Source organism: Nuphar pumila, chromosome 7 (genome assembly GCF_984573655.1).
Source record: "Nuphar pumila chromosome 7, dmNupPumi1.hap1.1, whole genome shotgun sequence".
Classification (NCBI taxonomy): domain Eukaryota; kingdom Viridiplantae; phylum Streptophyta; class Magnoliopsida; order Nymphaeales; family Nymphaeaceae; genus Nuphar; species Nuphar pumila.
The window spans coordinates 123,663,121-123,807,299 of NC_143255.1; the positions used below are offsets into that span (position 1 = coordinate 123,663,121).

Genomic DNA, 144,179 nt, shown 5'->3' on the forward strand with positions numbered 1-144,179 from the left:
CCGAGATGCGTATCAGCCGGTACGCACCAATACTGAAAACATTGGGCAATCCTGTCAAGCAATCATATCCACCTGGTGGGTCCAAGTTCGCTCTCACCCAGACAACCTGGACTCCGTTAATCATCTTTGTTTTGGAAGAAAGGCATTTTTGAAAGAAAGGCATTATATTTAGCATACATTCACTAAAAAAAGTTACAAAAATATGAATGCTTTTAAATTAACCTCCCTAGCTAGAAGCATCGAGTCGGGCTAAAATTCTCACTTTTAGATTTGAGTTTTTTTTTCATAGTCCAAAGTAGGGGTGGGCATCAAGCCAGCCCGCTAATGAACCAGGCCGATCAGACCGGCCCGTTTACCAACTGGTTGGGTTTTGGCCAGGTTCTTAAGGGCTCGAGTTTGAAGAGAATCCCATTGGCCTAACAGGCCAATGTGAAGCGAGCCGAGTCCAGCCCGGCCCGTCCCAAACCCATTTATTTCTTTTTATTTTCATGATACGACACAAAAACCTAATTCTTAATTAATGCAACTAATTAGGTAAATAATAACAATTAACAAATAGCAAGTTCTCATGCAACTAATTAGGTAAATAGTAATAGTTATTATGTAATAGTTATTTTTAAAAAAAATTATATTATTAAAAAATAATAAATAACTCAAGCCCATCGGGCCATCCCAAGCCTGACCTACATATGTAATGGGCCGTCAGTCCTGTACCTCATAGGCCAGGCCTAAAATCATGGCCCAAACCTCGCCCAGCCTACTGTTGGTAAAACATTTTAAATGTGATACTTTTTTAATTGGCAAGTTGGGGTTATTTCAACCCTTACCAGTTGTACAACAATACCATCTGATTCGAACTTGCAACGTCTCAACACAAGGTGTGATGTTCACTCACTGTTCCCAAGCGGAGCCCCAGTTGGTTTTAAATGTGAGATATGACATATGGATAAACATTAAAGTTGAGGTTAGGGATAAGAAGTAGCTGGCTCCACTGGGGACCACGTTAACCAAGGTGTTGTGTTGACCCAACCATGATTGTGGGGGTCAAGACTCCAGTTGGAGTTGTAAATGCATTACACAAGTTTTGAAGAATGCCCTTACTGGTTTAGGTCCAAGCTGGAGTTTGACCCAATCCATTCACATGAAAGACTTCAAAAGTAAACAGAAACAACTCATCTAACAAACACGTGCGTCTACATGGTAAGCGTGCAAATGAGTTGGATGCAAGATGAAACATGGTTGATCCAGACCAAATATTAAGTATCAAATCCAAATCCAAGTCTGGGCCTAAACAAATCACGTGAATTCAGATCCAAATTCCAAGCCAAAATAGGGATCGGATAAATAAAGGTTTCAAACAAGGGGTTTACATGTAGAAAAAATGCAAGCACATTGGATTTGAACCTGATCCAGTATCAGTCCAATATAAAGTGCAATATGAATCCCAAATTAGGAGCGGCTCAAGAGAAGTTGAGGCCTAAGGCATATTTCACTGGAGGCCCATATTTCTTCATATTTTTTTCATTATATCCCATGTTTCATTTGAAGCCCTAGGCTGTGGCCTGATCATTTGAGTTCGATTAGTCCAAATATGCATTTGTCTTATATTAAGATCTGTATCAAACACCAACGAACGGCTTGTTTGGTAGGAGCTGCTAGTGCATGTCACCATGTGTTGGACTTTGCAAGTTCAAAACCCAGTGGTATGTTGTGTAACTGATGGGGTCTGCCTAATCTCAACTTACCTTTAAAAAAGAATAGATCTGTATCAAGGTAATCTCTCTCTCTCTCTCTATATATATATATATATATATATATATATATAATATATATATATATATATATATATACAACAACAACAACAACTACGCCTTCATCCCAAAACAATTGGGGTCAGCGATATGAACCAAAAAAGAAATTCATTTTGGGTCTTCCACATGAATCCTTTTCCTCCAATCATTTCTATCCAACGTCATGTCCTCGGTGAGGTTCAAAGCATTCATATCCTTTCCTATCATCTCCATCCAAGTCTTCCTAAGCCTACTCCTACCTCTTTTAACTAATATATTTTCCCATTTCTCCAACCTTCTAACTGGAGCATCATTAGGCCTTCGCCGAATATGTCCAAACCACCGTAAACGATTCTCTCGCATCTTATTCTCAATGGGTGCAACACCTACCTTCTTACGTATCTCTTCGTTCCGAATCTTATCTTTTATTGTATTTCCACACATCCATCTAAGCATCCGCATCTCAGCTACACTCATTTTTTGAATATGATGTCTCTTGGCAGCCCAACATTCCGTACCATATAGTAAAGCGGGTATATATATATATATATATATATATATATATATATATATATATATATATATATATATATATATATAGAGAGAGAGAGAGAGAGAGAGAGAGAGGCTATTTATAGTAGATTCTATGCTTGGATAACGATAAGAGTGAATGCTTAAATCTTGTGTTTTTCTTTTTGACGTGGAACCCTCACCCAAGAATGCCTAAATCTTGTTTTATCTACTTCTAAGGGCTCCATGTGGTTAGGTGGCTTAATTTAAGATGTTTAAGCTGAAAAATGTCAAGAGTTCGAAGTCTTAGGTGCACGTCCTTTGTCAAAGCTTAAGGGTTCGTTTGGATGACGCCCCAAACCGGGTTGAAAGCCCGGTTTTGGACATTAGCCATGTTTTCAAGGAAAAACTTGGTTTTATGCATCGATTGGATGCCACAAAAATCATGTTTTTTCATAAAACTGGGTTTGAGTCAAAACCTAGTTTGTGAAAACCCAACCCACCTCAGTTTTTCATTAATCAAACCTGGTTTATCGAGGTGGGTGGTGAATAGCAGCCCTCTCGCCCTTCCCACCCATAGCACTTGCAAATGCCTCCTACACCAATATTTCACTATCGGTATCGGCCCTGAATCATTTGGCTAACCATTCAGGTGAATCAGCCGATACCGATTCTCAAGTGAATCGTTCTGAATCAGCTAAAAAAATATTAAAAAATATTTCATGCCAATCAAAACTTGACACTTGTTATAACTATGAAAGTAATATTAAAATATTTTTAAGTACTTTTTACCTTAAATTTTTTCCAATACGATACATATCGACTGATACAAGCCTATACTGACAACATTGCCCTACACCAAACCACTGTCCGGCCACTTTCTAGCCACCCACTGGCTGGAAAATGGTCAGGCCGATACCTTCCTACTCTGGCAGTACCAGCCCGACTACTTTAGAGCTGGTAATGGCTGAAAGATGGCTAGGCAATTTTTTACTTTTTTAGTCACTATTTTTTGTTTGGCCATTTTTCCGCCATCCAACGGCAGAAAGTAGCCGGGATACCACCAACCATTAGCAGAGGGCATCAGGCCAGCCCAATCAACAGGCAGGGTTTTGGCCCGGTTCTTAATGAGCTCAGGTTTAAAGAGAAGCCCATGGCCCGATTAGCTCGTTGAGCCAATGTGAAGTGGGCTGAGTCTGCCTGGTCTAATCTTAAAATGCATAAATGCTTGACTGAAATTAAAGGTTAATGAGAGAATAGCAAGTTCTCATGCAATTAATTCTTAATTAGTACAACTAATTAAGTAAATAATAATAATTAGCAAAAAGCAAGTTCTCAGGCAACTAATTAGGTAAATAATAGTTATCCAAGTTACTATGTAATAGCTAATTTTTAAAAATTTATATTATTAAAAAATTAATAAATAACTCCAGCCCATCGAGCCAGCCCACGTATACAACAGGCCGGGTTTCGGCCCGGTACCTAACAGGCCTAGGCCTAAAATCATGGCCCAAACCCAGCCCATGACGGGCCAGGTCAACTTGGCCCATCGGGCTGCCCGGCCGGTTGCCCACACTTACCAACCATGCAGGGTGGTGGTAGCCCAGTCATTTTCTAGCTAGTGGGTTGCCAAAATTTGATTTTTTTTTTATTATTTCTTTACTGTTTTTCATCATTTTCCGACCACTCACTGGCTGAGAAATAGCTGGATTCTTACCATCCAACGTAGTTGGTAAGATCTCATCCATTTCCAGCCTTTGGGTAGCCAGAAAATGATTGGCCTCTATTTTTTTTGTTTTTTGTTTTTTAATTTCTTTCAAGTGTTTCTAACCAAAAACTTGAAAACCAAGTATTTGGTCAGCCAAACAATAAAAAACAAAGCAATTTAGGTTTGTCTAAAACCTGATTCCAAGCCAAAACTAGGTTTCTCAAAACCTAAGTTTTGACCCAGCCTGATGGTTTTAAACTTTTTACATCCACACGGAGCAATTGGCAAATGGCGGTCGAGACCATGAATCCTTCCCTAATCATCACGGGCAGTACGGGAGTCAATGGGTCCGGTTTGGTTCGGGCTTTGGTGGGACCAAACCTATATTTGATTTAAGATTTGGTACCAAGTTTGGAATTGGATCCAATTCCTACCCACCATAAGAGAAACCATAACCGAACCCTATAAGGATTACATGAACCAGACCCAGATCATACTTGGTAAAATAATATTTTTTAATCATTTTTACATTGAAAAGTTGTGCATTTTAGTAGAAACTTGGGTTGGGCCCTGGTCTGGTATGAAATATAATAAACCGTGTCTGTCTCCATATATTAGTTGGATCCTTTGAATTTGACCGGGGATTCTATTGTTATCACCAAACCTTGACCCAATAGAGTTTGTTATGGGTCGTGCTCGGGTCAAACCCAACCCATTGATACCCCTAATGCATAGAGCCGCACAATAAGCCGAGCTCAGTTAAACCCGACTAGGACTCATCCAAGTAAGTAAACAAGCTAAGCTTGATTAAACTCGATTAGCCTGATTATGTTCAATTCAAGCTGAGTTTGTGCACAACATTTGAAGCTCGGATCGATTAAAGCTGAGCTTTTTGACACTACAAAAAAATTGTTAATTAGTGACGAAAATTTGCGACGGATTAGCGAGAGAAAATGAGTCATCCCTAAAATTTGATTTAGTTGCGTAATTTGCGATAAAACAATTTTGTCGTCAAATCCATCGCTAAGTAGCGACGGAATTACATCCATCGCAAACTATGTCGCACCTTAGCGACGGCTTTTTCCTGTTGCTACTCCGTCGCTGATTAGCGATGGTGCTTGCGATAAAATGTTTATGTCGCAAATCTGTCGTTAAGTAGCGTCAGTGTTGGTGACAGAATTATTCCGTCGTGAATCTGTCGCTAATTTTTGATGTAAAACCCTCATTTAGGGCACAAAATTAACTATTCTCTCTCTGTCTCACTCGCATTGCTTGCTCTGGCCACCTACCTCTCTTCGGCGACCGCCCCGACCACCTACTGCCCTCCGGCGACTGCCCCGACGACCCCGAGAACCCCTCTCCCCCTCTTTGTGTCTCCTCTTGTTTTTCCAGCGGCCACCAGAGACTAGAGTCGTCGGCGACTGCACTGACGATCTCCCTGTCATCGTCCCTCTTTGACCTCGCTCTCCAAGAGGCTCCCTCGATCGACGACCTCTTTTCCCCGGTGACACCTCCCTCTTCAGCTCAGGTAACCCCCTACTGACCTCTCTCTTTCTGTTGCATCGTCAGTCGTTTCATTTTTCGCCAGGGAGGGGCCAAGCCTCCGTGTCTTATGGGATGCAAAGGAGGGGCTTGGCCCCCTCCCTGTGCTTTTTTTGTCGAGGAGAGGCCGAGCCCCATCCCTGTCTCTCTATCTTACGGGTTGCGCTGAAGGGGCTTGACCCTCCCCTTTTTTTTGCCAGGGAGGGCCGAGCCCCCTCCCTATCTCCCTGTCTTACGGGATGCACGGGAGGGGTTCGACCCCCTTTATTGTTTTTTTTTTCGCCAGGGAGAGACTGAGCCCCCTCTTTATTTTTTTCGCTATGGAGGGTCGAGGCCCCTCCGTGTCTCCTTGTCTTACAAGATGCGAGAGAGTGGCTCGGCCCCCTCCCATGTTTTTTTTTTTGCCGAGGGGTTGAACCCCCTCCCTGTTATTTTTTTTGCCAGAGAGGAGTTGTGCCCCCTCCCTGTCTTACGGGCTGAGAGGGAGTAGTTGGGCCCCCTCCCTGTCTTACGGTATGCGAGGGAGAGACTCCGACCCCTCCCTGTTTTCTTTTTTGCCAGGGAGGGGTCAAGCCCCCTCCATGTATTGTTTTGTATATTTATGCTTTGCAGGTACGTTGATGAGCTAATTACGTGATGCTTAGTGCTAAGTATCACGTGCGGATAAAAATGCAATGCAAAAAAAAAAAATGCAAAGGCAAAAGCAATTCAAATCAGGTAAATACGTGTGGTGAGTAAGTGATGCAAGCACATTACATATTATTTAATTTCTTGGATGCAATACTTTTCTGTTCACACACTCAGTTATAGATATCTAGGCCTGCTTTGATGGGGTTTGGAGATCATGCTGAGCATGATTTTAATGTATGAAAATAGAGATGTTCTTATTTTTTGAGTACAGATTCCATGCTAGGCATGATAGTAGTTATCAGGATATTGAAGTGTGTTTACTGCAGGTACATGTTTGACATTGTTTTAATATGAATGATTTGAATGTATTGCAATGTTTGATGTGTCTGTATCCATGCTTGCATGAAGTTATTTTCCATTTGATTATGCCTTCCATGTGAAATTGTATCATGAAAACATGCTTCAAATGAATGTATCATTTTATGAAATATGATTTCATATTTCTAAATATCCTCGTGATGTGTATAAATATGATGTGATGGTGTTACACACAAAAATATTAAATTATCAATGCATGCATAAATAGTTCATGGAATTGCATTTTATGTTAAGCATGTTTGTGGTGTATAGGAAAAGAAAATTTATGCATTAATTGAAATAAAAAATTGCTCACAAACAATCACCAAACAAGAATTAATAGATAAATTAGATGTGTTTTTCATCATAGCATTATTAAGATTCTCTTTTAATTGGTGATGATAATATCTGTAACATTATAGAACAAAATGGTTATAAATCGTGAATGGATGTACCGTAGGATAGTTGATAATGAAGTGTTGCATGAATATATGGATGGTGTTGACAGTTTTATTGAATTCACAATGGCAAGTGTCAGTACAGTGGATCCCACCGGTCGGATCAGATCCTCCTGCACAATGTGTAAGAACAATCGATTTGTAGAACCTCATGACGTTAGACATCACATATACAGGAAAAGTTTTGTTAGTGGCTATCAGAATTAGACACTTCATGGTGAATAATTTTGGAATAATTTTGATGCATGGGTGGATGTGGTGCACGATAATCCATATGTGGATTTGATATTTGATGTCGCAGGACCAAAAATGGGTTCTGTTATGGGACATAGTGATGCATCAATTGGGGTAGAGGAAGAAGCAGCAAACGATACAGCTAGTAGATTTCATGACTTACTTAGAGATGATGATGAGCCACTGTGAAATAGTTACTAGAGTCACACTATCTTGTCTGCAGTTCTTCAACTACTGAATTTGAAGTTAGAGTATAATTTGAGTCAATCATGTTTTAACCATCTGTGTTGTATTATGAAGAGTATATTGCCCAAAGATGAGAAATTGCTAGAAAATCTCTACCGTGCAAAGGTTATGGTCAACGCTCTAAGTATGGGGTATCAAATCACTGCATATTGTATTTCAAAGATCAAGAAAATAGCAGATCATGTCTGTCATGAGGGCATATTCGGTTTAAGCCAAAGACAAGGGAAAATGGTAGCATGAGGTCAAAAGAAATGTCATACAAGTCACTCTGCTACTTCTCTCTCACCCCTAGATTGCAACGACTATATATGTCTTCGAGGACAGCTAAAGAAATGATATGACATGTAAATAAAGTTTGACATAATGAAGACAAGATCACACATCCTGTTGACGTGGAAGCTTGGAGGCACTTTGATTGTACTAATCAAAACTTCACAATGAAAGTGAAGAATGTTAAGCTAGGTTTATGTACTAATGAATTTAATCTATTTGAGGGTAGATCAACCCCATACTCGTGTTGACTGGTATTTGTCACCCCATATAACCTTCCTTCAAGCTTGTGTTTGAATAATCAAAATCTTTTCTTGTCTCTATTGATCTCTAGTCCAACTTCTCTAGGCTAAAATCTTGATGTATATTTAAGGTCATTGATTGATGAACTGAAAATACTGTAGGATGACGGTGTTCTCACGTACAATGCCCACAAAAAATAAAACGTCAATATGAAGGTTGTTGTTCTATGGACAATCAGTGACTTCCTTGCATATGGTATGTTATCTGGTTGGAGCACACATGGAAGGTTGACATGTCTGTACTGCATAAAGGATACAAAATTTTTTAGATTGACGCATGGAAGGAAGTTGTACTGATTTGATTGTCATCGTCGATTTCTACCCAGCGACTATCCATTTCGACGACAAAGGAATATTTTTCAAGTAGGCACAACTGAAATGCAAAGTCCACCCACAAAGTTGTCTTGCATAGAGATTTTAAGAAGATTACAATACTTTTCATATGGACTGACAGATGCCCGTAGCCCTTCCTTGGATTTGGGGAGGATCACAATTGGACAAAGAAATCTATATTTTGAGAACTACCATATTGACAAACTTTATTGATACAACATAATTTGGATGTGATGCATATGGAGAAAAATGTGTTTAATAATGTGTTCAATATGGTAATGAATGTGAAAGGAAAAACGAAGGATAATCTGAAGGCCCGTATAGATTTAAAAGTAATATGTAAAAGAACAGTATTTGAAGTCAAAAAGTACAATAGCAAAGTACAAGAAAGTCAGATAGAAATGAATGGTGGGCAGTTTGTAAGGTGAAGTCTAAACTATACCCTGAGTATGATCAGTTACAGGAAGACAAGTTAACTGAAGAGAGTGATTACTATCAATCATATGATATGTATGACTTCTCTTATGGTCATGATGTCACACATTGTCTGCATGTCACATCTCAATTATCCGATGACACATGTATTGAAGAATGTAATCCAAATGATATACCAAGTGGATTGGCACCTAATATAGAAGATGACAAAGAGGGGGAGGAGGAGGAAGAAGAAGAATATGAAAGTCAAACAAGTGTTGAGGAAGCATACTCGATCTAGTGAAATACATGTTTGAGTGCTATGAATGATTTGAATGTATTGCCATGTTTGATGAGGTAATAGTTATGAGGTAGTAGTTAGCGAAATATTGGAGTGTGTTTGTTGCAGGTACATGTTTGACATTGATATGCTATGAATGATTTGAATATATTGCCACGTTTGATGTGACTGTATTCATGCTTGCATGAAGTTATTTTGGATTTGAATATGTATTCATGAAATTGCATATCATGTAACTGATCTAAATAACATTTTTATTTGTTAGAATATGGTTTGTGGAGATCACAATGGTCGAAAACCAAGTGGAGGTCGTGGGACATCATTAAGTAAATATCTTTTTGTTTTATTTAAATATAGGCATTCATTATGTTTTTGCTTATATGTTGATATAAACATTGTTACTTGTTAATTGTTTTTATAGGATCCCAGCTCAGTGATAGGCAGACTCAGCCTTCGTCTTCATGCAATGCTTTGATAGGTATATCATTTAAATAATTGTATACTTGATTAATTTAAATGTATATTGTGTGAATTTCTAACTCATTGTTCTGTAGGGGATGTTTCACCTACGCATGACCCACTTACACCAGCTACTCATACACATCACGAGACAATGCTGGATGCAGGGTCTTCTCAGTGTGACACACGATGACTCATTCAAATAGTGTATATCGATAGTCGACTGTAAGTATTTCATTGTCACTTGTCCAATATTTATCTTATAAATAGTGCATATCGACAATCCATTGTTAATGTGTATCAATTCAAATGCAGTGCGAGGTTCGAGCAACAAGAAGTAATACGAGAAATTAGAAAGTCACTATTGCAGCATCTTTCAGGACCAGTCGCGTAATAGAAAGAGTACCCGATGGAGGTGTTGGACAAATTAATGTCCTCATTTATGATATGCAATCATTTATCATAACTAATGTGTTTCATATTTAATTTTTTGTTATACTCATGTGTGCTAACTTTTTGAAAGTATTTGTAGGTTTTTCATCGCTTCGCGATTGCGAACGAGAAGAAAGATGTGAGGGTAGTGTGGCAGAAGGTGACTATCAATCGATGTGTCGACATGCTGCACAATATGAAGACTATAACAAAAAAAATAGCTAGTGGGATAGATGATCCACTGCAGTGGAAGGGCCATGAACCTTCTACTATTAGGAGAGATTATTGAGAGGGCATGTGCGACAAGTGGGCGAGCAATAAATTTTGAAATCGCTCAGCAAAAGCTGCACAAAATCGAGCGAAGATGTCCGATGTCCATCTACACATAAGTGGATTTAGGACTTTTGAGTGCCACCAGAAAAAAATGGTAACTCATCAATATATATATATAAATATATATATATATATATATATATATATATATATATATATATATAAATATAAAATCAAATTTATAAGTATTTTTGCATACTTATTAATTAATTTTTTTATCATTTAACATTGCAGGAAGCAGAAAAAAGAGACATTGTGCCTTACAAGGATGTGTTTGTTGAAACACATAAACGTAAGAGCATGAGAGATTTTGTATCAGAGAAGGCAAGAGCAACATCGGTATGTATTTATTGTATTAATAAACATTGTAATATATAAGTTACTATGAATTACGTTATCATAAACATTGTAATTCTTAATTATTAATTCATATTCTAATCATTACTTTGTAGGAGTCATACGAGCAACAAATGATAAAGCAATATGGCGATGACTCCACTCAGCATCCTCATTTTGATCCTGCAGCATGGGTGACTGTAACCAGTGAACCCAAAAAGGGTCGTGTGTTCGGGTTTGAGAGTAACATAAACACCACAACAGTCATTGCCTTCTATAGTCATGTCTCTTAGAGTTCTCTTGCCAACATCAACTCCCAACGTCTGATTGACCCTGCTATGTCTTGAGATGGTGTCTGTCAGCATCTTGAGGACAAAATATAGTACTTTTTAAATGAAGACAATCCCAACATTGTCTATAATGAGTTATGCAACTTTTTTCGAGACAGGAAAACTTTGTCTGCATTCAACATGAGCTCTGGTGCCCGTCAGGTATAAAGATTCATGTCATTTATTTCATGTCGTTAGATTTCAAGCTAGTATATGCATCATTGAATACATATATGCATGATTGCCTCACTATGAATTTTTTTGACACCTTTAGAACACATATGTGCATGATTGATTCACTATACAATTTTTTTGACACCCTTATAACACATATACGCATGATTGAATCACTATGAAAGTTTTTTACAACCTTACAACACATATATGCATGATTTCATCACTATAAAATTTTCTTAGTGCCTTATAACACATATATGCTTGATTGAATCACTATGAAAGTTTTTTGACAACCTTAGAACACATACAAGTATGCTTTTATCACTATGACAACCTTAGAACACATATGAGCTTGATATTAGCATATATGAAATTTTTTTAATGCCTTATAACATATATATGCATGATTGAATCACTAAAAAAAAATTGACTGCCTTAGAACATGATTGAATCACATATAAAGTTTTTTTTATTACCTTAGACATATATGAGCGTGATTGAATCACTATGAAAGTTTTTTGACTGCCTTATAACACATAGAAGCATGATATTAACATATATGAAAGTTTTTTTGCTGCCTTATAACACATATATGCATAATTGAATCAATATAAAAGTTTTTTGACAACCTTAGAACACATATATGCATGATTGAATCAATATGAAAGTTTTTTGACAATCTTAGAACACATATATGCATGATTGAATCACTATAAAAGTTTTTTGACAACCTTAAAACACATACAAACATGCTTTCATCACTATGAAATTGTTTTACTGCCTTAGAACACACATATGCATGATTAAATTACTATAAAATTTTCCTTAGAACACATATATGCATGATTGAGTCAATATGAAAGTTTTTTTACTGTCTTAAAACACATATGAGCATGATTGAATCACTATGAAAGTTTTTTTACAATATTAGAACACATATAAGCATGATTTCATCACTATGAAAGTTTTTTTACTGTCTTGTAACACATATATGCATGATTGTGATACATAACACATTTATTTGACAGCCTTATAAACCATATATGCATGCGTGAATCACTGTGACATTCTTTGACAACCTTAGAGCACATATTTGGATGATTGAATCACTATAAATTTTGTTTCCAGTCTTAGAATATATATCTGAATTTTGTTAATGTCCTTCAGTTTATTGCTAGTCTATGTGGCATTCAACTATTTACTTTGTTGTATTAGATTAGGTGCATTGCATATAATTTATTTCAATATATTTTGTTTATAAATACTAACATTTTGGTTCTCTTGTAAGATGTTGAAGATGATTAGCATAGAAGAGCTGATGAAGGCATGGAGGGAGGGGCAGGTCGAGAAAATGAAGATGGTGATGCCCAGAATCTTGGCGAGGATTAGATTCATGTGTTTAATTTGTTTGACGTACTTGTAACTAATTATAACTTGGCAATGACTATATTTGGTTGTTAAAGTTGTTTAACTTAGAACTTGTGTTAAATTTGATTCACCTGTATATGCATTTTTATGTGTACTTTGTTTTTTATAAGCACATTATATGAATTGTATAACAAGAAAATTTTCTCGAGTTTCAAAATATTTCAAAAAAAAATATTTATTTTTTAAAATTAGCTACGGATTAGCGATGAATATTATTAGTCGCTACTCCGTTGCCAATTTAAATCAGCTGTTGGTTTGTGACACAATTTAAGCCGTCGCTAATGTTTTTCGCCAATTTGGCGACGGATACATATCCCTCGTTATAAATTAGAGATGGATTAGCGATGGATTAAATTCCGTCGCATAACCAAATCAGTCTCTATTTAGCAACAAATTAGCGACGAACATGATCCACCACTAATCTGTCACTAAGTAGCGATGAGTTTACGACAGATAGATTTTGCCGCAGTTTAGCGACTAAGGTTATGCGACAGATAGCGTCCATCGCTAATACGCATTTTCCTTGTAGTGTGAGCCTAAGCTCAGCATGAACAAACGGTTACCTTCAATGTCAAGAAAACAAGGACACCCGCAAGGCCATAACCACCCTTATTGCAATTTCAATGCAAAGATTTGGAAGGATCCGGAAATGAGCTTTCCCAGCCCCGGTATTTAACAAACATGAGCCGCTTGATGTGACATAATCATGATAGGAGTGGGAACGCCAGCTCCCATTCACACCATTATTCCAGCACATCAATTATCTTCATATTGGTAAGTTAATTAGAGTAGGAACCTGATTATTATAATAATATTCCTTGCATAAAAAATTTATTATAATTCAAACACCAACTCTTTTGGCATATAAAATAGGGCTGGGTGGCTAGATATGCTTATGGTTCATCTAGCCAACATCCTATAAGTCCATAGTTATCCCTAGGTTTTCTGTTATTTTATTATTTTACAAGGACTAGGAATATATGCACCGTCTGGTGTGTTAAATCAAAGGACATTATCACCAAAGTGTTTAATAGGGGGATTAAAGTGACACCCATAAGATGGAGAACAAAAAAAGAAAACAGAATACGAAGATTCTTGGAAAAAAAAATCATTAGGAGAGCTAGATATTTAGTGGACCGAGTAATGTGCTTGCTTCTGGATGACATATCTGAAATGCTTTTGTTGTATTCTGGTATCTACTCTAACACACCATTGTTATCATTATTATCATCATTATTGTTATTCATATTTCAAAAACTCATTATTATCAGAAAAACATGTTGCATTCTGCAGTGAAAATCAAGCGCTAGATTCACTGAATGCATGTCCTGCCCCCCACCCAGCTTCATTACTTTGAGAACGGGACCGGGGGAACACCACTTAAAAGAAAAAAAAAAACTCAGGCGGAGGGGGGCTCTCTCTCTCTTCACCTTCATTCTACTTCTTCTTTGATTAAGACATTTCTTTGATTAGAGCTTTGAATCAATTTTTTTTTAATTTGAGTATTTTATGTTTAGTTCGATTGGAGTTTTTTTGTTGATTTGATTTGGGCTTTTTTCTTTGATTTTTTTATTAAGGTTTTTTCTTTTACTTTTATTTATTAGAGCTTTGAATCAAATATCTTTAATTAAGGTTTTTGATATTTAATTTGATTAGGGCTTTTCTTTGATCTGATTATGGCTTTTTTCTTTAATTAGGGATTTAATCGCATTTCTTTAATTAGGGCGTCTTATAGTTAATTTGATTAGAACTTTTCTTGTATTTTATTAGGGTTGTTTTTCTTTGATTAGAGTTTGAATTAAGAGGCTTTTATATTTAATTTTGTGATTTATTTATGGTTTCTTTTATTTTATTATTTTTTTGTAGTTTGGGATTTTTGGTTTATTTATGTTTTTTATTGCATTTTAGGATTTATAATTTATTTATGGTTTTTGCATTCCTATATAAAAATTATGATTTTTTTTTTCAAATTACCCAAAATTTAAACATTTTTTAGTACTTGAATCTTGTTCGAGATCCATATTCAGGGCTAAAATCCATAATATTTTGATAAACTTTCATAATTGGATCCAATGTGACACTGATTAAAATATTTATATATAAAAAATATCAATTTATATTTTTTCTCAAATTACCTAAATTTTAAATATTTTTTAGTGTTTAGATCTAATCTGAGATCCATGTCTAAAGCTAATTCAAATTCATAATAAACATGTTAAAATTGTAACACCCCAAAATTTCAGCCCAAAAATACATAAATTTTTTCTATACGAGATCTCATCTATGACATTGCCTTAACCAAATCAAAATTTAAGGAATCAGCCTACTCCAATACCGACATTTACTAGCTTCCTAGAACAACATTTGAGATAAGACGACCAAATGATAAAACCCATTGATTTCAAAATCACAACGAAAATGTTATTTTGAAACCGATTAAACATTTTGAGTGAGTTATAGTTGGTAGATAAAAACATCACCACCAAACTATAATAAATTCAATTCATTTATTCAATGAAGCAATTATTTATAAGTCTAAATTAAGTGAATTAAATAAATATATAAATTTAAAAAGTCTCACAGGGATCAATAGTTGGTTCGCATGGCACCCCTGCAGCCTCTAGTCTCTCGCAACTGCTCCAACTCAACTACCTGTATTTGTTGATTTTAAAATACGAGGTTAGAGTTCCATAGTCTCAGTAGGAAAATACATCAACAAGGCATATATACATAGCACAAATTATACATGCACATGTAATTGATAATCACAAGTATTCAATCAAACAATCAAGTTCAGAGAACATGATATCCAAATATGTCATAGTTAAATATTATATAAGCAAGAGCACACTTTAAACACGAATGCAATTATGAACATGCATGTAATATTTATAAAGTGTTCATACTCAACTAATGCATTGTTTCATTTTTTAATAACTCAATGGGTACGCCAAAGAGCCCCATAATCCAGTCAAAATCACTTGAGACAAATTGTTCAATGCATTTTAATTAAAACTGAGTGATTGGTTGAACTAAACTCACCTGAGAGAGGTTCAATGCAGAGAGAAACTCACTAGTGGCTACAAACATAATCAATTTGAACTCTACAGAGACAGAGACATACCGTCTAAGACTCGTTTAGGTCTTCTAACTCCATGGACTGAGGATCAATGACACCTTTTACCCACAAAAAATAAGGTTCACGCAAGTTGTACCGCCGCCCTCTCCAAGGCAGGCTAGGGAAGTCGGATCACGTGAGTTCAGTGACTAATTCCACCCTGAACGGCTAATATGATCCTTCATCCCACGATTTTAACCACTAATTCCGCCCAAAAATCGTCAATAGAGTTCTCTTTATTAAGGTCATAGGTCAGTGCAGTTGGGTTGTCCATCTACACTGTGTGTCTTACGTTTATACTTTTGAAACCAATATGCTTGTTTGTTATTATGCGCCACACATACATGCCAAATTTTATAGTCCTTCTATGCACAATCATGGCATACTACACTTAACCATTATCACATGGACATTAACATATCATAGGCAAGAATCACATGGTCACATGTTATATTTCAAACATTTTATGTAAATAGAACCTCATATGCATCATATGCATGCATACTACATGTCATAGCTCCATATGTATTGAGACATATTACATGCATATCATAAACATGTTATTCAATGCAAGCTCATGTAGTTTATCAATTTATAAAAGCATGTATAACTATAAAGCGCATATCAAAAACATTAAAAGAATACATATTGATATTCAATCATTTATGTACTCATTGGGTTCAATTTTGAAACTCAACCATATCCCAATCGATCCACTTTTGAAACCTAGACAACATGAGCCTAAGAGTTCCAACTCGAAACTGTAGAGACTCAATTTTATTAGTTAGTATAAATTCTATCTCGATCAAATTACAATGATAAAAAAACTAAAAATTTTATAGTAGATACATGAATGTGTTAGCTAAACGTAGCTACAAACATTGCCTCAATCTAAGTTTGGAGCAGAAAGAAATAATTATTTTACCGAAACTGATTTTCTGCTTCAGAACTGACCTATTCAGTTTGGCCTCTCTGAAGAAGCATCGATTAAGTATCTTTACAGAACCAAAAAAATTTGTAAAAATTACTGTAAATGGATAAACATGTCTTCAAACTCCATCAGAGCTGTGAATTAAAATTTATGAACTGCAGCCTATTCAAGTTATTAGACAGGTTGTGCTTAAAAAAAATTCAAGTTTCATAGACAACTTTCGTGATTGTTAACTCACAGACAGTAATAAATATGTGCATCAAATTTTTATTAGAACTTCCTCAATAAGCCATGACCATGAAACATAATTAGAGAAATAAAATTGGCAAGACAATTAATCAAAATACAGGATGTTTGTCGGATAGAAATCTTGTTTTAACTTTTGGAGACCGTAACTTCTTATCCAAAACTCGAACGGAGCCAAAATTTCTTTTGAGAATTTCTCTATGAGTTTGAAGCATTTCTCTAAAATTTGAAAAATTTTGGCCAAGTAGTTTGAACTTATGATAAAGTTCTTAAAAAGTGTTTGTGATCTTGAAAAATAAGGTTGTGCCTTTTCATGAAAAATAATGTATAATTTATATTTTTATAAAATAAATCATATAAACATGATTTTCATGACCTGATTTATCATAATACAATCAATAACAACTTATGCATGCATCAACATGATTTTATACTATAAACAAATTAATCTAATGCATAGAATCAAATATAAACACATAAAAAACCATTTATTTTAAAAACAAACTCTTGTACACTGAAATAAATATCAGATAAATAATTTTGAATCGAATATGAATCATTCACATGTATATCAGATCTAACATAATGAATAAAATATAGGTTGATCATGAATAAATTAAGTACATATCACAAATAAAATCACATAACTCGCATTTTTTGAAAAAAGCTCTCATAAATCTTAATCGGTGCGAACTATATAATTTTATTTATGATATTTAATTTCACCCATGTATAAAATCATGAATCATACATGAATATGGGTTAGATAATTAAATACATGCATATTAACATGAATCATAACAACAAATAATATTTAAACCCATTTTTTCATAAAGAAACCTGAAATCCCCAAAAATCAATTTTTTATATTTATGTTTTAGTTTTTTTAGATTTTATTTGATTAAATACTATAAATATTAATTTTAATATGATTTAAATATACTGATCACATCAAATACACATCCAACATAATTTAAAAATATAAATCATACTTTTTAAGAACTACAATAAAAAAACAAGGTTTTTTAGAAATTATTTTTGGTAAAAACACCTTTCGGGGTCCCATAGACCTTCAAAAACATTGGATATCGATCCAAGCTCATGGTTGGAATTAATATCACCTTTAATACATATCTAAAACTTTATCTCAACATGTGGATGTACCCTTAGTGTTACACATACATGCATAAGTCGATGGTTTCTTACTTGTAATCACATAGGATGAAAAATTGCCAGACGTTCGGTATTGATGCAGAGCTTTACCACCTACATGTTGCAACTTCAATGGCTGAAACTCTCACACGTTTTAGAGGTTTCTACCTAGGGTCATGGGTTAGGGAAGAAGAAAAATATAGAGTTATGAGAAGAGAGAGAAACTTAAAGAGAGACAAAAGAGTTTTGAGAAAGATAGAATAGGGGAACGTAAGAGGCCTCTATATAGGCCCTCACATCCCTTAATTCACATTAAAAGGGGTCTCTCTCTCTCCCTATCGTGTGGATAAAGGGAGAGAGTCCCTCTATGTTTTGACTTGTTCATGTATTAACTAATTAATAAATCCAATTTAATGGGGACTCCTACTCCCTTTAGAGTCCTCTTAGGATCTGGATGGGGGCATCCCACCCTCTTCTCACCTTCTTGATTAATTAATTAATTAATTGCCACATTGGCAATTGGGTTATAAGTGAGGCCCATCTAGGGTAGTCCCACCCTATGGTTCGATCCACTTGAGATTGGATCCAAAGAACAAATTAGGTCTGATCTGAACTCCTTAATTAAGAGTCCAAACTCATAAAGCTGATCAAAACCTATATTAGATCCAATTAATAGGGTTCAGGTTCATATCCAATATATCCAATATCCATTATAAAAATATCTAAGATTTAATTACAAATTAAATTTTAAATTTTCACACACATATATGAAACATAAAATGCATCTTTATTTAATTTATATTAGGAAGAATTTGCAAGTGTTACAAAAACACTCATATGGTGGGGCAGATCGAGTTGTACTATCCAAGACGAAGTTATCCGACTTATTATCCATATGTATCCAAGCTATCTACACAGTGTAAAAATCAAACACCAGACACAAAGAACACAACTTTTTGTTCATCGAAACAAACAAACTTTGGACATAGTACACTTGTTACAGAACGTGTGTTATGTTATGCTATTCCATTCAATCTTGGACAAGCAAGCAAACACACCCTAAGGGTCTTTGAAGCTCGTGGGGTTTATCCCTAGCTTATAAAGCGGGGGAAAAATATTGAACTGATATAAACATGCACTAATTTTATGTTAAAAAAATTTCATTCAAATTAGGTGTTTCCTTAAGCAACCCTAGTTACATAAATTACAACAAAAAAATAGAAAAAAAAAGAAAACAACAAAAAATAGCTAGTCCCTTCAGACTTATTTGATAGGTTGTGCTACATAAGCTAGACCTATATCACAATAATTTCGTAGACTCATGGATGTGGGATTCGAATTCAACTCAAAAATTCATTTTTTTCAAAAAATGAGACACGAGGACACATAATTTTTTATTTTTTAATTAATAAAAAACTAATTTCAATATTTTAACATTAAGATAGTTTTTATTAAAATAAATATATAATAAAATATTATTTAAAATATTTAAATAGTATCGTACATCTCAATATCTGAGTCAGTATTTCCGAGCATGTCCACTTGTGCCACCAGGGACACGCAGCCAAAATGGCAAGTCCTTGTGACATAGAACTATACTGTCATTGGTTAAATTATCACGTAGTTTCACCAAAGGGGTAGGTAAATTCTTAGATCATTAAGACTATTTTCAATAAAATAATAAGTGTTAGACCCAAGGGGTTTGGCGTAATGGGATGGGGGCCTAGACAGTTTGACGGACAATCTAGGTTCAAATCTCATGGGTGTCACCTAGATAGTTTGACGGACAATCTAGGTTCAATTCTCATGGGTGTCACCTAGATAGATTGAAGGACAATCTAGGTTCAAATCTCATGGGTGTCACCCTCCTTCGTAAGTGTAAGCCGAAGCTTGGTGATTCCCTGGGGTCGAGGGGTAAGTCGTCGGAGTTTTACGCTGACATGGACAGAGATCATAAGTACGGTAGGCTGAGCCAGAGCGGCTAGGTCTCTGCGCTTGAGGTGGTTTCTTTGAGTAAAATAAAAGATAGTAAATGTTGCCAATGAAGTGGAGGCTCGCTTGAAACGCACTGCACAAGCTTATGACGATGTCAAGAACTGGCTTGTTCAACAAAAATATATCTTATCAAAGTTAGTAATAATGGGATTTGAACTATATACCTATTGAGCCAAGCTCAAGCTGACTTGTTTATAAAAATACAATACTTTAATGTTGGAAGCAATAGGATTTGAAACTTATTGCTTGCAAGCCAAACGCTTTGACCATTTATTTTGTACTACATTATGTGATCTAAAATACATTTATTATTAGTTAACACGCTTTTATGAGCTGAGCCGAGCCGAGCTGAGCTGACCGAATAACTTTTGTTTGTGCCGAGCATGTTTTACAAGTTCGAATGCCCTTTAAGAGCCTAGCACATGCCAAACTGCAATCATCTCGTCTCCCAGCTATAGTGACAAATATCGTGGAGATTTATGAAAATCTCGCAATAATATCGTGAGAAATTGCCCGAAAGTTTAAAACGGCAATTTCTTGCAAGATTTTTAAAATATCATGAGATTTATGAAAAACATAAATACCGTGATTTAAATGTGATATTTATGTTTTAAATGGCTATTTATCATGAAAAAGCCATGTATTTTTATTTTTAAATAATTTTTTTATTAATATTTTCTTATAAAATGTATTTTTTATAATTTTTATTGCCATTATTTTGCTGAAAAATGCAAGATTTATGAAAAAATTTCAAATTCTCGTGAGTTTTTGAAAAATGAGATTTTTCCATTTTTAACGTTTGTCACTATGCTCATAGCTCAGGATGGGTTCCAAACTGGAGAAGTCCATCAACTAAACGTAGTGCTCAAGCAGCACTAGCTGGGTCCGATTTGACAATCTTAGCCTGCGTTAGGTGGTTGCAACCAATATCCTAATCCAAGCCCAATAAACATTCTATTTGCTGCAGTCAGGGCGGTAGCAGAAAAAAATTATTTGGTGTGATAGTGGGGGGGGGGGGGCAGCGCCCCCCCAATTTTTTTTTGAGATAAAATAAAAAATGACTGCAATTATTAATAAAAATCTATTTCATATGGACAAATCAAACTATTTGCTGCAGTCAGGGCTGAGCTGGGCTGGGCTACAAAAAATCGATAAAAATCTATTTCATATGGAATCAGGGTTGGGCTGGGCTAGACTAGGACTGGGCTACAAAAAATGGATAAAAATCTATTTCATATGGAATAAAAAAATGGATAAAAATCTATTTCATATGGAATCAGGGCTGGGCTAGGATTGGGCTTTAAAAAAAAAATTAACTGTTTCGGAAGGCAGGACTGGCTTGCACAGAGAGGCAATGTCGATGAGGAATCGAACCTTGACTGCCCGTCCAGCAGCCAAGGCCCCACCCCACCATAGCGACAAATGTTTTTATCGGCAATTTTTTGTTTTTCAAAAACTCAGAAGAAATTGAAAAAAATTCATAAATCTCGCATTTTTTCAGCAAAATCTCGGCTATAAAAAAATAAATTTAAAAAATATAAAATTTATTTTTTATAAGAAAATATTAATAAAAAATATTTAAAAATAAAAATACATGTTTTTTCGTGATAAATAGCCGTTTAAAACATAAATATCGCATTTAAATCGCAGTATTTATGTTTTTTTTCATAAATCTGGCTATATTTTGAAAATCTTGCAAGAAATTGCCGTTTTAAACTTTCAAACAATTTCTCACAATATTATCGCAAGATTTTCATAAATCTGGCGCTATTTGTCACTATGCACCCACTACGATAACCCCATGGGGGCGCCAAACTCAATTTATGGAAGTAGAAAACACGTCCTTCAGGTGGAACTTGGGAGTCCAGTGTTGTGAGAGGCGTACGCCTCAGTACCTGAAGCGTACGCCTCAGAGGCGAGGCGCACGCTCAAGGTACTGAGGCGTGCTGTGATGCGCAAATTGCCGGTGGATCCACCTACTGAAGCCTTCCTTCATCCCCAAGTCTTCCTCCTCCGCCCGATTGGTCGGCTGTGCTAACCCCAAGTGCCGGTGGATCCACCGCCAGGTGCCGGCCAGCTGCTCCACCGCCGCTCCTTGCCTCCCCTCCCACCGCTTCACTTTCATACCAGTTGTGAGAGACGCCTCAGTACCTGAGGCGTACGCCTCAGAGGCGAAGCGCAGGCTCAACGCCTCGCTTCGCCTCATCGCATTTAACAACCTTGCTTGGGACTGCAAAACATTGTGATCTATTTGAAAATATGGTGAACACTTATTTCAAACGTTAAATATTGCTATGATTTCATTTAAATAAAAATGTTACAATTTTTTTATCAGTACAATAAATACATGAAGAACTAAAATGTATATTTTTGTGTCTTATTTTTCTGTAATATTTTTTATTTTTTTCCTGTTTTCTCAAGAAAAGTGGGGTTGGATAGAGCAGCAGCAAAGGCGGTGAAGGGTGGGGCCCACCCAATTTTTATTTGGAGGAGAAGCGAAGGAAATATACGCTGGAAATAAAGTCATAAACAAAGAAAGCAATCACAAAAATCGTATAAATAAGCAATTCGAAAAAAAAAAGAGTTGTGGGCTCACCTTTTTTTCCTTTTTAATTTCCTCCGCTTCTTCCTTCCTCTGCTCCCCGTATTTCCTCTCTCTCTCATACAAACTATAAAGAAAACCAGGCCTTCTCCACAATGTGATTCCGATTTCCGACCGATCAAGAGCCAAAAAATCTTGTTACCGATTTCGTCGTTCTTCGGTGCCTCGCCTTTCGTCGGTGATCGTGGGTATTGGTTTGTGATTGCCCTCATTGACGGGTAGGACATCTGCGGATGATTCTCTTTTTCTGTTTTTCGTTTTTTTGGTACGTATGTTTTTGTGACTGATGACGTTGGGAACCAAGTTGCCTAACTTGTGATTGCTTTTGGTGTCTGATTTTTCGTTTTCGTGAGTTGCTTTCTTTTGATTTTTGTTTGGGTTTTTTTAATGGGGATTCTTATTATTGAGTTTGCTGCCCATCTTGTATCTTAATTTTTTGTTGGTGTCCGATTTGTTCATATATTTGGATTTTTTTCGTATCGGCTACGCGTTTCTGATGAGTTTTATGATGCTTGTTTCTTTACTTTTTACCTTCTATTGAAATATATTGATTTATTTTCCCTATTATCGAAGTTTGATCCGATTAAAAATGGTGATTAGTATGAAGGATTGGTGGCTTATTTCTTTTCAAGTTTGATCTCGTTTGGTTGGTGGTTCTCATTGGTGGTCTGTCTTAAATCCATTGCGATTTGTGATATCGATTTTGTAGAAATTTGTGGGAAGCCAATGTTTGTTCAATGAACGAAAAAGTGGCGGTATGCTTCAATTCACAGATCTCATTCTTTATTGATATTCTGATTCCGGAGCAATACCAAAGTATTTCAAAGGATTACCTTAACGTAGGCCTGCCTCTCTCTCTCTCTCGCGCGCGCGAGCGCGCGCGCGCGCGAGCGCGCGCGCGCGCGATAGCTCAAATATTTTCCTATTTGTTTCAATTTTTTATTTGATCCATGGATTTGTGCCTTTTTATTTAAGTTAACATAAAAAAAATCTTATGAGCACTCAAGTATTTGAGTCTATGTTACCAAAGCCTTTGGTGGAGTTGGAAATCAACTTCCTTGCAGAGGTCAGCTGTGTCCACTATGATAGGGCATTGTTTCGAGGTATACTTAAAAAAAATCTTGGTTTTTTAACCAATGTTTTTAATTTTTATACATACTTTTTTTCTTTCCTTTTTTTAGATCCTCATAGGCTTATCTTTTTGTTGATTTTTATATCCAAAAACCTACGCTAAAACAATTCCATATTGGGATGAGGTCCAACACCTTCTTGCCCCTTTAGAAAAATTTGGGGCTCTTCAGGTTGTGATAACCTCAGAATCTCGATTATCCCCAAGCTGCATTTCTTGCTCTAGTCAAATAATTGTGTCATTGGTTGCTTGCACTTCTCACATGCGTACATGTGCTTTTGGTTATGCTGTATGGGAGCTCGTAGTTTTCTCTAATTCCTTGCAAAATGTGTGGGTTCTTTCTAGTAAGAATCAACTAAAATACGTTTTAGCACATCCTTCTTTTCCTTTGAAAGGAATTAACAAAGTTTATATCTGCGCAGGTTGGTTACACAGGTTACTTGACATCTGGCTGTGTTGAAGGTTAATGGAGCAGGTCATTAATCTTGAATCTTTTTTACTAGTTAGACTGAATGCTGCATCTACAACAGTTATGCCTAAGATGTTTCGGACTATCATGGTTATTTACAGATGATGTCAGCTTATTTCAGCAGATAAAAGCTGTATCCAGAAATGTTGATCATATACTGGTTGGTGTTTAATTACTCATGTCATCAAAAGAGGGTCTTCCAGAATGGATTTTATTTTGTGTTCCCGTTTAGAGAAGTTTTGAATTTCAAAGTCCAAGCAAGTGAAAGGTACTCAGTCACTAGCATCACCTGTGTAAATAGTCAATTAGAAGTTCAGTGAGGCACTGCCAATTGGGGCTGTGGAGAACTGAAGTGATGGAAAGGTAAGTTTGCCATTCATGTAAAGTTTATCTATTGTGTAGCTTTTATTTGCTTATGTATACACATACTTTTCTTTTTTAGAAACAGAGTCCTGTAACTCTGATCTTTTTGTAGGTATAAAGTCATTGAGGAATTAGGAGATGGGACTTGTGGAAGTGTCTATAAGGCACTCAACCTAGAAACCAGTGAGATTGTAAGTTTAACCTCTTGTTGACTGAAAAAAGTTAGGTGTATATGGTTTGGATGTCAGTATTACCAACACACACAATGATTTTGAGTCTTTCAAAAATATCATGTCATAATAAATGTGTTTCCTGTCATTGTTATATGTACTATTAGCAACTTGCAAAGGCTGTATCTCTGTTTATGTTGCATGTTTTTTTTTTCGTGAGTAGCAAGCCATATATCCTGGCTCTTAGTGAAAGGGCTGCACATAATTCTATTCATACTTGACGTGTTTCGGTGTTTGTGTCATTTTAATGCTTATGAGTTTTTATTGTGTTACACCATTAAAACTGTTGGGAACAGCCATGTTTATATATATACATACTTTTGGTTTTTCAGCAACATCAGACATACTTTCTGTGTGTTCACTTCGAGAGATCACCTTTTGATCCATGCCATATGAATTCTATCATTCTATGTCTAACAAGTCCATTTGACATTTAAATGTTTTGTGTAAACAGGACAAAAAGAAAGAAAATTTAGCAAATACTAAAAGTTTCATTGTTGTATCACTATATGAGAAGTCGAAGTTCATTTATGACATGCACATCTGTAAAAGTTGTTCTGGTTTTTATAAGGGATATGTGTTTCATACAATTGATTGTAGGTAGAGAATCTCATGACGCAAGTTGTTTTGACTCAATCTGACCTCATAGATGTGTTCAGCATGGTCAATTTAGTGGAAATCGACACTTGGATCATGGTTTTTTTGGATAAAAAATTGTGCTTTTTTTTTAGTCCAGAAAAATTGGTGGATATACAACCATTGATCTTTGGATCGCTGAAAAAACTGTACACAGATCAGATTCTGGCAATTCAAAATCTGGTTCCTACTAAAAACATGTTGATCATGTCCATGGGGTCATTTGGACCAAAAATCAAACAAAAATATAAAAAAACAGAGTTTGCTAACTCGTTTGTACATACAAAAGCTTGTAGAAAACTTGACCCTTTTATGAGATTGTCATTCTTCCTTTCTGACTTATTTATGTGTTTTCCTCCCATATTAAGATAGAACTTTGTGGGTGATCTAAATAGATAGATGGATGGTTTGGTCACTTTATCATAACCAAGGGGTCTTAGATCTGAATTACATGGGGGTTATCCCCCAGCTTGCCTGTCAGAGAAAAATATAGAACCTTGTAACACCAAACCGATCGTGAATGCCAAAGAACTCATATTCACCGCAGCTTTTTTGGTGGTTCACTGGATCATGTATGATTTTTTGAGAATTAGGCTGTTAGAAACATCTATTGCGGAATGCTCTTACCAAGTAAAGTAGTTATTAGAGTCAAACAATTATTGTAATTCCGAGTAATTGGAAAAGATAGCATTATCAACAATGATGCTTGTCTCTAGTCTATGTAACCGCAACACGCTGTTTCAGTTGTTGTACCTGTGTCGACACGCATCGACACGGGGGCGGGTACCGGGCGCAGTGCGGGTACGCCGCGGGTTGGTTCTAACGCAGACCCGAACCTCAGAAAACATTTACAATGCCCCCCCCCCCTCGAAACCCTTGACTCTCTCTCTCTCTCTCTTTGGCTCTTGTCTTCCCCTCATCTCTCTCTCTCTGCTCTCCCAAAACCCTCGACTCTCTCTCTCTGGCTCTTGTCTTCCCCTCCTCGCCTCTCTTGATTAACCTCTCTTTCTCAATTCCCCTCTGTCTCCCTCTCTCTTATCTTCCCCCTCTCTATCTCCATCTCTCTCTCTTCTTCTTCGTCTCACTGCAACAAACAGAGAGAGAGAGTACCTCCTCCTCTTCTTCTTTGTCTCACTGCAACAAACAGAGAGAGAGAGAGAAAAGGGAAACTGGAGAGAGAGAGAGATAGAAAGAGAAGGGGGAAGGGCCATTTTATAACTTGGTTAAATCAAGTTGGTTTCGTTGACCAGGTTTGGACAACCATCTCTCTCTCTCCCTATATATATATATATATATATATATATATATATGTGTGTGTGTGTGTGTGTGTGTGTGTGTGTGTGTGTGTGTGTGTGTGTGTGTGTACCCTCCGTATCTGTACCCAGGTGACATAGTCTCTAGTAAAAAATAAACTGTTTATTCGATGGGTACCATAGGTTGCATATTCTTCCAAAGGTATTCTGGGGCCATGATGTGCTACGGTAGCCAGTAGCATATCAGGGAGCAGTATATTCTACTCTATTGGCATTCACTAATTTGTATTTCACCCGTATAATACAGATATAAGGATGCACCTAATTTTTTGGAGTTTGTCATTTAGGGTGCTAAATCAGATCGCCGCATTCCATTAGTTCATTAAGCATTGGAATCCTTCTATGTTGGCATGTGAATGGGTTTTTTTTTTGTAATATATACACTTTGAAAATGCTTTCTATATAACACATTTGATATTTATTAGTTAGTTCCTTTCCTGGTTCTCAAATTTATTAAGTGGAGCTTGTATTTAGGTCGCCATTAAGAAGATGAAGAGAAAATTTTATGTCTGGGAAGAATGTATTAATTTGCGGGAAGTGAAGGTATGTTACCTATATGGATCTAGAAATAGCATCACAACTTTATTTCTTTCACCTTGACAACAAATGAGTTGTGCTTTCCTTTATAGTTTGCAAGCTAACGTACCTTATTTTGCAGTCCCTTTGCAAATTGAACCATCCAAATATTGTCAAGTTGAAGGAGGTTGTCAGGGAGAATCATGAGCTTTTCTTTATCTTTGAATACATGGTTGGGACATGGCCCTTAAAGAGTTCACAATTTAAGTTGATACATAATCTCTGTATAGTGTATCCTTGATCCTGAAGTAATGGATTTTTCCCATATGAAAAACGAGTGCAGGAGTATAATTTATACCAGATCATGAAAGACAGGCAAATTCCATTTTCTGAAGCTGAGATACGGAATCTTATGTTGCAAGTCTTGCAAGGTCTAGCTTATATGCATAAAAATGGATATTTTCATCGTGACCTTAAACCAGGTGTGAAGGTTTTTCTTCTCTCTTCTTGCATTCTATACTTTATCAATCATTTCAAAGGGCTAAAATACTGCGTACGATAATTTCAAGCATTTCCTGAGCATGGCAATGATTTGTTGAACTTTGTTTATACAGAGAACTTGCTTGTAACTGAGGATGTTATTAAAATTGCTGACTTTGGCTTGGCAAGAGAAGTATCATCCAAACCACCTTATACTGATTATGTTTCAACGAGATGGTGAGTTATTTCATGGTTGACTTGTGTGTATGTGCTTCTGTTGTTTTTGCAACTTATGTGTGATTTCAGATTTTTGCTGTTTGAATTTTCAGTCTTATCTCTCCAGCGTGTGTATGTTGGGAAAGTTAATCTCTATCCTTTATGTGGACAACGCTGATATTGAACAGTGCATAAAAACATAGAGCAGGAATGCATTTCTATTGATTTTGTGGAGAATTTCTTTTCTGGATGTGGAAACTGTAAAACTGTTGGAATTTTGCTAGGCAATTCTACACCCTAAGTAGTGAAGGTTTAGACATATTTATGAAAATGCAATATTGTAATGTTTATGGCCTTTTGAACCTGGGAGAATTCAAATGATGCTGTAACAGTGTTTTTCTCATTATGGTGTGACACTTTCTTCACGTCTTCATGTTAATTAGGTACCGAGCACCCGAAGTCTTGTTGCAATCTTCAACATATACCCCTGCAATTGGTATGCAATCTTTTAATTTGATCTTTCAAGGAATAATATTTCAAATTCAGTATATTGTAGGTTTATGCTCTGTATTTCCAGTACAGGTCCGTCAAGAATTTTGGATAATTATCCCATGCTGCTGCTGATTTCTCCCATTAATTAGTCTTGAAGCAATGAATGGCCTAATATATTCCATTAGTTTATGATTTAGTTGACATTAGTAGATTGGTGTTCTACTGTAATATCATTTTGTTTGCATAGGCATGTTTACTAATTCATAGTGTTCACAGACATGTGGGCAATTGGTGCAATACTTGCTGAGCTTTTCACATCATCTCCTCTTTTTCCTGGTGAAAGGTAAATTAACTGATCTTAACATTATCGATCTGATCATGTCCTTCCCTCGAATGTGCGTTCACACACATAGGCAGTCCTTTCATCTTTGAATTTTTCATTTTTCTAGATTTAAGTTGCTCTGTTTATCAACCGACTTGCTCACCTTGTTGTGACAGCGAAACAGACCAAATATACAAGATATGCAATGTGCTTGGGACCCCAAATTATACTACATGGCCTGATGGGATGTATCTCTCACAATCTCTAAACTTCTGCCTTGCACAGGTTATAATGATCATATTTCTCCGTTGATTACATTTGATGTTTTCTTATGCTTGCTGTTCATGTGTTTTTCTTTGAACGTCTTTCCTTCAATACTTATTTCCATGGTTTTTTCTCTTCCTCTGTTCTCTGCAGTTTATTCTTCTTTATTTATCAAGTGTTTCTTTACCTATGTAGGTGAAGCCTGCTAAGCTTTCGGAACTTATTCCTCAAGCCAGCCCAGAAGCAATTGATTTGATTATGGTAGGTGTTGTTTCTCCTTTATGTTTCACATTATTCAGTGCAGCGTCCTTATTTAATGAATAATTTGTAGCATCTATGTGCGTGGGATCCACAAAAGCGACCTACAGCGGAGCAGTCGCTACATCATCCCTTCTTCAATGTAATTTTATACTCTTCGACCTTTCCAAGTGTACATTTAAAGATATGTTCTAACATTTTCCATTTGAAAAGGTTGGCATGCTGTGTGCTTTTCCTTTTCTGTTGACAGATGGTTTCAAAGAAACCCCAAATCAAGCTGGTGAGATACAAAGATACTGTAAAATGACAACTGGCTTGATGTTCTAGTGACCATTTTATTTATCATATTATGTTCTGATCTCAACAGAATCTGAGCCAAAGTTGGAGCTGAATCTATGGGATTTTGGTACTGCATCAGACGATTGCTTTCTTGGGTTGACACTGGGGATAAAACCCAGTGTATCTGATTTGGGTAATGTGATCTGGTGACTGGTTGTTTCTTGCAATAAGCACATTCTCAAATCTTCTGCTAGTTTGGATCAGTGTTGTGAGAGGCGTACGCCTCAGTACCTGAAGCGTACGCCTCAGAGGCGAGGCGCACGCTCAAGGTACTGAGGCGTGCTGTGATGCGCAAATTGCCGGTGGATCCACCTACTGAAGCCTTCCTTCATCCCCAAGTCTTCCTCCTCCGCCCGATTGGTCGGCTGTGCTAACCCCAAGTGCCGGTGGATCCACCGCCAGGTGCCGGCCAGCTGCTCCACCGCCGCTCCCTGCCTCCCCTCCCACCGCTTCACATTCATACCAGTTGTGAGAGGCGTACGCCTCAGTACCTGAGGCGTACGCCTCAGAGGCGAAGCGCAGGCTCAACGCCTCGCTTCGCCTCATCGCATTTAACAACCTTGGTTTGGATATCTCTTCACAAATTCCCCAAAGAACAAAAGATTTGAAAACACTCTGTAGATCCTATTAGTAAGTCATTAATTGAAACCATAAATGCTACTACTAGCTATCTAGAGATGTGCGAGCCACATGTTTGGATTTTGATGGGTCCTTGTAGCTACATCTATTTAGAACTAGAGCTGAATATATCAGGTTGAGTCTGTTTTCTAACAAAATTTTCCTCTCTACAGGTGGTATCCACAGGATGTCACGTATCTGTGAATCTGGTTTCATCAACATGCAGGGAATGTTGCTTGATTCTGAATTTCAGGACTACTCTGGGACATCAAGTATTGAAAAATTGCCAGTTATTGCTGTTATTGAAGTATTGTACTGCTGGGCATGCTCTCACATTTATTTCTGACATTTTCCCTTCTTTTTATGTTGCAGCATTTTGGCCATTGTTAACATTGGCCTGCAGTTCTAGTGCTGTTCCTGTGAGTTCCTCGTTGCCAACTTCCTATTTGATTGACAGCAGGTGATTACGATCTTGTACTGAATCGGTGTTATTTTCTTTGTGTTCTCTTTCTCGATTGTGCTTTCTGCTTGTTGAAGCTAAAGAACTGCTTCTTAATCCTCATTGCCAGTCATGCCATGCCCTCAGCTGTGGGAGTTGGCGAATCTTCAGAGTTTGCAATTGCCGCAATGCGATCCAACAGTTTAGATAGGCATTCAATTGGGTTGGCGATCTCCTCATCCTTTCACCATGGGCATATTTTCCTGTAATAGTATGACTCATAGCCCTGAATTGAAGATGGTGCCGTGCTAATCATACTCTTTGACACTAACATTTAATTTTTTTTTTCTGATTAAAGATGTTTTGGTATGGAATTTGGTGAAGCAAGTGTTAATGAACTGAGGTGACCATGTGCCAAATTTCTCTCCAAAGTTTTGTTAAATGAGATTCTTGTGAATGTACATACCACATTTTTGATCGAGGAATATACATACCACTTGGTGGCTTCTTTTATATCAGAGCACAATTGCAATGCTTATTTTCTGTTTATGCACAGCTCGTAATGCATCCTGAGAGACTTTCCTACTAGAGATAGCAGATGCAGCGGCTTAAATGTGTAACTCAAATCAATCGATATTCTTGAGGCTATAAAATGCTGGGGCTTACGGATGGGTTGGCAAGTGATGATGCGGATACTGATTCACAATGCAGAATGGCAGGTTGCTGGTCCTGCGTGCGTGTGTGGAGAGAGAGAGAGAGAGAGAGAGAGAGAGAGAGAGAGAGAGAGAGAGAGAGAGAGAGAGAGAGAGAGAGAGAGCATAACCCACAGGCGATTGTAAGTTAAAAAAATAGTTATTTGCATATTGAACTAGGAAAAGAAAAGAACTCGTGGAGTTAAAAATAAAGCTTTCTGGTTATCCAAACAAAAAGGGTTATTTTAATAGCTCGACTGCTGTAACTCGTGCTATCTTGGACAAGGGGAAGGGGGTTCAGCATCTTGGTTGACCTAATATAAAAAAAAATGAGTAATTAACGGGGTTGTTGTCTATGTGTCATAATAATAGACCAGCCATTACTGAAATGGTAATGACTGTTTTGTTATTAGTGGCCCAATTGGGAGGTCCAATGAGGGACCCAATTCACGTTGAAATGCACAGTTACGCAAAAGCATGCATGGGGTGATGCATATGAATGTGTGCATATTGTTAATGAAAGGTTGCTGGTATGTTGCAGTGCAAGTGTGACATCAGTGAATTGAGCATGCATGGTTTTGCTTGTGTATAGTTCCTATTTGTATGGCAATACAAAATTATTGTGCCGTCAGAAGCGCCTTGGATGTCATTCATCTTAAAAATGAAGACACCCATTGAATTAGTTCGTTTTGAGCTGTTCATTTTTTCATCTTAAACCATTCTGATGCCGTCCATTCAAATTATGAACATCCAAAAAAGAGGGGCATTCTATTTGTACAGGTTTTGAATGTCATTCATCTTGAGATCAATGGCATCCATAGATGCTCTCTAACCTGATCCCATCTCCTTTTAATTCATCATCTGGTTGGTGTGACCGGCTGGCCTCTTTGATATTTGAGACCACCGACTAATGTCTCAAATAAAAAAAAATTAGAACGCTTATATTTCACATGCTGAGGACCTCCAATGAAGGATGACACATGTTCAGGGCCTCCACTAAAAAAAATATGCCTAGGGCCTCAACTTCTCTTGAGCCGTCCCTGGGTGTGACAGAAGTGCAACTTCTCATATGAGAGAGAAAGAGAGAGGAATAATAAGCATATAGGGAGGTAACCGGATCCAAGCATCAGCAATTAGGGGTGGGCAATGGGCCAAGCCTACCCAGCCCGTCATGGGCCAGGTTTGGGCCAAGGATTTAGGCCCAGCCTGTTGGGTACCAGGCCATAACCTGGGCCGTTATATACATATATAGGCCAGGTCTGAGCTCGGCCGGCTCGATGGGCCTGAGTTATTTATTATTTTTTTAATAATATAAAATTTTATAAAAAAATTATTACATAGTAACTTGATAATTATTATTATTTACCTAAATAGTTACATTAATTTTATAGAAACTAAAAAGATAATTAATTGGGTGATTGGAAAGTTGAGAACTTGTTAATTATTACTATTTATAAATGGATTTGGGCTGGTTGAGCTGGATCCGACCCGATTCACATTGGCCCGTTGGGCCAATGGGCCGGACCATGGGCTGCTCTTCAAACCCGAGCCCCTTAAGAACCAGGTCAAAATCCAACCCATTAGTAAATGAGCTGGGACATCTTCGGGCTGGGCTGCAGTTAAAGCCCGACCTGCCAAGCTCTAAACGGGCCTGAGACAGCCCAATGCCCACCCCCTATCAGCAATGTCATAACTAAAAACAACAACGTTCCATGGGCCCCAAAACAACTGAATGGTGGCTCCACCGTCAAAACAATACCATGTGATTGGTATCTTAAAATCGTTCATGCTCGGGTCCTATCTCTCTGTAGGGACCCAATAGCGTTTCACAAAACGTAGATGTAGTCTTTTTGCATATTTAACAAGGAAAAAAAAAACGGCAAAACCAAATTATTATGGATTCATAAAACAAAGTTTTTTCATATTCATATTCTGATATGGAGAACTAGATTTCATCAGATGTTATAGAAAGAGAATGATAACGCCCTCCCTATCTCTGAAGCATTGATGAACATCCTGGAGGGGAGCCTCTTATAAAACCCGAGGAGTCACTGTCCTCAACACAATGAGTTTGTCTTGAGCTCAAGTCTTTGATGTAACGTGAAACTTGCACCTTGGTGGTTGCCCCCTTGGAAACAGGGCCGGCTGCCGCCTAGGGCCTCAAATAAATAAATATATATAATGCTTATATTTCACATGCTGAGGGCCTCCAATGAAACATGGCACATGCAGGTGCCTCATGCTGAGGGCCTCCAATGAAAAAAAATATATTGAGAAATATGAGCCTCCAACAAAATAGGGACCCAACTTCTCTTGAGCCGCCCCTGGTTCGAAGCAGCCCATTTCCGTCTTTGGAGTCATGACAGACTACCCTGTCAAGAAGGGTAATTTCGTGACATGTACTCCCATTGTATATTTTGTTTTTCTGAATCAGACCCATGAGGTTCGATTGTTAAATGGGTTGGGTATGATTTATGAAATTTTATACCAAACCCGGATCCGACCCGGGTTTTGATTAAGATCCACAACATTTTTATGTAAAAGACTTTAAAATTTATTATTTTATTGGGTATGGATCAGGTCTGGTTTATGTATTTTTTTGGGGATCTGGGTATGGTTTTTCTTATGAAGAATCCGGTCTGATCAGATACCTGCATCACTTAGTTGGATCCAGGTTTGGAGTCATCCATTTTAGCAAGGGTCCAACCCGTTGACACCCCTAATTTGAACAATCCTGAAGTAAAATTCCTACTACCATTTTTTCAAAAATTTACATTTTGTTGGGCAGTCAAATCTTTTTGTCAGATAAGGGTCCGGCTTCTAAAAGATTGGGCTGGGTATGACCAGACCCAATAAGCTGATCACGTTTACTTAGGGACATCATAGGTTGTTGCCCCACGAACCATTGCAAACTCGGATCCTTGGATAGCCCATGGTAGAAAACCCAAATGTATTTTTCTTTGATTTTGTGGTAGGATATCAGTAAATTTAATATATATTTTCTATTATTTACAATTTTATCAAAATCTTAATGTCGTTTACTCTCTTTTCTATTTTTACTTTTTTTTTTAGGTGAACATTTTTTACTAATTTTTATTTTAATCCTCCTTGTTTTTGTTTGCATGCATCATGTCTTTGTATATATTTCCCATAAAAATTAGAAAACATTGAAATATTTTCTTTCAGAAAAGTTTTATACATCCATTTTTTGTGACTAGGAGGTTTGACCTTGGACCAGACATGGGTCTGATTTTGAGGCACTAACACTTAACAGGTCAGTAACCAAGTCCGATTGAACCTAACAAGAACCACAATTGAGTAGTCATAGATGACATACCAAACCCAGTAAGATACCAACTCTTTTTGTTTTAGTTACACGGAGAAACCCAAGGCCTGGGAACAGGTAGATCACAAATAGACCCCTCAGGGGCGCCGGGGGGACTCTTGCCCCAGGGCCTATGCTGGCCATCGGCTTGTGCAGGGAGGTGACGCCTACCAGGATAGAACCTTAACCAACCTTGACCACCCGAATGATAGCCAAGGTCCATCCCCACTATGCCAAACCCCCTTGGGCCGGTAAGTAAGATATTAATTCTTCATATTTGCATATTGAAAATTTGCAGATCTTAGTCAAAACCTGAATCCATTACTTTTCGGATCCAACAGGCCTCTTAAGATGTGAAGCTTGGACCCACCAAAATCTGGACTTGGACCAAACTATGGCTATCACTGGCTTTCCAAATAAAACATGGTAGGGTGTGTACCAAACCCAGACCAGGTTTGCAGTGATATTGAAGCAAACCTGTGTTGAACCCAAAATTGAATTGAAATCCAAATTTTGTAAACTAAAAGATGGAAAAGAAAAAGGTATGTTCGACTCGGTTAAAACAGATGTGGCTTTAGCCATAGATACCCAACCAAAACTGGATCTACCTGAGTCAGATCCCACTAGGTCGTCCCCAATCCTGCACCTCACCTTACCTCAGCGGCTCAGCCAGGTCTAATTGTACATGGGCCCAGAGCGTCTCTCTCTCTCTCTCTCTCTCTCTCTCTCTCTCTCTCTCTCTCTCTCTCTCTCTCTCCATTCGTCAACACCATCAACAAAAATGCAAAATCAGAAATAAAAGGAATCAGACTCGAGGACATCATTCTTTTCTTGATACACCAGGCAGGAAAAGGCAAAATTGAGAATTAACAGACATCTCTACCTCAAATATTCAACTGTAATCCTCTTCACATGATACATGTTTTCCTTATAAACACCATGAATATGTGAACGCTTTAATTTACAATCAACAAGATCAACTCAATCTCTCTCCGTGCATCAAAATCTAGATTGCACCAGCACATCATCAATCAAAGATGTCTTGAGATTCGATTATGCTGTGCTGACTAAAAAACAAGACACAAACTCAAAAGGCTTAGCAGGTGAAATTTAAAAACCTCTTTAAGAGATAATACACAAGAATACCAAGCTTTTACTTACTGATCATCCTTGGAGATGCGATAATATTTCTCTGCATGCTGGCGTTGGCCGATAAGCTGGGCAAACCTTTCATCGTGAGTAATGACTATCAGCTGAAAATTTTCCTGACTTTTTCTGTCCTCCATAATTCTGATCAAACACATGGACGTTAACTCAATGATAGGCATATTACTGTATCCATGCAATGTACAAGTGGGTTGCACAACATTGGCTTAGAGAAGCAGAGATCTAAACCAATGTCCACACTACTAATTTGGCCGGTGGTTACTCTAATGAGAGCTAGTGTTTGGCAAAACATGACTGTCAAAATCCAGAACATGCCAGGCATGGCTCCCCATCAGTGGAATAAAGAAAGAACAAAAAGAAAAAAGCAAAAAAAAGGAAAACATGAATGAAACTAATCAATTGCTTTGAGAGTTGATATAAATGCTTAAGATGTAAGAAAGCACAACACGAGGCCTCTGGCTGCATCGATTTGGGTGACTCAGCTGAAGTTGCAGATGCATAGACACACTTGTGACTTCAAAGTAGCAATTCCGAAATCCCGCCAAACCTCAAACACTAGTCTTTTTTTATATCAATTGCACGTACCTTAGGAGAGCAGCAGCAAGGCTTTCACTGTTTGGTCCATCCAAGTTCGTTGTCGGCTCATCCAGTGCTAGTATTCCACAATTAAGACAGAAGGTCTCTGCTAATGCCAATCGAATTATGAGAGAAGCAAGTACCTGAATGGTTGATTATAGCAAGCTTTAGTAACAGGCGATGGAAGTGTCCATGAAGACTTCACCCACAATAAAACATCAAGTTATGGTCCCAGGCCTAACAGTTGAGAGAGAGAGAGAGGATGCCCTTTTTCACTTGACCATTATAGAAGCTGTATTCAGGGAAAAAAATACAAGAGAGCTGCTTAATAATTTAAAGATTTCAGCTTGTATCCATATTCCGTTGCTGCACTCGGAAAATAAAGGATTATTTCTGATTCTAGAAGATTTCATCTTGTAATCTCTATCATAATATCATGGATGTAAAGGAATCTCAGTTTTGACTGGCAAAATACCCAAGTCAAAAGTTCACTATAACAAAAATGAAGAAATAAAGGGCCCACTTCATACTTAAAAATAATATAAATGCTACTAGGTGTAAGAAACAATTGGTTTGCAAGTTACAAGGTATTTAGCACTATGTTAATTCATATTGAGAAATGAATAATGGTATGAATTAATAACTCTAAAGCCACACCAAATTTCTAGGCTTGAACACTTTATATTGTTTTACAGCCTCTAGCTTGCACGCATCATCTTGGTGCTGTCAAATGATTGGATAAATGCACAAAGTTCACTCATGCAAGTAACAAGTTTTATGTCAAGGAAAGAACCAGTGCTATCGATTCATTGTTACTTAGGCATAAACAATTCTAATCAAAATTGAAAGGAAAAGAACTCTTTCATGTGCAATTTTTTTTATCCTTTTTATACATCCAAACATCTCTTTCTAAAAAAATGTTCCGTTCGTTTGTCAATGAGCACATTGAGCAGTGAGCCCAACCAGCATTTCTTCAATGTCTTTGTTATTTCTGATGCATTGCTTATGTTCTACAAATTGAATTAGGGGCCATTTGTTCCACCTGACTTCCCATGAAAGAGGCCTTCTTTCACATAAAAGAGGGCCCCTTTCTCACCAGGGTGAAAGGAGCACCCTGGTGCATAGTTGCCAAACCCGACGAGTTGACTAGGGAATCGCCCGAGTCGACTCGGATCCCAAGTGCGTCACTGATTCATGACGACTGATCCACAGGTCTCTTATGTGTCTTTTGTCATGCATTTCGTGGTTTTAATGCATAATTCTTATAAAAAGATGATTTTTATATAGAATCATATATTTTTAAATCATAAATATCAACAATTATGTATAGTTGAATACAAATATAGCTTAGTCATTGATATCATGTGCTAAATTTAGTGATTATACAGTTTGGAGTTTGATTTTTTTCATATCTTAACACTAAAAAATGCATAGTTCTAACTCGTCCGAGTTACCGAGTCAACCCGCTGACCCGTGAGTCAAGGGTCAAGCGATCCGGATCCGAGTCATGAGTTTGCCAACTATGCCCTGGTGACAATCAGGTAGTGGGCCCACAAACCCTTTCGTAGCAAAGGGCATTCCGCCCTGGTGGGTTGTAACAAACGGCCTTAGAGAAAGAAATTGTACATGTTGCCAAGTGTGGTGATATTCCTAATAGCTAATCCTCTGAGCCTACTGCAATGTTTTCTTCCAACTTAACAGAGTATGTAAATTTTTGTTCTGCCCATCATGATGAAAATAGCATAATCTCAAAGAATTTGCATGTTCCAACTAGATTAGACATCAATCTAGGACTTCTAGTAAGCAGATGACAGGATCCAAGATCGCCAATGGGTGCAATTGCAAAAGGTCAGAGAGTGCATACTGAAAGACTAAGATAAGCAGCCAACATGTGGCTGGGTCTTTTTTATACAACAAATCACCAGTGACAAGAACCCTTGAAACCCAGAATCGGGCTGCAATTCCAGCCTTTCAGCACTGAAAATCCACCATCATAGCTGGATGAGTGCTCCAAAAATCCACATAAAATGATAATATTCAAGGACTGATGAGAATAAAACTCCATCATCTGAGTGAAATAAACTACCCAAGGATATTTATAGAACAATTTCTATCTATAAAAACCAACAGACCTTCTGACCAGCACTACATCTTCCTCGCATTTCCAGCTCTGCATCACCAGTCTGCATTACGACCTATACTTAAGGTATAAGAAATAGCTCATAAAGGTTATGCAGCCCCAAGTACACAAAAGGGATGGGTAAAACTAAAATAAAATAAACATATTGCATACCCGATAACTATAGGATCGAGTCCCAGCACCTTCAGAATCAGAATGAATGCTTATATAATCAATGTCTTGTCCCCTATATGTTTGCTGCCATAATTCTTTTATAATCTTATTTATTTCTTCCATCTTCATTGTGTGGAAACGCATGAGTGCTCTGATACAACACAGATTATTACTTCATAAATACTGTTTCACAGCAAACACTGATAAACACAAACATAAATAGATAGATCAAAGTTACAACTAGAATGGTACTACCATTCACATAATGGAGAAACATTACATAGTATAATTTGATTTACACAAGTTCCTATAACATGCAAAAGAACCAGATGTTAATAGATATAATGGATAAGGAAAAACTCCTAATTGCCAGACCTTTTTTGAAGTACTAATTCACATTCATGATCTGATAAATCATGCCAAGGCTATGTCACACGGACTCTTCTAACAGGGCACCGCATCGCACCCGCACCCAGGCGGGTGCGACACTTGGACACAACTTCCTTTGTGTTAGGTGAAGTCCACCACATTGAGGTCCATTTCTATCAAAAAGTAGATTTAGTTAACCCTAATCAAGTCCATTCTTATCTATATTATATATAAAAATACATAAATGCACACACATACACGTAGTGTTAACTTAAATCTGTTAAAAATTATATATATACCCTCCCCGCACCCAAGTTTTTTTAAAGTGCCGCATCGCCGCACCCGCATCCGCACCCGCACCTATGTGACAGTGCCAAGGACTTAGAAAAAAAATGGAATGTTTGAATTAGGAACTGGATTCCACCACGGGATACATACTCAAGATTTAATATCAAATGGAAGCAAAAACAACCAGTCCCCCAAAGTTTTTCAATCCAGGAAGAGAAAAAGGGGAAGTGCAGGTAACAACATCAAACATAGAAATTAACTGCAAACATTCCAGTACCATAAAGTAGAATAAAGTGTCGTTAGAAAGCCAAGGAGTGCCGGAAAGAACATTTAGATCTATACAAGCATCAAAAACAGGAAACATAGGTACAGATAAGTCACAGAGAGTAGGCAGCAGCATCGAAAACAGAAAACAGGATTCCAAGAATTTAAAAAAAAACACCAATATTTTAACAGGCACCACAATCTTGTATAATCATAAAAAGATGACATCATCCTTATGTCTCCAGTCAAATAATTTACATGATCACAATCTCACAAGCACCAATTGCAGATGACACCCAAATTGTTCGAAGCCAAATGTGACACAAAATGAGAGCTCGAATTCTCACTTGTCAAGTGCGTTGTAATATCTGTCCAGGTCCTTATTAGCCATTTCAGTCGTCTGTCATTATCATTATCACAAAATTAAAAAAAGAAAAACAAAGAAGAGAAAGAAAGAGTTAGCAATCAAAAGCATAAGAAGCGTAACTAGCGAATCATGCAGCAATTAAAACTAAGGAGTTGATTTTAACAAACCTTTAGTTGGATGAGTTGATCAAAATACCGCTTGTCAATGTCATTGTACTGTGACTGTTTAAGATCAAGTTTGTACTTCGAAATGTTGCTCTGATATACGGAAAGAGTGCCATGACACCTATTCAGCTGTAAACATGAGAAATATCAAGATGAAGAAACCGTAACATTAATTAATCTTAAAGCATGAAGAGTGCAAGATACCAATACGATCAGAATTCAAACTAGAATGAACAATACACATGCATATTCATATTATGGAATTTTCTTGATTTAGGCCTAATAGTCGTCCTATAAAACTTTCCCTTCAACCGCAATGGCATTATATTCAAAAAATGAGTGTAGCTGAGATGCGTATGCTGAGATGGATGTGTGGAAATACAATAAAAGATAAGATTCGGAACGAGGAGATACGTAAGAAGGTAGGCGTTGCACCCATTGAAAATAAGATGAGAGAGAATCGTTTACGGTGGTTTGGACATATTCGGCGAAGGCCTAATGATGCTCCAGTTAGAAGGATGGAGAAATGGGAAAATATATTAGTTAAAAGAGGTCGGGGTAGGCCTAGGAAGACATGGATGGAGGTGATAGGAAAGGATATGAATGCTTTGAACCTCACAGAGGACATGGCATTGGATAGAAATGTTTGGAGGAGAAGGATTCATGTGGAAGACCCAGAATGATTTTCTTTTTTGGTTCATATCGCCGACCCCAATTGTTTTGGGATGAAGGCGTAGTTGTTGTTGTTGTTGTTGTTGTAACAATGATAAGCCATCAACCAGGCATTGGCGTGAAAGAAATAATGTAGAATGCCATCAACAAGGTATTTGCATGAAAGAAATAATGTAGAATACCAAGTGTGGGGATATTCCATAGCTAATCATCTGAGCCTACTGCAATGATTTTCTCTACTAACTTAACAGAGGAATACATAATCTTTGTTCTGCCCATTTTGGTAAAAAATAGAATAATCTCAAAGAATTTGCATGTTCCAACTAGATTAGACATCAACCTAGGACTTCTAGAAAGCAGATTGCAGTATCCAAGATGGCCAGTAGGAGCAACTGCAACAGGTCAGAGAGTGCATACTGAAACACTAAGAAAAGCAGCAGCCAAGATGTGGCTAGGTTAGGTATACAACAAATCACTGGTGACAAGAACCCTCAAAACCCAAAATCAGGCTGCAATTCCAGCCTTCAGCACAAAAAATCCACCATCATAGCCAGAAGAGTGTTCCTTAAATATTCATTCGAAAGGGATAATATATTCAATATATTGTTACAAAATATAACACAAATCAGAAACATCTCAGGCACGCACACACACACACATGCACCCCCCCACACACACACACACAGGTTCTTGTCACCTAGACTTGGGCTGAAATTCCAGCTTTTCAGCACTCTAAATCCACTACCATAGCAGGATGAGAGTCCGCATCAAGTATTCATTAAAAAGGGATGAACATAATATTCACTCATAGTCTAGTCGAAGCAACTAACATTCACTCATAATCTAGTTGAAGCAACTAACTAACCACACGGACACACACACACACACATGCACGCACATGCACACACACAAAAGAGAAACCATCCTGAACATGGCAAAGAGAATGTTTCTTAGTACTCCATTAAAGGAAAATATGCAAAAGAAAGCAAATTTATTATGCTTTACAAGGAGTCATGTGCTACCTCTGAAAGAAGTCGCTCTTTCTCTTGCATGTGTCTTTTGAGATCTGCTTCATAAGATGGAACACCACCAATTTTCACTATTTTATCCTCCAGAGATTCTATCTCACGAGCAAGTTCATCAACCTCAGCCTTTGTTCTTCTGTAATTCAAGTTATCATCAATGTTTCTTTTCAGTTGATCTTGCTTATGAAGCAGCTCTTTACTCTTGCTCAGATCTGCAGAAATTTCTTGTTTCTTGCTCTCGCATTGACGCAACTGAGATTCAGACGAAGACTGTTTTTCTTGGAGCTCCTTCAGTTTCTCATCTTTCCTTGAGTCAACATATCTAGCAAGTGGCATCAACCCAATTCAACTTTCAGTATCAAGAAACAGATGAGGAAAAACACAATTACATTCTAACGTTTAAATCATACTCTTTAATCTTTGAGGCAAATGTGGCAAGTGCCTCCACTTCCTGCTGGAAACTTCTCAACATTTCAGCCTGCTCATTGCATTCATGCTCAAACTTGACTTTCAAATCTTCATAATTCTTCAACAGTTTCTCTTTCTCTCGGGATAATGGAACAAGGGCTTCCACCAAAATCTAAAAAAATTCAATGATAGGAAAAAAAATTTACATTACATACCATCATGTGATTATTATTTAGCGTATAAAAAGTTAACCAAATTCCGAGTAACTTCAACACTATCCGAGAAGAAACTGTAATCAAATAACAATGAAGAATACAAGGCTATAAAGTATAAGCCAATAACACATGCCACTAAGGGCAATACAAATGCACTAAGGCAAAGAGCAAGAGAGCAACACATAAAAAATAAATAATGCTATTGAAAAATAATGCCCACAAAAGCATATTTTACAATGGGCAAGATGCCCATATATGTACACAAAGAGTGAGAAGAAAAGGACAGCCAACTAGCCATTAGGCATGTCTAACGGCTAGTCTAACTAGCTGACATGCCTAATGGCTAGATAGCTCTAACAGCTAGTTAGAAAAAAAAAGAAAAAATACAAAAAATATCATGTAAAAGAAAATTAAAGAATATATATATATATATATATCAAATACATCAATACTTAACAGAAACTAGTAATGTCAATGGCATGGATGTGTTATGATTTACATGCAACTGTTGTTCAAATCATTCAATACAATGGGCTCATAGAATGAGTCAGAACTAGACAATGACTATTTTCAAACTGACATTAAGCCTGTGTAACATAAAACCATAAATGTGCCATTAGTGCTCCATGCCCTTTATGCATTGTAATTTAGTTACATGCCCTTTATGCATTATAATTTATTTACATGCCCATAGAGAAAATAATGATATGTTCACTGACAGCATATCAGTTACTTTCATATTCTGAATGGATAGAGCATAGATATTACAGTTCATTGCCTTAACCACATCTAGGATTTTATAAGCAGAACAGTAGCTTGTCCTTTTTCTGCAATTCATGAATAGGCATCTGAAAATAATGATTTGCATGAGACCATTATCATGACCAAATACTATTTCAGGTGTCTGCAAACTGCCTGAAGATGTCAAGTCTGCCAGATAACTAGCCTGACTTCAGCACGACATCCATATAATTGGCAACAGAGAACCAATCAAGAGGCAAAACAAGTTCCTATGGTCATTATTCAAATCAATATTACATCTGGTTGTGCTGCTGATACAAACATTAATGAGTCATCTTGGGACCAATGCTGCTCAGTTAAAGGCAAAGGGCAGCCACAATTGCTTGGATATTTAGAAACACATTTCTGAAACAGTTATAGATGTTTTTTCCTCTTTTTGGTCTATTTGTCACATTTGTAAGGTTACTCTTTCAATTTATTCCGCTTCTATTTCATTCAAGACAACAGTTTTAGATGTTGGAGGTAGCAAGCATTTACAAGCAGACTTGCTGAAACTCTCATACAAATGAAAACAGATCAGCTTAAACTCAAGCAATAAGCATAATGATAAACACAATATGACAGCATTAAGTAATGCAATGTACTAAGTGGGAGTGGAGAAGAAACACAGCCAGTGGAATATCAATGGACACCAGCAATGATCTACAGCCATCAGGTTAAATATTTAGCAATTGGCAGGATAACTTTTACTCTCAGCATCATAAGCAAAATCTGCAATTCACTAATTTGCATATAATGGACTAATTTGCATATAATGGCAGTGAACAAGCGCACAAAAGACTTTTTCATTAAAACTATCAGATGTCTGGAACAAAGAAGCAAACTCATACTTTGAATATAAAGAGTTTACAGAACTAATTGAATTACAAATAAACAATAATTAAATCTTCAACCAATGTTGAGCATTGAGCCAAATCAAAGAGCGATTGAATCACTCACACATATTCACAGATGTTAACCCTTGTAGCTCACTGTAGGAGTCTAACCCCTAGGTCCATTCCAATTTAGGTATCATTTCATCCCATTTTGTCAAAAAGTTTACCATTTTACCCCTAAGTAACCCTAGATCCTTGTTAGTTAGGCCCAACCAAACTCATTTTAAGCTTAGAAGAGTTAGGATATCAGTCATTTCTAGCTCCCCGGAGCTCACAATGAGTAGACATTGTTCATTTCATCTAAATCTGGTTCTTTCCATGTGAAATCAGCTCATTCCAGTAGATCCTATTCCCTTGTGTCTAACTTGAGCTCACTAGGAGTTCAAGTAGTCCAACTTCAACTCAACCTTGTTTTTCCACATTGTTGGAGTTCATTTTTAGCTCAATTCAGCTCATTTCAGCTAGAATTGAGTTAACCCTAGTCAGCCCCACTAAGATTTAGTTTGTTTAAGCTCCGGATTTAGTTCACCTTAGTTCAATTGATTGTTGTTTTAGTTCAAACCCAGTACACTCTCGTTACTCACTTCACTCTACAGTGAATTTCTCACCAATTCACTGAGAATTGTGTCTGTTTTCAATCATCTGGTCTGGAAATCTAGTGGAGATAGTGTCTTTTTAGTTCACCTGAGTTCAGAAACCTTAGAACTCTATCCAACCCAGTTCAAACCTTATTTTCCAAATGTCATTCTTCATTCAACTTCACGCCCCCTGCCCAGGAGGACAAAATCGTCCATACCTCTATTCATGTTTCAATCAGGAGCAGTTCAATCAAATTCTAAATCAGAGGTAATTCCATATTCTTATTCTGAGATTATATCTATATCATATATCCAATTCATTTGATATCTGATCTGATCAAATGTTGAATATGATGTCCAGTATCCATTTTCTATTCTGAACCTGAATTTTTTTATTCAATTCATTTTATTATCTGTATCCAGGGTCCATTTTGTTCTCAGACCTAGATCTCTACATTAGATATCCAAGGTCTACTTATCAATCATTTACTATTCAGGATTCGTTGTATAATTCTTATATAATATCCAGGATCTATTTCCACCATATTATCTTGATTTGGGATCCGCTTATGCAAGTTCATCATTGATCCAGAATCCAGCTTATCCTTTCACTATCCAGGATCGATTTTAAATGCCTTATCTTTGATCCAGGATTCGTCCACCATTTTTAAACATGGACTAGACTCGTTGTCTGAGATCCAAATCCATTTTGTCATTTAAAACTTCGGATCCATATTCGAGTTCAAAACTTTCTTCAAATTTCAAACCTGGGTTCAAAATTGATCTTTACATTTTAATCTAAACCGGTGTTTTACATTTGATATTTTGAAATGCCTTTTCAGAAAAATAATGTGTACCCGATCTGGATCCAAATTGGATTTTGATTTGGATTTTTGTCAGGCTCGAATTTCAAAATGAATTTTAGATCCAATTCACATTAGATGGGACCCACCAAGGTGGCATCACCTCTTGATTATTCTCTCCATTTTATTTTCTAGTTTTTGTCATTTCAGACAACTAGTCGATTTAGGATTTTATTTTCGCTTTTTATCTTTTGTTTTTAACTTTTTTTTAACCTTTTATTTGTTTTAAAATCAAATATGGACCCCACTCAAATGGCGCCACATTTGGATTCTTTTTTAGGTATTTTAATTAGTTTGAAAAAAGGAAAAAGTCAAAAATAAAACCAAATGAGGACTCTTCTAAAGAAGTCGATTTTCTCTAATTCTTCCTAATTTTATGCTAATCAATTTCAGCAAATGTGGGACATTAGAGGATCTTTATCCTCTTCTATTTTTTTTATAAAAAGGACTCAAAGGGGGGACGTCCAGCCCATGCTCTCTCTCTCCCTCTTCTTGATTTTCCCTTCTTTTCCTCCTTCCCTAAGTGTCGCCCCTCCTTTCTTCCTAGTTTTCTTTCTTTTTTCTTCGGCTACAGTGAAGGAGGAACCACAAGTACTCCTCTTTTTATTTTATTTTCTTGTTATTTTATTTGTTATGTTTTTTTTCCTTTTACGACCATGAGAAGGCTGGAACTCGGTTTCTCTTAAACCGAGTCCCTCCTTCTAATCGGCTACAGAAAATAGATCCCATGCATTGGTTTTCTTTTCTTTTCTTTATTATTCATATGCATTATAGATCTTGATTTACGTTGCTTTTGCATCCATACAAAATCAAGAACATTATCTTTTCTTTTTCGTTTTATGTATGTTTAGATTAGGTTTGCTTTTGTTTAATAGCTTGTGCTCTAAATCTTGATTATGGCATTCACGTTAGCATCATTATTTTATGTGCTTATTTTTATCTTTTCGAGCTGAAATTTCTATGAGGGATATATCCATATGCATACGTGAATCTGGCCAAGTTTCATGATTTTTTGGCATCTTTTGACCCGCTTTCAAAAATAAGAACTGAAACCTATTTTTTGCACCATCAAAACGTTGTACATAACCTCGGTCATCTTGCCAAAGTCATATCTCCCTAACCGGAGATGATTTTTCAGATCCGTAAAAAATAACGTCTTTGTCTGCATGTCTAGTTTCTTTCAGGTGATTTTGGTGATTTTTTATGATTGTTTGCTCTTTTATTTTAGCTAAAAAACAAAACTTGTTTTTCTGTATCGTCAGACTATATTCATAATCAGGGTCATCTTGTCGGAGTCATATCTCCCTAACTGGAGATGATTTTTTCGATCAGTAAAAAGAGATTTCTTCATTGTCATGTCTAGTTTATTTCTGAAAAATCTTATGATTTTTCATCTTTGTTTGCTATTTTATCTTTGGTCTGAAACCGTGATAGGCACAGAATACCCCATTATGGGGCCTGTTTTCACTTATTAATTTGATATCTTTTCCCTGAATGTTTATTAAATTTATTTTCTTATTGCATACTATTTTTAAGGTTGTCAAGGATGTTCATCTCGATTTTCAAAATTTTTAAGTCATTTAATATTTTATCTTGTTGATTTCCAAGAACCAGTTTCTTGGAGAGCCCTGTTCTGTAGAAATAAGGGCAAATTTGACATTTTCTTGTTTATATTATCATTTTTAAAAATAGTTTTTATAGTTTTAACATTTGGTTATTTTCTTGATCATGTCAGGGTGCTTTCCACCCGATTTGGTGTCGTTTTGAGCTTGTTAGCCTTTCAGATTATACATACTTCAAAACCTGTTTCTAAAACCCTGATTTTTAAAGACTATTTTGGTAATTAATATCAATTTCAAAGGGTATTTTGGTTATTTTGCCTTCAATTCCGAAATTATATTTTCTAAAATAAGTTTAGTTTTACAGTTTATTGAATCATGCATTTTCATTTATTTTATTTAGAATTTTTGTTTTATGAATGCATGAAATAAAGGCTTATTTCAGGATAATATCCCTCAATTTTTAGATATTATTGGATAAATCCCAAAAAACCTACATATTTCTACTAACATGTTTGTTGATTTTGTAGGAAAGTTCAAGACTTTTATTTTTTCTTTTTCTTTCTTTATTTTACTATTCAATTTTTCAATGTAAATTATAATCAAATACCAAAAATAGTGAAAATTTACTTTTATGCATAGCTGCATAAGAATATAGTTTATTTCTTAATATTAATTGCTATTGTTTGTCATGCATATACACGTTTTAAATTTCATAATGGTGAAACACGAATGACACATGCACCTTCTTTTAAGAAATTAATAAACTTAATAGAATTCGTATTTGTCGCCATAGTCAAAATACGAATGAAATTCAAGTTTTACTAATCTCTTTTAAGTTACAAAAGCCTAAACACTTATGTTATTTTTCAGTCATTGCATATTTTTAAATCTTTCAAAGTGTTTTTCCAAAACCTTCCTTTTAAAATTTAACGAGATATATTTAAAACATACTCGTGGCAATAGTCATGAATATGTGGCGAATTTATTTCGTTGAATTCTATAAAGCACAAAAACCCCTTTTCTATCAAAAGAAATTTCTAAAACAAGGAGATTTATTAATGATTTTTCTCAAATCTTTCAAAAGAAATTTTGGTAAATTGCATCCATGTATCATTTAGACTTAGTTTGCATCATGCATGAGCCCACCAGGTCACACACCCAATCATTTGATCCCTTTCAAAATATCTCAAAATATTTTCCTTTCAAAAGTGTTTTCAAGAATCTAGTCATGCATCATGTTTTCAATAAACTTCTTTTCCAAATCATATTGTTTATTTCTTTCTGCATTGTAGGACTTAGAATAATCTCTTAAACATTTGAATAAAACAAGACGTATTGTTGAATCCTTGGTTCGATTACCTCTGGTTAAGGCGTCAGGAACGGTTGAACCTCGTACCGACAGGCGAGTCCCCTCTCTCAAGTTTTTTCATATTTTTCGAAACGAAGGCAAGTTTTCCTAAAAAAACTTTTTCAAAAGGTCAGTTGAATTGCAAAAGTAAAATTTTGCATGATAACAACAACCTCTGTCAAGTTGTACATTTCTTTATCATTGACAACTTGCCTTTAAGAAATAAGAAACCAGAATCATGCCTTCCATAGCTCTTTCGTGAATACATCAACCACCTGATTTTTAGAATCAACAAGCCTTGCTTCTATCTTCTAATCTTCTATTTTCTCCCTAGTGAAATGCTGATCAACAGGGTTCATGGATACCCTGATAGCACGTTATCACAATATATCAGGAACTTTCCAATGCTCTGGTACCATAAAAAATCATGCCCTCCACCAAGATCTGAATGTGCGTGTGAGAAAGGAGAAGAAAGGTGAAGAGAGTGCAGCCAAATCCCATGATTTCTCTCTTGTGGGTTCTGTTCTCATTAATCAGTATATAAACAATACATTAGGGTATGACAAAAGACTGGTTTACCCTTAAAACAAACAGCTAATGACATGACAATACAAACATAACATCAGACTATTTTACCCTTACATACAAACACAGCATTCTGACAGACGACTCAAGATAATCAAGATTAAAAAGGAACACAGGTAAAAGAGCATCATTACCTTCTCATCAAGCTCCAACTGGGATTTTTGCTCTGACAGCCGATCTAATTCATCTGCTAAGTCTTTGACTCTAATTAATTTAGTTGATGCTTGTAACTTGTCCTCTCTGGAAGTATGCCATCTCATCTGTAAATTTGATAAATCATTGTTCATGTATCTTTGTTCTTCTTGAAGATTCTCTAGTTGCCTGTTCAAGTTGTCCCTGCAGACCCACATCAAGACAAGATCAAGCATATATAAGAGAGATGACAGATCAAATCAGTTAAATTCAATTAGCGAAGCCACAAAGGAGGAAAAGACCATTATACCCTTGTTAGAAAGAAAGAAACCAAATGAAACCAACTTCAACCTGTCAAAGGGCATGCAATGGTTTGGGAATTTCTTGTACCTCATCTCATGCAGACTATTCAGCTCTATCTGAATTTCTTCCAAGGATTTCACTCCTTGAGTTCTGACATCAAGCTTATACTCCAAATCATCAACCTGTCGTTGCAAGCTCTGTATTTCTTGCCATAAACGATCTGCATTTTCAACTGGCTGAACCAAGCTTTCCACCAAGTCCTTTTCAGCCCTTGTCTGAGCTGAAATACCTACAAGCTGATAGGCAGCAGCATTTAAAGATCCTCAAAAATACTCAAACTTCATGAACGCATTATTATAGAGAAAAAGCACAAAGAACCTTATATTAAAGCATCCATCATTTTCAATTGTCATTGAAAATAACACAATTAAGATATTCAGATCTCATAGCAGGATCGTCAAAAGTTGCCTGGAAATGTAAAGTAGCATGTACAGCTGGTAAAACACAAAGCATTTTTCAAAAAGACTATGCAGGCATGTCTGCACGTGTGTGTGTGTGTGTGTGTGTGTGTGGTTGAGCGCATGTACATGCCTGCATGTGGACTACACAAAGAACCTTCCTAGAAAATTAGAAATGAAGAATATAAAACACACATGAAAAAATATTAAACATAGAAAACAGATTATATACATGGAACTATTCATAAACCAAAATATTTTAAAAATATTGCCAAGATTTGCCTGTGGTTGTGTTGCCCACATGATGAAAAGGTAAATTTTTGTCCATGCTTTTAGAATTTAATGACACAAAACTCGAACTGCTTATCATTCAGAAGACGCACCACCAATCTCTCTCTACAAAAACTTTACATAGATGTTAGCAATTCTACAAAAGCAGGAACTAAACAAATGACACACTATTTGAACTATGGAGAGACAGAAACCAAGGACCCTTAAAGAGAAAAGAGAAGATAGGAAGACGTGATTTACTACTTTAACTGCACAGAAAATAGGTTCTGGTATCAACACTTCATATCAGACCATATCAAGGAAAAGGGCATGACAAAAGAAACAAGAAAATAAAACCAGGTAGGCACTAACCTACAAAAGGTTACGTGATAAAACCCATAGAGAGTCTTAGGGAATAAGCAGAAGTGGTTTTGATATTAAGCAATACACATCCAAAGATCCAGAAGTGACTGCCATGATATATCCATCAAATGATTGTTAAAGAAGGTAAAGAACCAGACTGAGATGACCGAAAAGAATTTGTACATAAGAATGGTCACAACTCATGCATGTAATAAAGGATTGTGACACACAACATATAAACAGCAGCAGTTTCAAGGTCAACAAGATACACAAGCATAGACATAAACATGTGCGCAACTGCAGAGATTGTTTTTGCAGCTAGCAAAAGAAGAAAAAAAGTAACCACAAATATATTCTTCCTTGGAAATATTACCAAATCTGGCCAATGTAACATTGCCAACATGACCAATCAAACCAATCCAATTGTAATAATATATATATATAAAGACAAACCAAAAGAAAGTAACTTCTACTAAAGAATAGTCATTACATCGTCAAGTGCAATAGACTTTTGCTGCAGCTCTTCAGCAAGTTCCTTCAAACTTCTCTCAGTTGATGGAATGGTTTCATTAGCAAGTTTGGTATATTCTTCATAAACTGTACGAAGCTTCTCCAATTGCTGGAAATGTGCATCAGCATTTGAGGAATTTAAACCCAACGACCTCAAACGCTCAACGGAATTCGCACTTTTTACTCTTTGCTACAAGAAGAAAACATATCAAACATGGGACAGGAAACTATGAACTGATCAAAAGTAAACTCTTTATTCATCCAACAAGTCATCAAAAGGTTATTGCAACAAACCTTCCTAACAAAATTATCCTCCTCCTCTGGTGAAAATGGACGCTCACAACATGGACAATAATGATTAGCACGTGCAACTCCTTCAAAAGGATCAAACATTTGTCGCATGCCACATGCAATAGAATAATCCCTGAAGATAAATGGCAGAAGCCTAGATGTTATGATTGGCAATGCTACAACAAAATCACTGACAAAAAAGAGAAAGACGTCAAAAACCTCCGCTGTATATCTCTTTTCTCCATAGCCTCATGTAGAACTTCAGGGAAGGTATCAACTTCGACTGAATCATGAACTAGCGACTGAAGCTTTCCATCAATATACTTCTTCTTAGCTGTAAGACAAAAGATTGCATCCAGCATGTAAGCAAAACAGCTTGAATCCTTATGAAATCAAATCAGATAGTTGAAACAGCTGATGTTCCTGAAAGAAGGAACCTACAAAAAATGTGATGCAAGGCACACTCACTTGAGAAGAAAGAAACAAGCTAAAAGATTAACTTACCTTCCATGTCTTTCTGCAATTTCAATAAGGTTTGATTAGTATCTTGTATTTTCATCTCCACCAATTTCATCTCTTTCTCTGCTTCCATGGATTTTACACTTATGTCATCATGCTCTTTTCTTAGAACACTGGAGGAAAACAAAAACAGCACTTAGTCATGCAAAATAATATATTAAAACATGAAAGGAAAAAAGAGGTCAAGACAACCCCAAGGCACATGTGATGTCCTTTTTAAGATCTTTGTCAGAAGGAAGTCTTCCTTTCAGTGCACTCCTTATTTTATCCTTATAGTCGTCCATACTGTCCAAACAAAGAAAATGAGATAGCTGTCACAGAAGGGAGCAGAAAGAATGAGAAATTAAGTTAAAAGGTGTGCATCATTGCTAAAAGCATGGAGAAATGCAACCAGGTTACTCGTTTAAATCCTCATTCAGGCCAACTCCCTAGCCTCCAAGAGAGCCAGACAAGCAGGAAGTGATAGAACTCTGCTTGGCTTGGGTGTTTTTCATAATGTCAATCAAACACCACCCATAAAAGCATCAGTAGCAGTAGCACCAAGGTTTGTTGGGCCAGTTACAGAAATTACAATGAATCTGGATCTCTTAATTATGATGAATTCAACACAAATTTCAAGCAGGCCTCTCAAATTTGTCAATTTGGATTTTTGAGCAATGGAAAATACAAGAAAGAGCAGCGAACATTTTTGCACGCTTTCTCTTGCAGTCTTCCAATTCTTCCTTCTTCAGACCCATTTTCACTCTATCTTCAGAATCACTGGCAATGACATCCTTTTCTCTGTAAAGTGCTTTTATTTTGTGATCCAAGCTAAATATTTCAGTCCTCTTCTTCTGTATGTTTGACTCAAAATCTCTCTCTGAAAGTTGAAGTGTACGCTTGTGGACCTCCAATTCCTTCAAGAAAACAACCAATTGTTCGTAGTTATTCACTGTCAGAAGCTAACAATCATATGTTCTCCCAACTAACCAAGAATAATACCAGAAGTTTCTCTTTTTCATCAATCCGGGATAGATCCACTTCAGATAGTTGAAGTACACCTAATTCCCCGTCCACTTCTTTCATGCGTTTCAAAAGATCCTCCTATAATTGCACAAATGACATGGAACAAATCAGTTCTGAATAAATAATTTAACTATCAAAAGATTTTGAGAATGTAATTCATTTCAGACCTTCTTTTCTAATTTGGCCAACTTCTGACCTTCAATTTCACTGCACCGAGAACTAACTGACTCAAAGCTTTTCCATAGCACCTTAAGTTCCGCATCATTACTTCCCTGAAATTACTTCTTTTGTCGAATCAAGTAACACAGACATTTTGAAGAATGACAGGGTTGGGAAAGAAAAATGACAGAAATCAGAAAGGGTGGCACCAAAAAACATATGGGACAAGAGCAGATTATTGCATCCTCCTAATGTCAGGTAGATGATGTGATCATTAACAACAGAGATCCTATAATTTGTATCTCAATCAATGTTGTTTATATCATATTGTATCGTACGATACACAACTGTATCTCGATACGGGTGTACATCATAGGTGTATTGCATGTATCATACGATACGGTGCCTGCAAACTTAAAAATGGGCAAAACATATGTCACATGGGTGCAGGGGTGCGGCAAAAATATAAAAAATTATATATATATATATATATATATATATATATATATATACAAAGTCCAAAAGTTGGACATAAATGACCCTGGGTGCGTTGACTACACCCAGGGTCAGGTTGATCGCATCGGGTGGGGTGCGGCACCTAGTTGGAGAGTCCCTGTGACATAAGGAAAAAACGTGCTTTTATGTTTTTGGGTTTTAAGAGCTTTTGAGGCCTAAAACCCTCGTACTGAAAAGCTTCACACGCACCCTAGGAGTCGTGAGACCATTTTGGGGGCCGATCTTTGCGCCAGTGAGAGGGCTTTCGTGATTTTGTCAAGAGTGCATTTTCCATCATTTTTTCACCCAAAGAAGTGGGCTAAGGTGAAAAAAATGTGCTTTCACCATTTTTTCACTAAAGAAAATGGGTTAAGGTAAAAAATCTTTATTATGGGGCTATACAATGCTCCAACAAAGATGGCATCAGATGATCCAGCATGGCAATGGGGCACTCAAGTAACGAGTGAAAACCGATTGAAAATCGAGTTCAACTATTGTCATAATATTTCTGTTTATGTAATATGAAAGTATGAGTCTTGTGGCATGTTCTTAATTGCAAGATATTTAATATTTTGCATTGTTCTTGTGACATAGTTGATGTTTGATGATGTCTTAAGCCGCTCATAGATATAAATGTTTCATATGTGATTTTATAGTTGCATTTTGTGCATTTCATCATTGTTTCATGTGTGATGGTTTTTTAGAATTTTTGCTATTTTTCTGATTTTTTTAGAATTTTTTAATTTTTTGTTTCAAAATTTATGATTTTTTACAATAAGTATCTTATTTTGGGACCGACAGATACGAGTTATGATATGATACTTACAACCTTGATCTCAATATGAAACCGACTCAAATAATCTTGCATCGGACCAAGGGCCGATTCAAGTTCAGAAGCAGCTGCAGTTTCCAAAATAAAGTTCGCAATGATCCTTTATCCAATAAATAAGAAGACCATGATTCATTTATGAATAAAATAAGAATTCAAGTTTTACTTGCAACTATTAGGCACTTATATGAACATGAAGAAGAAAATGTTCAGCACTCATAAACAAAGATGCAAGCACTAAAGAACCAAAAAGTTTGTACTTGCTTTGTTGTCATGTAAGTAGAGGCACTGAAGATAATAATGCCATCAAAATCCATAACACTTTGTACAACATCCAATTAGTGAGCCCGAGGTAACAAATGCACGACTCTCATAATGCCTAAATATCATCAAGTGAAAACAGCAAGCCTAAACAACTGCCATATTTGAGAATCTCTATCAGTGAAAATAAACCACCATAGAAAATCTCAAAGGTTACCAAACCATCAGAGAACCAATTCAAGTAAATACACTGCTAAGGTAAGGCACTGTAGCATTTTAGATAGCATCCATGTATATCTTGGGAGAAGACCACATTAAAAGGTTGACACCTTTTTAACAGCAAAGACCATTAGGAATTACATTTGAGAGCCTAAAGTTATCTAAAGATTGCTCGATCCAAAAAGTCCATGTCTAAGAAGCATAATATGTTCACAGATAGAGAGGAAATTTCTGCACCCTTTATAGTTCCATGCACTGTTTAAGATTTAGCAATTTTCATTACTTTGAGTGCTGCAAGAGCAAGTTGCCAGCAATTGTATCCTATGCCCATGCATATAGACCTATCTTTTGATGTTCCTATGATAATTTTTATATTTTATCATCCATTAAAATTGTCAGGACGCATAATTCACAGTGCACCAAAAGAACTGTGTAGGATTTTGCACGACTCGAACAAAGGAGTGTACATCCCAACATAGACTACACTCTCTGCATAAAAACCAATTCAATATAGTGAAGCTTTCTGATATATTATTCTTGGGCTCCCTAAGCATTGAAAAGCAGACTTGACAGAGAATTGCCATTAACTGGCTGGACCAGAAAATGCCATTTAACATGTGATCATAGTCTTCCACACAGAAGCATTACAACAAAAGACACTAAGATAAATGCATTCTGGTGTTTCCAGAGTATATTCATCCTACCCTTTTAGCACTTAAGTCTTTCTGAAGGTCCTTCAATCTTCCTTTGGCTCGATTTGTTAGGTTAACTGCCACATCATTGCTAAGAAGAATATCACCAACAAAGCCCAAATTATGTTTCAAACATATCCTCTTGATTGTTGTATCACGGTCATGCTTCAGGGCCAATTGAGCCTGGAGTGCATCAACAAGTTCTCATAATACATGCAATAATCTAGAAAGACTCCAAAACAGGCATATCACAAGCTTAGTGAACCTTACATCAGCTTCAGCCTGAAGCTTTCCAGCCTCTCGAAGAGAATCATTAATGGCCTTTGAATGAAAAGCACTTGTTATCGTTGTGTCCTCCAGATCCCTTTCCAGCTTATTTATTTTAGTTTGCAGCTGTGCAATTCTTTCTTCAAACTTAGCTTGCCATTCCACCAGCTCTTCATCAGTGTCTGATATAATAAAGTTCATCAGTCTCAAATAAGATAACAAATAAAACAGTTATGAGACAAGATTCTCTGTCACTTTTGAATCCTGAGAAACTTACCTTCATTCTCCTCAGCTAGAGCAGCAAGTTGAGATTGTTGAAGCTTAAATAATGTACTTCTTTTGGTAGTACTCATATTTATTTCATCCTGCAACTTTCTCAAATCTTTAAGTGTTGTCTCTGTGTGCTGTATCTTAACTTCAACATCTTGAATTTTCTTTTCCAGCTGAAGGATTTGAGTTTTCACAGATTCTGCCCTCTCTTGATCTTGTGTGATGCTCTCACGGAGCTGTAAGGACAAAATTCCTCAACATCAAAAGGCAGATAAAAGTGAAAATTACAAAATGGAACTTTAACATTAGTATTCGCAAGCAATGTATACAGCAAAGATGACATGCCAATTGTATATCTCCAGTGTTAGAATTTGAAAAGTAGTCTGGGTAAAAGTTCAGTTGACGAAATTTAAGATGCATGAAGCCAGGAAATCATCAACATCATCATGCTTGCCCCATCTACATGGGTTGGACTACAATAAGGACACCTGAAATATAAATCAAATACCTTGATGACAAGCAATATATTCAATGTGACCCATGAAAAAATATGACTACATTATTGCTATGAGCACACCATTTTCATCGAAGTTTTGCAATTTTATGATAAAATTCATCAAATATGCACACACCAAAAAAATGATCACAAACGACCTAATACACATGTTTGATAGACTTAACCTTTTTGTTGATAAAATGTGAATCTTCAGCTCTGTTATTTACTTACTGATTTCAACCTTTAGGTTCTTCATGAAAAATATACATACACATGTACGGGAATATCATTTTTATTACTTGGTATCAACTTTTTAGAATTTGTCTCAATTTACTTAACAACCATACCAATGCATATACACACCAATTTTGAACCATACAAATATCGGTTTAAATTTACACTAAAAAGAGCCCTAAACATTTTAGACCATCACTACCAGCACCAATATTCACACCTATGTTACTGGACACTGACATGTGTCTGTGTCAGAGCGGTGTGAAGTATTGAACTTGGCAAGCCTTAACAAATAAATATGCTTTATTTTATTTTCACAACTTTTCATTGATCTGGACAGATTTGGCAAATCCTTGCTTTCTTTTTTGTTTTGAGATTTTTAATCAAAACCTAAGGTTTTAGAATAATTAGAGTTTTGTTATTTTGATTGAAAACTAAAACTTAGATTCTGAATATTTTGATTTTATAATCCTCAGGCTTTAAAAGTTATTTTTTAAAGCAAGAAACTTATGCACGTTTTTCCAATGATTGTCCAGTAAAGGTACAAAGTCCAATGCTTGTGTTGAGAGGAGCTTGGAGTAAATGCTGTTGATGATGATAGGATGGAGACAAGAAAAATGTTTAAGATATGGATGCACCATAACTTCACAGTGTCCATAGACTCCATACTCCACAAACAGGTGTCAGACACTTGACATGAGTTCATGCAGGGAGCCTTTGTTGTGAACATATAAATACAGTTTTAATAGCTTGAGCACTTTTGACAACCTATTAGTGTTGATCAGTACATGGTATTTTTTATCAACAAGGCTCTATGTTAGTAACTCAAACCTATCATCTTCTAACTCATGTTGGCCAGCTAAAGTAGAATATTTCAGAAAACAGAATAAGAACAAGCAACATTGCACTAATTTCATCATAGTATGAGCATAGAGCAAAATAAACCAACAAAGCAGATAACAGTGCACAGAAATCTAGAGAATTCAACAGATGCAAATTGTTACTGTAGAAATAGTAGATAAAGAAAAAAGGTACAATGTCCTTGTAAACAATGCAAGAATTCAGGCCAAACAGATACTTAATGATTATCAGTAAAGCACCTTCAATGCCGCATCTTTCAAAGTCTGAAGATTCTCCAATTTAAGCCTATACATCTTTAACTCCTGTGCTTGATCCTTGTGAAGCTTTTTTATTACCTCTAGGGCTTTTGTATATCTGATTAGGAAGACATAGCAAAAACAATTATAGTTGAAGAAAATAAATCTATCTCAGTGAACTTTGTGCATCCATCAGATTACCTGCACAGAACCAAATTATATGTAAATAATAACGCAAAAGACATAAGCATTACTATGAATCCAGAATGCCCCAAAATGTAATCCAAAGTGCATAAGGTACAGTATTGTCCAACAGTTAAGAGTCATTTAGATGCCAAACAGTAAAACAAAATGTAGCACTTCAGTCTATGTATAAGGTAAGAAACATGGGGCACATCGAGTTGCTTGCAACTTCAGCAAGGTGAGAAAATGGTTCAAAAGACCTTGCATCAGTGTGAAGGCTAGGATTTCCCATGTGAAAATGATTTACATGACCATCTCGCCATGGAAAGATTGCAAACTGTTGCAACTGTGCCAACCTAAGCTTGGAAAACTGCATCAGCATCACAGTTGCAAATGTGCCCATAATGCATCCTAAGGTATCTTATGGCACAGAATGTATTATGTATGTAGAAGACCATCATCATGGGCTCTTTAATTAGCTAGAAGGATGGAATGTGCTGTATTGTACTTATCATGCAATTGTTAAAATTATGTATCAAATATTGCAATCTCATATATATTTTATATATATATATAAGGTGATACATATATGATATATATGTATATGTATCTACCTAATTATATATAATATAAAATATATACTTCTTTATTATTAGCCATAGGGGTAGTTTAGTCATTTCTCAATTTTTTAGCATATTCATTTTACGAATATGCTTGTAATTTTGCTTTTTATTTTTTCCTTTTCTTCTTTTTTATTTTTCTTTTCTTTTGACTAAAGTCAAATGCACCTTGGGGGGCCACTCTCATAGACGTTGGGCCCCTCCAACGGTCACAATTGTGACCGTTGGAGGGGCTCTAACGTCTATGAGTTGGCCCCCTCCAAGGTCCTTCTCAGGGGCATTCCCCCCTTTGTAACTTCATGGCTTTGGGTCAAAGCCCAAGTGATTCATAAAGTGTTTGCATTTCACTTTTAAGTTGTGCATTTGTGAGATTTGTATTGTGCTTTTGTGCACAAGTGTTCTAAGTGTTCTTATTGTGCATGTATGCAAGTATTTACTATCAAGAATATTAAAGTATTGATCATAGTATCTTGTTGAAGATACTTTCACATGGTATCAAAGCCACGTTTGAAGAAAGAAGATCGTGTGATTCTCCACATTCTTAGTTACCTCGAAAAACGTGCCTTCAAGCTATTAGAGATTAGAGTGCATCACTTCCTTCGGACAATATTTTAGAAATCTTCTTTGTCAAGAAAGACTTAAAAATCTATTGAGGTACGTGTTCTTTTTTTATTTATATCCTCTCTAATGGGCAAAAAAGACTCTCACTTCTCCCTCGGGTTTAAACTCAATGGTTCAAACTATCATGTTTGGGCTGGTAATATGGAAGCTCATATTAAAGGAAATGGGCTTTGGGGGTATGTTCAAGGTTCGAGACCGGAACCTGAACCAAAATTTACCATTATCGAAAAAGGAGATATAAAGATTCTTGAAGGACAAGAAAGGCAAAGAGTTTTTGAAGACTATTCCAAAAAAAAAACATGAATGAAAAATAAGAAACTTCAAGATCTTATCTTGGATTTTCTCATCTGTTGAAACCAAGATCAATGTCAATATCATCAAATTCAAGAAAGCTTCTGAAGCTTGGCTATATCTTGAAAAAATGTATACATCAAGAGATTTATCGCACAAGTACTACCTTCAAAAGAGGGCATTAACCCTACAACAAAATGAGATTACTATTCGGAAATACTTTGATGAATTGTCTTCCATTTGGAACGAGCTTGCTATGCTTGAACCCAAATGGAGTGGTGAAGCTATCGAGCATAGACACAAACAACTAGAGGAAGATCGCTTTTTTAACTTCCTAAATGGCCTTAGACCCGAATTTGAACAAATTCGATCCTCTCTTCTTTCTTCTTTCTTCTTTCTTCTTTCACATCTCCCTCCATTGAAGATGTAATTACTAAATTGAGTGGGGAATAAACCCGTATGGGTATTAGTAAAAGCAACCCTAGCATCCTTGCTACCTCTTCTATTCAAGAAGAAAGTGAAAGGGTGAATGTCGTTTCAAGAGCGGGTAACAATGTGAGGACTGAAAAACCTCCTCACTTTAAGAATCAAAATCAAGGAGGAAATGGGTAAAATGGAAAAAGAGACTATAGCAAACTAACTTGTCATTTTTTGTAAAGAACCAGGGCATATCAAACCAATTTGCCCAAAATGAAAGAAATTGCTTGCAATGGCTACCACAACTCAACCGGAAGAACGGCCATCATCTTCTAATGGGTCTCTTTCTCTACAACAAATTATGGAAGCTCTTCAACCTCTTCTCAAGGGAGGAATTTCCGGAGCCGCTATGACAACCTCTTCACCCCCGGTAAGATATCGTGGCTTTTAGATTCTGGTGCATCATTTCATATGACCCCAAGTGTTTGTTTTCTTTTCGAATATTCTAAAACTTCTTTTTCATCTTTTGTCTCAACGGCGGATAGAACATCTCTTGAAATTAAAGGAATAGGCAATTTCGGAAAACAAGATTTTTTTATTCCAAAAATTAGATTCATACCAAAACTAAATTTGAATTTGCTTTTGGTTTCTCAACTCTCGGACCATGGTTGCGATATAAAATTCTCTTCTGATAAATGTTGGATACAGAATCGTTGGTCCGGGAGGTTGATTGGGGAACGCTCTAGGAGAGGATCTCTACTATGTCGACTCTCTCCAAGTTCCCAAAAATCAATTTTGTAACGTTGTCCAAAATAAAGATATTCATGTATGGCATAAGAGACTTGGACATCCCAATATTGTTAAAATCTCATATTTACCTTTTGTTAAACACTTTTGTAAAGAAGATTTTATATGTCATGAATGTATTCTTGGGAAAATGAAAAGTTTACCCTTTTATCAAATATCCATGTTTACAACAAAACCTTTTAAAATCGTTCATTTCGATGTATGGGGTCCGGCTCCCGTGATATCTAAAGGAGGATTCTCATATTATATGATTTTTATTGACGATTACACTAGGTATTGTTGGATATATTTTCTCAAGCATAAGCATGAAGTTTTTTCGACTTTTAAAACTTTTCCTATGATGATTTTAAATCAATTCAATGGAAACTTAAAAATTCTTAGATCTCTGGAGGAGAATACCTCTCAAATGAATTCAAGAGTTATCTTGAAATTTATGGTATTCTCCATAAAAAAATCTTGTCCAAAAAACCCCTCAACAAAATGGATTAGTCGAACGAAAGCATAGGCATATTATTGAAGCAACTTGAACTTTGCTTATTTCACAAAACATTCCAAAAAAACTCTGGGTTGAGGCAGCCCTTACTTCAGTCTATCTCATAAATAGACTTTCATCAAAAAATTTGAACAAAATCTTTCCTTTAGAAAAATTATACGAGAAGAAACCTGACTATAGCAGGTTAAGGGTTTTTGGTTGTAAATGTTTTGTCCTTACGGATAAAAATGATAAGCTTTCCCCAAAGGCCATTCCTTGTGCCTTTCTTGGTTATTCGAAAACCCAAAAGGGTTTTAGGTGGTATGATGCTAGAAATGACAAATTATATGTTTCCAAAAATGTAAGTTTTTTGGAAAATCTTAGTGGTTTTGAAAGTCTTAAAACTCATGATGAGAATGTGGATTATTCCTTTCTATTTAAATTGTTAGCTAAAGATGATGATACAAGTGATGATGAGTCAACTCAAAATGACTCAAGTGATAATGAAATCGAGAAAATTATCACCTCTCTGCTCTCCCTGAAAGAACTCCTAAAGAATCAAGGAATCGGTGTGTGAGAGAGAGAGAGGGGAGAGAGAGAGAAGAGAGAACTCGATATTTGGGAACCGGTTGCCACTTTTTTCTTAGCAGCTGCAGTAATGCTACATTACTCTTAATAGGGTTACAATAACCTTACAAGGACAAAAATGCCCCTCATTAGTAACACATGTTACATTAGAATACAAAGGAAACAAAACACGTGATTGGATATGGATCATTTATCGGATCCATATCCAATCCATACCCCATATTCTAATACCCTCCCTCAAGTTGTGCATGGGGTTGAACCATGTGCAACTTGTTCTTCAGATACCAGAAGCGGTGACTTGTGAGACCTTTTGTAAATATATCAGCAACTTGGTCTTCTGAAGGCACATAAACTGGTTCAATCTCTTTGTCAGCTATCTTTTGTCTGATGAAGTGTTGATCAATCTCAATATGCTTAGTCCGACTGTGATGAATAGGATTGAATGCAATTTGTATAACACTTCTATTATCACACATAAGTGTTGAGTTTGAGATATCCTCTCTCATCTCTGTAAGTAGATGCCTAATCCAAGTCACTTCTGTTGTGGTAGCTGCCATAGATCTATACTCTGCCTCTATGCTAGATCTTGCAACAGCCTTCTGTTTTCTGCTACTCCATGAGACAAGATTTCTCCCAATGAAAACACAGTATCCTGAAACAGACCTCCTCTCATCTGGATCCCCTGCCCAGTCTGCATCTGTATAGGCCAGTATGTCATGTTTTGGTGTCTTCCATGAATATTGAATATATGTGAGTTCATCACCCACCGTTCCTTTTAGGTAGCGAAGGATGTGTTTGACAACATCCATGTGACCAGTCTTTGGTTCATGCATAAATTGAGATACTTGATTAACAAAATATACAATGTCTGGCCTATTAAAGGTAAGGTATTGTAGCATACCCACTAAACTGCGATACTTGACTGCATCAGGATATAACTCACCATCACAAATACTGAGCCTCTGGTTGACAACACTGGGTGTGGGTAGAGGTTTACAATCTGTCATTCTTGCTTTAGCCAGAAGATCAAGAGTATATTTATGTTGAGTTAATGACATTTTTTCATCTTGTCTGTCTACCTCTACACCAAGAAAATATCTCAGCTCCCCAAGGTCTTTCATTTTGAATCGCATACTCAGCAAAACTTTAATTCGCTGAATGTGGTCTGGAGCATTACCAGTGATAACAATATCATCAACATATATGAGTAAGAAAACCATAGTGGTATCGTCCCTATATATAAACAGAGAATGGTCAAGTTGAGAATGAAAGAAACCGTGTTTTTGGATTTCTAAGGAAAAGCTTTCAAACCATGACCTAGAAGCTTGCTTCAATCCATACAAAGCTCTGGTTAATTTGCACACATATTCTTTTGGGTCTCCCTCTGCATAACCTTGAGGCTGCTCCATGTAGACCTCTTCCTTTAAGTCCCCATGAAGGAATGCATTCTTAACATCAAGCTGACTAAGGATCCAACCATGTTCAATCGTCAAGCCAAGTATAATGCGAATAGTTCCCATTTTTACCATTGGGCTGAATGTCTCATCATAATCCTGACCATACTCTTGAGTGAAACCCTTGGCTACAAGACACGCCTTGTACCGTTCAATGCTACCATCCAGTTTATATTTAATTTTATAAACCCATTTGGAACCAACAACATTTTTATCTGGAGGGCGGCCAACTATCTCTCATGTTTGACACTCATGAAGTGTCTTGATTTCCTCATTCATCGCTTCAATCCATTTGTTGGATTGGATAGCTTGATGAAAACCAAGAGGTTCATCATGTTTTTCAATCTGGGATAGAAAAATCTGAAAATCCATAGAAAAGTTGTCATAACTAACCCACTTTTCAATAGGATGCCTTATCCTGCCTGATCTTCTTGGTGCTTCTCTGTTATTAGATAATGCAATGTGTTCTTCAGCAGGTACATTCGTTTGCTGTCTAGGTCTCCTAGTATACACATTACCTTTGTATCTCAGACACTCTGTTTGTGATGTATCATCTAAAACTGTCTCACCATGTATGTTTTCAGGAGTCAAAATAGTATGTTCAGCAACATGTGAAATAAGTTCAGCATTAAGCCATGGGTCATACCAATTAGCAACTGCACCAATATGTTCACGATTGACGTCTGCTTCTTTTCCCAGAAAACTATTTTCATCAAAAACAACATTTCTGGAAATTCTAATCTTCTTATTGGCAGGATCATAACATCTGTAACCCTTGTGTTCATCTGCATAACCTACAAATTGGCATATAGAGGCTTTGTCCTGAAATTTAGTCCTCATGGATTTGTCAATATGTACATAACATGTGCATCCAAAAACTCGTAACTCATTATAATCGGGATGTGCACCAAAGAGAACATAATAGGGATATTGATTTTCAAGAATAGGCATAGGAAGACGGTTTATCACATAAGTGGCAGTGTGAAAAGCTTCAGTCCAAAGTGCAATGGGTAAATTACTCCCATGCATCATACTCATTGCACTTTCCACAATATGTCTGTGTTTACGTTCAGCAATCCCATTTTGTTGTGGAGTGTACGGGCAAGAAACTCTACGATGCATCCCATTATCTTGGAGAAAATCTAAAAATTCTTTGGAGGAATACTCACCACCTCCATCACATTGGAGAATTTGGATATTTTGAGAGAATTGATTTTTAACATAGGCATGAAAATGACGGAAAATGGAAAAAACTTCTGATTTATGTTTCATAAAGAATATCTAGGTAAAACGAGAGAAACTGTCAATAAAAGATACATAATATTTACTTCCAAAAGAGGAGGGATTAGGGGCTGGGCCCCAAACATCTAAACATATTATCTCAAAAGGCATGGAAGCTCTTTTATTTATTTGATGAAAAGGGAGTACATGACTTTTGCAGACTTGACAACTGGGACATATTTTATCCTTCAATGAGGGTGAAACAGACTCTGAAAGAAAACCATTGGACACTAACTTTTCAATAAAGACTTGACTACAATGACCAAGACGAGAATGCCAGAGATCTGACTTATTACATTTGGATGTACTTAGGACGCTTTTAGAGATGAGATCGGACTTGAGCTTCAGGACACTGGAGGCTGGATCTTCATTAAAGACATACATGTCTCCACGTCGCTCTCATTTAGCGAACATCTCCTTCGTTTGAAGATCCTTGACAAAGACAGAAGTAGGAGTAAATTCCACAGAAGAATTGGTAGAATCAACAAGTTTAGAAACAGATACAATATTTTTCTTTATGTTCGGTGCATGAACAACATCAGATAAAGGGATAGATGACTCAGACAAAGGAATGAGGACATTGCCTATGTTTGAAATAGGGTGGTGAGTCCCATCTCCAGTTACAATATTAGATTTACCAAAATAGGGAGTCAAAGTAGAGTCGGTGCATGAACAACATCAAATAAAGGGATAGATGACTCAGACAAAGGAATGAGGACATTGCCTATGTTTGAAATAGGGTGGTGAGTCCCATCTCCAGTTACAATATTAGATTTACCAAAATAGGGAGTCAAAGTAGAGAACTTACCTGCATTGCCAGTGACATGGGTTGCTGCTCCAGAATCAACATACCATATTCCATCATCATTCTGCTTCAGATTCAAGTTGGCCATAGCAGATAGTAGAAGATCCTTAGCATCATCACTGACCCGAAATGTACCTGCAATTCCTGATATACCAACATTTCTATTGTTTTGCATTCTATTCCGATTTTGTGGGTTGAACCAGCAGTTGGCCTTTATATGACCTCGTTTGTTACACTGATAGCATGTGGGAACATTCTTTGAAAAACTGACATTGGAAGTTGGTGTAGGTAGTAACCCGCGTCCACCCTGGATTGGATTTCCCTTGCCTCTGCCACGTCCTCCTCGTGCACGATCAGCTATCACTCCTGTGGCAAGGACCTCATGCGTAGATGATTGTCCTGTTGAAGCTTCAGACATGCTTTTCAGTGTCATCTCATACTGAAAAAGTTTGGCGCGTAATTCCTCAAAAAAAAGCAATGCAGGCAAGCATAATAAGGATGTAACAAGAACATGATATACTGATCCTAGGGCATTCAGTGTTTGTTGCACCTTTTCTTTATCTGAGACTGAACATCCAACCATGGCTAATTGATCTGTGATGCTTTTGACTTGATTTAAGAATTCAACAATGCTCATTCCACCCTTTCTTAACATTTGAAATTCGCGTTTAAGAAACAACACTTTAGCCTCTGATATTTGAGAATAGTGAAATGAAATGGGGATCTTCGAAACACGAGCTTAGATTAACAAGAGCAAGTGTCAAGAATGACACTAAAGCATAACCCTTAAAAAGGGTATAACTGGAAACAAAATAAAAATAAAAATGTATTCTTTATTGATATGAAAAACCAATTGCTTAAGAAGCATTGGAGTAAAATACAAGAGGGGCTGCACCCCTTTATATACACAGCTGAAAGAGGACTCAATAGAGCTGTTGGGCACAGTCCAACAGCTCTATTTAGAGCTGTTGGAATGTGTCAGTCCAACAGCTCTATTAAGAGCTGTTGGACTGTGTCAGTCCAACAGCTCTATTGCTAGTCAAGTCTGGACAGGACTTGACTAGCAACAGTCATTCTAGTTCAAACTGAACTAGATGACATAAAGACAAAAAATAAAAAATAAAGGAAAAAAATTACAGAAAAGAAAGAAATGAAAAATGTATATATATATATATATAATATAATATTATTATATATACATATATGTACAGTTTTACATTTTAACACTCCCCCTCAAACTTACGGTACAATGAGCGAAAGTTTGTCTAAGAGAAAGTGAAATCGGGGAGCAGCGAGAGGCTTTGTAAAGAAGTCTGCTAACTGATATTCTGAAGTGACATATGGCAGATCAATTATCCCGTGTAGATATTCCTCTCTGACGTAGTGACAATCCATTTCGATGTGTTTGGTGCATTCGTGGAATGTTCTGTTACTGGCAATGTAGATCGCACTTTTGTTGTCACAACACATTTGTGAAGCCTTTGTTGCTTCAACTCCCATGTCAGCAAGCAGTCGTCGGAGCCAAACTACTTCCATGGTCGTGGTTGCCATGGCTCTGTATTCAGCTTCGGTGGATGAGAGAGATACCTTCTGCTGCTTTTTACACCTCCACGAGATTAATGATTCCCCTAAAAAGACACAAAAGCCAGTGGTTGAGTGTCTGTTATTGGGATCACCTCCCCAATCAGCATCAGTATATGCAATTAAATCAAGAGAAGAGGAGGAAGATAAGAAAAGTCCTCGTGAAAGAGAGGACTTGATGTATCTGATAATACGCATGACTGCTCCCATATGAACAGAAGTAGGAGCATGTTGAAATTGACTTGCTGTATGAACAGCATGTGCTATATCTGGTCTGGTAATGGATAGATAGGAAAGTGCCCCGACAAGCTGTCTGTAAGGAGTAGGGTCTGCAAGAAGTTCTCCATCATCAATCTTCATTTTAACATTAACAACTTCTGGAGTGTCGACTTTCTTATCATCAGTAATACCAGACCTGAAAACAATATCAAAAGCAAATTTAGTCTGAGATAATAAATATCCTCTAGGAGAATAAGCAACTTCAATGCCTAAAAAATATCTCAACAAGCCCAAATCAGTCATTTCAAAATGAGATTTAAGAAGTGTTTTGATTGTTTCAACTCCCTGTTTATTGCTTCCGGTGATGATCATATCATCCACATAGAGAAGAAGCACAATGATCCCTGCATCAGAATTCTTAATAAACAAAGCAGTGTCAGTTAAACAGAATTGAAAACCAATATCAATCATAACACGACTAAACCTATCATACCAAGCTTTTGGTGCTTGTTTAAGTCCATAAAGAGCTTTTTCTAAGCGGAGGACTTTACCCTTAGGAATACTTAGACCAGGAGGGGGTTCCATATATACTTCTTCAACTAGCTTTCCATTTAAAAAAGCATTTTTGACATCCATTTGAAAAATAGACCATTTTTTGATAGAAGCTAAGGCAATTAAGGTTCGGACAGTAGTCATACGAGCCACCGGAGCAAAGGTTTCTTCATAATCAATCCCATATTCTTGGGCATAACCTTTGACTACTAAACGGGCTTTATATCTTTCAAGAGTACCATCACTCTTGGTTTTAATTTTATAAACCCATCGACATCCTATAGTTTTCTTCCCTGGAGGAAGATCTTGAATATTCCATGTAGAAGCCTTTTCAAGTGCATCTAATTCAGCTTTCATGGCTTCTATCCATTTGATATCATTTTTTGCTTGAAAATATGTGGATGGTTCTTCATATGAGTGAATTAATGCAATAACTGCCCTATATGTGGGTGAGAAAGACTCGTATGATACAAACTTTCCTGGAGGCCTCGAGATTCGGGTTGATTGTCTAGTTGGAATGTTAGAATATTTCTCAAGTGCACATGGAGGATTAGACTCTTGTCGCCTGGAATATTGAATACTAGTATCTCTATGAACTTCTTCATTTTCAACATTAAGATCAATAATTCTTTGATCATCATCAAAGTTACAGTCAAGGTCATATTCATTAGATGTTGATGTTAGATCTAGCAAAAAGGAGTATTCAGTGACGTCTTTTAATTTTCTAAAATCAAAGAAGCTCTCCTTTTCAAGAAAGGAAACATTTCTAGACACATATAGTTTATTATTTTTGAAGTCAAAACATCTATAACCTTTCTGGTTTTCAGCATATCCTAAAAAGGCACAGGGAATCGCACGAGGGGAAAGTTTATCATTTTTGTCAGTAAATATGAAACATTTGCACCCAAATATTCTTAGTCTAGAGTAGTCTGGAGAAATGTTCATAAGTTTTTCAATGGGAGTGATATTTTGTAACGAAGAAGATGGCATCCTATTAATGAGATATGTGGCAGTTAAGGCAGCTTCTGCCCAAAAGTCTTTCGGGACTTGATTTGCTATTAATAAAGTCCTAGTGGTTTCTATAATATGGCGATGTTTTCGTTCTGCCAGTCCATTTTGTTGAGGTGTATAAGGACAAGATCTTTGATGTGTGATGCCATGCAATTTAAGATAATTTTGAAAATCTGTGGATAAGAACTCTCCCCCTGAATCTGTGCGAAAAATAGTAATATCATTTTGAAACTTGTTTTTAACCATATTATGAAAAGTTTGAAAGTATGAAAATACTTCAAACTTATGTTTGAGAAAGTACATCCATGTATGTCGGGAGAAATCATCGACAAAAATAACATAGTAAACAAATCCTCCTTTAGAAATTACTGGTGCAGGACCCCAAACATCCGAGTGTATTAATTCAAGTGGTCTTGAAGAGAAAAAGGTTCTGTTCTGAAATGGTAATCTTTTCATTTTGCCGAGAATACAATCTTTACAATCAAATGATTCAGAATTACAAAATTTCCCTAGATTTGGAAAATGTTGGATTTTGGCTATATGTGGGTGACCAAGTCTCTTATGCCACAGTTCCAACTCTATTTTTTGAATATTATAACAAAAAGCTTTCTTTGGCATTTCCAAAAAATCCATGTAATAGAGTCCTCCTTCTCTATGGCCTTCCCCAATCAGCTTGCCTGACTGGCGATCCTGTACCCAACAACCATGAGAAGAAAAAAAAATATTACACCCATAATCAGAAATTTGAGATACAGATAAAAGATTTAAATTTAATTTGGGAACATGTCTAATTTCTGGAATAAAAAATTTTTTTGTTTTATACATTTTTTCAAAATTTCCTATTCCTTCTATTTCAAGAGAAGTCCCATCAGCAGTAAAGACCTTTGACACACTTGTTTTATTTTTAACACATTTGGATAGACTTTGATTATTTGGGGTCATATGAAAAGATGCACCAGAGTCAAGAAGCCAAGAAATTTTACCTAGATCAGAAAAAGATGAGGCTGTTGCGCCGGTTGAAGCTTCAGATGAGGAAGAGGCACCTTTGATGAGAGGCTGAAGAATCTCCATTAGTTGGGTCAGGGAAACTGGTGCATCCTGATCTTTAGGCTCCGATCCAGCAATTGCAGCTCTTTTTTCTCTCAGCTCCTTAAGTTTGGGACATTGTGGCCTGTAGTGTCCCGGTTCATGACAGTGATGACAAATAACTTTCTTCTTATCATAGTCACCATTTTGTCGGTTAAAGTGAGGAGGCCTATATGATCGAACATGATTCTCTGGTCTAGACACGGCTAAAACAGAATCATCTTCAATTTTTAAAGAACCTTTCCGGAGACGATTTTCTTCCATTGTTAACTCTTCAATAGTTTCAACAATAGAAGAAATTTTTCCCCGGTGAAGTAGAGGGCCGATTTAGTGGTTTCAAATTCCGGCCTTAATCCAGTGATAAACTGGTAAAAATGTTCGGCATCGAGTTGTTTCTGACGAAGCTCGATGTCTTCGGCACAATGCCACTTTGGTTCTAAAAGGGAAAGTTCTTCCCAAAGTTCGGACAACCCATTGTAATATTCACGAATAGTTTTGTCTCCTTGTGTCATCATTCGAACTTTTTCTTGGAGGTTGCACACGTGTGCAATATCTTTAAGGGAATACATATTCTTAAGGTATTCCCATGCCTTATCGGCATGATCAAATTTGGCAAGACTTGAGCATTTTTTAATGTCAACGCTATTGATAAGCCATGACATTATCTTCGCATGAGATATTCTCCATTCTTTCCATTTCTTCTCGTATGAGGCAATAACCTTGATTTTCTCTTCTTCCGATGGAGGGACCTCTTTATCTCCCTCCTTTTTAGTAAGAGATAGCTTAGGTTCCGAATCGGAACCATCCACAATCCCCCATAAGCCTTTTCCCCATATATGGTGCTTCATGATTGAAGCCCATGTTACATAGTTCGTATCGCTTAGTTTCATAGGCATGATGGTGACTTTATCATTGTTATCCATCGATTACAAGGAGAGAAAGAATAGGGATAGAAGAGAAACAAGGAAAATGAAAAAGAAAAAAAAAAAAACAATACAACAAGATGTGAAATCTTCTCCAATGAAGTGATAAAACACTTCTCTTCAAGTGGCGAACACTTTTGCAAACGGGCACGGAAACCGAGGCAGCTTTTCCTCAAGATTTAGTACTTCTGCGGCTCTGATACCATGAAATGAAATGGGGATCTTCGAAACACGAGCTTAGATTAACAAGAGCAAGTGTCAAGAATGACACTAAAGCATAACCCTTAAAAAGGGTATAACTGGAAACAAAATAAAAATAAAAATGTATTCTTTATTGATATGAAAAACCAATTGCTTAAGAAGCATTGGAGTAAAATACAAGAGGGGCTGCACCCCTTTATATACACAGCTGAAAGAGGACTCAATAGAGCTGTTGGGCACAGTCCAACAGCTCTATTTAGAGCTGTTGGAATGTGTCAGTCCAACAGCTCTATTAAGAGCTGTTGGACTGTGTCAGTCCAACAGCTCTATTGCTAGTCAAGTCTGGACAGGACTTGACTAGCAACAGTCATTCTAGTTCAAACTGAACTAGATGACATAAAGACAAAAAATAAAAAATAAAGGAAAAAAATTACAGAAAAGAAAGAAATGAAAAATGTATATATATATATAATATAATATTATTATATATACATATATGTACAGTTTTACATTTTAACACTCCCCCTCAAACTTACGGTACAATGAGCGAAAGTTTGTCTAAGAGAAAGTGAAATCGGGGAGCAGCGAGAGGCTTTGTAAAGAAGTCTGCTAACTGATATTCTGAAGTGACATATGGCAGATCAATTATCCCGTGTAGATATTCCTCTCTGACGTAGTGACAATCCATTTCGATGTGTTTGGTGCATTCGTGGAATGTTCTGTTACTGGCAATGTAGATCGCACTTTTGTTGTCACAACACATTTGTGAAGCCTTTGTTGCTTCAACTCCCATGTCAGCAAGCAGTCGTCGGAGCCAAACTACTTCCATGGTCGTGGTTGCCATGGCTCTGTATTCAGCTTCGGTGGATGAGAGAGATACCTTCTGCTGCTTTTTACACCTCCACGAGATTAATGATTCCCCTAAAAAGACACAAAAGCCAGTGGTTGAGTGTCTGTTATTGGGATCACCTCCCCAATCAGCATCAGTATATGCAATTAAATCAAGAGAAGAGGAGGAAGATAAGAAAAGTCCTCGTGAAAGAGAGGACTTGATGTATCTGATAATACGCATGACTGCTCCCATATGAACAGAAGTAGGAGCATATTGAAATTGACTTGCTGTATGAACAGCATGTGCTATATCTGGTCTGGTAATGGATAGATAGGAAAGTGCCCCGACAAGCTGTCTGTAAGGAGTAGGGTCTGCAAGAAGTTCTCCATCATCAATCTTCATTTTAACATTAACAACTTCTGGAGTGTCGACTTTCTTATCATCAGTAATACCAGACCTGAAAACAATATCAAAAGCAAATTTAGTCTGAGATAATAAATATCCTCTAGGAGAATAAGCAACTTCAATGCCTAAAAAATATCTCAACAAGCCCAAATCAGTCATTTCAAAATGAGATTTAAGAAGTGTTTTGATTGTTTCAACTCCCTGTTTATTGCTTCCGGTGATGATCATATCATCCACATAGAGAAGAAGCACAATGATCCCTGCATCAGAATTCTTAATAAACAAAGCAGTGTCAGTTAAACAGAATTGAAAACCAATATCAATCATAACACGACTAAACCTATCATACCAAGCTTTTGGTGCTTGTTTAAGTCCATAAAGAGCTTTTTCTAAGCGGAGGACTTTACCCTTAGGAATACTTAGACCAGGAGGGGGTTCCATATATACTTCTTCAACTAGCTTTCCATTTAAAAAAGCATTTTTGACATCCATTTGAAAAATAGACCATTTTTTGATAGAAGCTAAGGCAATTAAGGTTCGGACAGTAGTCATACGAGCCACCGGAGCAAAGGTTTCTTCATAATCAATCCCATATTCTTGGGCATAACCTTTGACTACTAAACGGGCTTTATATCTTTCAAGAGTACCATCACTCTTGGTTTTAATTTTATAAACCCATCGACATCCTATAGTTTTCTTCCCTGGAGGAAGATCTTGAATATTCCATGTAGAAGCCTTTTCAAGTGCATCTAATTCAGCTTTCATGGCTTCTATCCATTTGATATCATTTTTTGCTTGAAAATATGTGGATGGTTCTTCATATGAGTGAATTAATGCAATAACTGCCCTATATGTGGGTGAGAAAGACTCGTATGATACAAACTTTCCTGGAGGCCTCGAGATTCGGGTTGATTGTCTAGTTGGAATGTTAGAATATTTCTCAAGTGCACATGGAGGATTAGACTCTTGTCGCCTGGAATATTGAATACTAGTATCTCTATGAACTTCTTCATTTTCAACATTAAGATCAATAATTCTTTGATCATCATCAAAGTTACAGTCAAGGTCATATTCATTAGATGTTGATGTTAGATCTAGCAAAAAGGAGTATTCAGTGACGTCTTTTAATTTTCTAAAATCAAAGAAGCTCTCCTTTTCAAGAAAGGAAACATTTCTAGACACATATAGTTTATTATTTTTGAAGTCAAAACATCTATAACCTTTCTGGTTTTCAGCATATCCTAAAAAGGCACAGGGAATCGCACGAGGGGAAAGTTTATCATTTTTGTCAGTAAATATGAAACATTTGCACCCAAATATTCTTAGTCTAGAGTAGTCTGGAGAAATGTTCATAAGTTTTTCAATGGGAGTGATATTTTGTAACGAAGAAGATGGCATCCTATTAATGAGATATGTGGCAGTTAAGGCAGCTTCTGCCCAAAAGTCTTTCGGGACTTGATTTGCTATTAATAAAGTCCTAGTGGTTTCTATAATATGGCGATGTTTTCGTTCTGCCAGTCCATTTTGTTGAGGTGTATAAGGACAAGATCTTTGATGTGTGATGCCATGCAATTTAAGATAATTTTGAAAATCTGTGGATAAGAACTCTCCCCCTGAATCTGTGCGAAAAATAGTAATATCATTTTGAAACTTGTTTTTAACCATATTATGAAAAGTTTGAAAGTATGAAAATACTTCAAACTTATGTTTGAGAAAGTACATCCATGTATGTCGGGAGAAATCATCGACAAAAATAACATAGTAAACAAATCCTCCTTTAGAAATTACTGGTGCAGGACCCCAAACATCCGAGTGTATTAATTCAAGTGGTCTTGAAGAGAAAAAGGTTCTGTTCTGAAATGGTAATCTTTTCATTTTGCCGAGAATACAATCTTTACAATCAAATGATTCAGAATTACAAAATTTCCCTAGATTTGGAAAATGTTGGATTTTGGCTATATGTGGGTGACCAAGTCTCTTATGCCACAGTTCCAACTCTATTTTTTGAATATTATAACAAAAAGCTTTCTTTGGCATTTCCAAAAAATCCATGTAATAGAGTCCTCCTTCTCTATGGCCTTCCCCAATCAGCTTGCCTGACTGGCGATCCTGTACCCAACAACCATGAGAAGAAAAAAAAATATTACACCCATAATCAGAAATTTGAGATACAGATAAAAGATTTAAATTTAATTTGGGAACATGTCTAATTTCTGGAATAAAAAATTTTTTTGTTTTATACATTTTTTCAAAATTTCCTATTCCTTCTATTTCAAGAGAAGTCCCATCAGCAGTAAAGACCTTTGACACACTTGTTTTATTTTTAACACATTTGGATAGACTTTGATTATTTGGGGTCATATGAAAAGATGCACCAGAGTCAAGAAGCCAAGAAATTTTACCTAGATCAGAAAAAGATGAGGCTGTTGCGCCGGTTGAAGCTTCAGATGAGGAAGAGGCACCTTTGATGAGAGGCTGAAGAATCTCCATTAGTTGGGTCAGGGAAACTGGTGCATCCTGATCTTTAGGCTCCGATCCAGCAATTGCAGCTCTTTTTTCTCTCAGCTCCTTAAGTTTGGGACATTGTGGCCTGTAGTGTCCCGGTTCATGACAGTGATGACAAATAACTTTCTTCTTATCATAGTCACCATTTTGTCGGTTAAAGTGAGGAGGCCTATATGATCGAACATGATTCTCTGGTCTAGACACGGCTAAAACAGAATCATCTTCAATTTTTAAAGAACCTTTCCGGAGACGATTTTCTTCCATTGTTAACTCTTCAATAGTTTCAACAATAGAAGAAATTTTTCCCCGGTGAAGTAGAGGGCCGATTTAGTGGTTTCAAATTCCGGCCTTAATCCAGTGATAAACTGGTAAAAATGTTCGGCATCGAGTTGTTTCTGACGAAGCTCGATGTCTTCGGCACAATGCCACTTTGGTTCTAAAAGGGAAAGTTCTTCCCAAAGTTCGGACAACCCATTGTAATATTCACGAATAGTTTTGTCTCCTTGTGTCATCATTCGAACTTTTTCTTGGAGGTTGCACACGTGTGCAATATCTTTAAGGGAATACATATTCTTAAGGTATTCCCATGCCTTATCGGCATGATCAAATTTGGCAAGACTTGAGCATTTTTTAATGTCAACGCTATTGATAAGCCATGACATTATCTTCGCATGAGATATTCTCCATTCTTTCCATTTCTTCTCGTATGAGGCAATAACCTTGATTTTCTCTTCTTCCGATGGAGGGACCTCTTTATCTCCCTCCTTTTTAGTAAGAGATAGCTTAGGTTCCGAATCGGAACCATCCACAATCCCCCATAAGCCTTTTCCCCATATATGGTGCTTCATGATTGAAGCCCATGTTACATAGTTCGTATCGCTTAGTTTCATAGGCATGATGGTGACTTTATCATTGTTATCCATCGATTACAAGGAGAGAAAGAATAGGGATAGAAGAGAAACAAGGAAAATGAAAAAGAAAAAAAAAAAAACAATACAACAAGATGTGAAATCTTCTCCAATGAAGTGATAAAACACTTCTCATCAAGTGGCGAACACTTTTGCAAACGGGCACGGAAACCGAGGCAGCTTTTCCTCAAGATTTAGTACTTCTGCGGCCCTGATACCATGAAATGAAATGGGGATCTTCGAAACACGAGCTTAGATTAACAAGAGCAAGTGTCAAGAATGACACTAAAGCATAACCCTTAAAAAGGGTATAACTGGAAACAAAATAAAAATAAAAATGTATTCTTTATTGATATGAAAAACCAATTGCTTAAGAAGCATTGGAGTAAAATACAAGAGGGGCTGCACCCCTTTATATACACAGCTGAAAGAGGACTCAATAGAGCTGTTGGGCACAGTCCAACAGCTCTATTTAGAGCTGTTGGAATGTGTCAGTCCAACAGCTCTATTAAGAGCTGTTGGACTGTGTCAGTCCAACAGCTCTATTGCTAGTCAAGTCTGGACAGGACTTGACTAGCAACAGTCATTCTAGTTCAAACTGAACTAGATGACATAAAGACAAAAAATAAAAAATAAAGGAAAAAAATTACAGAAAAGAAAGAAATGAAAAATGTATATATATATATAATATAATATTATTATATATACATATATGTACAGTTTTACATTTTAACAAATAGGTCTGAGCTAAAGACCCCCACAAAACTTTAGATGTGCAATCATCAGGAATGAAAATCAAGACTTCTTGTGACAACGTGGAAGTAATGTATGCGACGAGTGCCTGATCACGCTTCATCCAAGTAACAAATGCAGGGTTGCAAATAGTATTCGGCAATCCTCCATCCTCTTTGGCTTCGGTGGTGATAAATTCTGAAGGCATTGACCCATCTAAGTGGCCTAAAAGATCTTGACTCCGAATAAAAGGGGCAATCTGCCTTTTCCAAGTCAAGTATTTGTTGGTAGTTAACTTTTCTGAAACTAACTGCCCCAGGAAACTGGAAGAGAGACCTGAATTACCCGAAGAATCCATTGATAGACTGTTTGTCAGCGGAAAGAAACTGGTGGCTGGGACAAAAAATAAAGGACTGACAAAGAATTAAAACAAAGACAAAATAAGTAGGTGTGTCAGACAGATTTGAGGGCTGAAAAGAACTAATAGTAGATCTGAAAATATTTTCAGATCTGCGACACACAGATTTGAGGGCTGAAAAGAATTGATAGTAGATCTGAAAATAAGTAGGTAGACAAATTGATAACTAAAGGTTGTGACAAAAAACAGAATAGCAGATCTGAAGGGATTTCAGATCTGCGAGGAATAGAAAAAAGACAGAATAATAAATCTGAAGTTATTTCAAATTTATTTCAGCAGAAACACGATAATAATTTCAGCTCTGTCGCAACTTTCAGATTTACGACAGAGAGAAAAAGACACGATAACAAATCTGTAGCTATTTCAGCAGGAAAATAGGACACCTTTTACAGCAGAAAAGGAGATCTGTTGTTCACGCAGATCAGGCACGTGACGCAGAGGAGGTGGGGCAGCTTCAGCTACTTCAGCAGGAAAATGGGGCATCTTTTACAGCAGAAAAAGAGCTATGTTGTACCTTTTTGCAGATGGGGCACCTTTTACCAGGGGCAGCTTTTTCAGCAGGAAACTGCAACAGAAAAATGGGGCACCTTTTACAGCAGAAAAAGAGCTCTATTGTACCTTCTTGCAGATGGGGCACCTTTTACCAGGGGCAGCTTTTTCAACAGGAAACTGTTGTTCACGCAGAGAATACTGGGGTACCTTTTTGCAGTAGGACCAGATGAAGTACTTGGGCAGCTTTTTCAGCAGGAAACTAGTACCTGTTTGCAGTAGGACCAGATGAAGTGCTTTTGCAGTTCACGTAACCTGAGACCTGTTGCTCTGATACCATGAAAGAACTCCTAAAGAAGCAAGGAATCGGTGTGAGAGAGAGAGAGAAGAGAGAACTCGATATTTGGGAACCGCCTGCCACTTTTTTCTTAGCAGTTGCAGTAATGCTACATTACTCTTAATAGGGTTACAATAACCTTACAAGGACAAAAATGCCCCTCATTAGTAACACATGTTACATTAGAATACAAAGGAAACAAAACACGTGATTGGATATGGATCATTTATCGGATCCATATCCAATCCATACTCCATATTCTAATACTCCCCTCCTTATCAACATATCGATGAGGGATCATCTAGAGATCCCATCACCTATGTTCATAGAGATAAAAACACCTTTAAAAGTGCTCTTGAAAGATATGATGACACCAGTAGGACTGTTCCTCAAGGTGAGGAGAACCTGCGAAGGACCGAAAGACATAGGAAAGCTCCCTCTAGGTTTATCTCGTATGAATCTTTTTCACCCAAATATAGAGCTTGTCTTAGTATCATTCATTCATATATAGAACCTAGAAATTTTGAGGAAGCACGAAAATGTTCGAAATGAACAGTAAATATGGAGAATGAACTTGGGGCTCTGAGAAGAGCCAAGACTTGGGAATTTCAAGATCTACTTAATGGTAAGAAAACAATAGGGTGTAGATGGGTATTTAAGGTTAAAACTAAGAGCGATGAATCTCTTGAGAGATATAAGGCTCAATTAGTTGTAAAGGAATATAGTCAAGAATATGGGATTGACTATGAAAAAACTTTTGCTCATGTGGCCCGAATTATCATTGTCTGATGTCTCATCACTGTTGCCTCAATCAACAAGTGGAACATCTATCAAATGGATGTTAAAAATGTCTTCCTAAACGGTGATATGAATGAAGAGGTATATATGAATGCTCCACCAAGAATGGAGACTACCAAAGGGAAAGTGTTTCGCCTTCGAAAAGCATTTTATTGTTTAAAACAAGCCTCCAAGGCTTGGTATGATAGGTTTAACTCAGTAATGTTAGAAAATGGTTTTTCATCCTGTTTCACTGACACTGCCTTGTTTGTTAGAAAAACCAATGCAGGGATTGTGATCTTGCTTTTGTACGTGGATGATATGTGTATAACCCGATAGTGATTCTAAAGAGGTTAAAAGCATAAAATCAATTTTGAAAGATAAATTTGAAATGTCTGATTTGGGTTTTCTAACTTATTTTTTGGGTATTGAAGTAGCATACTCTCATAGAGGGTATTTGTATCTCAAACTAAACTTGCCCCTGAGATTATTGACAGGTCAGGTATTACAGATGATAAGGTTTGTGAAACTCCTACTATAGTGGGAGCCAAGATAAAGATTGATGATGGTATTCCTCTCTCCGATCTCACCCCTTACAGATAACTTGTGGGATCATTGATGTATCTGAGTATTACTAGACCAGATATTTTTCATGCAGTTCATACTGCAAGTCAGTTTCAACATGCACCAACATCGGTTCACATGAGTGCCATCTTGCGGGTCGTAAGATACATAAAAGGGTACACTAAATAAGAGAGTATTCTTATCCTCTTCTTCTGAATTAAAATTAATTACTTATACTGACTCTTACTGGGGAGGTGACCCAAATAACTGTCACTCCACCACTGGTTTTGTGTGTTTTTAGGAGACTCGCTGATCTCATGAAGATATATGAAGCAACAGAAAGTGTCTCTATCCTCAACTGAAGCTGAATATCATGTCATGGCAATTAATACCATGAAAATCATATGGATTCATCAGCTACTAGAAGACATGGGGATCACAATAGAAGGTCCCACTAAGCTATGCTATAACAACAAGAGTGCAATTTATATTGTCAAAAATCATACCTTCCACGAGCGAACTAAGCACATTGAAATGGACTGTCACTATGTTCGAAAATCCTATCTGAAAGGAGTCATCGATCTTTCATATGTCACTTCAGAATATCAGTTGGCAGATTTCTTCACCAAAGCTTTGTGTGCTCCGCGATTCAACTTTCTCCTTGGCAAACTTTCAGTCATTTGGCCCTAGGTTTGAGGGGGGTGTTAAATTATATATCAAATATTATAATCTTATATATATTTTATATATAAAAAGTGATACATATACATATATGATATATATGTATATGTATCTACCTAATTATATATAATATAAAATATATACTTCTTTATTATTAGTCGTAGGGGTAGTTGAGTCATTTCTCAATTCTTGCGCATATTCATTTTACGAATATGCTTGTAATTTTGCTTTTTATTTTTTCCTTTTCTTCTTTTTTATTTTTCTTTTGACTAAAGTCAAATGCACCTTGGGGGGGGGGGGGGGCACTCTCATACCGTTGGAGGGGCTCCAACGTCTATGAGTTGGCCCCCTCCAAGGTCCTTCGCATTGTATATAAATAGGGGCATTCCCCCCTTTGTAACTTCATGGCTTTGGGTCAAAGCCCAAGTGATTCATAAAGTGTTTGCATTTCACTTTTAAGTTGTTGTGCATTTGTGAGATTTGTATTGTGCTTTTGTGCACAAGTGTTCTAAGTGTTCTTATTGTGCATGTATGCAAGTATTTATTATCAAGAATATTAAAGTATTGATCATAGTATCTTGTTGAAGATACTTTCACAGCAATACACTACCAACGTCAAATAAAACACAATATATGGTGCCTCTGGTACACCAGCATACCCAAATTTACAGTCTCCCATATGTTATCTTTTTAGTATTGTTAATTTCCAACCAGTTTTTTCTCCACTTGCCTCATTTTGGTCTTAGATTGCCACTCAAAGGCTCGTTTTCACTTTTTGGGTAGTATTTTATATGGTTTTCAACAAGAGGAAGTTCATGTTCCACTGTTGTGGATATTGTCATTGGAGCATTTTCAATGCAAAGAAGCCCAATATCAAGATAGGCATCCTGATATTCAAGGAGAAATCTGGACAAAAGGAAATACTGTATTGAAACAGCGATCAGGGTTGGAAATAGAGTAGTGTAACCAGACTCAATAATCAGTTATCTAAAAGGTTTGGATAAATTTACTTTCGTCTCTTTCTTGCTTCACTAATGCTTAATTGAATAACTTAGAGTTTTAGAAACATAAATCTTAAAGGAAGGGATTAACATTGAACCTGGTGGCAGAAAAAATATCATCAAACTTCTTCTTCAATGTGGAGGGATCTTGCAAAGGCCAATTTGCTTCATCCTGGTGGACAAATATAACATTTTCCAAAACAGCTTTAGAGACACCCATTAGAGCAGAAACTTCCCTATCCATGTCTGCACATCGGTAGCTCAAGCATACTTTCTGCAGTTACAAAGATCAATGGATGAACTCAAAATTTAAGAAGCAAGAGAATACATACTTAGCTTATGGAGACAGCATGATATGTTAATCAAATAACTGTTAAGAATCAACAAATATTATCTATGAGAAATTTCTGATGCATTGAACAGATTTTGCATCACTTTTTACACAATTAGTTTAAATTATAGCAATAAGTTTAATGTTCCTATAGTATACAACACAATGTTGAGTAAACGATAATATGTCCCTGTAACTAATTTTTGTTTGGTCTTGCACATAGCTTATTGAATAACCTATTATAAGTCGCTGGGGTATAAAATAGATCATATATCAGAAGAATAACTAATTTGAGGCTCAAATTGCCGATGACTTAATAGAAAAGGTCAATGGCCAGCAAGAAAGAGGATTGCAGTGACAAGCTATCACTAGCCAGTGATGATCAACAAGTAACTAGGATCCCCGATTAAAGAATGCCGATAGACCTACCGAGAAACCAGGCAAAAACATGTTGCCATTTGTTTTCCTCTCTCAATGTGATTCTAAAAATGTTCTTTATCATTTCAAACACGCTCTTCAATTCCAATCAAGCGAGTAACCCACACGATTACCAATACGGTACAAGAAATACCTCGCCGGTGTGAGGATTAACCGTCTGCAACACGCTCTCTATCGCCTTGTACTCCATCTTGGAGGCCTTCTGCGTCAGCTGGAACGAGCGGATGCACACGACGTCCTTCCCGGCCGACGTCTTGAACCGGAGCTTGATCTGCCCCTTCGTCTCCGTCTCGCCGGCTACCTGCAACCACCAACACATTCACCACCACCAATCTTCATCTCTCTCTATAACTTGAAACCCAAAATACCAAAACAAAACACCATCAACGAGCTCACCTTGGGGTCGTGGATGAAGCTGTGGCCGGACCTCGCGTTCGGCGGCAATTCGCCGGTGCAGGCGTGCTTCAGGCACTCGATTACGGTGGTCTTGCCGGCACCGTTGGGGCCGACGATTAGGGTTAAGGGCTTGTAGAAAGTGATGACGTACTTGTTCTCAGGGCTGAAACTGCGTATCCCCTTTATCAACATTTTGTCTACCGTACTCATCTTCGATCCTCACGGGCCTGCCTTCCCCCAACACCCGCAGAGACGCAGAGAGAGAGAGAGAGAGAGACTGGAAATGGCGCGCAGGTATCTTCTTTGGGAAGTTTATTAGAAAGTAGTGTGAAAGTGGGTCGTGTGGATCCCAATAAACTTGGTAACTCGGACCCGTTTTTTAGCTACTTCTGGTTTTGGGCCGGGTCTTAATCCTGGGGCCTATTCACAACTGTATCTGGTCTTTGTTAGAGTTAGAGGCGTGTTAACGGGTCGGGTATAACCCGATTCAAAACCGTTTCAGATTTAGTAGGGTTGGGGTTTGGTACGAAACAAGCGATCCAATTAATTGTTCGGGTCAGACCTGTGAGGTCCAGTTAGCATAGACCTGGGTATGGTTTATGAAATTTCATACCAAACTCCGGCCCAACCCGAGTTCCGATTAAGATTAGCTATACTTGAACCTAAAAAACATAAAAAATATTATTTTACGAGGTATGGAGTGGCTCTGGTTTATGTAATTCTTGTCAGTAGGGGTATCAATGGCTCAGATTTCACAAGGATCCGACCCGTTTCAAACCAATAAGGGTCCGATTAATATATGAATCCGGGTATGGCTTGTGAAATTTCATATCAGACTTGGGTCCAACCCGAGTTCCAATTAAGATACACAATTTTAAATGTAAAAATGATAAAAAAAATATTATTTTATCAGGTATGGTCAGGGTCCGGTTCATGTAACCCGTATAGAACCTGGGTATAGTTTCTCTTATGATGGGTCGGGTTAGACCCAATACCATCATCGAAAATCAAATTTGGGTTTGGTTTCACCTTGGTCTGAACCAAACCAGACCCGTTGACACCCCTACTTGTCAGACCGAGCTATGGTTTTTCCATGAAAGATCCGGTTGGACTGAGGCCTGAATCAGATACCAACTCTTAGTTGAATCCAGATCCAGACCCACTGATTTTAACGGAGGCCCAAGTACTTAGGGCTGCAAACCGAGTGGATGTGGTTGGATGTCCGGTCCGAGACCAATATGTTATCTCCAGTAAAATCTCAGTGTGCATTCAGATCAGATTCAGATATGCTGTGTCAGTTTATTTTCAGATTCGGATCAACATTTTAAATCAGATATGAAGTTGATCCAAATCAAAATCCAATCCAATTATATTTTTTTACATGTAACTGGCTTGTTTTTGTTTAATTTTTTCCAGATCCAGTACTACCACTTGTACTTCGGATTTGTATTCAACCTTATATCTTGGGATAGGATTTAGATTCGGATTTACTGTTTACATCTCGGGTTTGGATCTATATATGGTAAGATCCGGCCCGAATCTAACCTGGTTTCACCGCTAGGTCCAACCCGTTGACAACCTTGAGTGTATCATAGGGACCTTGTTAGAATATGTTCCGAAACAGAACCATGGATCTGTGTCATACCCAAACCAGGTGTTATTGGGTTTGGATTTAAGTGGACCCGATTTGTACTATTCTATGTCCGTCTCTGAATTGAAAGTGTTAGTTCGGGATGGATCAGATACCTAATACAGATTCAAACCATTGACAGTCCTACGGTATAGAGGTTGCTGTCAGCGGGTCGGATATTTGACCCATCAGGGTGCACCTGATGGGTCAAATAAATCCAGCACATTGCTAAACTCACCAAAACAACTGTGGTTCAGCGGGTCTATTTCCTTCCCACACGGATCGAATCTCATAAAAAAATTTTAGATCCGTTTGAGATATGAAGCTTTGTGATACTGGGCGTGCTCAAAACGGGTAAAATTGATTTTCCTTGTAAAAAGTATAATAAATATCGGATCAAACCCAATTCTGACCCGGAACACCCCGTTGTAGAGATTCTGATCAGAACCCGAAACAGACCAACCATCTGTCTACCAGATCCGACTATTGGAACCAGAGAATCTAGATCATATCAGAGCTCAAACCGGGTCAAAATCCAACCCGTTTGCAGTGGCAATGCCATCTAAGCTGACCCAGTGTGTCATCGGTTCAGGTTTGTCCTGGACCAATCTATACCAAACCCTATAGGGTCAGGGTTTTGTGATGAAGAAGGTGCAATTAGAATCTGGATCAAACCAAAAGGATCCGATTAGTATACGGAGCCAAGTACGATTTATGAAATTTCATACCAAACCCAGGTCCGACCCGAATTCCAATAAGGATCCCTGTTTTTTTAATATAAAAAACATAAAAATATTACTTTACCGAGTCTGGTTCATGCAATCCTTATAGAACCCGGGTATGGTATATCTTATAATTGACCCGATTCAACTCAAGTCAGGACCAGGCACTAGCACCTCAAGGTCAAATCCGGGTTCGGATCTAGATGGCTCCGAACCAGATCCCACCCGTTGACACCCGGCCGCGGAACTTCACAATAACTAAGATCTCTATCAGTCTTTCTTGCCTCAATCCGGATCAAGACCCGTTCTGAAAAGCGGATACAGTATCTAAACAAGCTTGATCCGACCCATGTCCAACCTGTTTGATCCCTATAATAAACCCTAGGGTTTTGGAGGGGTTTTAAGTTCTTTTAACGTCTCCTTCCCTATGCGGATCCCTCGCACGAGCCCCCGAGATGAAGGGCGACGCAGAAGCGGAGCACCGACGCTCTCCGCCGCCGTCGTCTTCCTCCTCCTCCGCCACGGCCTAGGTGACTCAGATCTGCCGCAGCGTGGGCTTCCGATAGACCTAGCTCTCTCCCCTCGTCTCCCTCTTCTGCATTGCCACTACCTACATCCAGCACTTTCCTAACTCCTCCCGCCTCCGCACAGCAGCCTCCTGCCGGACCGGCTGCTACCGCTTCGATGCCGTCCGTGCCGTCGAAGACGATGCCTCCTCGCAGGGGCTCGCCAGAGCGCCAAGCATTAATTTCCGGTTTGCGAAGTCGGGTGCCTTTGCCGAAACCATTGAGTTTGTTTCCGTAGCAAAGGAGATCCTCATTTGTTAGGGGGCAAAGTTGGATTTAATGCGGATATAGAATCAGGGATGCGCCTTCTCTTTAGCAACCTTCTCAAAAATTTCGGTCTCATGAATCCTGATTTACTCCCAATCGGTGTGTTGACTATTCTCCGTGTATCCTGTTTGATTGCATAATCGTCTTTATTGATTATCATGATAGTATGGATTAAAGTGCGGAAAATCAAGAACGCTACCCTACAACCATGAAGAATTCAACAAAGTATTGGGAATAGATTGCAGAGATTATTTAATTGTTAAAAAAATGCATTTCAGCAAATTAATTTGTTGTTTAACGACAAAGTATTCGTTTGTCGTAAAATTGTATAGTGTCAATTATTTGTGACCGGGTTTTGATAAACAAATCCAGCATTATCTTTTGTGTGTAATTGGGGTTGTTGGTTTTCTTATGTGCTTGTACTTTTTACCTCTTTGCTCTTGAAACGTCATCAAACATGCGTATGAAGCTCTGATTAGGACAATGGCTTGCATTGTTTTAATAATCTATATTCATGTTTGTGTGAGCTATACCGGTTCATCATAATACGCTTACTTGAGGCTGGTATTTCTCATTCTGAAGGTAGTGGCATTATATTAAAATATGCAGTCTTTTGAAATAAAAAACATATTGAACTCAAGGAAGGTGCTCTTGTATGCAGGGAAGTTTATATATCTGTAGTTTGTTACCATTGGTTTCTGTTTATTTCAACATGTTGGTCATGGAAGGTGCTCTTGTATGCAGGGAAGTTTATATATCTGTAGTTTGTTACCATTGGTTTCTGTTTATTTCAACATGTTGGTCATGGAAGGTGCTCTTGTGTGCAGGGAAGTTTATATATCTGTAGTGTGTTACCATTGGTTTCTGTTTATTTCAATATGTTGGTCATGGAAGGTGCTCTTGTATGCAGGGAAAGTTTATATATCTGTAGTTTGTTACCATTAGTTTCTGTTTATTTCAACATGTTGGTCATGGAAGGAGCTGTTGTATGCAGGAAATTTATATAGCTCTAGTTTGTTACCATTGGTCTCTGTTTATTTCAATATATACTTATTTGAACAGATCTGAACAGTCAAGAAAAATTTTCAAAGGGAAGTTTTATTAACTATGAGAAAAAATTTCAGGATAGGATCAGCATCCCGATCTTAATGTGGGAAATCTTTAATTGGAAAGTTTCCTATACAAATTTCTTAATGTAGATACAAAAGCTTTTGTTGGAGAAATTCTCCGTGAAATAACCAGAGTTACTGGAAGCTTCATAGATAGGTGGAAAGCCCGCTTCCCTGAAACTCGCTTCGAAAGCACAAAACTTCTTGCTTCCGAAACTTGATAAGAATATTGATTCTCCCACGCTTGTCCTATGTTTTCCACACGTTGCTTCCCTATTTCCCTACGTGATTTCTATACGCTTCTTTCGTGCCTCCTTTTATGCTTTCTATGTGCTTTTTTTCATTCGCTCACTTTTCATGTACTTTCTTTAAATTGACAGCCATCATTTTTAGATTTTGAGAAAAATTTAATTATTACACTACAAAATTGCAAAATTTAAGAATAATCATTTTTAGATTTTGAGAAGAATTTAATTATTGCACTAAGAAATCACAAAAATTAAGAATAATCATTTTGTCTTTATTTTTTATTTTTTCTCCTTTGACATATATTTTGCTTCCCATTTAATCCCATATCACATCCTCTTTTATTCCTATTTCGCTTTTAAATTAATTTCTCGCTTCCTGCGTCTTATAAATTTTAAAAAATCTTGTTTCTCGCTTCCGCATGTGCTTCCTAGTCTGGTAACCTTGGAAATAACACATTGCTGTCTTTTAAATTGTATAAACAGTAATAGTGTTTCATTAGTTTGATCTGGTTAGATTTGGATCCGAGCACGTCAAACAGTTTGTCCTGACTTCTATATTTACCTGGATATTGGAACACATGGATGTAAAGTGTCAATATTCAGAAATTGTCTGGACCTGGTCTCCACAGGATGACATTCCTGTTGCCGACTCATTTATAGCGCAACAATTTCCCAAGATAAATGGCAGTTTGGTGTGACCCTGGTACTAGCTTACAAGAAAATTGCAGGAGACTAATCGGCATCAAGACCTAGTGTCTCATGAGATTGTGCAAGGATTGTACCTGCTAGCTGTGTTGTTTCTGTTGATTCTGGGAAAATGTAGCAAGGATAAAATTCATATCTATGGGGTTGAGGAATCCATCATTCTGTGGTTGGATTTGGTAAATCAAAATATAAACTGATTAGCAGCTAACTTTTATGAATATGAAAGAACATCAGGATCGCTGTTTTATATAATACCAAAGAAGAAACACCAACCTATCATTCTTTTTCACCTCTTGATTACTGATACAAAATTAGGTTTTGCTCTCTTTGCGATGTGCTGGTAAAAGAGGTGCTGTTGGAGTTGAATGGTCAAACAGTTTTTGTGACCAGCAAAACTGATTCAATCATCTGACAGATTGTGTATTCCATCCCATGGATTACACTCTTTCGCTCAGTGTGTGTTGTTAGGATGTTATTTGTTTATTTATTTGTTTTCTCCATGCTGTTTTGTGGGTCAAGAAGCTGGTGTTGGGATGGTGAGGAGGACTTTTCTGGAGTTTCCTCAACAACTCTGGAAACCAGTGAAATTTATTCATTGAAACCTTGCTGGTTGATATTCCTTCAGAAATATGACCCTTGTCTATATTGGAAGGTTTGGCTTTTTCCCCTTTTTTTGAGGAAAGGGGGAGTGTTCTATCCATTTTCTCTGTTTTTTCAAATTCTGCTACCCTTTTGTTTCATGTCATAGATGGAAATTGAGGTTATTTCTAGTGGATGTGAGGAGTTCTTAGGATTAAAGAAAAAAAATTTAACCAAAAAGGAGGTTCTGTTTGTCTTTTTTGTGGTTTCTAGATTTTACCTGTTGGAATTTTTTTTTCATGTCCCAGACATAGTCAGGTATCGCTCATGACTCTATTTGGTTGATACTGTTACAAGTCTGGTAAATAAAATTGCGCTCATCGTTACATATGTAGGTGGGCCCTTTTTTGGGCTCAATGGCCACATGTGTTCCATTTGGACTCTACATCGGTCCTGTGTTATCTGTTGACTGTTTCTTTTATCACTCCTTTTCTTGGTTTTGGCTACTTTGTAGAGTTTGCTACTCTGTTGATGCTTTTCTGGTGTTTTTTGCCTGATATGTTACAGGATGAAGTGGCTAGTTTGTTTGAAATGGGGAAGGCCAATTTTTGTAAATTTGTTATTAAAAAGAAAACCTATGGTCATGTGGATTTTTCATACGGTTACAGAACAAAATAAGGCGGTTTGTGTTTGTAATTTTTTTTATTTAAAAAATTCTGGTTCCCCAAACAGATGCTGCTCTTTTGGCTGTTAATTTTTCCTCTTGTTACAAAATGAAATGGTTACTCAAAAAGTTGAGGATGGAGTTTTTTTTGTAAGAGGTCTTTATTTATTAATTTTTCAAGTTATAAAAATCCAACATTGCACTTAGAAAATACTTAAAGAGAAAGGACATATATTTGACGAAATGAAAATTTGTCTTTAATGTGATGGTTGGTATATTGGATTCAATCTCACTGTTTTAATTTGGGGGTATTTGTGTTTGAGGATTGTCCCTTAGCTTCTTATCAGACTGGTGGAAACAGAAAGTACCCTTATGGCACGCTTGGAAGCAAGACAAAATCTCACAAGAAAAGAAAAATTTTTCCTATGAGAAGTTTTGATATGATAACTTTTCCAAATAAAAAAAATCCACTTGTTTGTGTAGTGTGAAAAATGTACTGGAAAAATGCACCTGAGAGAGAGAGAGAGAGAGCTGAAAATGGTGGTGGGTGAGAGGAAGATGAAGATAGGGGAACTTCTTTGTGTGGTAGTTGATGAATGCGATATGTTGTGGTTGAATGGCGGCCCTAATGCAGAAAGAGGATTTTTTATAGGAAGATTTCCTCCACCCTGTAGTGGAGGAATTTTTCCTATCAAAATTTAAACTTTTTGGAACAACTTTCCTTTCAAAGTTTTTCTCTCGTTTAGAATGGGTGGTAAAGCTACAATTTTTTCTTTCCTACTTTCACTTTTCTTACTATTTTCTTACTTCCAAACTTTCCCTCAACAAGACCAAATATTCATTGAATTTAGTAAGCATAATTGGCGGCTTATTCAAACGAGAGAAAAAAAAGAGGACAGTCACAGGTATGTGCAAGAGAAGGAACAAAGCTAAAGAGGCTGTGAAACGTGATCATGTACAATCTGGTGCATGGAAGAAAAAGATTTATGACAGGCAATTGTGAGAGAATGTGCAGTTAACAGGAGCAGACAAAGTTCCTAGCCAAATTTGCTAGAGTTGAGTTCTTTGCAGTTGGTTGTTATGATTTTTGAGTCATAATCTGTACACGGATCTCTTTCCAGTAAATTGGGGATTCTTTCAGGGATCTTTAGTGGAACATAAACAATATATTTGTGGGATATCATTGAACTCCCAAATCTGCCTCAGAACATTAAGGACATATTGCGTACTGTTTGAAAATGTGTTCATTAATCATAATAGCTTTCAGTATTAGAGTAGTAATAATACTACAGGAGATAGGATTAGTAGTGGGGTCAATATGTTTTTACAGCTTCATGAATTCTTATATATTATAATCATCCAACACTTTTCTCTTATGAGTTCCTTGTGTGGTTTGCAGTTATCAAATGGTTGTGTAGTGAAAACCGACTCAAAGGAACTTAGAAAAGCATGACATCTTTGGAGAGCCAAAAGAACCTGGTGAATTTGGCTATAATGTTATTGAAGCTGGGTTGGGTAAGAACTGCTCAAGGACGGAGTTTCTTTGTACTTTGATTTCTTTTACTTGGGAATATTGGTTGCTGAATGTTTCAAGATACTTCACATATGTTAACAAAACCTGTTCTTGAATGAAACAACTTTTTTCTGGTAGAATTGATGGTTCATTTTTATAATGAAAACACTATGGCACTTGCGCTATCGCTTCTTCATGAAAGTTTTACCGGGTGCATTCTCTTATGTTTGGTGCTCCTGCATCTTTTGAAGAGTCGTATTTTTCACATTAATGGGTTGTAATTGTTGATTCTTCCCCTGAATGTCAGATTAAGGGATTCTTCTCCATTGCTTTTGAATTACAGTTGATCTTTCTTCTTTAATCAATGAACATGAATGTTTTCTTTTATAGGGTAACCTTCCATGCTTCCTGACTAGAATGTCACTAGAAATAGGCCTTTTTTCCCTATCGATTCATGCCATTAAGGTATAGTTCTGCAATATCAAACATGTTTTAAAAAGTATGCATCAAGAAAGAAGCTGGCCAAGGACATCAATGCAAGATGAAGGTTAAGATTTATTCAACACCAACATCGCTGATGAGTAAAATCAAGGACGCAGATGAAGAAGAGGAAATCAAATAACATGCACACGAGGGCTCTGTTTATCAAAGAGATTAGTACCATAAGATATTATTTCTTCAATTAATTTTTATCTCATCTATAAGATCCGAAATTTATCTGACATGGGAAAACAAAGAAATATTATAACATAGAAAGGAATTTAGTAAAATGAGAAGATGAACACCAAAGAAAGAATCTACATTGAATAGAAAACTCACGAAGCCACAAATCTATGAGAGGTCATATCAGGGAAGACTCACCAATTAAAGAAATCGACCGGAAGAATCCTCTACTCAAATTTCTCTCCAAATTCACAGTTTTAGATTTTGCGTGATAGGGGCATTTTCAAGAAATTTACACAATTGAGGTAATGACATCTATGTTAAAAGTTTCAAATGTCATATTTAAAAAGTTAAAACAGTTATAATTATGTGCCACACTGCCCTTTATCCATCTTGAATTAGTACTCTAAAATATTGGATTAATCCCACTAAGCCACTCTAGATGCAGTAGAAGTAGGTCCAGGAAAAAAGTATCTCTCCAACTTCCAACTTAAAATTTGGGAAGATTATCACACAGCATCAATTGCAAGTTATTTGAAAAAAAAAAGTGACTATTGTTCTTGCAAAAATTACTTGTTTTTGGAAATGCCATACAATTTGCGAAATCTGCCTAGTGTCCACAATCTCTGATGCTTGATTTTTTATAACATTTTTATTCTTCACACTAGTGAAACTCTTGAGGTTTGAGCAATATGTAGGTATGTAGCCCACAATCTCTCACTAAAAAGTAGATTGGCACGATAATTTCATGTACATCATGAATTTCATGTAACTAAATTTATGAACTTGACTAGTTTCAGCCCAATTAGATTTGCAAATACCGCAGCACATTTGCATATATGATACGACACTCGCGTTCTACCCTGCAAAGATCCTTTAATTGATCTTCAAGGTCTACAAATATGTGGTGACATTCGCATATATAGTATGACATTTACGAGAAACCATGTGAATCCCCTTCGTTAAGGAGGTTTGCAAATGTGTGGTGACATTCTCATATATAATACGACATGCGTGAGTGAAGCTCATTTAAATAATTGATCCTCAATGAGGTTTGCAAATGTGTGGCAACATTCATATATATATGTTGCAAATGTCCGCGATGTTCGCTCTTTGATACAACTTTCGCAAATACGATACTACCTTCTCATTTGTGAATGTTTGTACGAGCATTAAATGTGACCCTTCGTATCTCATGGTTATTTTTTCATAAACTAAAGTGTTTTTGTGGTTCCCAACTTTTTCCTCTCCGCAAAAAATTTTGGCAACTCATCAATGACATTTTATCGATGATTTTTTTAGTTTCCATCTTTAACAGTTAAATCATTTATTTTTTAAAACGACAGCACGAATCAGTTATTTTTTGAAACATTGACATGAATCAATTATTTTATGGAAGAATTGCATAATTTTCAAGTTATTTTCTCATGTTCATAGCCTATTTCATTTTCTTTTCTTTGCTTAATTCTTTTGCATGTGAGTCTTCGATTATCATTTTGTTTCCTTAATTTGGTATCCATCTATGCTCAAATTTGATTGTTTATTTGTTGTGTATCTTATATTGTAAACATAAGTAGGAAACACCTACATTATTTTTAATTTTTTTTAATAGCTTATTCTGTTTTCAATAGCCTTGTCTCTATTACTCGCATCTTTACCTTTATTCTCCATTTTGTTTTGTTTTTTGGAAATTCATAATTTGTTTAGTAGAAAATGATGGTTGAAGAGATTGTCTTAGAGGCCGCGGCAGGAATCTAAACTAGGGTGGGCACAAATATACAGTAAAAAAAAACAATTATTAATAAACTATAATAATATGTTTAAAAAAATCAAATAGTTATCTAAAGTGTACCTTTTACAATTGACAACATCATTTTTCATATTTAGAAAAAAATCATAATTGATTCATTGCTAATTAATTAAAAAAATTAGCAATTGATAAAAATCATGGAAGTCTATATATTCTGATTGATAAAAAATAAAATCCTTAATATTCCAACCAAAATAAAACATTTATTATTCATGGATTCATGTTTAATGCAAATTGAAACATAAAAGCAAATACAATCCCTAAAACCATAATTAAATGTTCATGACAATTTTGTATTTATGCTAATTGGTGAAAAAATAAAGCCTCCTAATATTCCACCAAAAATCAAGCATTCATTATTCATGAATTCATGCCTAATAGTAATTAAAAAAATACAAAAAAAAAACTAAAATTATAACTAGACATTTATGTCACAATAAAAAGAACTCAATTAAAACACTAAATCGTAACAAACATCTTCAATATGCTAATTGAGACTAGCTTCCCCAATTTGAATTCTAGAAAAGCAAATTAAATGCACCATTTTCAAATATAATGAAAATGTCACACTCCTTTTTAACTTGATTTGGCGAACAAATAAGATGCCTAATGAGTGGAGGAAGAGTACTTTGGTGCCTTTATATAAGAATAAGGGTGATATACAAGATTGCACAAACTATCGTGGTATAAAACTCATGAGTCATACTATGAAACTTTGGGAGAGGGTGATTGAGTCTAGGTTGAGGAAGGTTGTCATGATATCGGAGAATCAATTTGGTTTTATGCCTGGAAGATCAACTATGGAAGCTATACATCTTCTTAGACAACTTATTGAAAGATATAGAGAGAGGAACAAAGATTTGCATATGGTTTTTATTGATTTAGAGAAGGCATACGATAGAGTACCTAGGGACGTTCTCTGGTGGACAATGATGAAGAAAGGTGTTTCTCTCAAGTACATTAGTATAATTAAAGATATGTATGAAGGAGTAGTAACCAATGTTCGCACTTGTGGAGGGGTGACAACCAATTTCCCGATAACGGTTGGGTTACATCAAGGATCTGCTTTAAGCCCTTTCCTATTTGCGATAGTGATGGATAAGCTTACGAGATCAATTCAAGAAAATGTACCGTGGTGTATGTTGTTTGCTGATGATATTGTTTTGATTGATGAGTCTAGAGCTGGGGTTAATGCTAAGTTAGAATTATGGAGACAGACATTGGAAGCTAGAGGTTTTAAGTTGAGTAAGAGTAAGACTGAATATATGGAATGTCGGTTTAGTAAGCAACGAAGTAGGGATGGGAGTGTAGTGAAGCTTGGTGAGCAAGATATACCGGTGAATGATTATTTCAAATATTTGGGATCCATCATTCAAAAGTATGGAGAAATTGATGGAGATGTAAATCATAGGATAAAGGTTGGGTGGATGAAATGGAAAAGTGCTACTGGAGTGCTGTGCGATCGTAGAATGCCATTGCGGTTGAAGGGAAAGTTTTATAGGACGACTATTAGACCCGCTTTACTATATGGTACGGAATGTTGGGCTGCCAAGAGACATCATATTCAAAAAATGAGTGTAGCTGAGATGCGGATGCTTAGATGGATGTGTGGAAATACAATAAAAGATAAGATTCGGAACGAAGAGATACGTAAGAAGGTAGGTGTTGCACCCATTGAAAATAAGATGCGAGAGAATCGTTTACGGTGGTTTGGACATATTCGGCGAAGGCCTAATGATGCTCCAGTTAGAAGGTTGGAGAAATGGGAAAATATATTAGTTAAAAGAGGTCGGGGTAGGCCTAGGAAGACTTGGATGGAGATGATAGGAAAGGATATGAATGCTTTGAACCTCACCGAGGACATGGCGTTGGATAGAAATGATTGGAGGAAAAGGATTCATGTGGAAGACCCAAAATGAATTTCTTTTTTGGTTCATATCGCTGACCCCAATTGTTTTGGGATGAAGGCGTAGTTGTTGTTGTTGTTGTATAATGAAAATGTCACTCTCCGTAGAAGGCCTACTCTTCATGATACCTATCTCCTACTTAGCAATGCACATAATTGCCATTATTGGTCTCATATTCTGATTGGGTTAAGAATGCTTGAGGATCTTGTGAATAGATATGAACCAGAACCAACATGGTGGACACAGATCAAGCATACCTGATCAATTCACTTTTTAGTGGGTTGAACCTATGAAATGAATAGGTCTGACCCCTTTTCAACCTGCTCAAACCAAATGACAGTCTTGGTTCAGTTTTTGGACCTGAACTTGACCCAAGATCCAAACTTCATGCTAATCATGTGAGGTATCTAGAATGAAGTTCTTTTAACAAGATGACCATGTCATGCCTTAGTCCAGATCTGAACATTGTGCAACAGATCTGAGTATGGACCTGAATACGAACTAGATCTGAGATGCTAAAGCAGAATCTGAATTTAAAATGATTATTCTGGCATGAAAAACTCTCTCACTCGTTATTATGGCACAAAAGAGAAGTCAGATCGTCGTGCCCACCTTGACCAGATCTCTCATTGGGTGAGCAGTCTGGTCAGGGTGGACACTACCCACCCTGACCTTGGGGGGATTTTCTATTCAAGGTGGGCAAGTGCCCAACTTGGCTTCAATGTAGCTCCACCATTGCTTGGAGGGGGGGGCACACTCACACCATCTGCTATTGTTGGTGTCAGAGGCCTATTTCCTTCAATGGGCCAGCACGGCGCGACGGTCTTTCCTCACCGCCGCAAGCCTACTCGTCAGCTCGCTTGCCGGTCGCGGAAGTTTGTAATCAGAGTGCAAGAGACCAAGAGAGAATAGAGGGAGAGAAATTGCAATCACAAGAAGCAATCACAACGAGGGTGAACAAAAGAAAGCTCAACGCATTTACTTCATTCTAGGGGTGGCAATTTCTGACACGACCCGCCAACCCGCCTCTTAGGCGGGTTCGGGTTGGGCTTAAGCCAACCCATTTAATAAACGGGTCGACCCGCGTAACCCGTTTATTAAACAGGTCGGGTTCGGGTTGGGGGTATGCCAACCCGCCAACCCAGCTGACCCGTTTAATAAACGGGTTAGGCGGGTGGGTCAACCCGCCAACCCATCTGCCCGACCCGTCAACCCGCCAACCCGTCAACCCGACCCGCCAACCTGCCTACCTGCCAACCCGGTCCGTCAACCCGCCAACCCGACCCGCGAACCTGAAAACCCATTTACCTGACCCAACCCATTTATTAAATGGGTTGGCGGGTCGTGTCGGGTTACCCGTTTATTAAACGGGTCGGGTTCGTGTTTGCCACAGCCGACCCGTTTAATAAACGGGTCGGGTTCGGGTTGAGGTATGCTGACACGCCAACCTGACCCGATTGCCACCCCTACTTCATTCACAATTTTGCCTGCAGGCTATTACAGTTCAAGTATACGGGCTGCCCCTTCGGGGTATTGATTCACCTGAACCGGGCAGCTTACATCAGACTCAACAAAAGCAAAACAGACTCTAAGCGCAATTGTGCACTGTAAGTCGCAAGGGAACATGCTCCCCCCTTCAAATCATGTGTCGTCCTCGGCGCCATCTGTTTCGTGGTAAGCCTTGACTTCAACCAGGTAGTGGTTGTTCATTCGAAATGCAGGCTCCCACGTTGGTTCTGTTGTTTCCTCCCACTGCACCAAGTATTTCTTCGCTTGTCCCAAGTAGTTGACCTTGTGGCGAAGGATCTGACTGAGGTACTTCTCGGCCCGTTGTGCTGCCGGGGCCCTCAGCATGATGGGAGCATGTTGTGGCACACTGTGTTTCGGGTCTCCATCATCTGGATGGAACTGTTTGAGGTTGCACACGTGGAACACCGGGTGCACCTTGAAGTCTGGGGGCAACTCCAGCTTGTATGCCAGTTTGCCCACCTTCTTTGTGATGGTGAAGGGTCCCTCATACTTTCTGAGTAGTCCGCGGTGCCGCCCGTGGAAGATGTCTGTGCGACCATGATATAACTTCACCAACACTTGGTCCTCAACTTGGAACCCTGCGGGCCGGCGGTGTTTGTCCGCCCACTTCTTCATTCTCTTTGCCGCTTTGTGTAAGAATGCCTTCGCCAACTCATTTTGCTCGTGTCAGTCGCGAACAAACTGATAGGCGAATGATGGCCATCCCTTTTCTTGTGTGGCAAGAGTGTGCGGGGTCAGTGGCTGCTGCCCCGTGGCTATCTCGAACGGACTGTGGCCTGAAGACTCGCTCTTCTGCAGATTATAACAAAACTGTGTTACATCAAGGAGCTTCACCCAATTTTTCTGATTGGCACTAACAAAGTGCCTAAGGTACTGCTCCAGTATCTCGTTGATACGCTCTGTTTGCCCATCTGTCTGCAGATGGAAGCTTGTTGAAAACAGCAACTCAGAGCCAAGTAGCTGAAATACTTCACGCCAGAACTTGCCCGTGAAGTGAGCATCGCGATCACTCACAATGCTCTTTGGTATGCCCAAGTGCTTCACCACATGCTTTACGAACAACTCTGCAGGGCACTCCTTGGAAGCTGGGATGAAGGTGACATACTTTGAGAAACGATCAACTACAACCAAAATAGAATTGAGGCCCTCTACCTTCGGCAGACTAACAATAAAGTCCATGGAGATGTTATCCCAAGGACGTTCTGGAATTGGTAGAGGCTCAAGGAGACCGGCAGCCTTCTGGTTTGTCCCCTTATCTTGCTGGCAGATAAGGCATGTCCGCACATACCCCTCAACGTCGTCTCTCATTTGCGGCCAATAGTAGCCGCACTCAAGGAGTGCTAAGGTCCACTCCTGACCAGGATGGTCGGCCCATAGTGTATCATGGCACTCCTTGAGTAGCTCTCAGCGAAGGCTTCCCCACCGTGGTACAAAGATGCGTCCCCCTTTTGTTACGAGGAGGCCATCCTGTAGCCAAAATTGCCGAGTCTTCCCTGCCTGCGCCAGAGAAACAAGGTGTTGTGCGATCGGATCCTGCTGCGTACCCTCGCGGATGCGGCTCAGCAATGCACCCTCCAAATGCACTTCAGAATACTCCGCGCGCGCAGCTGCCAGTTCAGCCCTACGGCTCAGGGCATCCGCCACAACATTGGTCTTTCCAACCTTGTACTCCAAGGCAAAGTTGAACTCAGCCAAAAACATCTGTCATCAAGCTTGTTTAGGCGTCAACTTCTTTTGTGTCTGAAAATAGCTCGTGGCCAAATTGTTCGTCTTGACGACGAACTCGGCACCCAAAAGGTAGTGCCGCCAGGTCCTGAGGCAATACACAATGGCGGTCATTTCACGTTCGTGCACTGTGTAATGCCTCTCTGCATCCTTCAGCTTGCAACTCTCATATGCGATCGGATGACCATCTTGCATAATCACTCCGCCAATGGCAAAGTCTGAGGCATCAGTATGGACTTCAAAGGGTCTCGAATGATCAGGCAGTCACAGCACTAGCTCCCTCACTAAGGCTTTCTTCAAGCCATCGAAGGCATCTTGGCACGCTCCTGTTCAGAGCCATACCTGATTCTTCTTTAACAAATCTGTGAGGGGCGCAACAATGAGGGAATAACCTTCGATGAAATGCCGATAATAGTTTGCCAAACTGAGGAATGACCGCAATTCTGGCACTTTGCTTGGCGGAACCCATTCCTGGATGGCCCTTATCTTCTGCCCATCTATACGCAGCACACCACGCCCCACAACGTGGCCAAGGAAGCTGATCTCATCCTGCCCAAAGAGACACTTCTCTCGTTTGACACAGAGGTCATTCTCTTTCAGCACCTGAAACACTGTTCGTAAGTGCTTGACATGTTCCTCCATGTTGCTGCTGTAGATCACGATATCATCCAGGTAGACTACCACAAACTTGTCTAAGTAAGGGTAGAAGATCTGGTTCATTAAAGTCGTGAACGTTGCTGGAGCATTTGTCAACCCGAATGGAATTACTAGAAATTCGTAAGCACCATAGCGGGTGACGCAAGTTGTTTTCGGCTCATCACCTTCGGCAATCCTCACCTGCCAGTAACCCGATCGCAGATCTAGCTTGGAAAAGATACGGGCACTGCCTAGCTGATCGAACAAGTCCGCTATCAATGACAATGGGTACTTGTTTTTCACCGTGACCTTGTTCAAGGCACGGTAATCCACACATAACCGTTTAGAGCCATCATGTTTCATCTGAAAAAGGACCAGGGCACCAAATGGGGCTTTTGATGGACGAACAATGCCTGCGTCCAACATCTCGTCTAGCTGCCTGCGCAGCTCCTTCAGCTCAGCTGGCCCCATACGGTATGGAACCATTGCAGGAGGCTTCGCTCCCAGGGTCAACTCAATCTTGTGGTCGACCTCGCGTCTTGGCGGAAGACGCTTTGGCGATTCCGGGGGCATCACCCTCCGAAACTCCTCCAATAGTGGGGCTAGGGTCGGCGGCATTCCTGCTTCTACCTTCCCTTCATCTGCATGCACTACAACTAAGAATGTCTGCTCCTCATGCTTGACACCCTTCTTCAGTTGCATTGCCGATAACACGGAAGACTTGCCTTTCTGCGTAAGGCACTGCACTGTGTGCGACAGGTCTGACCCCATGATCGTCAACGTGTTAAACTTTGGCAGCATCATAACATTCTGGCTTCGCAAAAACTTCATACCCAGAATCACCTTGAAATCGTCTAGGGGCACCAAAGAGAAGTTGGCTTTGCCGACCCAACTCCCCACTTGAGTAGCCACATCTCTTGCTTCACCAAGGATGGGCTTGGCCTTAGAGTTTACTGTTTTGATAGTCCTCTGCTTTGGCCAAGTTTTCAAGCCCAACCGCTCTGCCTCTTTCCGCGAGACAAAGTTGTGTGTGGCCTCCGAGTCTACCATTGCTGAAGTAGACTTTTCATTCATAATGACTTCTACGTACATAAGTTTCTTATTGACCTGCATGTTCTTAGTTGCGCAACTTCTAGCTGCATTAATCGATCGCATGGCCTCCATCCTTGGTTGCATGGTCTCAGTGTCACTGCATTCAGTATCGCTGCATTCTTCCCGTGCAGCATTGGCTTGCTCGTCGTCCTTTACAGGGCGCTTTGGGCACTGCCTGACGATATGTCTATCGTCGCATAACCAACATGTCACAGCTGCACCCTTGTTGTTGTTGTTATGCTTTGTGAAGTTCTGTTTCTTTTCGGATTGATGGTGTGTCGACGCCTCACCTTTATCATTGCGTTGCTCATCCTTCTTGCCTCTGTGGTCAGGCTTCTTCCCAACTTTGGTTGATGGGGTGAAAGGTTTGCGCTGAGTGTCAACTAAGCGCTCAGCCGCCACATATGCATCTTCCAAAATACGGGGGTTGCTCCTTTCCACTTCAAACTGTGTCCATGGATGAAGTCCCACAATGAACCAGTTGAGCATGTCGTCTTCTGGCATGTTAGGTATCTACAGCATAAGCTTCTGGAACGTTCTGACATACTCTTGCAACGAACCAGTATGTTTGAGATCATGAACCATCCGATAAGCCTGCCTCTACGCATTTCTTGGTATGAAGTAGTTGTGCAACTCCATTTTGAAGTCATCAAAGGTATCTACAACACATTGACCCCTCTCCATGTCATTGCGCTTCCGCCTCTACCAAGCGATAGCATCCCCATCAAGTAAGGCCGCTGCAACCTTGATCCTCAGATCTTCGAGGGTCACATTCTGGATATCCAAGTAGTTTTCTACTTGAAACAAGAAGTTCTCAATGGCCTTGCTGTCGCGAGAACCATTGAATTTTGCGGGTCTTGGTACATCAATCCTTGATGGTCTCTCACCATTTCCGCCATTTAGGGTCACCGTCCGCTGCAACGTACAGTTCTTCAACTAAAGCTCCCTTACTTCAGTCTGCAAGTCGGCCACTGTAGTCGTCAATGAAGTGACCTGCCCCATTAATAAGGTTACCTGTTCTTGCAGGCTCACCATCGCATTATTCAGTCCATTGAATGATTCACATGCGCGTGAAATCGCTTCATCATGCGAAGTCAACTCTTCCACCAGCTTGTTAACAGTTGCAACCAACTCTTCTTGGCCCCGAGGTGAACCCATCTCCTCAGCTTCAGCAGCTGTCTTGCCTTTGGTGTTGCGCAAGTTTTGATAAGGCGCCATGATGTCTTGCTCACAAATCGCAGCCTATCGGCGTGTCTGTGGACACCGACTCCGGAGTCCCTTCCCTAGCACGAGAATGGGCTCTGGTACCACTTGTCACAGACCTATTTCCTTCAATGGGCCAGCGCGGCGCGACGGTCTTTCCTCACCGCCGCAAGTCTACTCGTCAGTTCGCTTGCCGGTCGCGGAAGCTTGTAATCAGAGTGCAAGAGAGCAAGAGAGAATAGAGGGAGAGAAATTGCAATCACAAGAAGCAATCACAACGAGGGTGAACAAAAGAAAGCTCAACGCATTTACTTCATTCACAATTTTGTCCGCAGGCTATTACAGTTCAAGTATACGGGCTGCCCCTTCGGGGTATTGATTCACCTGAACCGGGCAGCTTACATCAGACTCAACAAAAGCAAAACAGACTCTAAGCGCAACTGTACACTGTAAGTCGCAAGGGAACAGTTGGAATATAGTAAAAAAATCAAAAATTTATGAACTGGTTGATATATCTTATTATGAAGTACTGAGTAAGCTTGATGTGTAAATAGTGAGGAATTATGTGGCCAAAAGTTTGGGTGTTTGACATATTTCACAAAAAATGTAGGCTCAATAAACTTAAACTCAAAAATTTGTGCTCAACTAAGCTGCAACTAAAACCTTCAGTGTGGTTTGAATCTAAGGCTGAATCTATAAAAAAAAGGTTGATGAGTTTATGGTTAAAAACTTGTCTCACATCATGAAATAATACAAGAATGGGGAGGGGGACTCATATGTACAGTTGATGGTGAAGAAGTTTGAGCCATTTGCTCTCGGTCTGAGGTTGTTGTATAAATACATTTTTTTGTAAACCATTGTAATTGAGTTAACAATTTGTTGTAATATTTGTAATTGAGTTAACAGTTTAACAATAATAAGTTTAAATTTTAATACTTGTTAAGAAGTGAATACTCTAATAACTTTATGAATGTTTGTATGTAGTTTTGTAATTGAATAATAAGCTTAAATTTGAATATGCAGTTTTTGTAATTAGTTTAACATTAAATATATAGCTTGTGTGAATACTTTTGTTTGTGTGAATGTTATAGGTAAATACTTTTGTAAATTTGAATGTATATACAGCTTGTGTGAATGTTACAAGTTTTGATTTTGAATGTTTGAATATATATATATATATATATATATATATATATATATATATATATATATATATATATATATATATATATATATATATATATATGTTTGTGTGTGTGATTAATTATGAATGTGTGAATATGACAACATTCGTAAACCACTCAGTTTGAATGTCCTCATGTCACTCACAATGTCTGTTATCGTGCAAATCTACTTTTTAGTGAGAGGTTACGTGCTTTTAAATGGAAGTCATGCTCAGGATCTTGGAGACTTCTCCATTCTCTTTCATGAGATGAATGGAGACTTCATGCGCAAGATTCAAAAGAAAAAATTTGCAGAGGTTTTGAAGAACATGAAATCAAGAATGGCAGTTGGCCCAGATGGTATACCTATCATGGCTTGGAAATGCTTGGGTGAGAAAGGTTTAGAATGGTTGAAAAATCTTTTTAACAAGATTTGGCGGACAAATAAGATGTCTAATGAGTGGAGGAAGAGTACTTTGATGCCTCTATATAAGAATAAGGGTGATATACAAGATTGCACAAACTATCGTGGTGTAAAACTCATGAGTCATACTATGAAACTTTGGGAGAGAGTGATTGAGTATAGGTTGAGAAAGGTTGTCATGATATCGGAGAATAAATTTGGTTTTATGCCTGGAAGATCAACTATGGAAGCTATACATCTTCTTAGACAATTTATTGATAGATATAGAGAGAGGAACAAAGATTTGCATATAGTTTTTATTGATTTGGAGAAGGCATCCGATAGAGTACCTAGGAATGTTCTCTAGTGGACAATAATGAAGAAAAGTGTTTCTCTCAAGTACATTAGTATAATTAAAGATATGTGCGAAGGAGTAGCAACCAATGTCCGCACTTGTGGAGGGGTGGCAACCAATTTTTCTATAACGGTTGGGTTACATCAAGGATCTGCATTAAGCCCTTTCCTATTTGCTATAGTGATGGATGAGCTTACGAGATCAATTCAAGAAAATGTGTCGTGGTGTATGTTGTTTGCTGATGATATTGTTTTGATTGATGAGTTTAGAGCTGGGGTTAATGCTAAGTTAGAATTATGAAGACAGACATTGGAAGCAATAGGTTTTAAGTTGAGTAAGAGTAAGACAGAATATATAGAATGTCGGTTTAGTAAGCAACGAAGTAGTGATGGGAGTGTAGTGAAACTTGGTGAGCAAGAAATATTGGTGGATGATTGTTTCAAATATTTGGGATCTATCATTCAAAAGTATGGAGAAATTGATGGAGATGTAAATCATAGGATAAAGGCTGGATGGATTAAATGAAAAAGTACAATTGAAGTGTTGTGCGATCATAGAATGCCATTGCGGTTGAAAAGAAAGTTTTATAGGATGACAATTAGGCCCGCTTTACTATATGATACAGAATGTTGGGCTGCCAAGAGACATCATATTCAAAAAATGAGTGTAGCTGAGATGCGTATGCTTAGATGAATGTGTGGAAATACAATAAAAGATAAGATTCGAAACAAGGAAATACGTAAGAAGGTAGGTGTTGCATCTATCGAAAATAAGATGAGAGAGAATCGTTTACGGTGGTTTGGACATATTCAGTGAAGGCCGAATGATGCTTCAGTTAGAAGGATGGAGAAATGGGAAAATATATTAGTTAAAAGAGGTCGGGGTAGGCCTAAGAAGACTTAGATGGAGATGATAGGAAAGGATATGAATACTTTGAACCTCACCGAGGACATGGCATTGGATAGAAATGATTGGAGGAGAAGGATTCACGTGGAAGACCCAGAATGATTTTCTTTTTCGGTTCATATCGCCAACCCCAATTGTTTTGGGATGAAGGCGTAGTTGTTGTTGTTGTTGTACGTGCTTTCCTCAAGTACCTACATATCGCTTGAACCTCAGGAGTTTCGTTATTACAAAGGGTAAATATATCCTAAAAAGTTGTGCACCTGCGACTTGGACACTGGACATATTTCGCAAATTGTAGGGCATTTCAGAAAACGTGTCATTTGCAAGGACAATACTATTATTTTCCTTGGACAAAACACTCATGTTTTCTGGACTAAGGTGGATTTGGGCTGCTTGTTAGGGTTGTTGGTGAAAATCGATCCAATTTGACCTTTTCTATAACAAATATATAGTTACTAAGTTGTTCCAAATTTTGGGTTTGTTGAGTGTACCTGGCCTGACTTGAACCCAGAATATGCAACTCTCACCCACTGATGTCAATGTCTTGTTAATATTTGTTTTTATCCATCTCGAGAAATGTTGAGATGGGTGGCTGTCAGCGGTGTTAAAAAATGCCCTCTATTTTAAGTGTTTTTCAAATGATGTGGGCTGGGTTTGATGTTCGGTGACCTGACCTAACCTGAACCCAAGTGCTTGTTATTTGGTTGTGTTTCAGTGCACCCTGATGAGCAGGTTACCTGACACATTGACAGCCCTACTGCTTGTGCACTGGCCAGGTTAGATTAGGGTTGAAAAAGTATGTCAATGGAGTTCTACCTGCCGGTTTGATGACAATCTGGTTCAGAGGAGCTCGACAAGATCCGAATCGACCTTAATCCGATAGAATTAGAGCCAAACTCGGATGCAACATGGGTTGGTTCGGGTTTGATGTTCCATCCTGCCCTAACTTGTACTGGGTTGTGCCAATCCAATATCAACTATTCAGGAAGGGAGCACATTCACAAATATTGCTATTTTTTTTCTAATCTCATGATTTTATGGTGATATTTTCAAAACCCAGTACAATTCATAAAAAAAACGATATTTTCAAATTATTGCTTATTTTGAAAATATCATGTTTTATCCCGATATTATTGAGTTATTAATACAATATTTATTTTTTTCATATTTGTATATTTATATATTTTAAAATTTAAATCTACCAATATTTTTGAAAATTTTTACTGAAATCTTTTTTTTTTAATTTATCGTGAGTTTTTTTTGCAGAGAAAAACCAGATAATGAGATTTGTGACTATGAGAGGGACCTAAGTGTGATTCACCAGTTTTGGCTAATTTACTTACTGTGAGTTTCCTAAACCGCCCTATTGTGCACTAACATAAGCTAAACGCAGTCTCCAAAACAAAGGTTAAAAAGTTTTTTACTAGGCGTGTAAGCCATAAAACAAGATTAACTACAGATATCTATTTAATTCAATATAATGACATTTCGTTGTTTTTGAAATATCAAGCAAAAGATGTGTCTCCATAGGCAAGCTTTTTCTAAACAAAAACATAAAAAATTGATCAACTATAAAAAAAAGCATCAATTATGCAACAAACCATTTAAAATGATAATGACAATTCAGCTAACGTGAAAGTCACTGCTTATATCATTATTAACTGATTACAATAGTGCTCTGATACGGGGGTGTGTAACTTTTTTCTTACAATGCTTTAGGATCTCCAAAGTATCACTTTCTTCAGTAGAAAAGGTTTATGTATGTAACGTCTCTCTGAGTGACATTTACCTAAGATCTATATATATATATAAAGAGATAGACAAGAAAGAAGGTGATGTAGATTTCGGTTTTGACTTGATGGGTCGAAGTAATCTACAATAATTGCATATTAATGTATTTTTTCTTGTTTTTGATAGCCATGTAACATCATGTACTTGTCAATTTCAAAGAGTCAATTCCTACTATTGAGCATACTAAACACATCTAACAGTTCAGATCTATCATAAAACACTTCAAACTATGGGGCCTAACGAGAAAATAAGGCGTAATATGTTTAGTTCTCATATATATATATATATATATATATATATATATATATATATATATATATAGAGAGAGAGAGAGAGAAAGAGAGAGAGAGATGACGCCTACGAGATCCCCCGTGATCAAAAGCCCTTTGGAAGAAGTAACTGGAGTGTGGGCCTGCAACCCTCATTTATGTATCCTTAGTTTCAATGTTTTCACACCTGCCGTGTCTAGAAAGTACTGGAACGTCATTCACAGGGTGACTGCTAGCAGCCTAGCACTTTCGTAAAAATTAAGCCAAGCCCATTGACAGCGGCCCGGCCTAATACTGTCTCTCACCATTTTTGATGAGCTCACACCAACCCTGGTTTTCAAACCAAAATAAGAGAAAACAAAGAAAGGTTCACACCTGCCTCGTCCAACACAGTATTTTGTACATTCTTCCAAGGTCATCCTGTAAGTCTCCATCCCACCGTACGACCCTTTGAACTCAATACAAAATCATGGAGTCGTTGAGAAGGTAAAACAATATTAGTTGTCAAGTGGAGAATGATTGATAAAGAAGAACTAAAAGAAACAAAATAAGGATGAGACTTTAAAGTTTGATAAATGGGCCATAAGCAACCGACAAGAGGGGTAGAAGAATCCATGCAATGAGAGCCAACTTGTTGAATGCAGCCATACCATACAAGTCCCAACCATGTTCTTGTCAACACTTTAGTCATCACTTTCTATCCTTTGGTTTATTGCTGGGGATAGATTTGTTTCACCATTCTTTCCATCTCAATAAAATGTCTACTTTCTATCACACTTCAATGTCAGAAGTTCAAGAATAATCTTTTTTTTTTGTTGCTGTGAAAAGACTGCACCAAGGTTCAGAGACCTGGCTGCATTGGTCTTAAGCATAGGGGGGCGCAGAACTGGGCTGTAGCCCAGTCCTGCCTCCCCAACCAGTTAAAAAAAAATTAAGCCCAGACCTAGCCCAGCCCAGATTCCATATGAAATAGATTTTTATCCATTTTTGTAGCCCAGCCTGACTGCAGCAAATAGTTTGATTTGTCCACATGAAATAGACTTTTATTAATAATTGTAGCCATTTTTTATTTTATCTCAAAAAAAAATATCGGTAGCTACACCCCTGTTTGCCCCCGAACCCCAGACTCACACCAATTTTTTTTTTTGCTACACCCCTGTTCCCCCCCCTCACATGAATCCTAGCTATGCCCCTGGTCTTAAGCAATGTTGTCAGTATCGGTATTGGCCCTCTATCGTTTGGCCAACTATTCAGTTGAATTGGCCGATACCCAGTGGTGTAGCTAGGATTCATGTGAGGGGGGGGCAAACAGGGGTGTAGCCAAAAAAACAAAAAATGGTGTTATAGTCGAGGGTTTGGGGGCAGCACCCCCGAATTTTTTTTTTAGATAAAATAAAAAATGGCTACAATTATTAATAAAAATCTATTTCACATGGACAAATCAAACTATTTGCTGCAGTCAGGGCTGGGCTAGGACTGGACTGGGCTAAAAAAATGGATAAAAATCTATTTCATATGCAATCAGGGCTGGGCTAGGACTGGGTTTTTAAAAAAAAAAATCAACTGTTTATACTCAAGTGAATCTCATTCTGAATCGGCCAAAAAATAATTAAAAAAGTATTGCGTGTCAATCAGAACGTGACACACGTTAGAGCCATTGAAAAATATTAAAAGTAATTAATATTGATTTTCTGCCGATATTATCGGCAGGCCGATGCCGATACAGGCTGCTTCGCACCGATACTCGCAACATTGGTCTTAAGACTCTTTATTGTACTTATAGTCACTATCAGGTGACATAAAACTCCGTGAGCACTCTCCTTGAACCCCAAGGAACCTCTTCACAGCCTGCCGGAAAGGGGTTATCTACACTAAAATTCGAACTTGGGATAAGAGGAGGAGGCATTTCTATTCACGAGCCCTAGACCATGTGGGTGACTCTTTTGGGTCAGTCAGTTGAACAATTTCAAAGGGGTTGCTTCTTCGTTTGGCATTGAGAGCCTCTTCGGATCCATGGATGATAATATTCAAATAAATTCATTGCAAAATTATTCAAAATGTGAAACATGAATGGTTGTACAGTTGTACAGTAACTTCATTACATGAATGTAGTTTTGCAACTTGTAAAAATATCACCACCAAAGTAAAATTTGTCATCTTAGTTTTTGTAGCAATAGATGGGTAACTTCTCCACGACCTCATATCTAGATTTGCATCAATTGTCCAACCAACATAAAATTACCAAACACTTGCGATCAAAGGAATGACATAGTGGTGGTGACCACAATGCATGCTACCAAAAAGATTTCTTGGAGGAACCCTAATCTCATAATGTAAGCATTCTTAAAGGCCCTTTTTTTTCTTTCTTTGCCTTCTTAGGTTGAGTTACTGGCTTTCAAGGACCGTTAGTTGCCACATTGCTATCAAAATTTTCTTTTAGAACGTGGCACTCTAAGTGGTGCTTGGGACAAGTGGGCTAAGTGAGACACATGGCATGGGTCCTTCAACAAGGCCTTGATTTGGATGTTTTCCCATCTGATAGTGTCCTCCGTCCGCCCCAGTGCAATATAGCTCACAAGAATTTTGATAGAGGCACCAATTTTAAAAATAAACAATTGGGAGAGAGAGAAATCTGCTTTGTCTGGTGCAATTGAAGAGCATATATTGTAGGGCCATTGTTGTAGGCTGTTATACCACATCGAGTGAATCTCCCCCATATCAATCTTCTGACAAAGTACACATGAATATCAACCTTAGGAAAGATGATCATCCACGGCTCACCATGCATGCAACCATTTTTAAAAAATTGCAAAACACCCTTCTCAGTTTTTTTTTTCTATAAAAAACAAAAGAAAAAATCCCTATTGCTGCCTAACTTAGTGCATTTAACTTATGTAGAGCGTTTGGGACCCATATCTACAATTAGGAGATAAGATTGGGGTTATGTCACTAGGAATCCAAGTGAACTTAAAACATAGTATATGCATAGTTATATTTGGTTAGTGTATGTTCCCTTCAACAACTTTGTTTTGTATTTAGCTTTAACAACTTGAAATATCTAACTTCATCTAGAAAAGCAAGAAAACTGAAATTTTAGGGAAAAAACTGATTTCGATATCCAATTGTGCTAGAACTCCAAATTTTCTCATCTACTTTAAGTGAGTTTTTTTTTTATATATTTACACGGAGAAACCACCTTCAAGGCTGGCTCTGCTTGCCCTACTTACAGTCGTTCTGGTAACGTAAAACTCCGTGGGCTTACCCCTTGCTAATCTTTTTTTTATGAGCAATGAGAGCTTCCTAATCTTTTTTTTTTTTTTAGAGTTTCGTAATTCTAAACAAAACAAGTTTTTTATTGTATGGGTGCCCTTCACAATTACTTATAGCCTTTGTTTTACCAAGGTTGCACTGCTACTTTTGATGTCTTTGATATGCAAGCTTACATTGCTCACTTCATTTTTTTTTTCTTTTTTTAATCAATGTTCATTAGTAGGGCGTGGATATTGGTTCATTCCTCTCATATATCCTCACAAGAGCCTTAATGATAGGTTTTGAAAAAGACTTCCCTGGTGGCCACATCTTTGATTCCGGGGAAGGATGAGAGGAGAAATTAAGGATGGAAAGATGGATTCTGATAACTTTCTAAAAAGACCAAACTTGTCCTGAGAATATGGATGAAACACAATGATCCAAATACAAAACAATTATCGAAATAACAAACATAAATATAAAATACAAAATAGATGTGGGTGGATCTTCTCCTGCATCATTCTTCCTAAGCTGGAGAAGACTTGCTATAAAGTCACCCTGTGGGTTATGAATCCTCAATATGATCATGGTCATGCTCTTTGGGTAAAAGCATAAAAAACCAGAGCTACTATTGCCAAAACTGTCCAGTCTTTTTCTAAGCATTTAGGACGAAATGGATCTAATATATGTGTATGTACCAATCTAAAGCAATCTTGAAAATGGATTGAATCCTTTTTTTTGAAATGCCCATTATCCTGTTCTCCACATTCTGTTGGTTTAAACTCAGATAGACTCCAATATGTATGTGTGTTGTTGGGTTTGTTATTAATAGAGTTACTAACTCACTTGGAAGAGGGTCATTGTTTGGTGAAAGGGTAAAGTGCTCGAACTGTAAATGAGATACCACGGGTTCGAATCAGATGGCCACTTCTTGCTAAATGCAGAAGGATAGGACCGTCTCCAATCTGCCCTTCCCTATCCCTCGAGAATGCAGGACCGCACTGGGTGTGATCCTTTTTAACAACGCTTGAAAATATTGCCTTTTTTTTTTATTTATTACCCGAAGAAACCACATTTAAGATCGAAGACCTGGTAATGCTGGGTTAGCCTGCTATACCCTATGATCATCATCCCTGAATCTAACTGTTTTAGGACATATTTGGAAGCGAGAAAATGGTAAGAAATTAGGAAAGAAAAAATGAAAACTTTTCAAATCATTCCAAACAGAGAATTTTTTAAAGATTTTTTTTTTTTAAAAGTGTGATTTTTGATAAGAAAAATTTCTTCACCTGAAGAGGGAGGAATTTTTTCTATCAAAAATTCCTTTTGTTCAAGGAAACCATTCACCCACAACACATCGCAACCCATGAGCTGCCACAAAGAGCTTCCTACATCTTCATCTTCCTCCCAGCCACCACCATTTCCAGCTCTCTTTGGGAGAGGGCTGATCCCCTCTCATTTTTTTTTATATTTTCATTCTATTTTTTTTCACGCTACACAAACAAGCAAATTTTTTTCATTTAAAAAATTATCATATCAAAACTTGTCACAGGCACAGTTTTTTTTTGTCCTGTGACATTTTTTCTTGCTTACAAACATGCAACATTATTGAACACTAAATAACAATGAAAGGGATGGACAAGAAACAACATGGTTGAAGTCAATGAACTCAACCTCCAGCAAAGATGGTGTACTTAACCATGTAGATGTTGGTCAATGCTAGCATTTGATTACAAAGTTCTGCATCTCCCTGATATGGTGTGAATGGATGTCATATTCAACCAATAATGCAGTAATTAAGCATGTTTTCCTTAAAAAAAAAATAATGCAGTGAGCTAGCGATGGGAAACGCAACCAATGTGTGTCTCCGTCTGTTTGGTAGGAGCAGTTTCTGCAAATTACCATACCATGTGATGGGATGTTGCATGTTCGATTCTCACTGGTATGGGTGATTGAATAACTGCTTAGTTATATAGCCACCAATAGAGCTTGTCTACTAGAAAGGAGGGAGTGCCTTAATCCCTAGCTTGATTATAAAAAATAATAATAATAATAATAATAGAGGGAACAAGCATGTGTTACTTATTATTGGGACTCATAATTAGAGGTGGCGGGCTTGGGATTGTAAATTTGGCCATGGATAGATATATATATATATATATATATATATATATATATATATATATATGTGTGTGTGAACTTTTTGGTGTATATAAATAAATATATATGTAATATATATATCATTATATCAGTCTGTCACTTGATGGGCCAGACTTTGACAGGGTGGGACCCTACTCATAATATCTGTAGTTTATTGGTATGGCCATCTTTGGAATAACCCCGGGACTTGGGGTTGTGGGCTTCAATCTAAGCCATTATTTAATATTGAATAATGCCAATTTATTAATTGGTTTTCCAGTTATATATAAAAAGTGATCAATGAATATGATTAATCTGACGTGGGCCCCACACGCATATCAAACGCTGTAAAAAAATTCCTACTCCCATTTTGCATTTCGTAGTCGTAGCGTAGCAAATGGGTCGGATCCAGGAAAAAGAAATTGCAAAATTTGGCTCTTTGTTCCGAACTGACCCGAATACTCGGTGTATTTTGCGATCTGAAACCCGCCCGCTTGTGTCCATAGATAAAATATCTTTAAAAAGGTCAAAAAAATAAAAATTACGAAGTGGGACCATTGAGGATCCAACTTTTTTTGACATTTTTGTCGACTGGCTTTTTTGGAGCCGAAGTTTAATCTGTGCTAGGACTAGGAGTATCAACGGGTCGGGTTTGGTTCAAACCCATGTGAAACCAGACCCAAACCAAACTTGAGATGTGGTACTTGGTTCAGACTCGGGTCTAATCGACCATAAAAAGAACCATACCCAGATCCTATAAGAATTACATGAACCAGACCCACAGACCATACCCGGTAAAATAATAGTTTTTATCATTTATACATTAAAAATTTGTGGATCTTAATTCTAACACAGGTTGGGCTTGGAACTGGTATAAAATTTCACCAACAATACCCAACTTCACATATTAATCAAACACTTCGTGTTCGACCGGATTCTAATCGAGCCTTCTTATTTATCACCAAACCCTAACCCTATAAGGTTTCGTACGGGTCACATGGAAGGCACCATACGGCTAATTGTGCATAAGCTCATGATAATATCATAGGAAAACTTAGAATGAAGAAAAATGATAGAAAAATTAAGTCTACTTGAAAAGTAAAAGAAAAAAACAACCATGGGTGATATTTGTTATCCTTGTGGGTGAGGAACCCCTTATTAAAAAATGTTATATTTTAATTTTTTTTTTTAGTTTTGAAACCTTTTCCACATATTAAGTTTAGCAAAACATTGACCATTGGATCATGATATATATGCCAGATTTTAGATTTTATTAAGAGCTAAAAACTCAACGGCTCACAATGCACCTAAATTTTAAATCTCAAAAATACATATTTTTATATTAAAAAAACTATGATCCAAGGGTATACACTACAAGAATTTTGCAGATTAGTGACGGATGTTATCCGAACGATAATTCATCGCTAATCTATTTAGCGACAACTTAGCGATGGATAGCGTTCATCGCAATTTTTTTGTCGCTAATTAGTGACAGAACTGATCTGTCGCTAATTCACGACAGATTAGTGAACGTCATGATCCGTCGCTAAATAAGGACTAATTTGGTTTTGCGACAGATACATATCCGTCAATAATCCATCACTAAAATTTGTTGATCTATATGTTTTCGTCGCTAAATTTCATCACCAATTTATCGATGAATTTACGACAGATTACATTTCATCGCAAAACATTGGCTGATTCAATTTTTTGAGACAGATAAATATTCGTCACTAAATTCGCAATGGATATTACCGATAGATATTATCCGTCGCAAAATTTTAAAAAAAATAAAATAAAAATTATTTGAAATATAAATATCGAGAAAAATTTTCTCGTTATACAATTTATATAACCTGTGTATAAAAAACAAAGTATACATAAAAATGACAAATACAAAGCAGGTGAAACAAATTTAGCATAAGTTATAAGTGAATAAGTGAAACAAATTTAACAACACACTCTAATCCTCGTGAAGTTCTAATTAGTTACAAGGGAACATATACAAAGAGTTTTGTTTAAAACAACAAGTGCGTGAAACAAATTCAACACATGAATCTAATCATCATCAAGATTTGGAACATCATCATTTTCATTGTCTCAATCTGCCCCTTCATCCATGCCTCCATCAGCTTCTTTATGTTGATCATCTCCAGCATCCTACAAGAGAACTAAAATATTAGTATTGATAAACAAAATATAATAAAATAAATTATATGCAATGCACCTAATCTAAGGCAATCAAAGTAACATGGTTGAATGACACATAGACTAGCAATAAACTGAAGGACATTAACAGAATTCAGATATGTGTTCTAATGCCGACAAAAAATTTTCATAGTGATTCAATCATGCAGATATGTGCTCTAAGGTTGTCAAAAAAATGTCATTGATTCAAGCATGCATATATGGTTTATAAGGTTGTCAAATAAATGTGTTATGTATCACAATAATGTATATATGTGTTATAATGCAGTCGAAAACTTTCATAGTGATGAAATCATGCTTATATGTGTTCTAAGGTTGTCAAAAAACTTTCATAGTGATGAAATCATGCATATATATGTTACAAGGCAGTCAAAAAACTTTTATAGTGATGAAATCATGCTTATATGTGTTCTAAGGTTGTCAAAAAACTTTCATAGTGATTCAATCATGCATATATGTGTTATAAGGCAGTCAAAAAACTTTCATAATGATGAAATCATGTTTATATGTGTCCTAAGGTTGTCAAAAACTTTTATAGTGATTCAATCATGCATATATATATATATATATATATATATGTTATAAGGCAGCCAAAAACTTTCATAGTGATAAAATCATGCTTATATGTGTTCTAAGGTTGTCAAAAAGTTTTCATAATGATTCAATCATGCATATTTGTATTATAAGGCAGTCAACAAACTTTCATAGTGATTCAATCATGCTTATATGTGTTCTAAAGTTGTCAAAAAACTTTCATAGATATGAAATCATGCATATATGTGTTATAAGGCAGTCAAAAAACTTTCATAGTGATGAAATCATGCTTATATGTATTCTAAGGTTGTCAAAAAACTTTCATAGTAATTTAATCATGCATATATGTGTTATAAGGCAGTCAAAAAACTTTCATAGTGATGAAATTATGCTTATATGTGCTCTAACGTTGTCAAAACACTTTCATAGCGATTCAATCATGCATATTTGTGTTATAAGGCAGTCAAAAAACTTTCATAGTGATTCAATCATGTTTATATGTGTTCTAAGGTTTTCAAAAAACTTTCATAGTGATTCAATCATGCATATATGTATTATAAGGCAGTAAAAAAACTTTCATAGTGATGAAATCATGCTTATATGTGTTCTAAGGTTGTCAAAAAACTTTCATAGTGATTCAATCATGCATATATATGTTATAAGGCAGTCAAAAACTTTCATAGTGATAAAATCATGCTTATATGTGTTCTAAGGTTGTCAAAAAGTTTTCATAATGATTCAATCATGCATATTAGTGTTATAAGGCAGTCAAAAAACTTTCATAGTGATTCAATCATGCTTATATGTGTTCTAAGCAAGGGCGTAGCTAGGGGAGGCAGAACTGGGTTGTAGCCCAGTCCTGCCTCCCGAAACAGTTAATTTTTTTTGTCTTTTTTTTTTAAAGCCCAATCCTAGCCCAACCCTGATTCCATATGAAATAGATTTTTATCCATTTTTGTAGCCCAGTCCAGTCCTAGCCCAGCCCTGACTGCAGCAAGTAGTTTGATTTGTCCATATGAAATAGATTTTTATTAATAATTGTAGCCATTTTTTATTTTATCTCAAAAAATATTTTTTCGGGGGTGTTGTCCCTGAACCCCCGACTATCGCACAAATAAATTTTTTTTGCTACACCCCTGTTTACCCCCCCCCCCTCACATGACTCCTAGCTACGCCCCTAGTTCTAAGGTTGTCAAAAAACTTTCATAGTGATGAAATCATACATATATGTGTTATAAGGCAGTCAAAAGACTTCATAGTGATGAAATCATGCATACATATATTCTAATGCTAGCAATAAAAATTCATAGTGATTCAATCATGCATATATGTGTTTTAAGGCAGTAAAAAATTGTTTATGATGATTCAATCATGCATACATGTGTTTTAATGCTATTAATAAAAATTCATAGTGATTCAATTATTCATACCTGACGAGCATCAGCGCTTATGTTGAATGCAGACAAAGTTTTCCTTTCCTAAAAAAAATTGCATAACTCATTGTGGACAAGGTTGAAAATGACTTCATGTAAAAAGTCACGCATTGTGTCTTGAAGAAGTTGATGAAGTCCATTCCAAGAAACAACAGGATCAATCGGACAGTGAGAGTTGATGCTGGCGAGAGAACTCTGAGAGCTTATAAAAAAACAAAAGAAAAAAAAATAAAAGAAAAACTCATGATGCATGTATTCCTTATTATTGAGACTCATAATTAGAAGTGGGCGGGCTTGGGCCTGTAAATTTAGCCATGGCTCTCCCCATCAATAGGGGCAGGGCCCAGCCTACCCAGTGTGTGTGTGTGTATATATATATATATCAGTCTGTCTCCTGATGGGTCGGACTTTGACAGGGTGGGCCCCTACTCATAATATTTGTAGTTTATTGGTATGGTCATCTTTGGAATAACCCTGGGACTTGGGGTTGTGGGCTTCAATCTAAGCCACTATTTAATATTGAATAATGCCAATTTATTAATTGGTTTTCCAGTTATATATAAAAAGTGACCAATGAATATGATTAATCTGACGTGGGCCCCACACGCATATCAAACGCTGTAAAAAAATTCCTACTCCTATTTTGCATTTCGTAGGGTAGCAAAGGGGTCGGATCCAGGAAAAAGAAATTGCAAAATTTGGCTCTTTGTTCCGAACTGACCCGAATACTCTATGTGTTTTGCGATCTGAAACCCGCCTGCTTGTGTCCATAGATAAAATATCTTTAAAAAGGTCAAAAAAATAAAAATTACAAAGTGGGACCATTGGGGATCCAACTTTTTTTGACATATTTGTCGACTGGCTTTTTTGGAGCCGAAGTTTAATTTGTGCTAGGACTATAGGGATGACAGTGGACAGAGGGAAAGCGGAGCTCCGCCCTGCCTTGCCCCGTTTGGATCGGGGATGAAGGTTAAAATCCATCCCCGTGCAGGGATGGACTTACACTTTCCCCCGCCCCGCCCCGCCCCGCCCCGCCCCGCCCCGCCCCACCCCGTCCCCGTCACGATCCCCGCCTTGCGCCGCCCCATCCCCAATCCTTCTAAAGGATGGCAATAGACTGAGGGGAAACGGCGACCCGCCCCACCTCATCCCTGTTTGGACCGGGGATGGAGGACATGAAACGGAGATGGAGGCGTGGTGGAAGTTCGAATTTTGAGATGGGGTGGGGGTGGAGACCTTGTCCCCCGTCCCCGCCTCGGTCCATTGCCATCCCTATAGGACTAGGAGTATCAACGGATCGGGTTTGGTTGAAACCCATGTGAAACCAGACCCAAACCTAACTTGAGATGTGGTACTTGGTTCAGACTCGGGTCTAATCGACCATAAAAAGAACCATACCCAGATCCTATAAGAATTACATGAACCAGACCCATAGACCATACCCAGTAAAATAATAGTTTTTATCATTTATACATTAAAAATTTGTGGATCTTAATTCTAACACTGGTTGGGCTTGGAACTGGTATAAAATTTCACCAACAATACCCAACTTCACATATTAATCAAACACTTCGTGTTCGACCGGATTCTAATCGAGCCTTCTTATTTATCACCAAACCCTAACCCTATAAGGTTTCGTACGGGTCACATGGATGACACCATACGGCTAATTGTGCATAAGCTCATGATAATATCATAGGAAAACTTAGAATGAAGAAAAATGATAGACAAATTAAGTCTACTTGAAAAGTAAAAGAAAAAAACAACCATGGGTGATATTTGTTATCCTCGTGGGTGAGGAACCTCTTATTAAAAAATGTTATATTTTAATTGTTTTTTTTTTTTAGTTTTGAAACCTTTTCTACATATTAAGTTTAGCAACCCTGACTTTATTAGGAGCTAAAAACTCAACGTCTCACAATGCACCAAAATTTTAAAGCTCAAAAATGCATATTTTTATATAAAAAACTACGATCCAAGGGTATATTCTTACTATTTTGACCATGTTGAACATTTCCATAAGGTATATTTGGTCAAAACAACCTCTCCACTTTTAACTTGGGGTTCCTTACCCACCAGCCTAGCAAATGCTAACCCACACATTTATGTGTTAATCTACCATTAAACTGGTTAAGTTTAATGTTAAACCCATTCAACAGACTAAAATGACCAAATAACCTTACAGCAATGACACTTGAAAAATAGGTAAATCTTTTAACAGGCTAAAACACTAAAAAATCAACTAACCTGGAAACCGTGTTTTAAGGGCTTTCTTTATGCATTCCCCGTACAAACTTCTAATGGAGGCGTTAGTTAACGGAGGAAGAAAATACAAGAAATCAACAAAAACGTTCACACAATCACCTTTTTTTCATCTCATCTATATATAAAGGGGAATAGTGCACCCCTTATCCTCTCCTTCAAAATCTTTATGTTAAATATGTTTTTTAGCAAATCTTACAAGATGGATTTGATCTCTATGATTGAAAACATATGAATAAACTCTGATAAAGGGTTTTTTATTTATAGGTAGGATTTTGCATGGATCCAAAAAATCAATGCCTTCCACATTTTTTAAATTTTCAATCCATCCATATGGTTAGATTTGTCAAAAAAAACAAATTTAAATGCAGATTTTGGAGAAGACAATAGGTCGACCATATATATATATACAAGAAAAGCCTTAATATTGGATGCCATTTTGATTGAACAATGATCGATCATCGCTTTTGAAAGATTCAGGGTCATTAGTGGCTCTCCCTTTTGCTCGCTCCCCTGCTTTTCAATCCAGCTTCAATAGTGATTGGTTTTAAAAGGCTTATTCTGTCTGGCCCTATGCTAATGACCTAGGCGAAAAATAGCTTTTAGACTACTGTTAAAAGTCATTTTTTTGCTTAAAAAAGGACGTTCCACCTCTGATCAATTCGCGATCAGTGACAGATAATGGTCTGGTAACATTGGATGAATTGCTCATCTTTATATATATATATATATATATATATATATATATATATATATATATATATATATATATATATATAATGTGTGTGTGTGTGTGCACGGTGGTACTAAGCTATTAGCCATTGAATCATCTTGATCCAATGATTGTTCTTGTTTCATGACAAAAAGGTCTCCAGCTTTGACATGCTTTTATTAGGGTAACATGTAACACCCCAAGTTTTAAAACCCAAAAATATAATAGAATTTTTTTTTTGAATTACTTTTAAAATCCTTTAATAAAATTATAGCAAAAAAAAATTATCGGGTCTAAAACCTGGAGTGCTACTTTTCGTATCTATTCATAATCATACTATCATAGAATTAAAAACTCAAGCATTCATGAAATAAATTAAATGTCCATAATTGTTCATAATTAATTGCATTCATCTAAATTGTAAATAAATTAAAATAAAATATCAGAGTCTCAAAAACTTTAGAGGTGTGGAAAAGATATAGCTTGGTCCTCATCGCAACCTCCTGTCATCGCATGCAAGGCTCTACTCACTTTTTTAAAAACATTAAACCAAATGGGGCCAGACATATAATGTCTCAGTAGGGTAGATTATACTAAACAAGTAAAACAGAATTTTGAAAGCAGAAATTACATCTGACCTTTCATAATAAAATAAATTAAATCTAAGAAATTAATCATGCATCTCAATTAATCAAGCAAGCCTAGTAATTACAAAATCAAACAATTATGCATCATTCATTTCAACCAAAGCAAGTAAAATGTGATTAAAATATGATATAACTCTTGAAAATGTGTCAATTTTATTTGGTTGATGTTTAGCTATGTATGCTAAAGAAAGATAAACTCTTAATTGATTATTTAGGTTCGTCGAACATGGTAGTTGATCCATTGAGGAAGTTTAAAAAATGTCTTTACAAAATATGTGAGTCAAATCTGACTCAAATGAGACATGAGTGGATAATCTATTTGATGTGTGAGAAATCCTCATAATGCTAATGTTTGCCTCATATGGCTAAGTGGGAGATGTTAGATCTTAGTACTAGATCCGAATATGGCTATAGGGTCTCACAAGAGGAACCCCAAGAGCCACATTTTTTTAGGCTCATTATGAATTATAATTAAATTAATTAAGATTAATATAAATATTAAGCTTTACTTAATAGTTGAATGCATAACCTACATGTTTATGAATTACACAACCAATGGGGCATTATCTCCAAGTTTAATAGTAGAATTAATCCAATCTCTTTGATTGCCTATATAATGGATTATAGCCATGACAAAGGCAAAAAACATAACAAGAGTTCTAATAATGGACTGTGAAAAAACCCAGAGCTTGGAGAAATTTGAAATAGCTCAACGGGAGAGTGTGTATTATTCACAAGGTTGGAGGTTCAACCCTTCCTTCTGACACACATGCCCTATCAGATTCAAGTGACCTCATCCACATCATTTTTTGGACCCTATGAGATCCATGGTGGTTTTCATCTCTATGTCAATCCTTCTTCCAACTCATTTTAAGTATGATACATACTACAAAGTAGATCAATCTAATTTATGAAAGAGAATATCATGCCTTTTCCTTTAATTGTCGCAAAACTTGTTGAACACTTTAACTGATTTCTAAGCAATATGTTTTTTTTTATCAAGGCCCACAATATATTGGAATTAGAACGGCCATTAAAGAGCTCACAAAGTCTCCGCACACATGGCTAGTTGTGTTGGTGGCTTAATGCAATGAAGGTGAAGGATGTTAACAATTTGATATACAGCTCTTGCCATAAAGCCAAAACAACATGCTCTTTGTTGGGCAAGGGGGATGGCCAAGGAGTTCTAACAACTTGAGGGTGGGCCATACATCTGGCCATCATTGTACATATTAGGTTCTATGCCCCCATTAGGTCCCATAGTTTGAAGTGTTTTATGATAGATCTGAACCATTAGATGTGTTTAACATGCTCGATTTAGTGAGAATTGACTCTTGGATCATGTTTTTTTACAAAAAATATATTTTTATGAGCCAAAAAATTGTAATGCCATGTTGGATCACCAAAAAAATTTGTATACATGTCAAATTTCAGTGAAGTGTGCCAACTTCGTAAGGCGATCCATAATGATCCATATGGTGTCAAACTGTTGGCGCATCTTGGGTAGATCTACCACAAAATCCATGGTAATATATTTTCACTTCCACTGTAGGATCTCAATTGACTGCATCATGCCGTCAGGTCTCTGGTGCTCTATCTTGACCTGTTGATAAACCAAGCATCTCAAAACGTATTCAGCAATGTCCTTCTTCATGTTGTGCCACCAATGGTTCTTTTAGACATCCTTATACATTTTAGTGCACCTTGGATGTATAGTGAATCAGGTATGATGTGCCTCATTTAGGAGCTCTTTCCTCAATTAAAGATCCTCTGGTATACAAGATGCTTCTGTCCTCCTCTAGATGCAATGTCGATTGATCCTACTTGCATATTGCAATCATCCTCATCAAATCGGGGTCATCCTTCTGTTGGGCGATGATCTGGTCTATGAACTTTGTCCTCACTGTTGTACTAGTGATCTGAATGTGACCTGATTCCGTGTCGAACGGTCTCTAATCTATCAAGTCCTCGAGCAGTCTTCATTCACTGCCAATCAAACTCGCAAGGCTTCTCGCATTTCTACTCAAAGCATCATCCATTACATTAGCTTTGTGTGAGTGGTATGAAATAGAGAAATAATAATTATTTAGAAACTCTAGCCATCATCTTTGTCTCATATTCAAGTCCTTTTGCGAGAAGATGTATTTGATGCTTTTATAATCAGAGAAGACCTCAAATTGCTCACCTTATAGGTAATGTCGTCAAACCTTAAGTATAAAGGCTACGACATCAAGTTCCAAGTCATGAGTGGGATAATTTCGTTCATGCACCTTCAACCGGTATGATGCATAGGTTATAACCTTGTCGTGCTACATCAATATGCATCTCAAATTAGTACCTAACACATCACTATAAACCATAAGTCTCTCTATCTTGAAGGCAATGTGAGTACGGGGGTTGTAGTAAGCCTATTCTTCTGCTCTTGAAAACTCTCTTTGTATTGCTGAGTCCAAACGAACTTAATTCCCTTATGAAGGAGCTTTATCATCGGTGATGCAATCTTTGAGAAATTCTGAATAAATCTTCGGTAGTATCTTGCAAGTCAAAGGAAACTAGATATATCTGATACATTCTTAGGTTGTTTTCAGTTTAAGACCACTTCTACCTAGATTAAAAAAAATAAGATTCAACATATCAAAACAAGGATCCAAATAATTTCCTTCAAACATAGATGGCGAGGTATGATACCTTAGTAGGGTCTACTGATACCCTGTTTTTGGAGATCACGTGACTCAAAAACATGACCTGCTTTAACCAGAATTTGTACTTTGAAAACTTAGCATGCAATTGATGATGTCGAAGTATCTTGAGGACAATTTTTAAATGCTCTTTGTGGTCTTCCTCACTCTCTGAGTAAATCAGAATGTCGTCCATAAACACGATCACAAAAAGATCCAGATAGGGCCAAAAGATCTACTATAAATGTTGTTGGAGCATTGGTTAGCCCGAAGGGCATCACCACGAACTCATAATGGTTGTACTGCATCCTGAAAGTTGTCTTTTGCATATCTGACTCCTTGATTCTCAATTGGTGATATCTCGATCGAACATCTATCTTGAAGAAAACCTTGGCATCACGAAGTTGATCGAACAAGTCATCGATCTGAGGTAGAAGGTACTTGTTCTTGATTGTCACTTCATTCAGCATAAGATAGTCAATGCACAAGCACATTCACTTGTTCATCTTCTTGACAAACAAGACTGGAGCACCCCAAGGTGAAACGATGGGCCAAATAAAGTTCTTATTCATTACTCTTGTAAATGCTTTTTTAATTCTTTCAACTCTGCTGGGCCATGAGGTAGGGAGCTCTAGATATCAGAGTTGTTCTGAACACCAATTTTATAGCAAAATCGACCTCTCTAGCAGGTGGTATGATTGGCAAGTTGTCTAGGAAGATATTTGCATGAACCACGTTCAAGTCCTCCATCATGGTTATATTGGTGTCTATCAAAGTCACGTTAGCCAGGAAAGTCACACAACCATTATCCATACATCGTTGTCCCTTCATGGCCAAAATAAGTCATCATTTGCTTTCCTTTTTGCTAGCCTTATACTCAAGTATGGGTTGATTGGGGTAAGTAAATCGGATGTGTTGCTCATGACAAATCATACAAGCATAGTGCTCGTACAACCAGTCTATGTCGAGTATGACATGGTAGCCCACCATATCCAACAAAATAAGATTGGTAGAGAGGTTATGTCCTAAAATCATAACTTCTACCTCGGGTAGATAAGTATGAGCGATAGAGCTACCGCTCGATGGTGTAATAACTTTTAAAATGTATCTCACTGAAATCGGTGTAATGTCAAGAAAGTTCACAAATTGTGCAGACATAAATGAATGTGTAGCGCCAGTGTCAAAAAGAACTTTAGCATCGAACTTTGTAATAGAAATTGTACCTTCGATGACATTTGCGTCATCTTGCAACTCCTCTGCATAGGTCGTGTAGACGCCTGTGGCTCTCCTTTGTCCCTGTGCCTGGGACTGTTGGAGTTGCTGTTGTTGGGGCTGCTGGGGTTGATGTTGCCCTTGAGGTATAGAGGTCACTCTCTCCTAAGTCGGCTCTTTAGGGCAATTTTTGATAAAATGGCCCATCTCTCCACATCTGATGCACGCTTTTGTTGCTTTGTAGTAGACTCCAGAGTGGATCTTCTTGCAGTACTAACATACTACAGGCATCTGTTGTTGTCGAGTACCAACATGTTTCACCTTGGCCTTCTTCGCAAGCGGTGTTCTACTAGTCTTATAGGCAGGTCAAGGCGCTTTATTTTTATTGCCCTTTGACTTGCTGAACCGTCTAGGTTGAGTCATTCTAGAAGACTCCCAGTCGTCCTAAAGTATTGTGGTCATCTCAATAGCCTAGTTAAGATTTTGAGGATCACTAGTAAGAAGACAGTGGTCTATCATGCAGTCTGTGCATATACTTCCTTGCCCATGCCTCGTCAGTGGTGTAGGTGTGCGGGCAATATTTCTTCATGTGTTAGAATTGTGTGGTGTATTCTGCCATCTTCATTAAGCCCTGGTGGAGGTCCAAGAATTCCTAAATCTTGTGGTCTCGGGCAAACTGCAGAAAGTAGGTGACCAAGAACACCTCTAAAAACTCCTCCCAAGAGAGTGTGTGTCGCTCATCCGGTGTGTAGCGTACCTTGCATGTAGTCTTTCATCAACTCTTGGCATTGCCCTGGAGTTGGTAGGTGGTGTAAGAGACATGCCTCTCAGCGAAAACTTCAAGAATCTTGAAGATCTCGCCAATAGCGTGGATCCACTCCTCTGCAGCGTCTGGGTCCTCCTTCTCAGTGAAGGCTGGAGGACTCAACTCCATGAAGCAATTGTAAGACACTCCATGGGTCGCAGCAGCAGGAGATGTTGCAGTGACATTCAGCTGATAGTCAATGTCAATGTCATTACCCCCATTACCAGTAAAGTTCTGGCAAGTGGTAGTCAGGGTCGTGAGGGCTTCCAAGATGAAGTCCCTCTTGATTGTCCAACAAGCAGGTTGTCAACCGGCCATCTACAATCACATAAATTGGTTCAAATTACTTTTAAGTTTAGCATAAATAAAGGTTCTTTATTCATATGACCCTATAAGACATCTACATTCTTATTTTACAATAATTATAAAAATGAAAGTAACTTCAAGCATAACATTTCTACTACATAACATCAAAATTAACCAAAAGTGTTACATTATACTTACAGTGATGATGGTCAGTTTGACGAGCTTTGAGCTACACTTTTTCTATACTCTGATACCAAGTTGTAACACTCCAATTTTTAAAACTCAAAAATTTAGAAAAAAAATTAATTACTTTTAAAATCCTTTAATAAAATTATAGCAAAAAAAACTATTTGGTCTAAAACTTGGTATGCTACTTTTTGTATCCATTCATAACCATACAATCATGAAATTAAAAACTCAAGCATTCATAAAATAAATTAACTGTTCACAATCGTCTATAATTAATTACATTCATCTAAATTGCAAATAAATTGAAATAAAATAGCAGAGTCTCAAAAACTTTGAAGGTGTGGAAAAGATATGACTCGATCCCCATCGCAACCTCCCGCCATTGGCCCTACTCACTTCCAAAAAACATTAAACCAAATAGGTCAGACATAGAATGTCTTAATAAGGTAGATTATACTAAACAAGTAAAACAGAATTTTGAAAGCAGAAATTGCGTCTAACCTTTCATAATAAAATAAATTAAATCTAAGGAATTAATCATGCATTTCAATTAATCAAGCAAGCCTATTAATTACAAAATCAAACAATTATGCATCATTCATTTCAATTAAGGCATGTAAAATGCGTGAACAGTTAAAAATGTATGTACTTACCAATGCAGGAGACATTCATATGTGTGAACCAATTCTTATCTTTAATTATATGTTCTTTATTAAATTATGCATGATATGCCTAACTAATGCGCACACATTTTAAATTTTTACTTCTTAACCTCGTGGGTACAAACACAGACAGATACCTAAATCAGGATCATGGCTTAGGCGGTATTTTCATACAGGGATGACTTTAGCCTGGCCAGGCACCTTTCACCAGTCCTGAGTGAGGGATGACAAAAGGGAGAGAGACTTCAAACACCTCCATCCTAGTGCATCAGAATTTCACTCATGAGTTTCTTTACCCTATCTTCGTGGTTGGGAAGGAGCAACCTTTCATACTCAAAATAGAGTTCCACGAAACCAGATGTACTGCTTGCCCTCTCCGATAATAGAAATCCTTTAAATTTTTACAGAATGTCTATCATAACATGTACTACTGACCCAAATCAAGATTTACACAAAAATCATAGTGTAACCTAAGTATTAAAATTTTGCGGTTTTACTTTCTAAGAAACCGGTTTTTGAGAAAAACATATTTTAAAAGAGGTTTTCTTTTAGAAACCCGATCTATGTTCATATTTCAATAGTCCTAAGCCAAACCCACGTGTGTGAGGCTTGGTTTAGGGTCTATGCTTATAAAAAATTGATGAAATTTGTGCCACAAATTTTGTTTCATAAGTTAAGTATAGAACCCCCTACCTTTTTGACGAAATTCATTCATACGTGATTGGGTTGGTCTTTTCACATGATCCATCTGTTCCACATGAACCACGGCTTCGCACATGACCTGCTAAGCCTCCTCTCACGCAAGTAGCACCCTTCCTTGTTGAGCTAAGGGTGAAACACCAATGGTTTGGTGTTAGAAAAAGAGAGCAAAGAAGAGGTTTTGGGAGAAAGAAAGCAATTGGGAAAAAAACCAAAGAGACAAAATGGGGGTGGCGTGAGCCACTCCTTTCTTTATATAGACTTAGGGCTTGGGTCAAGAGCTGGAATTAATCCTAACTCTTGATTCAAATCAAGGTTTCTTTCTATTTCTCAAAGCCTCTCTATTTCATATTCTTTTGAATTCTTTCTTTTATTAACATAGCTTATATAATATAATGTATATGTCATAAGGTATAGTGTATATATTATGTAGTATATATAAAAAATAAGGGAAGGGTTGGTCAACCCCATGGGTTGGCCCTCCCTTTCCAAATCTTGAAATTGGCAACTTGCTTGCCTCGCAAGCAAGTTGACTTTTCTATTTTATTTTATTTTTCTTCTTTCTTTCCTCTTTCCTTCATTGGTCCAGCTCTTGGTGGACTTTTCTAGGCCATTCTATGGTTTCCCTCCCCCCCCCCCCCCCCCCCTTATGGGGCATAATTTTTTAAAAAGGAAATTTTGACTTTTTCTTCTTTGTTTTAGTTTTTTTGGTGAGTTTTATTTTAACTTATATTTAAAGTTTTAATTTTTAAATTACAATTTAAAGGTTTAAATTGAATGCCACATAGGATGGAATGGCCCACTTATGGACTCCTACCATTTTATGAAATTTGGTTAATTATTTGAATTTTATTCCATAAAATTCTAATTAAATTCAATTTAAATTCAAATGAAATTATAAATTCACATGAAATGCTAATAAATGAAATTTTGTTAAATCTATACCTAATTAAATTCAATTAATACATTTTGAATTTTCATATAACTAAATTATTTGTTTTAAATTATTCCTTAGGCTAACTCAAATTTTTCAAGAAAATCATTTATAAAAAAAAATCAAACTTTGTGAGACCCTGGGCACGTAGGGGTTCTTTTCCCATATGAATTTTTTTCTAAACCCTACAAACCCTCTAATACACTACTTATCTATAATATAAACTTTTTTTTATCACCTAATAAGTAAAAATACAAAAAAAAAATAAAGAAGAAGCCTCAAAAAAATTTGGGTATTACATAACATGCCATGCTTTTCAAAAGCCAAAAAGTTGAACTATTTTTCATAATACTTGGAATCTTAAATTCATTTAAGAGGCCATATACTCTCTCAATCTCTCAAAACAGGCCAACCGAACCATTTCACTTAGGGTGTGATCATATCGGTTACCCAAACCCAATCGTTGTTTTGATCCTATTGGACCCAACCAAGAAACAGAATTGGAAATTTTGCTATAATAAAATCGAGAAAATTTTGAGACTAAACCATGTTAAGGAAAAATACAAGACAGATCCTGTCAACTGCAAAAATTTATCCTAGTTCGGGAGATTTCTCCAAGCCTACAAAATTTTTTTTTGACAAAACCCTTTTTACATTATCATCTTATATAGGTTAGCTTTCACCCAATTTTTTCTTAATTTATTTTAATCACTCTTGATTGGGTCTTTAGAACCATCAAAATTGTGGGTCAGAACAGTTCTGAAGACAGGACAAAAAACCAATGGTCTGTTGCAAAGAATGTTTTAGCCTCAATACTGATCCAAATAAAGTGAAACATGATTCTAAATTCAAACCCTGAATGTGTAAAATAATCTAGCATTTTTATTTTTATTTATTAACTTCTTTTTCATAGAGATATCAATTTTGTTCTGAAACAGGTCAAGATAAAAATTAAGGATAAAAAATCCAAGATTCAAATATATTTGCATCATTATACAACAAATATTTTCCCAAATTCATGCTAATCTTGGTAAAACAATAGCATACATCATTCAAAACCATCAAGAAATACCTCAAATAAGATTACATCTATACAAAAATCATAATAAACCCTAAACAATCATGGAAACATGGATTATTTATATATTAACATGTTGTTTAATCATGCTAAACATAAAATAATCCACCATGCATGCTTATATCGAATTTCTTTATCAAAAACATCAAAACCCTAAAAGTACTTTTGTCAAAACCTTCTTTAAAACAAATTTTTTATACAAAAACAAGAATTCAAGCATATAACAAATTTTTAAAACTTATTAGAGTTATATTTCATCAATATAACCTAAGAACAACATATTAAATATGTTGAAACAAATGAGATCTACCAAATAATAAGAAAGAAGCTTTCCCCAAATCGTTTTTCACAAAAGAAGCCTGAAAATCATCTTATTTCGAAAAACAATTTTTTTATTCCATGATAACAAAGATCCATAAAAATATGTTCTTCAGATTGAAACTCAACCTTAGATAGGTGTTTTAAGGTTGGATTCATCATTGGTTCAGATCTGAAAATCGTCCCATGCATATTTCATGCGTTTGAAAAAATCTATGCCTACGTGATTGATGTACCTACCTTAATCGGGTTCTCAAACGTAGATCAACCTTCGTCACTCATTTTAGAATCATGAGAAGCTTCGATGGCTACTGAAAAAACTCCAAGAAAGAAGAGAAAGAAGAAGAAAGAATAAAAAAAAATAGGAAAGAGACTTCCCTCTCTTTTTTTCTTTTTATACTAGAAAACTCACCAAAGGGGGGAATCCCCTCCGTGGAGTCTAACTCTAATGTCATTCTAACTAGGGTTGAATCCTAAGAGTCTTATTTCAAAAATATACTAATTAATTATGAAATTAATTTAATTAACTACTATTTTAATCTTAATTAATTATGGGTCCAATAGGGAGGGGCATCCCACTTTCTTTAGAGCCTTCTAGGGCTTTAAAAGACTCTCTAATGAGTTCTCTAAAATCTGGAGTAGATCCCACATGGGACCAAATCTAAAAATGATCCAGATCCAAAAACTTGATCCAGATCCAAATCCAAAACTTGATTTGGTTGTATCTAGAAACCAAACAAAAAGATCAAAATCTGAAATCAACTTAAAGATGCATATCCAAAATAACACTAGATCCAAACTCAGATTTGGATCCGAACATAACCCATCTAAGATCCAAATAACCTTGAGTCACCTCTGAACCTCTATGAGCCATCCTAACCATATCTGGCATCCCACTGAGCGGAGTGTGACCCTTATGAGGTTCTTTTGGACCCTGGTTTGAGTTCAAAACCCTGCCTAGTCAACTTAGATTCTCGAATTTTGCCTGAATTAAAAACTAATTTTAACATGAATTTAAAGGTTAAACGAAAGCAAAATCTCTGCCTCGTCTTTAATCCATCTTTAGGGATGGCAATAAATCGAGGGAAAATGGGGCCCCATCCCGCTTCGCCTCGTTTGGATTGGGGATGGAGGGCACGAAACAGTGATGGAGGTTAAAACCAAAACTTGTGCGAGGATGGAGGGCAGAATTTTGAGATAGGGTGGGGTGGAGACCTTGTCCCCCACCCTGGCTCCACCCCAGTCCACAGTCATCCCTAGTCAGGGGTGGGTAGTTCCCACCCTGACCCAATGAACTGATCTTTTATGTGCCTCCTCCCCCACCTGAATCTCTCTCTCTCTCAACCCAGAAATCCCTACAATGGAGGGGTTTTTTAGGGCTAGTAAGCAAGTTGAGCTTGCATTGTTGAAGCTTGAGTCTTTAAGGTTACACCCAAAAGCTTTGCGAGTGAATCATGAGCTGACTCATCTTCTAAAAGATTATTTTTTAAGTATTTTTTAAATCTTAATAATATATAAGAAATGTTTAATTCATGTACAAAACATAGATAATATGCATTATATATATGATATATGTATCAATATATAACATACAAGTATATATAAATATATAGTATGTAAAATGGCATATGCCAGGCAAACCAATAGATCTTGCCATGTTTGTGCTTGGCTCATTTACATAAATGAGCTAGCTAATAGCTTGGCTCGCTAAGCTCAATTTTTAAGTTGAGCCAAGCGGCAAGTTGTTCATCTATTCTTGGCTCCAGCCCTACTACTAAATTGAATTATTTTTGAATTTGGACCTGATTTGATCAGTATTTAGAATCATATAAAATTTAGAATGGGATCAAAATCTAATCTAAATGAATTTTCACATGTAAATCACTTGTTTTTATACTTTTTCTACTAGCACATATATTATGAATTTAAATTCAGATCTGAATTCACATTTGAAAATATTAATTTGGATTTGAATTTATCATGATCCATTCTAAATTGATATATGTACGTTAACCAATAAATACAAACTTAGCCCCCTCTTCCCTCCTCTCAAAAAATACGCACCTAGCCACACCCCCGCCCCCTCCCAAGAGAGAGAGAGAGAGAGAGAGAGAGAGAGAGAAAGAGAGAGGTGATTCCTTTATAGGAAAAACATACACTACCAAGTTCCAAGAAAGCTAATTGCAAGAGAGCTGGCTTAAAAGCCAGCCAACTCTTATTGGACACCTTTACGAAAGAATTAATAAATAGTCATCCGATCAACGATGATCCAATGGCCAATAGTGAGATACCACCATAATATTGTAGTACCCAACCGCCTTTTGTGTGTGTGTGTGTGTATATATATATAGAGAGAGAGAGAGACCTTCAAAAATCATAGTTTTTGGTATTTTTTATCACATCTAACACCATAGATGTGATCTATAGGTTTTGTTTAGTGGGAACCGGCTTTAGGACCACCGAAATCTGGCTTGTATACAGGTTTTTCTGGTGATCCAAAATCAATGGCTATGAAGGCATCAATTTTTTTGGCTCATAAAAATGCATTTTTCATCCAAAAAACGTGATCCAAGAGTAGATTCTCACTAAATCAACATGCTAAATACATATAAGGGTTCACATCTATCATAAAACACTTCAAACTATGGGACCTAATGGGGCAGGATGAGAAAAGAGGGTCTAATATGTTCGTTTATATATATATATATATAGAGAGAGAGAGAGAGAGAGATTAATGTGTTCCTTGGGCCCCCTTTTAGTTAGATCTCGTTAGGCCCCTTCAAAAATCGTAGTTTTAAGTTTTTTTCTCAGTTCTAATACCGTAGAGAGAGACAGAGAGTATTGTGTTCCTTAGATCTCCTTAAAAGTCGAATTTTTAAAGGGGCCTAACGAGACCTAATGAAAAAGGGGGGCCAAGGAACGCGTTATATATATATGCTAGTGGTAAATATGTGTATGCATATGGTTGCAACATAACTTTTATGTCACAGTCATATTGTTCTTGAGAATCTGAAATTGAGACATGCCCTCTCAACAGCCATTGATTTTGGATCACTGGGAAAACCTGTCTACAGAAAACTGGCAATCCAAAAGCCGGTTACCACTAAAAAAGCCTATAGATCACATCTATGATGTTAGACGTGAGAAAAAATACTTAAAACTTTGATTTTTGAAGGGACCTAACGAGACTTAACCAAAAAAGGGGCACAAGAAATGCATTATATATATATATATATATGTGTGTGTGTAGGGTGTGTGTGTGTGTGTATGCTTATGGTTGCAACATAAACGGTCATATTGTTCCTGAGAATCTGAAATTAAGACATGCCATGTCAATACATGTTCAAGCAGCTCGTTGTGTGATCGCTGATAGATTGCTGAAAATTCTAAAGGGCTACTGAGATATATCTCAAAATTGGAAGAGAAGATATAGACTGCAAACCAAGGTTGCCAGACTAGGAAGCGGAAGCGGGAAACGAGAAGCGATGCATTTTAAAATATATAGGAAGCGGGAAGTGAGAAAAAAAAAGAAATATAAGAATTGAATGAAAATCAAAATAAAAACTAAAATAAAAGTGACCAATATTAAATTTCATGATTTTTTAGTGTAAGAATTAAATTTTTAACAAAATTTAAAAATTATGACTGCCAAGTACCAATTTAGCCAAAGCACATGGAAGTGAGTGAGAAGAGTAAGAGAAAACACATAAAAGGCATGAAAAGTTGAGTAATAGAATGTATAATAAGAATAAATGAAGGGTATGAAAAGCATAGGAGAAGCGTGGGGGAATCGAGGTTCTCATCAAGTTTCGGAAGCGAGGAGTTTCGTGCTTCCGAAGCGAGCTTCCCACCTATCTAAGAAGCTTCTGGTAACTCTGCTGCAAGGATTAGCTTTCCAGGGTGGTCGACATAATGCTTTACTGAGATAATCGTGCAATGGAGGATAAAGAATGGGTGATGTGTTTTCAGTTAGATTAATATATAACTCCTATCTTTCATGAGACAAGAGAGTAGTAAATAGAAATTAAGAAGCAACATAAACAAAGTAAATGTGGTTTGCTTGATTAATTGAATGCTTAAATTTGGAGGCAGAGGTGATGTATTTGGGTGATTTAACATCATAATGACATCAGTAACTGAAATCACCATAGTGAACGTTTCACTTATTTAGATTGGTAATATGTTAGTGAGTGAAATCAGCTGTTTTACAGGCAAACAAGCATATGAGCAATCACTGTATGGGAGGAATGAAACAGAGTTGGTCTTTCTTTTCTCTTCTTTCCGTTTTAAACATTGTAAACAATACCTGGAAGTCATTTTGAACGTGAACTAATTTCATAGATCCGTATTAAAACATGATAGTCATATCTATCTTAATTCCCGAATCATGCATCAAAATTGCATGACTGAATCTCTGCTTCAACTAACTGAATGGTATCTTTAATTTTTGGCTTCCTCCCGCTTTAAGCTTCAGGTCAGAAGACTAAATTGGAGTAATGAGAAGTGATGTGGAGCCAAGACAATCTGAACAGTAACTTACCAAGATCTAGTCTTGTAACTTTGGGAGTTGATGTTCTCAAAAGAAAACTTTCGAATTCATTACTGTAGTAGTCAACATCAGCATTGATGATCTACGTTGATTGGTTGCGTATATATGTGTAGGCTTACGGTTAAGTATAATAAATACAAAAGCTCTCATAAAAAGCCAAGCTGCCGACACTCTTAAGAAACTGACCTTTCTCACAGAGGCTAAAAAAAATGAACCAAAAAATGATGGCCAAATTTAAAAAATCATTGTGTGACTATGATAAAAAAATAAATAAAACTACACATAATACCTGTGATTTTGAAATAAAAAGAAAAAAGAAAAAGGAGGAATAAAAGAAGATTGCCACCTTCATCCCATGTGATGTACAGGCAGATATTTCCAACCTTAAGTGGGAATAATAAAGCAGGGGAGAACCAACCAATGTGAATGTGCTTGTGTATTGTGTTAATTTGTAAAACTAGGCTCCCCCACACACTGACCTTACCAGGTGGAAAGTTGCGGTGGTGGGGCCCTCACGTTGGTCACAAGCATCACATTAGGCAGCTGTACACCTTTGCCTCATTTATTGTTACTTGTTATCTTTTTCATCAGTTATATATGCATAAGGTCATGAATTCAAGGGAAACTTCCACTTAGGCCGCCAACTTTTTACCCTTAATTTAAAAATAGTAATGAAAAGTGTGCTCTCGGAACAGCCACTCCAACCTAATAAAAGCTTTAAATTTTTAAAAATTTTGAATATTTTTTTTTTGTTGACCAGACCCTACAGATATGATCTATAGAATATGGCATACATGCAAGTGCTTTATGATCTTCAAAAAATCAACGGCTCACAATGTACAGAAATTTCATGACTTAAAAAATCTTATTTTTATGTCTAGAAAACATGAATTTTTATCAAATAAACTATGTTAAGTACATCTGTAAGGTCTGATTGAGAAGATGCAAGCTACAACTATGATTTCTAGTAGGTGAGATTAAGCCATAGCATTACTTTATATTGAGCATCACTTTGATGAAAACTTTGAGAGTGGTCACTATTTTTTTGTAATCTTTTTAATAGTCCTCATTTGTTTCATGCAACGTAACATGGGAGAATACCTGATGTAATCTTTTTAACCAAACAAACATCAAATCATAATGGTAAAAAAGTGTCATGCTAGCACAAGTGAGTTCAGTTTTTTGTCACCACCAACCACTTTTTATACTTAAATCCATTTATACCTCAGCCCTTCTTATAAAGGCTTTCAGGCAAAAATCTTTTAAGTGAGTCTGGGCTGACAGTACATTTTAGAAATGCATTCACCTTTACATGAAAATTAAACAAACAAGGCATAAGAATCTATAAATAAAGCCTAGTCAAAGTTGAACTCCTCTTTACTAGAAAAGGAAGGAATTTAGCAAGGGCATTTTTTGCCAGTGATGAAGAAAGTCAAGGATCAATTAATGTGAAAATGGGCAGAGTTGCAATATCTTTGGCTGAGGGGTCTCGGATTCGGATCTCACAAAGGGGATGTCCCCACCTAGTAAAAAAGAAAAAGAAAGAAAAGAAAAAAAGAAATTACAAAAATAAGAATATGATTATGAGCTAAATTGCTGCAAAAGAAAATTTTTATAATTCCATAAGAAAGTGCATTTGAATTTTTATTTTATTTTTTTGAAAGGCAAGCTGGGTTTAGGCAGACCCCAACCAGATATCTCTTCCGCCTCATGTAGCAGAGGGATTCGAACCTGGGCCTTCAGATTGGCACAGGATCCGGCTTACCACATGGGATATCACCTCGGTGCATTTGAATTCTTATATTGAGGAAGAACCCTGTCTGCAGAGTATAAAATCTTCCCCAGATTTCCTTATTCACTTTTGGATTTTTTGTGGCTCCACATGTTTTAGATCATTCATTCTAATAAAAGCCTGGGTCCCTTATTTTGCATCAACTATTTCAACATTTTCATAAATCACAGCTAAATTCTCTTCAAGATTTTTTGTTACCAGAGATAAAATCTCCTAATGTGAAATTATTAAAATATGCTTGTGATACCCACCAATTAATATGCAGCGGCATTAAGATATTGTAATTGAGTAGGGGTAAAGAATTTAAACTTTTCAATACATGTCCCCTCTCTCTCTCTCTCTCTCTCTCTATATATATATATATACATATATATATATATATATATATATATATATATATATATATATATATATATATATATAAAAGAATCAAAACGGTCCCAAACCTACCCGATAGAAAAATTTTAGTATTTGTTTCAAATTTCTGACGATATAGATATTTCCAGCATGATTGATTTATTAGAAATTGACACTTGGATAATGAAATTTGGATAGAAAAATGATATTTGGAGCCTCATAAATTTATGAAAATTGTAAGCCATTGATTTTTGAAACTTATAAAAAGCTATACATGCATCGGAAGCAAATGCTCCAAGAACTAATTCCGATAAAAACAAGCATATAGATCACATTTGTACAGTCAAAATTTTGAAAAAAATAATAAAATATCCTTTGGGTAGGATTGGGAGGGTTTTCCATTGGGTAGGTTTTGATCTCTCTCTCTCTCTCTCTCTCTCTCTCTCTATATATATATATATATATATATATATATATATATATATATATATATAACCAATGAAAAGTCCAAAATTTGGGACTGATGATGATCAACAGCATTCCTTATCCAACGACCCAGTTTTTCATCAATCAAACTTTATATATTAAAATTTTAGCATTTATTTAGTAAGCGATATGCTTTTTTATTATTTTTTATATTTAGATATATTTTTAAAAGCACTAAAGATCAACGGCACACAATCCTTTGTATTGTAAAGTTTTAAATGCATTGTGAGCCATCAATTTTTTATGTTTCTAAAAACATGCCTAGATGTTGTAAAGTAGTTGTGTAAAACATATTTTTTACTATATAAGGTCCGATGGATGAAACAGTCAAACATAGAAGAAATGAAGCTATCCAATAGTTTATTTGTCCTCTTCAGTTTTCAAATTTTCAATGGAAAGATGTTATATATATATATATATTGAAGGTAAGAAACTAACGAATAGAAATCACTCTTTTCTTGAAAAAAATGCAATGTTTTGTAGATCAAATGTTATGGGAGTGATCTACATGGTTTGTTTAGTAGAAAACTAGTATTGAATCATGTGATTATGACAAGTACTTAGGTTTTTAAAAGGGGTTCAAAAATTAACAGCCCACAATGTACCAAAATTTTGTAACTCAAAATTTCATGTTTTTACATTAGAAATGCATGATCCAAGGCTTGATCCTTAGTAAATAAACCACGCTCAACACATGTATGTGGTTAGATTGAGTTAACGGAACTTGCACCTCTTATTTCCAGTTTATTAGAGCACATATCTACCCATATACATAGAGAGAGAGGAGGCCGTAATATTGGATGCCCTTATGTTTCGAAATCAGTCGGACGAGCCTGACACGTTCGATCTTTTTTTGTTGTGGTATTTTGACTTTCAGTGGCGGTAAAGACTGCTGCTAAAGGTCTTGGCAGAAACCCCCGCCTTTAGCAGCGGTCCAAAAAATGCTATTAAGGGTCATTTTAAAATAACTATGTTTCCGTCGCTGATCTTGCAGTGGAAACGTGTCTGATATCATCAAACGTGTGTTTGTTGATACTCTCTCTCTCTCTCTCTCTCTCTCTCTCTCTCTTGGAAAAGAGTTCCATGGCCCACGACTACAGTGAGATAAAGTCTCTCTCTCTCTCTCTCTCTCTCTCTCTCTCTCTCTCTCTCTCTCTCTCTCTCTCTCTCTCTCTCTCTCTCCGATGGCTTTCCCCCTTCCCCAGCATCCTTAGCTTCGGTGTCCTATGCTCCCACCGGCCTCTCTCTCTCTCTCTCTCTCTCTCTCTCTCTCTCTCTCGCAGGCACAACACCCTCTCACCGTGCCTGAAGGATTCCGTTCAATCCATCAAAGCCCCTTTGAGTTGAGACCTAACCCCTTTCTCTCTCAAACTCTCACAACATCACTCTCACCGTGCCTGAAGGATTCCATCGTGGTGCTGTTGTCCGGTCAATCCATCGATCAAAAATGGCGTCCACATCCTCTTTGTCAAGCCCCATTAAGATGACGGGGATACTTTTTCAAGGGAGCGCCCGATGAAGGGTTTTCGAGCAAGTCCAGAGATCATCTGAACCCATCGCTTCCATTTTCTGCTGATATCGCCTCCCTTACCTCCTGTTCTGCGGTCCATCCCCCACCATCCTCCACACTCAGCTATCGTTTTCCGACATCAATGACATGCTCGAAGCTTGAAGGAGTATTTTCTTCTTCTCGTTAGGGCACCACCCTCCGCCCCCCATTAGACGATCATTCTCCCTCCTCCCCTCTGGTTCAGTCGGCGACCGGTCTCTATTGTTGTTCGGCATCTCTCTCCCTGAGCAGCAGCCACCAGCCGACAACCCCAACTCCACTCCATTTTTTGTTTGCTGCTGACACCAACTCGGCGTCGCCCGACATCCACCATGCCTGAGCTGCCTCCCTCGGCTCACGATGTCTTGTTCTTCCCCTGATTTTTTTTTCACTGACGATGCACCACCACTACCTCCATTTCGGCGACCCCACTGTTTTCCTTTTCTTCTCAATCCCAAGTCGATCCTCTCGGTGGGAGCTCGTGTTTGCTTGAGCCGTGTAGCCGCTTCAGCCTTCCTCCAGTTTTGGGTTTGGCGAGCAGCGCGGTGCCTATTGCTGCATAACCCGTGGGAGCCACGGTTTCATTTTTCTCTCTTCTCTCCGGTGCCGAAGGGAAGGCCGATGCTGCCATTCTGAGCCCAGGACCCGTCGACGTTTGCCTCCGGTGGTTTTCCAGTTTCGTCGAACGCTGCAGGCTCGAACGGAGGTTGCCCTTTCTTGTGCTGCGTTGGTTGGTCGTGCCGATCACCACCGGAGCCCCCGACCCTCGCAGGTGTGCCTCTATCTTGTTTATTTCCTTTTTCAGAGTTTCGTAGGCTCCTTCATCGGTGCCTTTCGTCTTTCGGTTATGCGCCCCTCGTCTAGCCGTTTTTGGGGACTTGCTCCCGATCTCTCATTGAGGGTCAACCAGCGAGCCCTACATTTCATCAAGGAAGCAGTGAACGACTGGGGTGCAGCTTTTGTGCTTCGCCGATGGGGATTGGATGTCGTCTTGCCTTTCAGACTCAATCGTTGGTTCTTCTCTAAGCTTTCGGAGTCCCTCCGATCATGCCTAGATGTGGGCTCTCTTCGTATTTCAGACATTAGGTTTTTCCTGCGAGCTATTAGACAAGAGCCTCTCGAAGCGTGCTCTGTTAAGGCTTTGCTTGTTTCTCCTTTCTTCATTCGTGAGCTTCCAGAATGGGTTGCTAATCGAGGATGGAAGCAGGTCTCATCTACTTGGCAAAGCTCCTTCCATGCTATTCGTTATAGATCACAGTTGAGTCGTGCCAGGCCGGGGGATTGGTGGTGTGCTAATTGTTTTTCTTTGAATTTCCATAAACGTTGTGATTGTCATAAGTGCGGCTTATCTTTTCTCTCTCGTCGGCACCCAGCCTGGAAGCGAAGACGATCTAACCCCTCTCATTCTCATTCATCGGGGATGAATCTAGTCTCTAAAGATTTTTCTGGGGTGGTGCGTCATCCGGCAAATCGGAATCCTGAACAGCCTTCCCAAAAATTATGCTTCTCGCCATGGGTGCAGATTGGCAATCTCCACAACCCGGCGATTTCATTCAATGCTGTCAAGATTGGGTCTATCTGGGTCCCAGTCGAGCCGCAACACTTTGGGCTATCTTTTCCGTCTATTGCTCCATCTATGTTAGACTATTCGCCAGCTTTTGATGGCATCTCCCAACCTTTGCAAGTTCTGCCAGGGGTGGGCCCCAAAAAATTTGGGTCTGCCATCAATGCTTCATCTCTTGGAGATTTGCTGCTCACTATTTATAATGCTCAGAGCTCGACGTCTGATTTTTTTAGCGCTAATTCTCGTGGCGGACTGATGGCGCGGTTGGGTAGGTATGCTCGTGGGAAGCAGAGAAATTTTTTGCCATCCTCGTCATCACGAGCTTTGTCTAGGGTGAACCCACAAATATTTGACCATGATAGCAATGCTTTCTCTAATGGAGTTCAGTCGTCAGCTTTTTCTCAAGCTCGGGGCCTGGTATCTACTTCTCTTTGTACCAATTGCCATTTCAGCTTGGAGGCGCGGTTGGACAGGCTTGCGCGTGATGGACAAAGGACGAATTTGCTATCGTCCCTTATTATTTTTTCCTCCAGACGCTATGACTATTTGGTTATCAATCTTATGGCGTTTAATGTTAGAACCAACATGGCAATCAGATGCATGGTGCTTGGCTCCTCGGCTCCTCGTCCTTTCCCTGTATCGCATTATGTCTCTGAGGTTTTTTCTTCTACCAAATCTTTTGGTATTCCGCCAGACGCGGTCTCCTTCATTAGTCCAGCACAGGGTCAACAACATCCTATTCCACAACACTTGGGTGTCACAGTTGTCGATGCAGCTAAGTTGCTGGATACCTCTCTCTCATCTTCACAGCTGCAAGCGATAGCTGTTGATATGGATTCTACGATTTTAGATATTTTTGCTATTATTGGGGACTCTCTCTGCAACTCTGGTGGAGCAGTTTGCGAGCAGTTGGGCATTTTCGATGGTCACATGAGGTCGTCTGTCAGTGCTGGTGGTCAGCGAAGAAGAAGGAGGCCTTCGTTAATTGTTTCGGCTACCGATGCTAGGTCCCCAAGAAGGTCATCTCGGTGCCACCAACCACAGGTTTTTCCAGATTTTGTTTCATGAGGATTGTTTGTTGGAATGTTAGGGGCTTAAATTGTCCCACTAAACGTCTATTTCTGGCTAATTGGGTTAGGGAGCAAAAGCCCGACCTTCTTGCTTTATGTGAAACTAAAATGGAGGTCATCTCGCTCGTGATCGTTTCTAGCATCTGGCAGGGAGCTGACTATTTCTATAAGCCAGCGGTAAATCATGTAGGCTGTATCCTTATCTTGGGAAAGCAGTCTTTAAATTTATCGCAGCTGGATGTGGGTCTTTTCTCTTTGTCTGTTGCTTTCAATTTGCAGGCAGTTGATAGAAGAGTAGTGGTTTCTGTTGTTTATGGTCCTAATCTCGCCGCCATGAGGCCCGCTTTTTGGGATGATTTGGATAGGGTTGTCGTTTCCAACGCGGATTGTCACCTTCTTATGGGAGATTTCAATTGTTTGTTATCTATTCATGACTCTAATAACCTCGTAATTCCCAATCCCTCTATGCGAGGTTTCCAAGACTTTGTTCACCGTCATTTTCTCTACCCTATTCCTTTAACCGGGGAGCGCTTCTCTTGGTCGAATATGCGGTCCCGTTCGTGCTGTAGGGTCCTTGATAGGGTCTTTGTCACACCTAATTTATTGGACCTCATTCCCGACGTTAAGTGTGTGTTGTTTGCTCCCTCTATCTCGGATCATGGGCAGATCATCACTCATTGGGGAAATGACTTTCAACCCACTAGGAGCTTTGCGTTTGAAGAATGGTGGCTTCAGGAGCCAGATTTTCTCACGGTTGTTACTAATTCTTGGAACAAAACTGTTGATGTGCATTGGGCTGCGCTACGTGTTCAAAATAAGCTTTCTCGTCTAGCTAAGGATATCAAAGCTTGGCTTCATAGTCGTAAGGTGGAGAAATTTCAGCAAATAGCCGCATGGGATCAAGAGATTTTTGAGTTGTATCAGTCTATGTCTTCTCCTGACTCTCTTTCTGATTTGCAACTTCTCAATCTTCAGGCCAGGTCCTTAGAATTAACCATGCTTTTGAAAAACTGGAGGATCAAAGAGGAAATTCGTTGGAAGCAAAGGTCTAGGGTGAAATGGCTTGCGGCTGGTGATGGCAACACTAAATTTTTCCACTCATATGCTTCCCATCGTCATAGGAGGAGGGTTGTTCCTTCTATCTCCATTGAGGGGGTCTCTTATCTCAATCGGCACGTTAATCCGGCAATCTCGCTATACTTTAAGGACTTATATTCTGCTTCGTTAACTGCGGAGGGTGTCTTTGGTAATTTTCTAGTTGGCTCAATTCAGCTTGAGCAAGCCAGATATATGCAAAGAAGGTTCTCTGAAGATGAGATTTTTTCGATCATTAAGGATCTGTCGGGTTGGAAAGCGCCTGGCATTGACGGGTTTCATGTCGACTTTTTTAGAATCTTTTAGGACTGTGTTAAATCAGACGTTGTGAGTATGTTCGATGAGTTTCATCGTAACTCCAGACTGCCTTATCATTTGCATGTTGCTATTATTTCGCTCATTCCGAAAGATGATGAGTTCAATGATATTTCTCGATTCTGACCTATCTCAGTTATGAGTGCTCTCTATCGGATGTTTGCCAAAGTTTTGGCGAATAGGTTGAAATCGGTGGCTAACCAAATTTTTTCAGACTCTCAGTTCGCCTTTATTCGTAATAAGAGGGTGCAACACTCGTTCATCATGGCGTCCGAGGTGGTCCATTCCTTGCAGCATAGCGGTCAACCTTACTTTGTCCTTAAATTAGACTTTCATAAAGCTTTTGACTCTGTGCATTGGCCATTCTTATTTCAAATGTTAGCAAATTTTGGTATTGGTCGTCATTTTTCTGGTTGGGTGAGAGAGCTGGTCTCAAATGCCCAGGCCATGTTAAATATCAATGGTATTAGAGGAGACCAGTTCAAGCTAGGAAGGGGTCTGCGGCAAGGGTGCCTCCTATCACCTTTGTTGTTCAATGCAGTTGCTGAGGGTCTTGTGGTCTTGCTAAAGCGGGCTGTTGTATCGGGTTTCATTGATCTTTTGCAGGTTTCCGACTTCCCGGGTCATATTCTTACTTATGCTGATGATATGATCATTTTTTGTCGTGCAAATGTTCAACAGATGCTCAGGTTCAAGCTTATCATTCAGTTCTTTCTCTCAATGTCTGGGCTTTCTCTAAATGAGACCAAATGCTCTATTACCATGTTCAATGTTAATGCCAATATGCTTGCAGCTGGAAAGAGAATTTTTAATTGCACTACTTCTGACTTGCCTATTATGTATCTTGGCTTGCCGTTACAAGTGAAGCCTCTATCTTCAGCGGCTTGGGCTCCGACGCTTCAAAAAGTGAAGCGCAAATTGCTTTCGTGGCAGTCGTCTTATCTCTCTAGCGCTGGGCGTCTAACCTTAGTCAGACATGTTCTTTCAACTATTCCAGAATTTTTCATGTCTCTGTTTGTGATGCTTGTGGGAGTAGAGAAGCAGCTGACGCGCTTGCTGGCAGGCTTTCTTTGGTCTGGGTGTAAACTCACAGGTAAGCGTCACTTGATTGGTTGGCGTTCAGTGGTTCTACCTCGGCGTATGGGTGGTTTAGGCATTCCGGTGCCCAGACTGCGAAGCATTGTTCTTGTCGCCAAGCAATGTTGGTTGGCCCACCAACCGGATAACCCTTGTGCTAGTTTTCTTCTTGCTAAATATGGGGATCCAACTCTTAATCCGGTTCGTCTGGGAACCCGAGGTTTGGCGCTCTCGCACTTGCGTAAATCGTGGTTGAGGGCTTTAGCCTGCTTTAGAAACCATTTTGAGGTCTCCGAAAATTTTGGTCAGTGGTTGCAGTGGGCATTGGCACCAAGCAGAGAGTTTCTCACCAAAAAAGTCTATAGATCGTTGCTACCGCCAGGGGCTGATTGGTTGCCCGAGGATGTGTTTTGGGCGAAGGGTCCTTCCCCCCGTTCGCGAGTCCTGGCGTGGTTAATTTTGCACGATAGGATCCAGACCCACAGTAATTTAAAGAAGTGGGGCATTCAACTCCCGAGTTGGTGCGTGCTTTGTTAAGCTGCAGAAGAGTCTACGTTTCACTTGTTCTGGTCTTGCCTAATATTTATGGAAATCTTTAGTAGGACCTGGAGGCATCCGGAAGTATTTGTTAAGGAGGAGTCCTTTGCGCTAGATCTGATCTTGGGGCCGGTTTGTATTAGGCGCAGCAAGAGGTGGAGGTTCATCTGGCGGACGTGGTTGCTTACCTCTTGGTGGTTTGTTTGGATGGCGCGTAACGATGCTCATTTTCGTCATATTCGAGTTAACATTCAAAACCTGGTGCATAAAATTTTGGTAGATGTTTATGCGATCTTGCGTATGCATCTTAGTGACCTTCCACTCCCTCCTGCTGATGCTAACTATCCTTTGTCGCAATCTGGGCACGCGGCTATGGCGTGAGCCCATTTTATCTGTCTAATGTTCTTTTCTCTTGTGCTTTCTTTTGTTTTGGCTTTTGTTCTTGTTCAGTTCATGGGTTCAACATTTTGTTGATCTTCATGAGTGGTAATGTTGAATTACTTTCGTCTCTCTCTCTCTCTCTCTCTCTCTCTCTCTCTCTCTCTCTCTCTCTCTCTCCAATCGATTTTAACAACCAAATTACATGCTCAAGGAATATGGTTGCAGATCAAATGGTTAAAATGATCAGTGTCTTACGGGAGATTCATATTTTTGGCATCTCTATTGCTATCTTTCTTCCCAGTCCTCCAAACTTTTGTTTCTTTTACAGTTCGTTTCAAATGGAGCAGTCGTTATTGAGAAGAAGGTTTATCAATGCATTAATGTCTTCTTCTTTTTTCAGAAGGAGCTCCCTACACCTGGTAGGGGGGGTTGGCTTAGGGCTTTCAAGTTGAAGGAGGTCTTCAATTTTATGCCTACAATTCCTTTGCCACAAGGCCTAAGTCATGAAAAAATATTCTTGGAGGGCTGAGGGAATTACTTATGGAGCTTTATACTGTAGACACTGAGGGAAGCGCCTCTCTAAAGGGGAAGCCCCACCCCTTGCCTATAAGGAAAAACTGGCTTCTCATTAATTTGATGAAAGTGATATGAAAGTGCAAAGCATTCTCTTCCTTTTCCACTTGTTTTCCTTTGATCAATATGATACCTCTCTGTACCCAATGGGTGTGGGATGGGGCATGGATCATCATTGGTTGTCACCCCCACCTAAGTCGAAGCTTGGAGACTCTTTGGAGTCAAGGGATAAGCTTTGAAGTTTTATGCTGACATGGACAGAGACTGTAAAAAAAAATGTGACACCTCTAAACCTATGAATGGTTTTTCCGTTTAAATAAAAAAAAAAAGGAAGAAAAATTTTGAGACAAAAATCTTTGTTACCATGGTCACTGGAAGCTGTGGTAGCTATTTTTAAATAAATGTAAAAAATACTTAAAGTTGTTTTTATATTATTTTAATGGTTTTAACATGTGTCACATTTTGATTGACATGTAATATTTTTTTCTCCAATTCAAAGAGATTCACTTTGAGTATTCGCATAAGCCTATTCACCTGAATCGTTGGCCAAACGATACAACATTTGGCAGTACCATTCTAAGATGCGTGTGGCTCACGCAAATTAGAAATACTGGTCACAAAATGCAGATTTGCAGTACAAAACCCTTGATGTGCAAATGAAACGTGATTTTCAGCGTTGCTCTAGGTGGATGGATTCAACATCCACCGTACAAATGGTGGTGCTAACGAATGGAGATGGTGAGGAAAAAGAGGGAACCGGGAACGGGGGTGGATAAAGAAGGAATTAAAAGGGAAGGGAGAGGACCACATTGCACCCTTAATTTCTGTGTATGACTTTGTATTGAACATACACGCTGAATTCGCCGTAGTTTCGCAAGGGGGCCCTCAATGCCATCATTTTCTCCTCACAATCTATCATGTAAAAATTTGGTGTAAATCCATAAAAGGAAATAAAGAAAAGGTGAAACACAGACGGATACAATTGTCTTTTGGATGTGTTTTGATTAGAAAGTGGCGTCCAACTAACCGATTGGTCCACAGGGGCCCCGGCCTCCCCCTCCTCCCACCTCCTATAAATTCTCCTCCCCACTAATAAACTCTCTAGAAATCCCCAATCTCAAATTGAGGATTTCAGTGGTTATTCTGGGGTTGCTGAATTCAAGGATTTGATTCAGCAGCATTCCCTCATCCTTCCCTTCCCTTGGTGGTGAATTCATCACTACCCACATTTGCCATTTTTGAGTCAGATCAGGAAAGGAATCTCTCTCTCTCTCTCTCTCTCTCTCTCTCTCTCTCTCTCTCTCTCTCTTGCCCTGTACCCCAGTTGGCAAGTTACCGTAATCAGATTTGTCAGCTTTGAAAC

The 144,179-nt window shown here is 37.5% G+C and overlaps 2 protein-coding genes and 1 pseudogene across 5 annotated transcripts in view; 2 read left to right on the forward strand and 1 right to left on the reverse strand.

Annotated features, from left to right (window-relative positions):
• The first annotated feature begins 22,619 nt into the window (after positions 1–22,619).
• Positions 22,620–31,230, forward strand: LOC149833300 (cyclin-dependent kinase F-3-like). 2 transcript variants are annotated; one of them, XM_090012781.1, is made up of 18 exons: positions 22,620–22,851; positions 24,185–24,237; positions 24,333–24,594; positions 24,707–24,785; positions 27,248–27,316; positions 27,432–27,521; positions 27,633–27,771; positions 27,904–28,006; positions 28,429–28,481; positions 28,754–28,820; positions 28,976–29,084; positions 29,259–29,324; positions 29,395–29,463; positions 29,535–29,601; positions 29,689–29,793; positions 30,452–30,550; positions 30,651–30,738; positions 30,848–31,230. In XM_090012781.1, exons 3-18 carry the CDS (start codon positions 24,587–24,589, stop codon positions 30,984–30,986), a joined length of 1,350 nt encoding a protein of 449 aa, XP_089868907.1. In that variant the 5' UTR covers positions 22,620–22,851; positions 24,185–24,237; positions 24,333–24,586; the 3' UTR covers positions 30,987–31,230. The 2 variants fall into 2 exon arrangements, with proteins under 2 accessions (XP_089868907.1, XP_089868906.1); XM_090012780.1 differs by having other exon boundaries at positions 24,185–24,594.
• A 4,358-nt stretch (positions 31,231–35,588) lies between these two features.
• Positions 35,589–82,202, reverse strand: RAD50 (DNA repair-recombination protein (RAD50)). Of its 2 annotated transcripts, none has more exons than XM_090012783.1 (26): positions 81,951–82,202; positions 81,688–81,855; positions 80,884–80,957; positions 58,028–58,142; positions 56,205–56,433; positions 55,931–56,109; positions 55,673–55,843; positions 53,173–53,277; positions 52,982–53,083; positions 52,685–52,896; positions 52,193–52,285; positions 51,986–52,113; positions 51,701–51,815; positions 51,485–51,614; positions 51,171–51,380; positions 49,677–49,885; positions 49,289–49,490; positions 42,330–42,499; positions 41,917–42,241; positions 40,226–40,351; positions 40,039–40,091; positions 38,771–38,921; positions 38,610–38,672; positions 36,487–36,620; positions 35,896–36,024; positions 35,589–35,801 (listed from the first exon to the last, which is right to left on the reverse strand). In XM_090012783.1, the coding sequence occupies exons 1-26, from the start codon at positions 82,158–82,160 to the stop codon at positions 35,762–35,764; spliced, it is 3,843 nt and encodes a 1,280-aa protein (XP_089868909.1). In that variant the 5' UTR covers positions 82,161–82,202; the 3' UTR covers positions 35,589–35,761. The 2 variants fall into 2 exon arrangements, with proteins under 2 accessions (XP_089868909.1, XP_089868908.1); XM_090012782.1 differs by having other exon boundaries at positions 80,884–81,059.
• Positions 82,203–143,924: 61,722 nt separating this feature from the next.
• LOC149833302 (UDP-glucuronate 4-epimerase 6 pseudogene) overlaps positions 143,925–144,179 on the forward strand; it is a 2,288-nt pseudogene continuing 2,033 nt past the window's right edge. Inside the window, exon 1 of the transcript XR_016433415.1 lies at positions 143,925–144,179. This exon is cut by the window's right edge and continues 2,033 nt beyond it. The product of XR_016433415.1 is annotated as a UDP-glucuronate 4-epimerase 6 pseudogene (transcript).

Bases quoted from the DNA above. Each gene is read 5' to 3' on its own strand.
- LOC149833300 (XM_090012780.1), top strand. The intron at 28,007-28,428 runs GTGAGTTATTTC...CATGTTAATTAG, and splicing joins GATTATGTTTCAACGAGATG to GTACCGAGCACCCGAAGTCT. The intron at 29,085-29,258 runs GTTATAATGATC...TTACCTATGTAG, and splicing joins TAAACTTCTGCCTTGCACAG to GTGAAGCCTGCTAAGCTTTC.
- RAD50 (XM_090012782.1), bottom strand. From the start codon at position 82,160: ATGAGTACGGTAGACAAAATGTTGATAAAGGGGATACGCAGTTTCAGC. The intron at 51,615-51,700 runs GTTTTTGACGTC...ATTTATCTTCAG, and splicing joins AAAAGAGATATACAGCGGAG to GGATTATTCTATTGCATGTG. The intron at 42,500-49,288 runs GTAATGATGCTC...GAATTTTTTTAG, and splicing joins AGTTGGAGCTTGATGAGAAG to ATTTTGGTGGAAGCCCTTGT.